A 144179-nucleotide genomic window follows, 5' to 3' on the forward strand; every position below is an offset into this window, starting at 1 on the left:
AGTCACACATACACATCACATAACGGAGGGAAAAAGGCTTTGATTTATCACTTCTGTGCTGGGTTTCTTCCTCTTTCATCCCCAGTCCAATGGAAGCTTTCAGACAGCACCTGCCACTGTATCTCTTTGCTTCTCCACCCCTTGACATGGATGAGGAATCAAGATGGCACTGTTTATAGAAATGTTTATATAAATATTTTATCTAAACTATGCTGGACGTAGCCTAGGAAATTTCTGTTTGATATCTCTCTGGAAGGGATCCATTTCTTATTTGAAGGCATGAAAAAATGATGAATTTACCAATTCTCTTGATAGTTTCCCACCAGTCTTTGCAAAATGTACTGTAACTCTCATTTTATTTTGGGGGACTTCCAACTTCCAGACGTTTCATCTTGTGTTGCCTTTTTCTGCTACATTAAAGAACTGTTTAGTGCCCAATGTTGTCCCTTAATGTAGCTAAGTAGGAAATCAATTGCCTTCCAACTTCTTTCGGATAATTTAAACATGCTGAGGTCTGTAGGTCCTTCATTGGCAAGACAATTTTCCTAACCTCCCATACTTTTGTATTTTTTTGCCTCTTCCATGCGTAGTCTTCATTATTTTAGTGTCACTATTCTAGTTTCCTTTTCCTCAGTGCCACTGACAGACATGAACATTCGCCACCTCTCTTCTTCATTATCTCTCACAAGGATCATCTCAAACTTTTTGACACCAGAACACCCATAGGAGTTACCTTTTGCAGTAAAATCTCAGTATACTGTTCCTAGTTCTGGGAACAGCAGGGCCTGTGCTTCCATTATACACATATATTTGGATAAATTAAAATGCACTTTCAGCCATTAAGCAATCCAGATCACTCTCCACAAGTGCCTTTACTCAGACCTATTTGCCAGTCCATCAATCTTTGCTTTATTTTAAAATGTTATTAGATTCGTTCTATTTACTTCCATATCATGGATAAAGAGAGTGATTAGTGTCAAACTTAGTACTAGTCCCTAGAGAACAACTCTAAAAAGTCTCCCAGTTGATGATGATTCCCTAGGGACTACTTTCCGAAATGTGTAAATTAATCAGTTCTTAATCCATTTAACGTGTGCTTAGCTGATACAGCACATAGCTAATATTTAATCAGAATGTCATGTACTATTAAGTCAAATGACTTACAAACTTTCACTACACTTCACATATATGGATGCCTTTGTCAATGAGACTTGCATCAAAAACTAATACCATTTTCTTGGGTTTTTTTAGATATGTTTTTTATTCAGTTGTGATGATTGACATTAATGACGCTTCTAACTTTTTTTGTTTTAATTAAACCCTACAACAATTTTTCTATTAGTTGACCCATTGGTCTGTTAGGTTAATCTGACTATAAAATTTTCCAAGTCATGCCATTTTCCCTTCTCGAATATTGGCATAATGATTGCCTTTTTCAAAACTTTTGTAATTTCCATGACAACCAAGTATTTATGATTGATATCAACAGGCATGGACCACCTCAGAAAACTCTTAAAGGCTTTAGCATGATATTAAGTTAACTTTCCTAAAATTTTGCTAAATATTGTTATTTCTTCTAAAATTAGCATCACAAGTAGATGCCATTCAACATGCTTTCAGTCATTAAGAACATGGAAAGTTCATCATCACTTTCTTGTAACCGAATCATGCCTGATTTAAACAAAAACCAAACAACAAAAAACTAAACCACAAACCCAAAACCTCACAAATATTTGATGACTGTTCCTGGTTTTCCTGCATCGGTATGAACAGCTGCATCATCTTAACAGTATGCCTATAACAGCAAATCAATGAGCTCTGAAAATTAGAGATCAAACAAAATTCATGAGGTTATTCACATGCACAGAGTTCAGAACTTAAAGAATTTTGAAAACTCCAAGACACAGTAAAAGCATTAGCTCGGTCCAGCATTTCAGTGCTTTCAGGATTCCCCATCAGTGATGCAGTATCTGGGATGAAGTTTATTCCAGGGAAGATTTTAGATGCTGTTTAGCATTTGTCTGCTTTTCACTGCATAAAGGGCCTGTCTGTCTCCGTAACGGGTGCCATTACGAAAACTGATCAATTAGTCAATACGTCTCAGCTTGTGACTTCCTATCTTCCTTGACTATAGATTTATAAAACAGTGAATGCACAACACATTGTCTTACAGAAAGAACAAAACCATCTGAAATCTACAATTTCCACATGCTAAAATAATGAGGTTCATTTTGCAGAGAGCTGCATTTTATACAATCGTCTCTATCTGTAAGGAAAGTTGCCAAATCAAAAATGGGATAGTTTGTCTCTTTTATACAGGTGCACATACAATCAGAAAGGCAGAGGAAAGCTGGCATACTGCTCCATGATGCTTTTTAAAATATATGCTTATATCTTCTTGCAGGTTTAAGCATGTGTGTGTGTTATAGTGGAACACAATGGAAGATAAATCCACCTAAATAATTCCTTCAGTAATTTATTGCACATTGCCATAGAAACTAATTTGCAAACTATTTTCTATGTAGCTCTAGAAGTACCGAAATTTAAACAATGCTCTGAATAAACATCTTAAAATATTCTAATGTTAGTGTACAAAGGGCCATTCTATTCCCAGCTCAAATATCCAAAATGCTGTTAATGCCGACTGACCTAAAAAAAATCCTACTCCAGTTCTGAAGATCATCAGATCTATTACACAAACTCATTCAGGCACAGATACAGGGGTGGTTGTAAATGTTAAGAAAACTTAGCATAAAGGCACGTGTAACTCTAATAGATACGTAAGTATAACCAGTGGGAAGTGGAAATGGTTGTCTGTGTATACACTACTGTGAGAACTCACCTATTTAAGGTGCAAATGCACACAGAAGGGTGTGATGTTGAATTTTTCCCTAAACTTTCTTCTTTTAATAATTACTGAAAGATTAAGAGGCAGTCAAATTGTATAGATGGACTTTTCTTTCGTTAAAATTGCTTGCATATACTTTGTAAATGATATTTTTCTGAGCCTTACACCCTCTGTTTTGTAGGTCATACGGATATCTACAGACTGCATGGATACTGAAGGCGCTTGTCCTTTAGCCTTCTGCCTCACCACATGATTGAGCATCCATATACCTTACAACCATACACCCTGTCGAGTGTTATTCTCTTACATATCACAATTTACCTCACTTTCTCCACTCAAACAAGCAACCAAGCTGAGCAACAAGCTGCTTCAGCTGCCATGTCGTTTCAGTTTTTACACATCTTCTCTTTTTATGTGTGCTCTACATCTCCGTGATGTCTCATCTCCCCGTTCCACTGCCATAGGCTACAAGTCAGGAACAAAGCTCAGGCTCAATGTCAAACAGAGTGAAAATAGGAAACTATCATAGAAGAGAAAATTAATGGGCACAAACACAGCTCTAAAACTTCCATCGTTGTGGGCTTTGCAACTTTCTCTCATTTCTTGGCAAAATATGAAGTAGAAGAGAGTAATAGTATTTCTGTAGAAAATGCCTTAAAAAGGAATTTAGCCAAGGGAAATACAAGTCCAAAAATTCAAGGTGGAAAAGTTATGCTTGGATTTCAAGAAATAAATAATCCTGTCAGGTGTGCCATCAGACCCTTTTATCTGAAGAATTATTTTTTTTCCACTCTCCACCATTTTCCTGCTCTCTCCCTTTCCTAGCCTGACCACCATGGCTTGTGGATGTTTGCATTTCCAAAAGTGCCTCAGCGATTGATGGCCCCAAGTTTAAGACAAAGAAATGGTCTCGGAGGCTGAAATCACCATTTCCATGCCTGAACAGAGGTCTTTCTCTCACTTCAAACCGGGAAATTTCAAGGTGAAATGCACATGAAATTTCTCTCGTTAAAACTTTCGCTAGTTATGTCTTTAGAAAGAAAATGTTACCTTTCATCTTTTCTGTAAGATTTTTTTCTGTAAGAAATATTTTTTTCCTAAGGAAATTATGATATTTGCGACATACATTTAAAAAAAAATTTAAAACCCAAAATCTAATTCTTTAAAAATGGGTGATCCTGCCTACACAGACATGGCTGGCAAACACAGAGATTTCCATCACATGGAATCAAGGTCTTAGATGTCATTAGCCATTTGGCTACTACAAAATCTAATTTATGGCCTAAAAGTTTTTTAAAAATAAGGTTTCGATATTTCTATTAAAAAATAGAGGTCCCACAGCAGATTAATGTATAAAAAAAATAGGATACTTAGAGTTCTGAACAGGATCATATTTTCTAGAACAAAATAATTCCAGAATGTGAGAACAAAAAATTTCTCATCCCCAAATGAGTTTATTTTTCAAAAAAATAACACTCCTCTTTTTGTAGATCTCCAATATCAAACACAAAAGTAAATACTAAGAACAATAATTAATATTGGTATTTTATTTGTCTCCAGATACTTGATTTATCAGAGAAATTGTTTGTTCAGGAGGCAACACCATACTTTATGCAACTCTGTGTGTAAATCTTACCTGAACCTTACACGTAAGCTTAATAAACCCTTTCACTTCTAAATTTCAGTGCTTTATCTTTTCACTATTTGAAGCTTATAATTTATCTTTTTGAACTAGCGTGCTATAACTGAGCTTAATGCAAATGACATATATTCTTTTAACGTGATTCAGATGAGAAAACCAGACCTGAAAAATAAAATGTCTCTTTTTTAGGGACACGTGCATTCATGATGCATTTTCAGTCTGTTTATTAAGTAATCATATCTGGGTACAAGTGTCAACACAATTTACGTTTTGAATAATGTGAAGCAGATAACCTCAATTAACAAGTAATTAGAGTCATTTTCCTATTAAGCAGTTTCCCTAATTGTTTTTGAAACCTGGAACTAAAATTGTAATAAATAATAAGCGGCCAAAACATGTCTCTGCATTAGCTTAATCCAGGCTCTTCCACTGGAGCCTGGGAAAAACGCAGCAGAACCAAGGGCTGAATACCCATGTGATAACGAGAGCAGAGGGAAATGTTTTTTTGTAGCCATGGACCTCTGCTTAGTCTACTCTTTTCTGTTGTTTGGTGTGTGTGTGGATTCCCTCTACATGATTCCCTTTTCTTTCCCTTTCCTCTTTCTTTTAATCCCCATGAATTCTTCTATGAACCTTTAATGTATGAAATATTTGACTTAATCATTACTGTGGCTTCACTAGAGTTTATCAGGGAAAAACCATCCCACAGTGAACACTGGATAGGGTATTGGCTCTGTTGAAATACAGTGCAAATTAATTTGGTACCTTCTGTTCTACATTGCCAGCACAGTATACCTCTGTTTATGTAAAATGATAAATATGACTTAGTTTTCCCAAACAGAGCAGTTCGGGTTTCCTGCTGGTCATCAACAAAAAACGCCTTCCATTTGATATCAGTCTTGAAATAAATATATGTCACATATCACGTACAGTAAATGAGCTTAGAGAACATAAAAATTTCGTGTGTATTTCTCTGCTTACTCTACAAGATCTCACAGAAAACACCTATGTTGCGCTCTGCCTACCATAGCCAAAAATGGTGTGTGTGTGTGGGAGAAATCTAGTTAAACACAAAAAAGAAATCCAGCAGCTGCTCCTCACCCTAAGCCAAAATAAGCAAGCAAACAAAAAGCTAACAGAAAACCTACCCAAAAGTGCTAGGAAAAAAAAACAAGTGCAATAATATTCTCTTCACCCACAAACTCCTGCCTAAGTCGAAGCCTCAGGCCCTGCCGATACCTTTCTCACAAGTGTAGCTGGAGAGCTGTACTGGTGGAATGTATCCTTTTCCCCTGAAGGTAAGGAAAGGGATTTTGTATAGTCCATGAAGGAACCAAAGTACCTGTGACTGCTCAGAAAGTCTTCTAGTTAGTAGATATCTGACTAAACTGTCCCCCTGCCTCACAAAAGGCACTTTACTGGTGTCTCTATGTCAACAGGAAATTTTGTCAGCCTTGGAAGTGTACAGGACTTATGCATTCTCCATTTATTGAAATCTTCAATAAGGTAATAAATCAAACCCAGACCCCGGAAAATAAAGATGTGAAAACCCTAGGAAGACACCCTGAGAAATTCCAGGAAAGGTTCTGGCAGCTATGGGAGAAGATGAGCTGTTCAGAAGGAATACAAACTTTTAAATAATATGTCTTTCTGGAAATTAGGCTTTGTGAGAAATCCCATTGATTTCTTTTAAATCATTTTATTAAAAGTTCTATTAATGCTTGGCTTGCACTTTGTGGCTATGAGAGATGTTGGAATGAAGAACTATCAAAGGTGGCTATCAAAGTTTTTTTCTTTTCTCCATTTAACTTTTTCTAAGTATTCAGTTGCTCATTTTGTGGAGACAATCATTAGTGTCTTTAATGTGAAACAAAGCTTCTGGATAAGAGCTGCTAGCTGAAGATCAATATGAAAGATATCATTTCAGTTACAGCTTTAATAACTGTAACAATAGGGAGCCTGGCAGAGTCGGCTTTATGCATTAATGTAATTTAGAATCTACCAGGTACAAATCTTATCAAACATTAGCAATGGCTGCGTTAGGATTTTCTAGGTAAGGAATCTGCATGATAAATGGGAAGTATTTTAAAGGTAAACTTTCATGTAATCAAGCTCATCTACCATAAAACCATGAAAGAATTTACAACAAGGAAAAAAAAAGCAACAAAAAGAGATTCTTGGAAAACGATGGCAGTTTTTAAGGAACTGGTGCTGCTTGGGCACTTCATGTGCTCAGAGTGCACTAGGTCTTTTGTTTAGACCATAAAAATCATACAACCCCCAAGACCGGAGGATTAGGAACTTCAGCCAAATTCAGTGCAATTAAAGATTTTCTACAAACCACCATATGTAGAAGTCCACACTTACCTGGACGTGCATTGCCGAGCTTTCAGCTAAACCACAGAAAATATGAGGAGCTTTTGCCTAGGTAGCCAGCAAAGCACCAGCTCTGTAGAGCAGGAGCACGACCCTTCCTCCAGCCAGGACCCACAGCTCCACACAGCTGCAGCAAATTCACCTTTCCCACCCCGTTTCTTCCAGCCCAACTGCCTCCAAATCCCTCGGCTCCCTACTTGTTCTGTGCTTCTCACAATCACCAGCCCATTGCCCCAGCCTTATCCAAGCTTTGAGATTTGCTTGGTGGTGTCATTCTTCTGCAACAGTTTGTCTACAGTTGTGTTATTTCTTTCCCCAGATCTTCAATTTCTTGATTTAAAAAAAAAAATCACCCACAAGAAGAGAAAACCAGGCCTGAAAATGTTAAAACACAAATTTTGGATCTTCCCTGCAAAGTTGTTCTTAAAACCTGATGCAACCAATTGGCAGTTTTTTAAACAATTTATTTAGCTTATGTCCAAATGTCTTCAGGTTTTAGTGCTTACAGGTGGCCACTTTAGATTTACACTTTAATTATGAGAAAGATCTAAACTGGGAACACTGAATTTTCAGTTTTTCATTTGCTGATAAAAAATGGAAAGCTCAAAGTTGAAGTAGCCAACTACAGAAAAGAGTTGGCACCTGGCACTTAAATTTTTAAACATTGTTTTTTTTGTGTAATGAGGTTATAAAGTAAGAGTCTGACTTCAGGATCACAATCAGGAAGAATTAGCTCTTAAGGATGACAGAACTGCTGATGCGAAGCTCAGTTGGTCCAAAACCCAGGTTTGGTTCAAATAAACACACAAAAGTTTGGATGCTCATCTGGGTTTTCTACCTGCCTTGGGGCTAGAAATGTCATGAGAACAGATTCGCTCATCACAGCTGCAGTACTTCCAGTTCTGGCCACGGATGAAATATCCAGGAAAATAATATTTCTTGCAGAACTCTGGGGAGTGTGTGGGGGGGAAGTAAGGGAAAATGGGATAGAGTATTTCACAATCTTTCAAATTTGATTCCAAATCTGGGGGAAGATTCAGAGGCTAGAAAGGGTAAAACATTTCTTGCATTATTTGGGTTTTGGCTGTACTCTTAAAAGTAACTTTTTATGGTAACTGTCAGAATATGTGGCAGCCCAGATAGTCAGTAATCGTTAAAAGAAAGGCATAACTGTTTCTCAAGTTTATTTATATTCAGTACTGTCCTAAAGTAACAAAAACATAAATTAATAGTATCAGTCTCTCAAATACAAAGATTTTTATTTTGTCCCCCCACAGGCTGTGTACTGAAAAAGAAAGCTCTTTCTTTCTCTCAAGGGGTAGGGTCTTGGGCCCTTTGAAGACGAAGGTTTCAGTTCCGGCCTTGCCATGGCTGTGTGTGTGTGCATGCGCACCCAGAAACACAAAATCACCGATGATCAAGACCTATTTCCGTTTTGGCTATGAACCTCACCAAAGAAGAAATCAAACAGAAAAAATATTACCGTATTAACATGACTGGATCAGATCCCGCACTTATTGCTCCTGCAAAAACAAAAAGCTGGCTTCAAAGGGAATTTGATCTGATTTAGGGCAGGAGAATGACGCCGTCAACTATGTGTCTAAGAATAGGCATGTTGCCTAACAAGGGCACGCTACTGTCTGTTTTAAAACCTCAGTGCATTAAACAACGTTTAATAAGCATGTTCATATACTGTGCAACAGCACATGTATTTAGGGCATGCACAAAATAATTTGATCTCAATTTCATCGCATTGGTAGTGCAATTCCTTCACTGTAGCAATAAAACAAACAAAAAAACCCTGGTTCTTTACCTCTCCTGTCACGTTGCATTGGGTCACTTTGTGTCACATGACGTGATATAATGTAACTCAATGCAAGGAGACACGTGTCCCTTCTCATTGGAAATTTAAAGAAATGGAGCTTACTTTTCCCCTGTGGGAAACTATGCAGGTCAGGTGCCCAAGACTAGCTATGGGAAGTTTGATATCATCTCAGTTTCAGTACCTACATCCTTCAAATCTTACGGCATTTTGAAAGGAAATGTGTTAGATGCCACAATTTAGCCGTAATACAGTACTTAATAAAGATAGCGTAAGAGGAATATAATTCCACAGCTTATGTTCCTTGTCACAGTGTGCACTGACACATATTGCCAAAGAGACTCTTTTAAGCAATACTTTTAAGCGTGCTTTTTGAAATATACACTATAAAACATGAAAGCCCCCAAAGAAACCTAATGCCGTTAAAAAGCACATGGGTGTAGAATCAAGGGAACAGAAGTGATTAATGACGAAGCCAAAACAAGACTTTTTTGATGAAAAAGAGTGAAAGAGTTAAGCACAGAGAATATAGATAAGGAAAATGTACAGGACCTGGGGCCAAGTTCCCCTCTTGGTTACACTAGCACAGTTGTGGAATAATTCTGTTTCAATTAATAGAGTTAATATGATGAGAATAGAATTATCTACGTAATGAGCATGATTGAAACATAACAGTCAACCCAGCTCCGAGGCAGACTCTGTAACGTGTGCAAAGGAGACGTGAATCATCCGCAGTCCCTTTTTAGAGGTAGAGAAACAGAAGAAAGGACTCAAAATCTCTTGGCAGGCCAAAGTCCAAGCTGGGACCAAGTGAAACACGGCGAATTCCGGTCCGGCTGCCTCTCCACTTCTTTGCAATAAATAAATACAACACAAGGCTATCATGGAAGCCAGCTGAATTATTACATATGTAAAATATTACCTCTCTAACATCGTGGCATGTTGCTGTCTCACTCCTGAGGCAAAGAGGTGTAGCTTTGTAGCGCGTTAGGACATTTAGCATCAGGGTAGTAACTTCAATGTCTTTAACATCTCTATATATTTGAGAGATACTGTTTACAGGATAAAATAGCAGAAAAAGTAGCAGCTTGACAAGCATATTCAGAACAGATGCAGGAAATAAATTTTTCCTACTATCAAAAAACCCAAGGAAGTGTGGAATGGACTACGAAATAAAGAAAATGGTGCAAAAGGACTGGGATCTTTTCAATTTGAATTAGATATTAAGTTACAGAAAATAATACTATTCCATGGGTTCTGTTTAGTTAAAACCTCATGTCTAAATTTTCTTAGTCTGCTTAGTTTCCTTACCAGGACGGTTCAAAGACCTCATTTTGTAGAGTTTTGGAACAATCAAGCTTTGAGCTATAAGTACTTGATTCAACCTCATGATTGTCCTTTGGATTTGAACAAGAGAAGAAAAAGGAGAGAAACATTTGGAGTTGTTACAATTCATCTCAAATTAACATCGCCTCAAATTAACATCAAATTCACCACTTTTGCATATTTTTGCTAGAAAGAATGAAAGTAAGAGGTTTTATTTTTGCTTTTTGCTTCTAAATACGTGTCGGTTACACAGCCCTAGTCATCACTGACCACTAAGAAATGGTAACCTCAGTCTGCGCTTGTACCCTGCTCTTAAACAAGACATCACATCGTGTGTGATGTGGCCAAAAATTACCTTATGTTTCCACTGCTGTTTTACAGACTACAGTAAAATCAATAATTTCAAAAGAGGAAACGCGTGTTTACCCCTTGCATTTCCCTGTGTTTACCGAAGAGCTGCTAACGCTACCCTAGAAGATAGTTCCCGAGTGTTTCCTCATCTGTTTTTCTATCAGTTTGTGAAGCCATGGCTTACTTCCCTAAGTGACTTGAAGAAAAAAAGGGATTCATTGGTGGAAAAAAATGCAATAATATTTTCCTTTTCCGAAGATACCTAACAATGCAAGTGAACAGTAGGTAGCATTAGATTGAAGGGAAGAGCAGTCACACCACCCTGCGCTGCAGGAACAGTGTCTGATATTCCCCTGAGGGAAAAGATCATGTTTTAGGGGAACAGCCAACTGGTTGGGCAGAGGAGGAAGGTCTGGGCTGGACTGCCAGTCATCGCCTTTCCAGCAGGCACACATGCCTTGGTGTCACCAAATGAAGGTGAGAACTGTGGCCAGACATCTTACAGGGTGAGTACAGGCTTCCTGGTCCGCAGCTACTGCCAGTATCAGAGACAGAAAGGACTGTTAAGAGGCAAGCACAGATGAAAAGAAAGTACGAAATAAAAGAAGCAGAGAGTGGGTTTTAGATGGTAAATTAAATAATGTTTTCACAACCAAGTTCTCTTTTTGTTCCCCTCAAGATATGCATTGCAACAGAGAGAAATGCCACATTTGAAGAAAAAAAAATCTTTAATTGTTTTACCCTTTTTCAGTTTGTCCTGTCCATTTAAAAATATTTTTCACATGTTTACACCATACTTTCTATGAAGCTCAAAGGGACTTGCAGGCTTTTAGGAACGCATTGATCTTGTCAAAAAAACCCCAAATTGTAGATAACTATTAACGATAATACAAATGGTTCATTTTTTTACTAGATGCTAGGAGAACAACGGTGATATATGCACAGAAAGGATGCAAAACTTCTAGCAATGCATTCAGTTAGGAAGGTATTTCAATATTAAACATTGCTTCAAATAATCGTGTTTTCAAGCGACGGATGATGGGAACGTCAAGGTTTCGAAGTCAGGGGCTGTTCTAGCTAGCATCTCCCCAGTTTTTAAAGGGGGGCGGGGGGGAAAGGAAGAAGGGAAAAAAGAATAAAAGCCCAGCCCTTTGGCACAGGGTTGTGGTCCTGCAGCATCAGTGGCTTCTCCCGCCATCTCCAGTGCTGCTCTGCCCTCTTGTGCTGCCGCAACCGCAGAGCAGCCGCCCGCGCCCGGTGCGGGACCGCGCCTCGAAACCCCCCGCTGCCGCTTCCCCGCTTCTCCGGCAAGTTCAAGGTCAGTGCCTAGCTATTTTCAGCTCGTCTCCTCTTGATCCGTGCAGAGAAATGACAAGGTAACGTGATTTGGGGTCAGCTGTATTACAGGAACCGTTACATAAACGGAGAAAGTGGAAATCAATCCTAGCTGACAGTGTCTTCAGGATAATCGGCGCTCACTCCATGCCGCTGTCAGCTCTCCTGCGTCAAACACCATGTTACTTCTGTCAGCTCTCCTTAACAAAACCGTATTCTCACTTTTGGCAAAGTAAATAAATATTTCACCCGGGCTTGCATTTAATTCATTGTTTAGAGAACTTTAGCACTTTGGACTTGCAAAGAGTCCCTCTTTGTACAAGAAAAGACATCTTATCCTGTCATGTCCACGACTGCCTGCAAAGGGCTTTGGCAAAGACACAGCAGAGTCTTATGAAATACTCCATTCTTCATATCTTGTGCTTGATTTCTTCATGCAGACGATTGTCCTCCAATTTTCCCTCACCGAGCAGACCTCAGCTTCCCAAAGCGCTTACCTAACCCACAGTCATCCTCACCCCAACCACATCAGGGCTTGTCTGCTAACGTTCTAGGACACCTTCCTCAATTTGTTTGATTATTATGACTTTATCTGAGCCATTTCCTCCCCTAACTAGACATCTTCCCTAACGCAGAATTATGAACATATCATTTCACAAGATGTGCCGCGTTAGCTGTGTCTTGATGACAGCACACGGTATGTCAGTTTAGGGAAAGAACAGCGATTCTATCCCACCCACCTTGTGCTCCCATGGAACTGCCAAGCCCGCGGTACTCCACCGAAGAACAATTTACCATAATATTAGTTGTCAGTAAATTCAAAGACGGAACTCCTAAAGCTATAAAATGGATTAGAAGCAATTTAAAAAAGAATTAACAAACTAGAGTAAGAGTATACTGTCAACAAACAAATGCTTCATCATAGCACTGTAATTTGGAATTTTAATTACCCCTCTGCTTCTGTAACAAAACAATGTCTGAACTGGCAGCCATTTGAATCTCTCACAGGTCATTGAGCATTCTAGTTAATTACTCTATGAATAGCCTGTTTTTCTCCCCTCTGGAAACACGTTTCTAATGGCAGTCAAGGTCTGACAAATGTGTCATCTACATAATTAGCTAGGAAGCAACACAAAACATTAAACATGCTTTGTGCCGACAACTATCAAAACATTTCATTTGTTGTCAATTATTCATTACTTTGTAGGTTCTGAAGGGGTTGTTATTATGGAAATAAGTCCAGATGCTAACAAGGTTAGAGTTTTTTATTCAAATTAGTAATCAGAGGACTAACTTTAAAAAATGTATCCCATGTACGTTTATGGCAGCGTTCAATCAGTACTAAATTATAAACGAATTTAGTTAAGTTCAAGTTAAAATAGCCATGGCAGAGCACATACACTAATTTGTGGAGTTGCATCTGTCTTTGAAGTTTTAGGATCTAAGCTGAAATAGCAAACTTTCAGAACCTTTGGCAAGACTAATTTGTGCTTGGTAAATAGAGTAAAGATTTTCACAGCATGAGATAATGTAAGATCGCAAAAAAAAAAAAAAAAAACTGGAGGTTTTTGAACCTTTTTTTCTACCCTTCTGTCGCACTGAGTAAAAGTCAAAATCAGCAATTCCGACTCATATAATATCTTGTCTGAACTTCAGTTTGGTTTAACAAGGAAGCCAAACCAGTTACATTCACCACTCCCTTAATAGAGTTGAAATGAATTTATCCTCGCTTTTAAGAAGAAATAGGTGCTGGTTATTTCTTTTTTCTATGATCTCATTATGATGCTGCCTATCAAGCTGCACAGCTGAAACGGTACAGTGAAAATGTTTGGAGGAGAAATAAATGGGGAGTTTAACAATAAAATTAACTTCTCTTTCTACCCAAGATTATTTCAGTTGAAGTGCTGTAATACAAATACACAATAAAGAACACCTTCTCACAGGGTAAATATAAGACAAAAAAGGGGAAAAAAAAGCAGCAGAAAAACAAAAGGCTCATTCTGAACTTGAAAAAATGCCTGCACACTAAATGCTGATCCTGAAAAAGGGTTGTGACGCAACTTGCATTGCTCCATTGAGAAAAATTGCTTGTGGAAGGTAAAGAGAACCCTACTAATGCATTAGTGTTCTACTTTCAGTCTCTAAAGTAAAAGGGTTTATGGTACGTAGGACATGCATGAGCGTGCAGGGGCATGTGTAGCAGCGGTGCCCAGCGCAGGCTGAGGGCCTCTGCCCCGGAGCCGGAGCAGCTCCTCAGGTGGGGAGCGAGGCACATGCTTGTGAAATGGTCGAAAAACTGGAGGGAAGGGCTGAACGAGCCCATCTGCAAGCACAACACACACCAGAGAGCAGATCTAGGTTCTGAAAGCACAAAACCAGTTTGAAGACAGTAAGGAGACACATGACACACTTCATTTTTCATTTTCCTGCACTAGAAAGGAGAACAGCTAATGTTACTCAACAGATCTACTTTTTTTTTCAGACGGTATTCATGTTCAAGAAGTAAAAGTGGACCGTGTTTATGGACTCACTACTTCCACACCTACCCTGAAATACTGGAGCGAACAAGGAGTAAGCGTGCATATATTAACAATTACCGCACTTATCACGGGAAGCTCATAGGTTTTTCTACGTCTGTCCCAGTACTATTACATGATGTGCTTAACACCTTGAAGGGAACACAGCTATTTCCTTACAGTGATAAAAGCAGATGCGTCTATAATGGACTAGTATATGATAAAAGTTGCAGTGAATAAAGCCTGGGTGGTCACTATTAGAACACAATAAAGAGAATATTTTTCCACTTCTACCTCAAATGTACACAACTAAGGTAGCAGAAGGTTTTCTGCTTTTGGAAATATTTTGTCAAGATTTCTTTTTCCTCCAGGAAAAAAAAGTAAATTGAGAAAAAAAAAAAGGAATCCTCGAAAATTTTCCTAAATAAACTGTACTATAAAAGAAGGTCTGATGATCTCTCAGAGACTGAAATAATCCATTTTCAGCTAAAACTACCCGTAGCAAGGAAACTGAAAATACTCTAAAATCGGGCTGGAGACTGTCTTCTAATTAACATTAAACAGATAACATATTTATGAGGAAGTCAAAATATTTTGGAAGCCGATAATCCTGTAAGCCTTAACATGGTATAAAAACAACAAATAAATGCAAAGTGTTACTGTTACACATGCCTGCCTGATCAATGGTTTTCACATATTGATCTATAAATGGAGTTGACAGTCTGTGTTGGCTGCACATTTTCCAAGCAGCTCTATTTTTGTACAAAACCAATACGGGCAATTACCTTTGTTTGAGATGCCAAGTCTTATCAATTCAATGTGATTTAGTGTCATTTTAATTAAATATCAGGATCTACTTCAGGACAATCTATACAAACAAAGCCTCAAACTTGACTATAAGCTTGATTTGAAGTAAACATGTACAAGCCCTGCAATTTCAAAATATGGCTTGAAAACTCTGCTAAACAGAAGGCTTATATTTTTAGAAATTTTATTTCTGTGGTTTTGGCTAGCCGTAACTTTGGCAAGTGTTCTATGATCGCAGGAGTAAGAAACAAAAGAATATTGCTTCCCATTTCCCTGATAATGTATTACAAAGATAAATAAACCTACCAGTTTGTTTAACCTAATCAGAAAAAGCTCTAATACATTAACATTTTGGAATGTCTAAATAGGTTCTAATTCTTAATATAGACACCAATAAAAAAAGACATTTCATTGTTTGAAGTTGTTCTGAATGAAGTGAAATGCACTTCCCTGGGGTTTAACAGATGAAAATAGCAAATATTCATTTACATTGATAGTTCAGACACTAACATTAAGCTCAGAAAGAGCCTTTGCTTACCACAGTCTGTGTCCAGCTTCATGATTTGTGCTCTTTAAACTCTACATTAATACCAATTTCAACCTTTGCACAAAGCTCAAGCATTTCCATCATAAATAAATAAGCCCCCAAGAATCTACATTTAGCTTTAGCATCAGTTAGCTTATGCATTCCACATTTGCATCTTTACTACTATAAAATGCACAAGTGCATATGGCCCTACTGATGTATGATGCATATCCTTCTTTGTCACACTATAGAAAATAATCTGTCCACCTTCAAAAGTATAGCCCCAGGTGTGCTTACAAACATCGCAGCAAATGCTTGAGAACACAACAAATCCCTTAGAGAAAATTATGTATTTTCTTCTCTATAAATCACCAGTGATCCTTCTAGTTTTGCGCCTGCTTTTTGCCCTTTGTTGTCTGGAATACCCTTTTTTTTTTTTCCAAATATATTTTAGCAGTATGTATTTCTATTGATTGTTCAAAATGTGCCAAATGCTGATTGCCTTAATCCGCTGAAGTCAGTAGGTTTTGCATAAGTTGGGTAAAGAGGATTTGATCCATTTATTAACAGAACATGAGGTGTAATGCACATTCCAAATGTGGGCGGTGGGAGAGTAATATGGAGTCCCTTATTCAGCCATTTCTAGTTTTTAAAAAGAAAAATCTCTCCCATGATAGGACAAGGATATTCCGTCAATGTAAAATAGAAAGTAAGCATGACCTGTGGATACCATATAGATTATATCCATCATCTAAAGAGTGGCAAACTGTTGAAAACAGAAAATTTCCGAGTAGAAAGATCAGAATAAATCCCTTTCATCTTCTAGCACAAAATAATTAACTTTGCTTAACATATTGGTAATACGTGTCTTTTAGCAGGGATCTGTGTGCCTTTAAATGCAAAACTGCAGACTGTGTATACCAGTGCGCTGGAAAAGAGCATAACAAATTTTAAAACAAGATTATGAAACGTATACATATATAGGTACACCTGGGTGTGTCTGTCAGTTGGACCCTGCTTTTTCAAGGCGCTTGGGCAGACAGAGCCTATCCTCCTCCATCACCTCCGCCGAAATCCTTCACAAGTCACATGCGCAGATTCAGATATGTCAGCATGCAGTTGATACACACAATTGAAATTTCACTGCTCTTTTAACTTGAGTCTCACTGCGTTTCAAGCACGTATTGGAAAACGTTTGGATCCTTAGGGATTCTACTTTTAGTTTGGGCATTAGAAAACCACTTTAAGAGGCTTATTTAAGTAAATAAGCCAAAACACTTTCAGTCTATCAATATCTAGTCAGAAAATTCTGCATGGCAAAAAGAGATGAAAAGAATTGAAATAGAAAGGAAATTAGTAGCATGGCAAGCTTTCAATCTATTATGTCGGAGCCAAGTTTGCTTGGTAAAATGACATTACTCAGTAAAATTCCGTTTTATATAATTAGCAACTAAACAAATGTAACACAAAGCAACTTTTCAGCTCTCAGTCAATGAACATATATTGTACCTGCTATGGTTTTTGGAATGTGGCAGTGAATATCTACGTCTAATTTAACTTTTTAGAGCCCTTGCTCTGTAGCAGTCCAGCATACTATCCCCAAAACTAAAGTTATGTAACAAGGTAATATCAACAATGAGAAACTGCATGATAAAATCCTGCCCAAAAGTGAAAAATGCTAATTTTGTCTCATTTAGCAGCTGGATACAGAAATGCTCATTAGTTTTAAGAGGGTTAATCCTTTTAACTTTTGCATATTGATATGCCAATTATGCCTAATTGTACAAGAGGCATCAGTCAAGGTAATAGTGCATAAACACATGAAAGTTATTAAGTACATCCCAACATGTAATAAAGTAGGTGTTAATTGGTAGCTGAGTTCTGCAGGCTATTGAGGTGGATAATTCATTGAGAGATGGATCACTTGTAATTTCTCTACATAATTCCTTTTGCAGTCTCACGCTGTGATGTTTTCATGCTTGTCAAAAACAACTGCAGCCTAGTGCCTTTTGTTAAACACAGCCAATAAAATATGTTAGGCATCATTAAATATACTTAACTTTTAAACTTTTTCAGAGGTACAGTTCTTCCTGATAATACATTATAGCATTCCCAGTAAATTACTATAAGCATTGTTTCAGGTTTGTAACGAAGGAACATTTCACATCAGATAAAAAGGCAGAAACACGTAAAGTGTGTCTGAAGCAAACAATATGGTTTAAATGGAAGGTAAAGGAGTATCTTATCAGTTGCTAAAATCTAAACAGATTTTTCTAGAGAAATTAATCATTAAAATAATGTATTTCTAGGTAAGTCTGAATTTTGAGTTTGAACTTCTAGTAAAAAGGGAACAAAATGCAGATGTTATTGTAGGCTTCCTCCATTTAATAACTTTGTTGGAAAGCTGAATATTTCATAGGAATCCATTACATCAACAAAACAAAAAATTAGTGGTTGGCATGGTTGTGAGAAGTGACTGAGACCTGGGACTCTGTCCCCAGCTAACACAGTTTTTCCCCTCATTTACATTCTCTGAGAACAAAATGGATCTGGAGTCCAAAAAGTGGCTAACATTGCATAAATAATTTTGTAACATCATATGGCCTCAGCTGCAAGTTGCCACCATTATAGAAGAAAATTAACCAGGGGAGACTCATACCAATCAGTTTGTTTAGCAGCTCAGAAGGAGTACAGGGGCAGGGAAGAAACTGGCAATAAAGTTCACCACTAACTATTTAATTTCTGAAAAAAATGGTAATGGGTAAAAAATTACTCAACTTTTTCACTCTGTCAGCTATTAAAATAATAAGACAACTTCAGTGTCTGATTTTTACAATTCATTCATTCTTACAGTAAGACTTGCTTCTGTTATTAACAAAGTTGCCCTTTATTTACAGAGTGGCAATTTCTTTTTCTTTTGTCTACTTTTAGCACTTGCCTTTGGAGAAATTGTGGCACATATCTGACACTGTAAGTACTATTCTCTACAGCAGCTGTACATAAGTACTGTAACACTTGATAGTTGAAATGCTGAGTAGATTATATGATCCCGCCACCAAAGCCAAATTCTGTCTTTCATTGCAGGAAAATTGTTATTCCAATGCCTAGGCATACTCCTAAAAAATTATTAATACCATTAAATCTCTCCTTGCAAGGGATGATCATGAAAACAGTATCTTTACCACATTGGAGATAATTCTGTAGTTTTTAAAAAACTGGAAGACTCAGAAAATGTTAGTAGTATTTTACTTACAGGCTCAGTGACTTTCACATTCTCGGACAGAATCATAGATTTGCTTTGGCTCAGTCTATCGTGGTGACTGCTGGCATTTTTGATCCTCATTTGAACAGCTCCCGTACTGTGGTGGGAAGGATTAGGCTTTTCGGAGGCTGTCTCAGAAGTTGTAGACCTTTCCATGGTTACTAGGTTGACCTGAAGAATGTAAAACAAGAGCATTATTCTAGGGAAGCTTCATAGAAAAGTGTATCAGTGCCAGTTATATGTCACTGTAGTCAGGAGAAGAAGCTGAGTTATGTTGCTGGCAAGATCTTGATCATCTTTGAACACCAGGATAACTATCAGCTGTGTCAGCCTGTAGTTTTATTGTTGTCCTTATCACTCACCCATCCAAACTGCCTTGGAAGAGTTAGTTTGTGTAAAAGATTATCCTTATCTCAAAAGCCATTCTCCTCTATGGTGTAATCTCCCTGCAAGCCTCTGTCACGTCCAGCTGGCAACCACTACACTTTGTCTTTGGCCCTGCTCACACTACACATTTTAAATCTTGCAAAAGAAAACAACATGCTGTGAAACCAATTAACATATCTTACCTCCACAGTTTGATACAGGCACGTTACAAGTGCTTCACAGGACCACTCTTCAACCCTCCTAATGTCCTAGATTTAAGCCCAGATCTAATAAAATTTCCTTTAATTTTTACAATTCTATCAACAGCACTGATGAGTGTTTTGTTTGTTCATTTTCTAAATTTTGAAACGAAGGAATGGCTGACCTCATAAGATCTCAAGCCCTTGGAGGGGCTGGGGTGAGCTTGTACAGAACGATCACCTTCTCTAGCAGTGCTGCTGTCCAACTTCCCGTCTCCGCGTTGGTGCAACTCAACAAACCCCATTCTAGCTATTCAAATTCCCCAAATGCTTTTCACCAGCAAGAGTTGCTTTACATTTCTTGTACAAAACATGAGGACAGTGATGTATAACACTTCCTCTGTTTTCCTCCCTTCTAGTCTACCCTGGCACTACCATAGGTAAATTGTGGGTGAAGTAATATGGTAAGAGTCACAAGAAAACTTGCTATTTATATTGCTATGCAACTGTATGAGAAAGCATGTAAGGAAGAGATACTACATAAGCTGGAATTGCTGATTTCTGAACTATAGAGCCAGGACAACGGCAATCCATCTAAGCGCGGTTATAAAATAAACTGTTGAAAACCAGCATTCTTCATACGGGTTTGAACTGCACAGCTTTTTCTAGCAACATCTCCCCAACATCTGAAAACTCTCAAAGATGAAAATCCTTGATTTCAAGAAAGTCCATTTCTATGAAGGCATCAGAGCAGAGGAAGATACGGTACCAGTGTGAAGGTGGGAGAGGGATTTGAGGAACACTACTGCATGTCTCTGGGCAGGACCACAGCCATTGTGCGAGTAGAAGGACACAACTCTCATAGCTTCACCCTCTCCTGGCCTTGATAAATCAGTTCGTTATAGGAAACTGCCTTAGAAGTAGAGGACAATAATGAGAGGTTGTGCAGTCATGGAATAGTTGAGGTTGGAAGACACTTCTGGAGGTCATCTGGTCCAACCCCCATGCTCAAGCTAGAGGTCGTTGCCCATAACCATGTCCAGAAGGCTTCTGAACATCTTCAGGGGCATTTCAACTCACACAGTCAGACATATGTAAACAAGGAAACATAGCACTCTTCAAGAGAGAAAAGAGACAAAGAAAGTGCTTCAGTATTAGCCATTACTCACTCAACATTGTGCCACAATTAACACACTAACTTTAATACAAGCAGCAGTAAAGCTTATGCTCTTTGACTGTTTGATCCATTGAATTAGTTACTCAAGGATCCCTACAGAAGTTGAACCACAGAAAGAGAGGAGAAAAAAATGGCTGAAGCTGCTGCCTGCTACTCAGGAGTATGCACGCCTACCTCTGCTGCAGATCTGGTATTTGACACCAGGGAAAACTCTTTACGTGGACCTTTGGTAGACAGCACTGTGTGTTCTCCCGCCATGAGACACTTCTCACCACACTTCAGAGCAGTCACCACTTAAACCCATGTCACAGGGACACTTTGCCATTTTGGCAGTAAAGTCTGCAACAGCTAAGTAGGAAATGATTTTTTTCTCCTTCTAAACTTGGAGAGTCAAACCATTTTGTATTTCATGTTGGTATCAAACCAAAATCGCTTCTCAACAGATTTTCAGTAGGCTCCAGGCTGGAGAGCTGATCACACTCGAGAGACGAGAGCAACACTGGCTCTGTCACCAATCCAATGTTTGACTGGAGCACATCTCTCAGATTTTCTTCTGAAATCTCCCACCTATAAAACTCTGACATAACTCTTCTTGGGACCATTATGAGTTTTAATTAGGTAGTCTCTGTCTGGTGTTGTCAGTACATGATGTGCTGTAAAAAAATTTAATAGTATGACAAAGTCATGCCCCGGATCTCAAGTAGGAGCACAGTCGCTAAATGACATGTCTGCAAAGACTTATGAAATTTTTTATTCTAATCTCTTTGAACCTTAACTAATTTCTCCTAAGACTGGAACTAATTCATACACATCAGAGTATTACAAGGAGACCTTCGCAGGCACTAAAATTACAGGAACTACCATAAAAGAAAAGAAAAAACCCAAATCGTAACATTTCTTCCACCAGATTTTATTTGTCTTAGTATAGCGCGTGCTGAAATCCTGCAGAATACGAGAGAAACGTACAAGTTACAAAAGTTGCTGTCTTAGGATTTGCAGGTAGAAATCCTTTGCTGCCCACACTCCAAGAAGACTCCTGCCAGTGTTACCGGCCCTGCATGCCAGTAGATGGCACCCTGAATATGAGCTGTAGAAACACAATGGTGTTGCATTTGCATTTGCGAGAAGAATTTGGCAGCGCTTACATTCTGCCCTCTATTTTTTTTGTTATTTTTTTTAAATTTTGAAAAATAACAGAAAGGAAGACGGTCAGGAAACAGATAAAACACGAACAGAAAACAGAAAAAGACTCGTATCGGATGCTTTTACAATTTGTTGTTTGCAGTTATTAGAAGCATCAGGGCCAAGTTTGGGCCAGTTTTGAAGGGGCATTCGTTTCACTTACTTTGGAAAGCAGAGCTGCCAAGCCCTGTGAAACTGCTTGTGAGGCACTCCATGTTCATTATATAATTAGCTAATTTGCCTTTTGGCAAATAGTTAGCATCTGGATATAAATTTTACTTTTGAAACCTCTTACGGTTGATTTGCTGGAGAAAGGCATTAAATGAAGACAGACTTTCCCCCCTCCTCTCCCTGTTTTTTATAGGGTTTCTGGATAAAAGGAGCAGTATGACTTTAAGATTTTCACCCTGAAAAACATCTTGGAAGTGGCTATTTTTGGGCACGGTGAAACAGAAGAGACAGGTTGGATAAGAGTGGAGAAAAATCAAGAAACAGTACGTGTACAAGAAAAATTCTTGACACGAGGTTTGATGGCTGATACAGGAAGGGATAATCGATTCATAGGGTGGAGGAAAAAGATTACATTGAATATGAGAAAGGAGAACTTTACTTTCTGAAAAGTGGGTAAGTCAGCTCACTTATGCAGCAAGAAACACCACTGAGCTGAAGGGACAAAATCATCTTCCTGGCTGGGACAGAAAAAGCAATTCAGTTTTACGCAGACAGCCACTTTAGGAGGTACTCTCAGGAGTTCAAAAGCCCTCGCTGCAGGAAGAAGCGGTTCATACTTTGAATGAAATTTGCAACTTCTGTGAGTCAACACTTGGAGTCGTTTTTCCCACAGATTGGTCCATGCATTTGGGATGCTTAGAGAGGAGACAAGCCTGCTCCAGCAAGTACCACAGCATCTTCAGAGTGAATTGGGTTGAACTGAAGCTGGAGCCGCAGACACCAACTACAGGTGTGAGGTGGCTGCTAAACAGCCAAGTGATATTTACGTATCTGGCAGAACTATGGCAAAGATCCTAAACCCTCTATTTCTAAATGTACAGTCGACTTTGAAACATGAGATGTGGAAGTAATGAGTGTATTACAGACGTGACAAATGAAAAGGTTATTTGGGATGCAAATCAGTACATACAGCAAAGCCAGCTCATTTCTGAGAATCAGGCCCAGGTTCAGAGAGTAACACAGCAAAAGGCAGAGATCAGATCTTGAACTTCCTCACAAACTGCTGGGTCTTGGCAAAACTGTTTTCAAGAAAATTTTTTATAACATTACTTTTAAAAAGAGTGTTTTCACAAAATCTTGATGTTTGATAACAGTGAAATATTTAAATTAGTTCTAATTTTCCCTTGATGGGAAAAAGTTCTTTTCTACACTGTCTCTTATGAAAGAGACAGGAAATGCTAAAGAAAACAAAGTAACATAGTCAAATTTCCAATGGAAAACAGCAAAGAAAATCCCTTTCCTTTTGCTATTTATAATTTCCATGAAAAAAAGAAAAATTTACTGTTTATTTTTTTGCAAAGAATAAGAAAGTGAATTGTTCATCTCACTGCCATTCTTATGTCTTTGATAGCTTAATTGTAGTTTCTATGTCACAATGAGAGCAGATAAATATTCCCCTTCTACAGCAGCCCATGGAGCTAAAGGAAATTTCATATTTATCAGGTTTTTAACCCATTCTGGCATGTTGCTTTGTCCAGAAATTTATCATATAAAGAGTGGACTGACTGATATTACCCGAGAACTCTATTTCTTGAGTTTTGGTACAGTATCAGTAAAGTTAGCACATAGGTTTTCTGAAAAGCAAAGCAAAGAATTAGGTCTTCAAAAGACAAGAGGATAACAGTATTTCTGAATTTTGGCTTGAGCTATGAGTGTGTTTCCTACGGCTACATACAATGAAAGACAGAATGCAAATGTTAATTCATTAGCAACTTGTACCAAGAAGTAGTTGTAACAAGTACTTTTATCCAAGAAAGGAAAAAATCTATCTCTGATTAATAGAATTTGTTGCATTTGTTATTCAAGAGAATGAGATTATGCATATACTTTTCAGTATTTTTCCAAATAAGCTTTTATTTTTTAACTTCACTATGACACATCTACCATTATTAAGCCACAAGTATAATGAACATGAAAGGGAAAGGGGAAACATAACCCCCATTTTTAAAAAGAGTAAAAAGGAAGACCCGGGCAGCTATGGCTTAGTCAGTCTCACCTCTGTGTCTGGCAAGATCATGGAGCAGATCCTCCTGGAAACTGTGCTAAGGCACATGGACAATAAGGAGGTGATTAGTGACAGCCAACATGGCTTCACTAAGGGCAAAACATCACTGACAAATATGGCTGCCTTCTACAAAGGGATTACAGATTTGGTGGATAAGGGAAGAGCAACAGACATCATCTACCTGGTCTTGTGCAAAGCATTTGACACTGTCCTGCATGGCATCCTTGTCTCAGAGTTGAAGAGACATGGATTTGATGAACGGACCACTCAGTGGATCAGGAATAGGCTGGACGGTCACAATCAAAGAGTTGCGGTCAACGGCTCGATGTCAAAGTGGAGACCAGTGATGAGAGGTGTTCTTCAGGGGCTGGTATTTGGACAGATGCTGTTTAACATCTTTGTCAGCAACATGGACAGTGGGATTGAGTGCACCCTCAGAGAGTTTACCGATGACACCAAGCAGTGTGGTGCGGTCGGCATGCTGCAGGGAAAGGATGCCATCCAGAGGGGCCTTGACAGGCTTGAGAGGTGAGCCTATGCAAAACTTGTGAAGTTCAACAAGGCCAAGCGCAAGGTCCTGCACGTGGTTTGGGCAATCCCAAGCACGAATACAAGCTGGGGGAAGAATGGACTGAGAACAGCCCTGAAAAGTACTTGGGGGTGCTGATAGATGAGAAGTTCAACACGACCTGGCAATGTGCGCTGGCAGCCCAGAAGGCCAGCCGTCCCCTGGGCTGCATTAAATGAAGTGTGGCCAGCAGGGTGAGGGAGGGTATTCTGCCCCTCTGTTCCATTCTGGCGACATCCCACCTGGAGTCCTGTGTCTAGCTCTGGAGCCTTCAGCACAGGAAAGACATTGACCTGTTGGAGCAGGGCCAAAGGAGGCCACAGCAACGATCCAAGGGCTGGAACACCTTTCCTTGAGGAAAGGCTGAGAGAGTTGGGACTGTTCAGCCTGGAGAAGAGAAGGCTCTGGGTAGACCTTAGAGCAGCCTGTCAGTACTTAAAGGGGCCTACAAGAAAGCTGGAGAGGGACTTTTTACAAGGGCATGTAGGGACAGGACAAGGAGTAACGGCTTTAAAATGAAAGTGGGTAGATTTATTTTAGACACAAGAAAGAAATTCTTTACTATGAGTATGGTGAGGCACTGGCACAGGTTGCCCAGAGAAGCTATGTCTACCCCCTCCCTGTATGTGTTTAAAGCCAGGTTGGATAGGGCTTTGAGTAACCTAGTGTAGTGGAAGGTGTCCCTGACTGTGGCAGGGGGTTGGAACTACATCATCTTTAAGGTCTCTTCCAATCCAAAGCATTCTATGATTCTATAAAAGTGCCCAGCATAGTAACATGAGTATACTGCACAGTTAAAGTGCATCTTGTTACAATCACTAACTCCACTCTTCTGCTGAAGAGCATGCTGTACATGAAGAGCATGCATTGAAACCTAAAGGAACAATATTACAGAAGAATAAAAATCAGCGCTAGATTCACCATTACACTAGACCTGTGAGCCTGAAAAACCATAAAAATGGAAGAGGAAGTAAGAGTTAACAAATGAAAAAACAAGCTAATGCCACACACACTGTAACTCAGAGCATTCTTGTAAAGGAAAAAACATATTTCTGTGAAAAAAGTGTTTAAAATCAACAAGTCTACATAAATAATTCTGTTGTTGAGTTTTGCTTTTAGACTTTGCTATACTGTTTGTTATCTCTGCTGAAGTACAGCTCGGGGTAGTAAGTGCTTAAACACACAACTGATGGAAATAAAGGGGGACAGATGAAAAAACTACAGGTAAAAAGAGGGAATAACAAGTAAACTTCCACATAGCATTTTTTAATTATTCTTATCTGCGCTTCACTCTGGCTTTTTTTTTTTTTTTCAACCTTTCCCACCATGCTGCTCTCCCAGCTAACATGTCACACATCTGTGCCAGGGCATGGGCACAAACAGCAAAGGCTGCTGAGGGATGCAGTGTCCTGGGCTGATGCCCAGAAGAGTCCTGAAGCCAGTTGATCTGAGTGCTAGAAAAATACAAAAATCTATTGTAATAAGAATACAAAGGAGATGTAACATTCCTATGTCTATTCCTTTTCGGAAAGATGTCATCCAGCCTGGAATAATTTGTACGTAGGAAACAGCATTAATTTCAACCACCACTCACATCTCTAGTCAGAGTAGGAGATCAGAAATGACACTAAGTCACCATTGCCTGGGTCTTTACTCCAGTTTTATCCATTTATATCAGACAGATAGACAATAAAACAGAATTTTGTGCCAAGTTCAGTCTGCTGTAAAATGTTAAATGTCCTAAACTCAACAGCACAGTTTTCCTTATCAGCTAAACTCACAATCTCATCAGCAAACATCACTGAGCTGGTTGATATGTCCTAAGTCCTACAAAAGCCATGCTCACCAGCATTAATTATCACACACACTTTCAATTTACCTGTTGCAGCCATGTCAGACTTTTGGTGGTGTCTAAGAACAGACAACACGCTGAGCAAGGATCATGGAGGTCATCTTACCTCATGTCTCTAAAGGATGCCTTTGTAATCACTCATTGCTAGTCCAGATTTGAGAACTTTCTGCAAATAAAAGAGACATGGCCCACAGATTTCTTTGGGCAACTCTAATTTACATGTACAGTTACCCATGCTTCTTCTGTGGTCAAAGAGAAGAGTAATACTTCTTTCATTTTGTTTTGTTTTTTGGGGTTTTTTTTGTAGCAATATCTCACTGCCAAGCATTTCTCGGTTATCATGTGTAGAATACACTTCTCAGCACGTTATTCATAATTTTCTTTATAGTCTGAGGTATATAATCCAGTCTCTATGAAAGATGCACATAAAGGCAAATTCCTTGGCACAGCTTGTCCCAAATAATAGTAGAGTTCCTGGGCAGTAGTGCAATACAAGCAAAGCACTTTCAAACATCATTGTTAAACAGCATTTAAGCTGCAGAATCTTTTCTTCTTGAGATTTTGATTTGATCCTTGATATGATGACCATTTCAACCTTTTTGGTTTATTCTCTTGTATCCAGACAGAGTTATATTTTGCAACAACCCTTGGTTAACAACTGCGTAATTCTCATGATTGAAATCCCACAGCTTAATATCCAGTGGGAACAAAGTTTGTTATCGTGTAAAATAATTTGTTCCTAGTTTGTGTAACACAGGACATGCAGTTCCACACAGGTCTTGTAGGCTTGTTCCTAATCTCAGCTTCACAATGAACCCACTGAAGTAAAAGGACTTACAAGAATGCAAAAGTAACATTAAGAATGCCCGTGGAGGGAAGCCAAAGCATTTATAGCATTACAAAGCCAGGTATAGAAACATATTTTATAATGGGCTGCAAGAGGGAAGTACACATGGACTTGCACCATGGTACAGCAGTAACTATGTAGTCGAATTTTGGGTCTAAGAATATACTCTAAGATTGTTTTGATGACTAAGTTACTAAGAACTTAAGAGTTCAAATGCAGTACTTCACTTCTCATTCCCAATAGCAACTACACACGTTAGGATGATGTGGTTCTCCACTTACAGTATATCACAAACTGGCATGGGTGCAGAGTGTACACCACACAATACCTTGCAGACTGTTACAGTTAGAGGCTTCAGTGATTTCCTGACCATTGACCACAGTGCTAAAAGTATGAAGAGCGAGTTACTGCTATGAAGATTGAAAGTGGGGTTTTTTTTCTGTTTTTGACTAACTGCACTTTACAGGATAAAAAATTAAAAGGACAAGATAAAATAATAGAAGGCTGATACTGAGTCCCAATTTCTAGCAGATAGCAGCAAAATATCTTAGGCAAATATAGAGTTTCTGTGGAAACATTATTAATCTTCATAAAATGTTGTTCAATTTATCTCAAGGATTGGATGAAGAGAGAAATGACAGAAAATTTGAACAGCTGTGCAATGGCTATCAATGAGGATTTAAGCAGGGAGGTAAGGTCCACCTTTCTGTCACTCTGAAATTTTGTAGAGGATGATAGCTGATAGCCCCGGGTCTGTTCGCTGCTATACGTAGACCTTCAAAAATAGCAGGATCAGACAAAGAAAAACAGGGATCTGGAAAAGCTGCTTGCACCTTGTAGGGCAGAGACATGCTATCTCCGGAAATGCTTTCCTGCCTGGATAGAAATGGCCTGAGAATCAGAAAGATAAGAGAATGGGAGACAGTTGCTATTCCAAAGTTGTCCAGACACAATGGCACACTCTTCACATCCACTTTTAATGACTACAGATCCAGCTCTACAGATCCAGCTCTAATCCTGCAATCCTCCATGATCTGCTACCTGCAGGACTTTGCCCCACAAATAAAATCTTGCTAGGAAGTATCACTAGGGTATTATTGAAAACACCACATGCAATAGGGTAAAAAAGCTTCTTCGATTCAGCAAGTGACGGCATACGGTCATGTCTCTTCTTGCATCATTTCGTTTCTTAATTATATTGCATGTGAAGGTCTCAGGAAAGGTAACAGTTGTTTCAAAAGTTCGTCTGTCCCAATATATCATATGGGATAGCATAATGGAGTCTATTTTCACCACTCCTATGTCAATTTAATATCTCAGCTTCAAGTAGAACTTGAAGCTAAAAGTATCCTTTGTGTACAGTTTGGCCTGCATATGTTCTGGGAACAGTCGTCCATAGTAGAAATTCAGTTGAATATGTAAAAGAACATGCCTGGGAAAAAAATTGCTACTTCTAGGTCTTCCTGCTGGCAGCGCGTTTCATTTCTTTCTGGAGTGCATCTGATCCGCGACACCTGCCTCCATTTTCCATGCTGTGCAAGCTAGACTACAATCCTTCAAATGATGAATATTGGTCATACATACAGAGTATTAAAAAAATCAAACTATGAATATCATTCCATATGTAACGCATCCTACAACACTGAATAGCAGAATGAGTACGGTTTAGTCATTAGACCAATGACAGCAAGTAGTTCCCAGCTTCAGAAATGTTTGTAACAATTTAATCGATTTAACACCAAATAAGACCTGGAAGTGCTAGAGGGGTCCAGAGGAGTACTGCCCAGTCACTCCTGAACTGTTCTTACCTGTCAGGTGAGGAAAAGGCAGTTTCCTTCCACCTCCTTTCTTTCTGCTGTACATTTACATGCTGCAGATTAGATTCATGTCTTTCCAACCACCATGAGTAACACTGACCATCTCTACACTTGTTTTACACCTGCCTATGACGTTTGTCGCACAGTAACTTTTTAGTTTAAAGCTGTCTAATTCTGAACAAAAAAACTCAGTGTTTTCTCTAGGAAGATCACATAAGAATCACAAATTTTCTCCGGTGCTTGAAAGAAATCTGTTCCTATAGCCTAAATGTTCAGAAAAGTGTTGTTACTTTTAATGTTGCCAGATCTGAAGTGATGAGATACTATGGGAAAGGTTATTCTTGCAGTATTTACAGATACAAGCAGAAGCAGAAGTGACAGAAATTTCAAAGTAAGACTGCTTGAAATACTTCCAGCTCAATTTTGCAGAACTTCTCCTCACAGAGATTCAGATATTCATCCAAACTTTCCATGCTTACCTGAACTAGACATGTGGTGATGGTAATTTTGAAACAGTCCAAACTCTCTGGAGAAGTGGAAGAGTTGGTACCATGAGACAAACTGATGTATTAGAAAAATATTTTTTAAATGCCTGGAAAGGAATACTTGCTGCAAATAGCCAAAGAAACAAACTCCCTATAAGTTCTAAATTTCACAGCTTTGCCAACAGAAGTTTCAGTTTCAATCTGACAGCAGCTATATAAACAAGTTATCACAAGGCCAGCTCGGGTAGGACATTACAGCACTTTTGTGACTTGCCCCATGTTCATGTACATGCACATGCTCCACTGGCTGATCCACAGCAGAGGAAGCACCTCATATTCGTCACTGAGTAAGACTACACACAAGTTTTATCCCACTTTATCTCTAAATCAGTTACGCACTACTGAACACTTGGAACAGTTGCAAGTTATGCCTCAGTTTGCCTCCTGGTCCCCAGTTAACGAGGCAGCAGCACCCTCTTCACTAGGAAAAAAGCTTTCTTGAGCTCTGTTAAGTCTTTGGTGAAGCAGTCGCAGTTGTTGTAACCTCTTAGAGTACCTTAGAGTCCCTCAGCTTAGTAGTTTAAATGCACATTTGCCATGTCTTAATCCATTTTGCAGTTCCGTATACCCATCATCCTACAGAAGACATGTCTGTCAAGCTGAGATAATGAAATTATTGACTAGGAAAGTCTTTAAAGCTTCTCAGACTTTAAAAACAAAATAAAGAAATAAACTTACAAAAAACTATTTCTTTCTTTTTTTATTTAAAACATAATAAAACTATTTCTTTCTGACACTGCCTGCCTCAATGGTGTCTATGAGAGGCTTGTCACTATTCGGACAGGAAGACCCCCTCGCTCCCAGCTCCCCAGGATAATGTTCTATTCCTCGTGCTGCGCACATGAAACAGTCCCTCCTACCCTCTCTCAATCTTCCTCCATATGTATCTGCAGAAGTTTTTGTGCTGTGATCCTGCAGCTGCTCCCTTACTTCTTCTCACTGCTCCCACTTCCCATCTGAAGGGGGAAAAAAAGCTCCAGACGCTTTTAATCTGTTCCCACACTCCATCTCCACTTTCCTTTGCAGAGCTCCCGGTGATGCTTTGGTAAGCGGCGCTGCTGTGAAAAGCAGCAGAGCCGGCACCTACAGTTTCAGGAGAAAACTTTCAAGATACAGCAGGAACTAGAAGGGGAAATTCTTTGCGGCTTGCATCAAGCAAACCCCTCTTCTGCATTTCGTGGGGCCCCCAGTTTGCTTTCTTCACCAGCCGCCTCTGACACAGCCCGGAGCAGAGCAGAGGGCGGTAGGAGTGCCTGCCCCACCGAGCTGCTCCTCAGCACCACCTGGCAAAGCGTGGAGAAGAAAAAGGCATTTGTTCTGTGGGATAGTATCTGATATCACACTGTGCAGCTAAGATGTCTGCTGTCAGCAAAGGGGAAATACCAAGGGTATTGTGGTGTCAAAAATATGATTCATTTTTTTCTGCAAGAAGTTTGAGCATAGACTCTGTTAAATATATCTAGAATTTTTTCTGTAAATGTACATAATTTACTTCACTAAGGTAGTTCAAGATGACTGCAGAAATCTTGTATACATGCTTGCTGTAGTCCAGGGGACCAGAGCCCACCTGCACCTCCAGTCCCACCACAGATGTGCTGCACTTGGTAGGAGCAGTCAGAGTCAGCAGCAACGACAGCAGGAGTGCGATGGTGCCAGATCCACATGTGAACACCAACAGTCATAGTGAGAAGAGCGGCAGCCATTCATCTGCCCCCAACATTGTTAACACCAAAAATACTTAACATGTATTACATCTGCTGTCAGCTGTGGTCTTATTAGGTACCATGGCAACATGCGGAGCTGATGGACTCGCCAAATCCCTTGTTGGCTGAAATTCCCGCATTCATATCAACTGAGCCCTTACAGTCTTATGTACCTGGGTTAAAATGTCCTGACAGTGCATCAGCATTACACTCTAACATCTGTATCTTGGTGCATGATACAAGTCTGATACTTTTTTTCATTCTTTTATTTTATACAATTTTTGTTCCACTTCTTAATAGATTTCCTTTCCTCACTTACTCGCACTCCAGGAAAGATTTTATAAAAAGACCCAAACTTTCGATGAAAATTTAACCTAGATAAGAAATTTCCCAAATAATATCTCTGTGTAGCAATTTTGAACATCTCAGGTCTATACAACTATATACTACTCGATCCAGAGCCAGTGCTAGATTGTCCAAAGGAAATTCATTAATGGTTTGAAGAGACCGGTTTCTCTAAGCTACTGCTAAGACTAGGGGTACTCCTTGCCTTCACCAGTACCTAGGGATTAATCATAGAATGGTTTGGGTTGGAAGGGACCTTTAAAGGTCATCTAGTCCTCGCCGCCTGCAATGAGCAGAGACATATACCACTAGATAAGGTTGCTCAGAGCCCCATCCGACTTAACCTTGAATAGTCCAGGGATGGAGCATCTGTCTTGTCTCTGGGCAACCTGTTCCCGTGTTTCACCACCCTCATTGTAAAGAATTTCATCCATATATCTGGTCTAACTCTAACAGGTCCTGCTTAAAAGTTTGTCCCCATATTTCTGATAAGCTCCTTTCAAGTACTGGCAGGCTGCTATAAGGTCTCCCTGCAGCCTTCTTTTCACCAGGCTGAACAGCCCCAACTCTCTCAGCCTTACCTCTTAGGAGAGCAGTTCCAGCCCTCTGATCATTGCTGTGGCCTCCTCTGGCCCCTCTCCAACAGGTCCACATCTTTCCTGCACTGAGGGCTCCAGAGCTGGACACAGCACTCCCGGGAGGGGTCTCACCAGAGCAGAGCAGAGGGGCAGAATCCTCTCCCTCGCCCTGCTGGCCATCATTCTCTTGATGCAGCCCATTTTTATGTAACCCTTAAAGAATGAGGAGGAACTGAGATGCTTTTACTTGGGCTGTTTCTGCTTCCTTTGCCACTCGAACAAGAGTGGATGGATTAGTGTGACTTCCTAGTCCAAAAATCATCACAAGAATTTGGTTACTCACTACTACTGGTTACTATGCTTTGCTTTTTTTTGCTAATAATCAAGCATGCAATGTACTGCTGATAATAGAAACATTAAACTTTCTATACCAAGCCTCAGCACTATTCAGCCAAAGCACGAAAGGCAGCACATGTCAGTAGCTTGGCCAGCTGGAAAGTCTGATGTAGCACCTTCCTAGTGGAAAATGATGATTCATTTGTGGCAAAGCCGTTTACTAGAAATGCATTTTGTTTGAGAGAACCCAGGGAGGTTTCTGTTGGTGTTTGCTGTGGATACCCATGGAATTACCGTCAGGCTCTCCTGCAATGTGTGTAGGGCTTCACCCATCACCATGTGGGCTGAGGATCCCCCAACTAGTGGGTCATGTTGCCAGCATTGGGTCCACTCACCCACCATGGACTCTCAGTTCCTCCAACTCCACTGTCCCAAGCAGACATCTGCCTGGCCCAGCAGCAAGTGTTTCCTGAACCACAGCTACAGCAGAAACACTAGAAATGCTGAAATCACCGTGACACCCAGAAGGCTGGTCATGAATCTGCCAGCCATGGAGGTGACTCCCTTGGAGACAGCACTCCAGAGCTTCAACTGTCTTCACAAAATCTCTGTGTCACTTCCCTCCTCACCCACAAAGGAAGACAGTTTAGTAACATCCTGCAGAGCAGACAAACAAGTACAGGTGTTAAGCACTATGCCTTGCCTAGAGGAGCTTTTGTATCTGGTTCAGATAGGCACTTTGGTATCTGATTAAGCAGCAAATAGAGTGGTGGCTTTACTCAGGGTGTGGCAGGAAAAGAAATAAGAAACAAAGAGCAAATACATACTCAAAGCACATCTCTTTGGCTCTAAGCTACGTTAACTTCTGTCTTTTCTTCCTCTTTTTCTCCCTTTCCCCTCTTAGTATGTTGCTGTTGTGCAGAAAACTGATAGATGTTTTGAAGAAGGAATCAGAAGTCAATTGAAATTCATTTGTTCGAGTACTGTGCCTGTTTAGTGTATCAGGCACAGGCTTTGGAAGAAATATTCATGAAAAACCACAGTACAAACCCACAATACCCAGCTGAACTACAAGTGAATGATTTAATACCTGTCAATCTCAAATAGCAGGAAGTGTTATCTTGTCTCTTAAGCAATCTTAGACAACTAACCATGACAATACTAAACTTGCTTAATTAATTTATTGAAGAAATGCATAGATAGTAGATATCGGTGTACTGTCTTAGTACTTCACTATGTAACTTACACATCCTAGCAGAAGTTTAGAACCTAATTTGGAGAACACAAATATCTGTTAAATAACCCTCTGATATCTTTCCTACTTAATTCCCAAAACAGTTCCTTCTCATGTTAAGTAAGGTGAATAAAAATACAGAGAAATAAAGAGAAAATGGCCAAAATTTTCAAGAATGTGTGAATTTTGGGTTCATAGTTTCTGGCAAACAGGACTCACTTTTACACATGCCAGACCTCAACACTTCCAGGTGACTTCAGTATAAACCAATAATGCACTGAAAATCTGCTTCAGCATCAAATCAGCTGCATCCATAGGCTGAGATCTAGCATCATGAATGGCAGAGGCTGAATGGCAGAGAAGACTAGCAGGCTGAACGGCAGAGCTCAGAGGGTTATCATCAGTGGCGCTGAGTCTAGTTGGAGACCTGTAACTAGTGGTGTCCCCCAGGGGTCAGTACTTGGACCAGTCTTTTTAACTGCTTCATCAACGACCTAGATGAAGAGTTAGAGTGCACCCTCAGCAAGTTTGCTGATGACACCAAACTGGGAGGAGTGGTGGGTACACCGGAAGGCTGTGCTGCCATCCAGCAAGACCTGGACAGGCTGGAGAGTTGGCAGAGAGGAACCTGATGAGGTTCAACAAGGGCAAGTGCAGGGTCCTGCACCTGGGGAGGAACAACACCATGCACCAGTACAGGCTGGGGCTGACCTGCTGGAGAGCAGCTCTGTGGAGAGGGACCTGGGTGTCCTGGTGGATGACAGGTTCACCGTGAGCCAGCAGTGTGCCTTTGTTGCCAAGAAGGCCAATGGCATCCTGGAGTGCATTAAGAAGAGTGTGGCCAGCAGGTCAAAGGAAGTTCTCCTCCCCCTCTGCTCTGCCCTGGTGAGGCCCCATCTGCAGTACTGTGTCCAGTTCTGGGCTCCCCACTTCAAGAAACATGATGAGCTACTGGAGAGAGTCCAGCAGAGAGCTACGAGGATGATGAGGGGACTGGAGCATCGCTCCTACAAGGAAAGGCTGAGGGAGCTGGGCTTGTTCAGCCTGAAGAAGAGAAGGCTGAGAGGGGACCTAATAAATGCTTACAAATACCTGAAGGGTGGGTGTCAGGTGGACGGGGCCAGACTCTTTCCAGTGGTGCCCAGCGACAGGACAAGGGGCAATGGACACAAACTGAAGCACAGGAAGTTCCGTCTGAACATGAGGAAGAACTTCTTTATTCTGAGGGTCTCAGAGCACTACAACAGGTTGCCCAGGGAGATTGTGGATTCTCCTCCTCTGAAGATATTCAAAACCCACCTGGAAGCGGTCCTGTGCAGCCTGCTCTAGGTGGCCCTGCTTCAGCAGGGGAACTTGGACCTGATGATGCATAGAGGCGCCTTCCAACCCCTAATATTCTGTGATTCTGTGACCAATTAGATTTGCCCCATGGTCAATTTGCAACATCTAAATATCTGTGCCCAGAAAATTGGTGCCTGCTTTTCTTGTTAAGACAAGCCTTTTTAAAAAAATCCAATAGCATTTCTTCTGCTCCTGTTTCAGCCAGCCTGGAAGTTTGCATTCCATGGTGCTTCAGGTTGTAATAAAAACGATGGGAGTCCACAGACCCTGTGATAAGAGGTCTCACTCTTAAAACAAAAATAGATCTGCATTGAGGAAGTCCCTGTGCAAATGAGGAGCTAGTAGTGTTTGTTCTGTAGTAAGTCTCCAAAACAACCTTTCTTTAGTATTTCTCGAGGCAGGGAAGACTGGCAGAGGCATGTCAAGTGTACGAAGACACAGTCTTAAAATCCAGCACAACAAAAGAACCACCACCTCTGTCCTTCAGCAGTCAACAAGAGAGTTGTTAGTGCAATTAAGATTCTTTGAGATTGCTGGCTGAAGCAGACCAATCTTATGCAAAGGTTTCAGAAGCAAGTAACATCAGTGCCTCCTGACCCAGACGCTCACAGGTTCCCAAGTACACACCCACCAGGGAAGCATGCCGTTGTGGGGAAGCAGAAGGCAACAGGATCTCCAGCCTATTCTGAGACTAAGAGGACATCACAATAATTAGTTTTATGGTGACAAAAGTTGTTGGAAACCACCACAGGATGGAAAAAAGGACAGTTTGGTGAAGGTTATGTAACCAAGTAAAGTTCTTTGTTTGCTGTCATTCTCTGAATGTCACTTGAATTATCATGGAACACACACAGTCAAAAGCTGGGCCAAAATTTTATCCCATCTGTTTTCTTCAGGACTAATTCTAACAAATGATACCAGGAAAACAATCAAAGCATCTTCATATGGATGGTATCCACCAGTACCAGCTTCTGTCTTTGTAGCACTTAGAAATAGGTTTGATGCATCCATGTGGAAGTCATGCTTAGGAGAAAAGTCAAATGTAGAGACTTTAATTAGAGCTCAGGTGATGCTTTGTTTTGTCTTTAAAAGAGATCTGCCCTAAAAGCACCTATGTATACAGGTTTAGGATACATTCTGAACAACCACCACGTTTCAGGTTTCTAGTTAAGAGCGCACCTAACCCCTAACAGACTTCAACATCAAAAGACAGTTTTTAGCAGCATGCAGGCTTTCACAACTCGTTAAATGGTTAGCAGCTCACATTGATTGAACTGACACAGCACAGAGGCATCAAACAAACACCAGTTAAGAAAAATAGGTAAGTACCAGAATTACACATTGTGATCCTCAGAAAATTCAGAAGACATTGCCTACAACCCACTAAGCCCCTTGTGACTCAGTAGGAACAGGCCATAATACAGGAGTTCTCACTGCTAGGAGTCTGTGGGACTGCTTAACAGAGAACCAAGCTGAAGTCTCTGAGCAGCACAGCAAAAGCCATCCTCACTACAGCACTAGAGATCACGACGGGCACTTCATCCCACTTGCGTGGGATACTACTTTTTAGAGCCTGGCCTGAAGCTCTGCTCTGCCAAGGCAGAATAACTTCTGGGACCAGAAATGGATAGAGAAATCCAAACCAGAGCTGTGTACAGCTGTTTCAATTAAGCTAGCACCACGTCAGAGGTTGGTGCATTTTCTACACCCAAATATCAGTAGAAGAGTAGAAATGTGTCTCTGTCACCATTTTAGTTTCTAGTTCCTGCCTCACTCCAGGTAGGGATGAACATAGCCAAGACCGTGGTCTGATGCAGACCTCTCCTTTGCTGCCTTAGCAATACCAGCCCTGGTGAGATGGGCTACAAAGTGGACCACGTACCCATGCTTGATCAGAAAAAGATGGAGTGTCGCTTCCAAGCTAGGGTATCTCTTCTATCAAAGCAAAAGGAAGATTCTACAACAAATCTTCATCAACGACCTGGATGAAGAGTTAGAATGTACCCTCAGCAAGTTTGCTGACGACACCAAACTGGGAGGTGTGGTAGATACACCAGAAGGCTGTGCTGCCATTCAGCGTGACCTGGATAGGCTGGAAAGCTGGGCTGAGAGGAACCTGATGAGGTTCAACAAGGGCAAGTGCAGGGTCCTGCACCTGGGGAGGAACAACCTCATGCACCAGTACAGGTTGGGGTGGACCTGCTGGAGAGCAGCTCTGCGGAGAGGGACCTGGGTGTCCTGGTGGACGACAGGTTAACCATGAGCCAGCAGTGTGCCCTGGCTGCCAAGAAAGCCAATGGGATCCTGGGGTGCATCAAGAAGAGTGTGGCCAGCAGGACAAGGGAGGTTCTCCTTCCCCTCTACACTGCCCTGGTGAGGCCTCATCTGGAATACTGTGTCCAGTTCTGGGGTCCCCAGTTCAAGAAAGATGAAGAGCTACTGGAGAGAGTCCAGCGGAGGGCTACGAGGATGGTGAGGGGACTGGAGCATCTCCCCTATGAGGAGAGGTTGAGGGAACTGGGCTTGTTCAGCCTGAAGAAGAGAAGGCTGCGAGGGGACCTTATAAATGCCTACAAATATCTGAAGGGTGGGTGTCAGGAGGATGGGGCCAAGCTCTTTTCAGTGGTGCCCAGTGACAGGACAAGGGGCAATGGGCACAAACGGAAGCAGAGGAAGTTCCATCTGAACATGAGGAAGAACTTCTTCCCTCTGAGGGTGACGGAGCACTGGAACAGGCTGCCCAGGGAGGTTGTGGAGTCTCCTTCTCTGGAGATATTCAAGACCCGCCTGGACAAGATCCTGTGCAGCCTACTGTAGGTGACCCTGCTTCGGCAGGGGGGTTGGACTAGATGACCCACAGAGGTCCCTTCCAACCCCTACTATTCTGTGATTCTGTGATTCTGTGAAATGCTCCCAAAAAGGCAAAGATTCTTTGTAATCCAGTAATAGTGTACAGCAGGATCTTTAAAGTACAGAGAGTGCTACAGCTGTTCGCTCTATTTGGAAAAGAAAATGAAAATATGTGTGTTACAGATGTAATTGGATTGAGAGGTAAAGTGAACAAGAGATGCTGCTTTTAAATGAATTTCTTTTGGACACAAAGAGGTAAGTTGCAGGGAAAGGAGAAAATAAAGAAAAATCACTCTGAGAATTCGAACTACTTTACCAAATCTCACAGCTCTGTGGAAAATGCATTTCAAATGACTCCCAGACATTGCAGCAGTAACATAAAAACCACTACAAACACAGCCCAGGAAGACAGAGTGATCTTTTTATACAATTTCTCTGTCTGTGCTGATTTGTATATGCAGGCGGGACAGCTTTTTTTCTCCAAAAAGTACAGAAAATTTGAAATGTAATCTTACAACACTATGGTAAAAATCTGTCTCCAATTAGTATGCACAATTTCAAAACGAGCTTCAACCCACGTGTGATATCTTTCAACTCTGACCCATATTTCCAAAAGAAAACAAGTTGCTTTTTACGATAAGGCTATCAGTTACAAACATGAGTTCATGTCACAAAGTTTGCAGCAAACTACACATTTACCAGCAAAAACAAATCTGCACTGTAGAACAAATCTTGCTAATTCTGGCTTTCCTTTATGTGACCCATATTCAAAGCATTATATTGCTTTATTTGAACATCTTCCTAAATTACTATTACCCTGTAAGGCTCTGAAGGCCAGAAAGCAGTGGTTGGCCACTGATGGCCCTGCAAAGTTATTTTTCCTGACAGAAAGCTTTGAGTGAGGAGAGGACTCAGGACACACAACCTTTCCTAGCCAGCTCTGAAGCAGAGGAGGAATTAATCTGGATCTAAACAGCCTCATGCCGGAAACATGTTGCCATGACACCTCCATCAAACAGCTCCATGAGGAACAGCACTGAGAGTGCCCATAGACAAACGAAGAACAGTTTTTGTACTATGTCCTTTATGCCACCCCATGTCCTATTTCTACTGGAACCATGAATAACAACGTGGTACCAAACTTCTTGATACCGATCAGATCCCTCTACCAATCTCTTCAGTCTCTAGGGCTACCGAGTATCAACTAGATATCTCCCCTGATCACTCACCAGCTCTTACAGTAGCCACTGCTACTCATCACCTCCCTCGTGGTGACCAGAAGGGAAGCCAATTAATCAAACAGGGCTAAACTGCACCCGGCAAAGGCAAACGCTGGGAAACCTGATCTAATCTCATTTCCCAGCCAGTGCCACCAGCCTTTTCTGCCTTTGGGGGACAAGTAGTTAGTCCCAGAAGTGATAGGAGAGGTAATTAGTGGTTTGGGATACTAAAGAGGATAGGATGCAACAGATTTGCTAAATTCTGGATACTAATTTTGCCTTTAAAACACCATATTACATCTGTACCCTCTACATTGATTCTCATTGCTTTCAAATTCACAAACACCAACAGAAAAAAAGTAATTGTGTAATAGACATAGTCCGTATCAAACGCATAAAAAATAAACACAGTTACGATAATTAAAAAATCTTTAGCAGCAGGTTTCCTAAACTGCATTAAGATGAAATTAAGAGTCCTTACCTACAGCTTCACAGACGTCGCCGTCTCATCTCAAACTGCCATAACCAGCAACAGTTTTAACTATTTCAAAAAACGGAAAACATCTAGGTCACATGTCTATAGACAGCATTTGGGTTAATCTCCCACAGCTCATAAAGACAGAAAGAAAGCAGGAAAAAAAAGTAAAATAAAACCACTTCCTGCAACAGTAGAAACTAACCATCTCACCAGTGAGTAACTTACACCCAGGTTTAGTGCAAAACTCTTCTGTATCAGATAAAGAACAAAATTTTAAAGTACAAAAGCAGCTCCTCTGTTAAAATTGCAACAAACAGGGAGGGTTAGATTTTGCAGAAGGTAAACATGAGGTTTAAAAGGAAACGCTGAAAGAAATTAAGCTTCTAAGCCTCAAGACAACTTCCCTTTTCTTACCTTCAATGAAACCCTTTGAGCACTGAAATAAATAGCTTGCAACAAATCTGCTTTGCTATTTCGAAATCTAGCTTTAGTAAACACGACACTTACCGTACTGTTACTTTAGATTTATAAAATAGCCAATCAGAGAGTTTGCTCCTAAAAAAAAAATGACTGGTTCTATTGCCTGGTGAAGGTCGCCCAGACAGACACTTCTGTTTCTTTGATTTTCTGTTTTAACACTTCTCCACGTAGCAGCCCTTGGAGAAGCACAGGCACACGCAGCTGCTGCCCCACTTCCCTTCCCGCAGTGCCTCGCACCGTAACAGTCCCTGTCAGACGGGCAACCCAGAGAACCAGAAGATTCAGATGCAGCTCTGTGTCTTCTTGGCTCTAGAAAAGTTCCTTGCACATGTCTTCACCAACGTCTTCCCCTGTGGCCTTCTTTAGCAAGAAATTATATTCTTTCTGTTATCTCTAGCTTGACCTACACAACAAGGGCTCGTCTCCCTGATGCAGTGGGGGTTCCCTTGCAGGGCAGGATGGTTGTGCTGTGTGTGCAAGGACCACCACAGTGCTGGTCAGGCTGCAGAGCCCTCTGTTGATGCTTTGGCAGAATAGGGGGATTCTTTTTGTTGGTTCTCTCCCTCAATAAAACAAACAGCTGCCATATGACCTGAGAAAATCAAGGCCATCCTGAAGTGTAAGGATTTGTCCTGACAGTGCAATAAAATGAAGCCAGTTGACTGTGGTTGCCAGTGGAACTCCTCAAGAAGAGGAATGCCATCTGTACAGGCGTCCAGAAAGCAATTCATTGGGTGCCCTAAAGGAGGATCTTGCAGAACATCCCATGGAGCAAGGGCAGAGATAGTTAGGAAACAAGGACTGAGGCTGGAGTGGGACTTAGGAAGCTCTAGAAAGGGATAGCAACAAATTTTGCTAAGCTTCAAAGGAAAGACTACTTTGCAGGCAGATCATTTCCTATTGCAGCAATAAAATATGCAAGAAAGTTCCTGTGGAGAACAGCTTTAGTACATCATGCACTTACTGCAGCACACAGGAAGCAAGATCTTCAGGGACTCAAGCAGAATATCAGAAAGAAAAAGGGGGAACGTAGTGCTGCTGAAGGAGTGACAAAGTCAGTCGGCTACAGAGAGACCCTTACATTATTGATTTGGTACTAACTTCTGCTAGCTGCATTTCATGGCCAAAGATCCAGCTATGCTAAAGGCCGCACAAAGCCAGAACCAAGACGGTCCTTGTTTCCCGGTGCTTACTGGGTATGCCAAGAGGTAGCACACTTGTACAGAGAGGAGAGAGGGTTGAACAGCACAATAGCTGGTCTTCACCATTCTAAACTAAAATATCATTTCTTTGTAGGCACTGCATTTTAGGGATGCTTTTTAAGGATGGACTTTTGAAAAAAAAAAAAAGTGTTGATATGAATGGTAATAAGTTGTTTGTCTCAGGTGTGAAGAGATTAGAAAGCCATACCATGCTTTTCTGTAAACTAACAGCTGCTAGTGCTTGAAGAACCTGCAGCTGCACTAACTAATTGGTAGCTCTTTTCAAAACAGTATATGTTTCAATTAATTTTGTCAGAAGGAATAAATTTTAGAGAACCACTACTTGAAAAATCTATTGTAGCTGTGTAGATCTGAAGATTTTCCTCAAATAAAACCTTCAAAAGCATTTTTACAATTAGAAAATATTTGTGAACTGCGTGGACAGCAGGCCTTCATCGCTAGAATGTCAAGGAAACCACCAGCAAATCTGTAAAATGTTGGAGCAGAACTTGTCTGTGTTACCTTGTCCAAAACCTAGATTACCAGGGACATGACATTTTTCATGAAAATGTCTTTCACTGTACACCTAACATTTCAAGTCAAGTAGCGTACTCCGTCTGATTTCCTTTGCATCCATTTGACAGTATGTCAGTAGTGACAACATTCTATAAAAGGATGGCAGCTTTGCATACTGCTTAAACTTATGCAGCACAGGCTTCCTGTGTGATCTCTGGAAGGCTGAAAATACTTTAGATGTGCAAAAAAACACGGTTTAGCAAAATCTAAGAGCTCGTTTAATCTAAGTAAAACTAAGAAAAACAACAGGAAATAGAAACTGCATAGATATTACCTGGAGCTGATTGCTGCTCAACAGATGTCTCTGCATGTTTGCTGTGCAAGTGTAAGATGGAGCATTGTTTCTGAACTCAGATTTCTTGTCCCTGTTTCAGTGATTCATGGTATCATTGCTTACGAGACATGTCATCAAGCCGGTGAACATCCGGGTTTCCACATCTTATAACTGAGAGCACAGAGCATGAAGGCTAAAACAGCAGTTTTAAAAATCGCTGTTGACTGAAGATGCTGAATGCCTAGCAGCTGCTACCAACTCAGTTCTAATAAACTTGAGAAGTATCATAAGTTTCCTCAGGTGCTTGAACAGTGATCCCAAGATTGTTCTGGACCAGCAGTCTCCTGAGGGGGAAAGAAAGCTTGACTTTTCTTCTTTTTGCCTAATTCAGCCTGTACTCTCTGTTGGCATGACGGACAGGCAGCCCATAGTCCGGCTTGTGTAGCAGGCACCCAGTGGCCGATCTAATTCGGTGGGCAAATGAAGCCATAAAAGACAATACAAACCTGGACAGCAGGCAGGCATGAACCCTGAAGAACAACTGTGCATGCAGTGGCTGGTGTCAGAAGAAAATAATTGGTTATTAATGAAAATGGATAAAGTTCCAAAACTTTACAATTCACTTTGAAAAACTCTAGAAAACTGGTAAACTATGAGATAATGAAGAAATAATGTATTATTTCCCACTTTCTTCACCAGAAAATTTCCATTTTTCATATTAGTAGTAGTTTTTAAAATATTTAAATTAGAAAGGAGAACCAAGAATAATGTCTATCTGGACAGTAATTTAGATTCTTGCTCACAGCAATTGTTTGCTCAGAGAGATGATGTCCATTCAGTAGCCATTAGTTTTTTTGCTATAAAGTCTTTGAATATTTAATCCAAGCAAAAACATTTCTAGGAGCACATTCTTACGTATTGAGAAGGCCATGCACACGGCAAAGCAACAGCTCCAATAGTTTATAGTTCAAGTTAACAGCAGTCTCCAATATTACCTGCTTGGCCAATAACTGCTTATTATATAGGAGCTTGTATGTAAATGTCAATGTAAATCTACAGTAATGGTTAAATTCACACAACCCTCTCAACCGTAGCATGTATTACAAACATTCTGGTATCATCTTCCCATACCTTTTATTCTGACCTTATTTTTCTCCTAAACAGTCCATTTTATTTGTCGCATTCTTAAAAGTGCAAAAGATTTTTTAAAAAAAATTGTCACAGATGGTGGAAAATAGATCTTTAGAGATTCTCCAGCAGTTTAATGTTGGCTATATGGAAGGAATATATGCTCTGTGACTTGAGGTCTAAAGCCACAACATTTAAATTTTAGGAGACAAATGATCTTGCATTAAAACCTCTCTTATTAGCTGAGCTGCTGAAGTTTTGAGAACAGATATACTTTGCACAGCAACAGAGAAGTTTAGGATAGAATTTTCTGGAAATTTACTTCCTAATAAAGATCTTTTTGCCTTACAATAATATTTGGATTTAGAAATATTCATAACTAAGAAAATAACATATTTCTTTATTTTTACACTCATGATTTTTGAAGTCTACCTAATGTAATTTTTCACTGTTAAAATAAATTAGAACTCTGAAGTTAATGAAAACTCCTAGGTAAGAAAGTTCTGTGTAAGGCCAGGCTGGTTCTTTTCTTTCTTTCCCAGGTGTTTTAGGGATCTTGGCACTTATTTTACAGGCCAGCCTTGCTTAGGATTATTTTTAATAACTTAGAAAAGCCACTCCAACTCATTGTATAGCTATACTGTACTAAAAAAGAAACAAAAACCCAGCATATGTTGATGCATTATGTAAAGACTTTCCTTGACAGGATTTCGTTACAGGCAAGCTTTAAATGCAGTGTAAATGCATTTTCTGGAGTGTTAGGCCTCCGAGTGGTAAAAGTGCTACAATACCAAACTGCCAAAAAGGTGGTTTTACATCACAAAACAATGGACCATAAAAAGACAAATGAGTCATGCATTTCATTGACAATATCTTAATCTAAGCACCCATGATCAAGTCAGAGTTGCAAAGTGGTGCTAGGAAAGTCCTTTTTAAAGCCCTTCTCTTCTCCCTGGTGTTCGCCACTGGCTTCAAGTGTGACCCAAACTCTCCACACCAATGGCTTGTTGACTGGAGGTGTTCCAAAAACTGTCAATGTTTGCACAGTAAAGGAAGTATGAAGAGGCCGTCCTTGATGTAAAACCGATCCTCCAGACAGTGTTGTTTCTACCTCTATTGAAAAAGCTTCAGCTACATGGTGAATAACAGCAGGGAAAGTATCAAGCCCTGTAAAATCCCTCTCTGACGATGAATGCATAAGAAAGCTGAGATGTTCTGGGATATTCACTTCTTTTGCTTCTGCCTTTGAGGAAGCAGAGGCTCGTTTCTACTGTATCAAATTCCACATTCACAGAAAGATAAACCTAAGTATACAACAGCACAAAGCATTCACAGAAACAATGTGGTGCCCATAAATCCAGTGGAAATACGAGTTGCTGAAGTCATCACTTGTGTCTTCCTAACATAGCTTTTACCCGTGTGGTAGGTTCTGCTCTCGCTCTGCTCCCTCCCATGCTGCATTCGCAGAGTGAGTCAGAAATGCCCGGGCAGTTGTGCGAGAAAAAAAAAGTCAATAAAAATACGAGAAAGTCAGATGCAGAAAGTAAAACTCCTCTGCAGACAGATGATTGTCCTCTCTCATGTCCATAAGCTTTCAGGGGAGACCATGCTGCCTGGAATGGACTGGGAAACAAAAAAAATGAATCAGCTTATCAAAGACTTGACACAGTTAGTTGGATTAAAAAATTCAGTACGTTGGTTCCTGTCACTTTCTATGATTTTATTTGCCCATGTAATACAAGAATACTTCTAGTTTTTGTACATGTCTGTACTCCGTTCCCCTTTTCCCCAGCTCCCTTCTTCTGACAAGAAATCACTGTTGTACTTTCTCATGCGATCTGGGAGATGTCAGGAAATTTTGCTGATTATTGGCAAATGGAAGTATCCAGATATGAGGGAGGAAAAAAAAAAAAAAAAACAGAAAAAATGAAATGCACCCCCAGTGCAACTAATAGCCACTGCATTAAGTATCAGATATGTTGGCTGTTTGCACTTCTTGGGACACTTCTTCACAGCAGCCACCTACAGAAACTAAGAAGGTCTTTATTCAGACCACTCCAACACATCTGCACAAATACATTTAATTTCATCTTGCTTCAGAGGTGAAAGTAGAAAACTGATAGCCTTCACTTTATAGCTTTTGAGTTCATGCTTGTAATCTTGCTTTTATGCGCCCCTGTTTATTCTACTTCTGCCAAACATAGCAGGGACTCAAAGAGGGCACTGTCATATTCTGCTGTAGTTACCTTTGTAGGGTATCATAGAAGAATCACATTTACTCTATGCTAGCAGATGCTTAGTGACATGTTTTACATCATCTCCACTCTCACCTGATGTGGGGGTGTGTTTAGCAAAAATATTACAACGCTAATTTCTTATTGGCCAGAATGATACCTTCCGAGCTGTGAAAAGCATTCATTCATATCTATTATTTCTATTAGTCCAGGCAAGCTCTACAATAGGAAAAAGTGCATCACTGGCAGCTCAAAAGGCAAGTGGCATTGAGGACTAGCGAATATTTTTAGGTTTTTAGTATTTGTGTTTTGGATTTAGGAAAGAGGGAGAGAGGGAGTATAAGAAGTTAGATGTGGCACTGCAGGTAGCAGCCTCCACTCCTCGGCCATGCACATGTAGAGGAGTGCCAGCAGAACCACATCTCTGCTGCAGCCTCTGCATGTTTATAAAGACCCAATTAATTATAGTGCCTTTAATTCACCTCCCCATCTGTGTTATCAGTTCACCTTTCTTTCAAACTTCTGTTTTCATTACCCTTCTAGTTGTTCTGAACATAAAGCATTGAACATTAGGCTTGTTGGGAAAACTCTTCTCCACCAGACTTTTTAATCCTGGTTTATTCTTCTCTTGGAACAGGGTCTGCAAAGCCCATTACTCATTTCTTCACAGAGCCAAGAGTTCTTTTTGATAGCCTTTAACAGCAACAGAGAGATGGAGGCACCAACCCTCCTCCCCTCGTACACAAGCCTGCAAATCTAAAATAGAACCTTAATGAAAAAAATTTAAACATTATAACTCCACAGTGTATGTCATTATGATATACTGAATCCAAAGCAGCTGTTCCTAACAGATTTGGCATATAAGAGGGGTAACGTAATTTTACGCAAATCATTATGATCATTGTATTAAATTAATAGATTAAAATTGTTCAGTGATATTTTTTAAGACCATCTTACCCACAGATCCCTGTATCCCTATATTCTAAGGAGGTGGGTTTTTTCTCCTCAATATTTTGTGCAGAGACGACATAAATGCCCAGATCACTAGGACTATAAGCCCCTAAATTTGTGGCTGTTGAGCTTCTTCCAACATAAGCATCTGAAGGAAAGGTACTTAAGGGAAATAGAAAATGACATCATTTTTTTTCCTGATCTTTTGAAGAGTGAATTATTTTTTTCCCATCCTACAGAAACATATTCTGGACTAATTTTTCCTACTAAAGGCTTTAAAGTCTAAAATTCATTAAACATCTTGTCCTCAGAGACAATGTCAACCAAGTTCAAAGGATCTATATCCCTGAAAAACTGATGTCTTATTTCAGAGCTAATGCCTTTGTTTTCACTGAATGTTTGATTTCATCAAATTAAACCACTTCTTACACTTTCTATAAAAGTGAAAAAATATAGAAGACAGAACCAAATCTCCTGATTTTCTGAGAAAGAGCACACCTTTATACACATATAGATGTACATATATATCTTATACATTCAATTGATATGTTTTTCTAAGATTTTTCCAGGAGAGATTTATTGTAGATTTTTTTTTTTCCAAGATGTTTTTTGAAGAGTCTTTGAATTGAAAATACTAGTCTTTCAAGGCATTTGTTTTAATGAACATCTTTATAATTAAGAGCATGCTTTTCACTACGAAACATAAAAAAGATTTTTTTTTCAAGTGAAGTCTGGGTCTGATTACTGATGGAGGAACATCAAGATATTTTTTTGCTAAGCATTTCAATATTCATTCAGAAAAATGTCAAGATAACAGACTTTAGCATGTAATTTTGGTGATTCATACTTTTTCTGGTATTTTATCACTTCAATTTCAATATCCAGTTAAAGCAAGAAAGTCTGAATAAAATAAGAATACTAATGAAAATGAAGCAGTCGTATGCTACGTCCTTACTTCCACTGAATTTAGGATCTTCCAAAAATTGACCCATAGCGTTATCCTTCATACACATCTGATACAGAGCAATGGTCTTTGATTTATTAGTTAAATCTGAGACGTCGAGAATAATTTCTTTCCAAAATTCAGTGTACTTGTCACTCCTGCTTTGGTCCAGAACAGGTTTACCATATCTAACTTCAATAACAGGTGAAACCTAGATGCTATGAAAAGTTTTATAAATTCATTAAATTAATCTCGTATTAAACTATGTTTAAACAAACAATGACAACGAATGGAATTTTCACATCAATTTAAGAGTCAAGCTCCACTATTTTTTAGTATGGCACTATATATGACGTATGCAACTATCCTAATAAGCCATTTTGCAAAACTTTGAGCAGGACATGATCTAAGAAAGCAGGAAGCATAATCAACCATTGGATTCTAGAAACCAAGTGTGAGGTCTTGAAATGCACTTTAGCACGACTTCATAATCAGTAAAACTGAAATACCTGACACTGGAATGGTGAACCACAGAAATCAAGTTGTGTCCTGAGGTTGCCTGCTGGGTGGAGAGAAGGTCGGGGACCCAAAGGCAGGCTGCATCTCTAACAAACGGAACTCAGCTTCAGCAGGTCTTTCCACAACCACTGCACTAAGCAGAGTTACCCTAAATTTAGCAGTGAAAAGGGTCTCTAAACTGTTTGCCAGTTCCTGCTGGGCTCAACGGCTCTGCTACGCTTGGCAGCGTGCGTCTCCAGGATGAACCTCACATTACCTGCCCATCCTCCCTCACCACAGCTCTATACAACTTCAGCTGTCAGTTAGCATCTATTTATAGAAATGGAAAAAACATGGACTTACCTTAGGCTGACAAAGGTGTAATAATGGAGGGGCACAGAATATGCAGAACCTCCTCCCAGAATCATGCTCCCACCAGTGAGCTCTTCTCAGTAAGGCTGATGGCTCCACCACGTACTTTTCCACTAGTATAATTGTCATTACTTTACTTACTGATGGGTTTTATCCAGTCAGGGTGTGCCAGGGATGGTTTCTCAATACTTGCTTTGACTTGGCCGCTGAGGAGACCAAAATACATCTTTGGTCCTGGATCATGAAGCGTCAGCCCTTCTATCCCCCATTCTAGTGGGTGAAACCTTTTCCAATTTGATCTGCTGAAGAATTTTTAAGCTAGAGTATTGTAAAGAAGTGTATGCTCTTTACGATTGTATTTTCCCTTCACTCGTAGATTCTACATTTTATAGCTGTCACACCATTTTTACAGTCTCAGTGATACAGAAACTCAGCTGTGGAATCAGGAAAAATAACCCTTTCAGAGGCCATTAGAACAACTCAGAAGCAGGTGAATCTGGACTTTCACTCACAGACAATTTCTCTAAAGAGACTTTCACCATACTTTGCTCTGCAGTAAGCAGCAGTACAGGAAAGTCTAGGAGCATTCCTAAAAAAAAAAAACATCCAGACAATCTAGTTACCCAGCTGCAAAGTGTTGTTCTTTCTAAGAAGGTAAGAAATGGCAGACCTGTTGCCTCTCTTGACCGCAGTGGTTTAAATTCTATATCGCACATAAGATCATCTAGGCGCTTTGCATAGAGTTCCATCTAAGACATTACAACAGCTTCTATGACCTACCTGAAGGATGACTATTTCTGAAAATTTCCTTTCACCTCTTAGGTGGAAATTCAAATAAAACACTCATGAAAAAGGAACACAGTGTCCATATGCATGACGTATATCAGATATACCACACTGCTAAAATAGAAGGTACATCACAGGCCTGTTTCTGTTGAGATTCATCAACGACATTTTAATAGCTCTCAGTTTTTAATATCTTGTGCTCAAGAATCAGTGTGAACTTTGCAGGCTTCCTGCAGACAACCTTGCAAGAGCAACCTCACATTATGCTCTCTCCCACACAGCAAAACAAGGCACCAGGAAAATTTGCAAAGTAGCAAAGTTGCGAGTTGGACCCTTGAGGCTCGCTTCATACTCTGTTACCACAAACATGTGGTAACACCCGTCCCACTACAGACAGTCTCTCCAGTAGCAGGTAACTTGCTCTGTGTTGCAATAGGTGAGACCATGAGCTACGCTGCAATCTGTATGGGTATCTACACAATCTATACTGCACCGGGCAGGTGACATCCCAGAAGGCAGAAATCCTTTCAAGTTGCAGTGGTATCTCTAGTGCTCAGATGCTTTCTTTCATTCAGAATGTGCTTTGTTATAAGGAAAGAGTTGGAAGAGTTTTCATATATATTTTGATATTTATACCTGTCACTGTGACGATTAGACTGCCATTTTCTTTTATTTCAGATGAAGATCTTTCAGTGCTGCTAGCCCCCATGCTTATTTCAGAAGCCTGCATAAATCTTGCCCCATACGGGAGTCATTTTGAACTTATTAAATAATGATTTTTCTATGTCTCTCCCGCTTTGATGTAGCCTCCTAGGAGAGAGAACTATCCTGGATATGCGACTTGGTCACATTTTAGCAATTTTAATATCTCTTCAAAATCCTACAACAAAATGCAACTAAAAAAAAAAGAACTTCTGCACTTAGCTGAGTTGATAAGAGGCCCTGTCCCCCACAAATTATAACATAGCAATTTTTTGAACGTATACTTTAAATTCTCAATGCGTTTCTTATTTTTAAAGCTATTTTTTATCATTTGATTAATTGCTTAAAACTGTACACAAAGATAAAGGGAACTTTGAAATTCATACCTTTGAGTATTAACATCTACTCAGGACTAGATGTAAATGTCAGAGAGAAAAAAGATCTAATGGACTCTTTATTGGTGAAATACAGTATTGCAGCTGTCTAGAATTTTAAAAGGTTTGTAGCTAGCTCCAAAGTAAAATCACTACAGAAGTTTACTTGTAGCATGGACTCTCATTCAGCATTTATAATATATTCTCAGGGTGGACGGAAGCCACTTGTTTTGCTAGAAGTTGCAGCTACTTCATTTCATTTCAGTTTAGTGGATCCTCTTAACGTTAGCAAAATGTCCAGGAAAAAAAAAAAAAAAGAAAAAATGTGCAACTGCAGAAATATTTTTCTGTCTAGAAAATTACGCCACCATAAGTTTTCCTTTTCCCTGATGTCTTCTCTGCCATAATAATGGCTTCAGGATTTAAATCCTTTGCTGCTATTGTGACTTCAAAGCCTTAAAACTGCGATTGAATGAAGTAGTTCATCTGTCATTATTCAAATATGAAGCAATTATGATGAAATAAAGATAGAATTCCATTGAGAAATACCCCAATCAATTCTCACTTATATTTAACTAGAAACATAAAATGATGCCTAGAAGAGTAAGTTTAGGTAATAAAAACTTGGAATATAAAAAGTATGAATTACTGATCTATAACTTATTCATTTCTGAATAAGCTTTCTAAATATATTTCACAAATATTGACAAAAGTTTAAGCTTACAATGCAAAACTGTCTCTCAGCTGGTCGTAGAGAATGACTAGCTTTTCAGAAATAAATTTTCACCAGTTTGAGTACTCAGAGGGTCAGCTGGGAACCTGCTGAGATTTTTAAGTGTCTCTGAGCAGGTCAGCTCCCTCTGAAGTATCTTAGATCTTGATATGTTAATTGCATCCGGAAGGAGTGGGTTTTATAAGTGAGTATGTGAAAGAACACACCTGCCTCAGCCGTGTCTGCATTACACTGCTGCTGCTGCTTTGATGTCTACACATTCTGTAAGGGCCCTCTGCACATTTACATCGAGATGCTTATTTTCACCTTTCTAAACACAACCAAGGCCCATCCCTACCCCTGGGGCTAGAATTTCACCAGCAATTCCCACATATACCCAGCTGTATTCAGGATCCTGACCATAACATAAAGTAACATAGCTTAAAAAGTTAATTATTTTGTTTCAGTATCTTCCATCCTTCCTTTTTCTGCAACTTAACATATTACAGGGCCATATTAGGTTGAGTTTTTTTCTCCCTTTCTTTCCATTTTTGCTTTTCTTTCTTGATCTACCCGTGTATAATAGTCTACTGATAAAACAAAAGCAAGGTGGATTCTGCAGCAGTCAGACCAAGGGCCCCCAATGTTTTGCATCTTAAGCTCTTCAACTGGGTCATGTCCTTCCTACTCTCAATCATGCAACAAGCTCACGTGAGAAAAAAACTAGATGTCATACCTTTTTCTTCATTCATAGTGTACTATTCTTTTGGAAAACAAAACCGTCCTTTTGTGTTTGTGGAAGAAGACTTTGCCTTCTCTTCTCTCCCATGGAAAAACAGGGCAAATCAGGCCGAAATGGATCCTATAGTATTTTTCCCTCGTGTTTTCAACAGTTACCGTGAGTTTCAGAGATCTGTACAGTATTAAATTCTGTTGTGCTGAGAAAGATCACATGCAACCAGGGATCTACATATTCATGTTTGTTCTCGTTCATTTTGTAGCCATTTTATCAATCTACCTCGGTATAAATTTTGTCACCTACAGACACTCATGTCTTGCTGTTTAGTTTGAAAAATATAATTTTTTCAGACAATTCAAGAACTAAATGTTAGCACAATTAGAGAGCAGTACTACTTAATACTGGATTTTAAATCAGAGATGTATCTAGCAAGAAGCATTTGGGGTGTATACAATTAATTATTTCACACATAATTATTCCTGATATTACTCTAAGTCTGCTAACTTAGAGCATTTGAAAAAGCAGACTGTAATATTCTTTTTTTTTTTTTTAACAGAAGCTCTGTCGCTTGATATTCTCTCGGTAAATAATATGTAAAATACTGACACCTAATGTTAACTTTCAGTATTTTTCATTTTGCAAAACTTTTACTACAAGTAGGGAAAGACCATATGAAACGGGTGCTTATGCTACAATTTTGTTTCAGTAAAACACAATATAGCCTTCCCTCTCTTTTCGTAAATTATTCTCTGAATTTATATATATGCCTATAAAAGCAAGAAATTTTTATATTTGTCTTCACATCTTATAGGTGAAAGAGAATAATTCAGAAAAGTTGAGATAAGTGAGTTTTGACTCATTGAATTTAATCAAATCCATCAAACGGAACACAAACACTTATTTAGAAAGTCAGTATTTGTATCTGTAGCCTGAAATATTACTAAAAGACAAAATAGTAGTAAACATTTAGTAATAATCTGTTATTTTTCACAACCTAGACTGAATAGATTGAGTCAGTACTTTACCTACCTTGCGTGGTTCACTTTCCTCAGTCAAAGGCACAATGAATTGCTTTCACAGTTCATGAATTTAATGGAGAAGTCAAACTGCGACCTTAAAATTCACCACTGATGTCCCTGTAACTTACAAGAAAGACTGGTCCAAACCTGATGTCTAGGTGTTATTTGGAAAGAGATTTTGAGACTCTTACTCTTCGTGGGTCTGTTGCACAACCAAGGTTCAGCTGATGTCAAAATAAGGTATATTATACCATGACCAAGTGTCATACCTGGATTTATATTGTTTCCCCAACTTTATAGGGAAGACTTAAGTGACTGTTAGCCAGAGCTGTACAGCAGCACAAGTGCTTCAAAGCCACTGGCAGTGAAATAAAACCCTTGTCAACACTATGGACCATCACAGTTTTATATTCATTGCTTTTTTCATCAATAGTCACTTTGTGGAAAATGGTCCTTTTCTAAGATCATGTCACTTGACATATGAAAGTAGCTGTGCTGCAGATGCAAATATAAAACGAAAACCACAGCCACTGAAATACCGATACCTGGTCTGCAATACAATGACACTGTCTCAGCTGAATTAACAAGCAATGACATCAACGTAACCAAAACCTCTTGAGTGAGCCAGAGCTTTCCAACTGATGACAATTGGTTGTAACAATATTCCAGTTTAAGCAGTTGTTCTTACTCTTCACACAGGTGCTAAAAGTACCAACAAATGCTTTATTTGCAGTTCTTTTAGCTTTCCCCTACACATCACAACCAATGAAATAGGTATTACTGGAACAAGAGTTTTAAAACCACCCGTTTTGGGGGAAATTTAGAGCACAGGTATGCACTCTGAAGGCCCTTGGGTTTCCCTGTGCAGCAGGAGATGCTTAAAGAGTGTGGAAATTTGAACCAGCAAAAATGGCCTTGAGACAAAATCGAGTAGTCCTCACTTCTCTCCCCAAATACTTTCTCACCCTTGAAGTAGAATAAAAACAAGTACTATCAGAAGTAATTTTCTAAGTGTCTCACACCAACAATCAGACACATTGAGTATCATCAGAAAGAAAGTTTTAGCTGATTTTTGAAAAAGTGTGTGCGCTGAATAACTACAGACTTAGGATCTTAGTTGCCGTTTATGCCAAGGTGCAATTGATGTCTTCAAACAACTCTGGGTGAAGTGTTGGTTAAATGTAAGCAGTTTTTCTTCATTGCTTTTAGCCGTCTAGTACAAATCTCTGTAAATATTGAGCCACCCTAAGTTAAAAATGAGGTATTTTGCTGCTGCTTAAACAGGACAGAGTTAATTTTGTCTAATCTAAAATAAGCATTGTTAAAATTGCAAAAAGTGCTCATACAGCCCTGACTTACATGAACTTAAAATTGTTCTCAGCTTTCTTAAGCCTATCATCTTCAAGATGACTACCTAGAAATATGAAGAGTATACTTTTTGGTTTAGCCAACTCTATCACACCAAAGAAGGTATCTGCAATGTAAATTCTTGCTTCAGTTAAATCATTAATTAAACTAGAATTTCAAAATGTCGGGCCTTTTGAAAAACCCAGTATGCAGCAGTTAACAGTTTTTAAACAACTGATTGTTCAACTTCTACTTTTCAACTGTACCATGTAGTTCAAATAGAATTGATAAATTAAAAATGTAAATTGGACAGTATCTTTTAACTGTTGGTGATTTGTCTGTTTTCCACTTTTTATTATGCATCATTTTTATAATAAAGAAGGTTTTTTTTTTCATTCCTGTTCTAGTTGATAGCAATTTTTCCATGTTTCTCAAAGCTAATGTAATCAAACTACATAAAATGTTTAAGAAAAGCCCCATTAAAATACACAAAGCAAACTAATTCATGAAGTCAAAGTCAAAGCAGAGTGGAAATATAAGCTTTAATAAAACTATGTCTGTTGTAAATAACTATTCAAGCACAGTCATTTTTTTGCAAATTGCATAGGATATAGCTCAGTCTACTCGAAGCAAAGAATCGCTCAGCGGGATAAATGCATCTTAGTCAGAAATAGATTAAAAGATACAGCTGAACCATCAATAAGAACCAGATAGCGCAATACTGTTTGCTGTTTGTTTTGAAGATGTAATTGCAGATCCGAGGATTTCAATAAATCTGTGCACATCATGGAAAGAATTGTAGAGAGGAACTGGGGCAATGCGAAGAGCGTTTGGTTCTCGCATGTCACACTGTAAAACAGAAAAGGAACACTTAGTAAATTCAGGTCACTTCATATTTATCTGTCAGACTAAATTTTTAAATGTCACCCTTGTCTTCGAGAAAGAATTACTAGACCAACAAGAAAACACATATAAAAACTTTGGGACCCCTAGAAAACTACTGTGTGTAGGGTTATTATGAAGACCATAGCAAGAAGAGTAGTGTGCTGCCTAAAAAGATGCAAGGCTCAGAATGGGCAGGAGTCTAGCTGTGTCATTGAGGGGCTCCAAACCAGCTATGTATCCCTATGATTTATCTTCATGCCTATAGCAACCCATAGTTGAAGTGGCACATAGGTGACAAAAAAAGCCACTACAAAACAGGAACATGCCGGTATGATAGTGTCTTGTACTACAGGTACAAGTAATGTCACAGGGCTTGCAGTATTTTTCTTCTCCCCTTCCCTGAATTTAAACATTTTGCTGAATAGAATAATCTCTCATATTTGAAGCATATTACTGCATCACGAAGACAAGCCAACAGCATAAGGCTCAGTGCCCTCTTAAAAGCAGGAGTTCCTGGAATTCCCTGGCAGCTCCAAAACAGCGGCTTATTTAGCCTAGAAGAGTTGCCCCCTGGGGACACAAGTCCCCAGCAGAAATAAAACTTGTATATCGTTTATTCAGCATTACACTATCCGCCTCACCTCCCAGCACTTCTAAATCACCAGATATAGAGTCTTAAATCCAGCTTTTATCCTTTATGAGCAGTTCTTACCAGTAACAGTGCCATTACGTGGCACTGCTGTTCAGCGGCCTCTTCTTCTGAGTGCTAAAACACTTCTCTAAGGGAATGACAGCTTTTTAATTTCTCCACCTCAATGTCTCGCAAAGAGCAAGGGTTTGGCCATTTGCAGGTCAGAAAAGAGACCGGTGGAGGCTCAGAGCTCCTTCTCATCACCAGGCTGTAGGTGTATGAGTTGTGACATTGAGGATGGTGAGCATCCCTTGAGCAGTGCTGACTGCCAGCAGCCCATGGTGGCTCAGATCTCCTCTTTGTGGTCTCTGGCCTCGGGCCTGGACCCACCACAGGGCACCTGGACAAGCACACTGAACGGGAGAGGCCTGTGTAGGCAGTACACTGCGTTGGACAGCTCTGACATACTTATATTTCTGGTTTTCCAGTGATTTGGTATTTATCCTTTTTTCTCTCCTCCTATCTTTCCTGTTCAGACCATCAGCTTCAGATCCGTAATGTCTCCCCCATCATAATGCATCCATAAAGCAGCTCTAACCTCAGTAGTGACTCCTGGGTGCTACTCACAGAACTACTGGAAACAAATCAGTAGAGAAAGGACAATATACAGACTAACAGATATTTTATAAAATAACTCTACTTATTTGATTATTTGCACAACTAAAAATTGAACTTGTTATGTAAGCAATTTTCCTCATTCCCAAATTTTTTTGGCCTTATACAAGACTATATTTGAACAAAATCAAAATTATTACTTTGGTGTGGTATAAGTTCACAAAACAGTGCATAAGGTGAGTTTTGTTTTACTTACAGCTACTCCTCTCTTCTCCAGCTCTTTAAACACAGATTTGATTGGAAGGGAAAAAAATAGCGTGAGTTGGCATCCTCTTTCCTCAGTCAGAGACGGTGTGATTATCTTTACAAAGGGCTTCTCTGGATTTGTTTTATCCTCACTGTAGTAATGCTTTATCAGGTATTCCAAGTAACCAGTGAGTAAAACAGATTTCCTTCGCAATGTTTTCATTGTAGTTTGACCAAAAACCTGTAATGATTTTGAATCAATAGAATGATAATGCACGGCTATAGAAAATACAAAGGAAGTAAAGAAGACTAAGGTTATTTCTGAGCTTTTTAATAGCTGAAATTATTTTGGTAATACAGGGATCAAACTTTGCCTTTCTTACTTTACTAGGTCGCAGATTTCTCTATACATATTATCATTGGAATCAAGTGTTAATGTCAGACAGACATTATAGATAATGTCTTTATATAATGAAAGACATTTCTGTCTACTGTTAAAGTTTTACACATATCCATATCTGCATAAACGAATTTGCACACAAAACCAGCCTGTTAAGAGATTGCATATCTGGTGAGGATCCATAAATTCTCTATACATTCAACAGGGCTGCAAGAAACTCAAAATCACATGCAAGTTTTCCCTTGCATTTACGTCAGGTAACAAAAGCCAAGGGGCAAGACTCAAATATCATGACTGCGCTACAAACTCTTGTCTTTGGAAATACTAAATTTGCACTATCATATTGACTTTAACCTTTTAAGTCTGATATAGTCAGGGTCGCAGGTTCTGTCTCTGCTAGTCTACAAGAAGAAAACTGTCTCTGCTAGTCTACAAGAAGAAAAAGTATTTTACTTGATTCTGGTTAAATAGCTCTGTTCTCTTACAGAGCAACAAGGACAGGGGAGCTGCAGAAACTCAAAATGACATTAAACTTGCAAAAGTGATTGCTTAAAAATGACTGTACAACTTTGCCACACAAACAACAACAAAAAAATTTGGCAGAAGAGTTTGGGAGTAGAAGGTGTGACAGTAGGTGCGACGGCTTCTGCTTGTGCTCTGGAAAAGCTCAGTTACAGGGAAAAACAGAAAATGTGACCTCGGAAGCAATTCACGCCTGCCTTTCCCAAAAACCCCCTCTTCTTCTTCCCATGCAAGTAGCTTCAGGAAAAGATGACAAGATATAGATCTACTGGTACCCCATAGTCACTTCAAATCAGATTCTAGCACATAAATGCCATATCGCTGCTCATGGACAATTGTGCCTCCACTGCCTGCAGCTGCAAAATAGGAGGCAAGGCAGAGGTCCTGTGTGAAAATCCATGATCTTCACTCCCAAGATCACTGCTGCATACTGAAGGAGTAACACTTTTAAGATTACTTCTACCATAACCTGAAGAGTGTATAAAGATGTAACTGAGAAATCCTGCTCAAAATATAACAAAGTCTGGTTTCCAGCAGCAACTGGAAAGCACTCTTTTGTAGAATACCTCAAGTATTACTCCATGATTCTATCGCAGTCATTAGACTCTGCACAACACAAAAGACCCTACATGTTTTTTTTCTGTCACACAAAATATGGCTGCTGTAAGACAGACTGTGCATGGAGACTGTGCAGTCATGGGAATGAATGCGACGAGGACCAGAGGGTCTCGTACTTGTACAAAAATCTAGAGGTGCTTCCTTCCCCAGACAGGCAGGCAGAGCACACACACGACTATTCAGCACTTTACTGGAGGCAAAATGGAGAACGGTCTCCTATTCCTCTGGGCTTTGCAGCAGTATGAAGGACGGATCTCCTCAGGCTGCACGCGAAAATCTGTTTGCTCAGGCTTTGTGCAAGGAATATTTGGCCTCCTGGGTGAAATTTTTGAAAGAGATCTTTTAAATGCAGCTGTAGAGAGTTCCCCTTTTTTCCATAAAAGGGAGCTGCTACAGCCATAACAGTCACTTTAAGCATTATTGAGGAATAACGTGCATTAACACTTGCAGATTTCATTGTTTCCATTGGAAACACTGCCTTCTGCTTAATGTGTCCCAGTGAAGGTGGCATGCAATTTCACTAGCCATCTCTTGCCAGACACGAAAACTATTCTCTTTCCCACTGTATTAGAGCAATTAGCACTGGGAAATCCTGGCTGTGCCAAAAGGTAATGCAGGCACAGAAAGGGGAGGCGATGGAAACTGCTCAGCCCTCATTGTCTGAGGCTCCCTGCAGTGGGCTAAATGACATCAGCCCACACAAACTGGAGCACTGACAATCTGGGTCATAGCAGAATAGCTTTCAGCTTTTCTCAAAGGTCACATAAAGTTTTAAAAAAATATATTGGATGTTTAAGGGCTAACAAAATAAATTGTCAGGCAGAACAAGAAGCATTGCTGTGCCCTTTGCAGTCCTTCAGCATCACATGTAAGCTGGAGAAAGCACAACTGGCAATTTTCTGACTTTGTTTGCTTAAGATACTGTTTTTTCAGTAAATAAAGAGGACGGACATAAAGTATATGGACATTGCTCTTTGTTCCAGCACCAGCTTTGCTGTGACACAAGCTTTAGCGGAACTCTAGCAGAAATAAAAATCTCCCATTTATGCTGATGGCAAAACCTTGCTAACCAAGGCTGGCTTGAAAAGCAGCTTAGGAAAAATTTTAATACAGTAGCATTTGTAACATATAGTAGGTAAATCTATGTAAAAGCATCCTTTTCAGCCACAAAGACCTAGAGTCCTGCAATTCAGGGGTGAACCGTCCATAAGAGAAACGCTGCTACGTCTAGGTACGAAACGCAGCGTGATACGAGGTGTTTGGAGGACAGCCGCATGCCTACAGACAGGGCTGAATTGTGCTCTCCGAGGTGGATCAGAGGGCTTTCAGCACATGAGTCACCCCTTCCTAGCCAGGAAAGGATTAGCTCTGTGTGGCAGGAACTGCCCTCTCCACAGCCGTGATCTCAGCGATTCGTATAGAGGTGGGGCAGAGACTGGGCTCTGCAGCTTTGGCTGCCAAAAAAACGATGACAAGGTGAAATAAAGCCCAGTCGGGAGCTATACCACACTCGTGAATTCCCCTTCTAGGAAGCATTCACAGACAGCTTCTGCCTTTTCAGTTTGTAGTAAAAGGGACTACAGCGGAGGAAAGGTTCCTTGAGCCACTGTTTAGATTCCAGGACACCAAGAGGCCGCATTCATTTTCTTTCGTAAAGGAGCTATGTCTGTTTTGCCCAGGGAAATCTATGTGGAAGCAACTCTGGATGCAGCTTTTCAGAGTTCTGTGATTCCTTCGTGGGAGGATCAGGAACAGCGTCCTTCGCATGAGCTGCACTGAGGCAAGCCCTGAAAATCTCTACTGGAAAAGCTGCTGTTTGTAACCAGCCTCTAAAAACTGGGACAAACACAGTGCTAGAGGTCAGGTTTGGAGGTTTGAACCTCAGGTATACTGAGTCCAACAGCAAAGTTTGTGACAACAGTGAAGGGATGAGCACATTTATTAAAAGCGTTGGTCTCCTAGGGTTGTGGGGTCATTTTGTTTGTTTTTCATTCCCCCCTCCCCCCCTTCACTTTTTTGGTTCTTTTGCAAATTTTTTTAAGGGAGACAGCAACAATACATGTAATGTTAATTTAACATTTTTATACTCTTAAATTTAGGCTCAAAGTAAAGCAATTTCTTACCTCTAAACTGGCTTGCAGAGCACAGACCAGTAAAATTGGAGGATTTGATAACCGAAATCCATTAATTCCTTCACTTAGTTGCAATTCTGGAAAATGAATAACTTATATTAGTGTTTTTGATTTCTTCCTTTTAATTATTTGGACCTTATCTTGAAGTCCGTCCTCACGCAATAAAATATTTCACTGATGTGGCCTGTAGGAATCAGTCATTAAAAGGAAATAGTAATCTATTCACAGCTAATACTTCTAGCTTCGAGACAAGTCCAATTTTATCCTGTGGAAGACTTCATTAGCAGCTTCCTGGGAACTAGAGAACTGCAATTAATTTGTTTAAATGGTGTGTGTTAAAACCACCTTCGCACTTGAAGCTCTTTTAACACTGGCACAAACCAGAGAAATTCCAAGTCAGCAGCTGCACGCTCACGCGGAGCCGCAGTGCTGCCACGAGCAGGGAATCGGGTTCCTCAGCTTTATTAAGCTGACGAGGCACGTAGGCGACTGCACGTGCAGTTAAGTGTCGCTTCAGGCCACGTAGAGAAGTTGCATTGACTTTAGGCTGTGAAATTTCACAAAATCTACTTAATAAATCTATAAAGCCTCACTGTAAGTTCTGTGTCACTATTTATATTTCATGCTACAGCACTGGAGCAAGAGGATGCTGCAGAGGAGATGCTCTTCATGCACTGCAGACTGGATAATTTCAGAATGATCATGGCCCAACTTCTCCCCTATAAATTGCCCATGGAAATGAATAAACAATATTTTTCTTCCTCTAACAGTATTTCCAGGCAATTCGTGTCTCCTGCTGGCTTTGCATAGTGCCACTCTCTTACATTTGGTCAGAAAACAAAGAGCAGACTGAGGCTATTAGTTACATCAATAGGGGTTGCCACAGAAAATTAAAAATATATTAAAAACAAAACAACCAATCAAATAAAAATGGTCCTTTCTCCTCCTGCTGCCTCAGGATATTCTCTCTGCCATACTTTAAAATGGAGATGAGCATTCTAGCTGTCAGATTTGGAAATGGAGGCCTCATTTCATATTGGGACAAGAAATATTTAGCTATTTCGGAGCAGGTTTGGTTTTATCTTATAACTCTTCGTTTGCTAGTGCAAGGGGTTTGGAGATGCTGAAACATTAGTGGTATTTCACGGCTTACTTCAGGTTTCCTTACTTTTGTTTCTCATTAATTCCAGTGGAACTAGTCCTAAAGTAAGATATTACCCAAGTGAATGATAGCAGATCCTCGCTCCTCAGAGATTTATGTGTTTGATTCACTGAGATATTTTGAAACTTTCACCCATATTTGACATCTGCACTTTGAAGGTGTTTCAGCATAATATCTAGAAGCAGACAGTCAGACCCATATGCCCAGAGAGCAAATTTTTTTCCACACTTGTTTTGTTAACTCCATTGTATTACGCATTTGGGATGAGTTTAACTTAATACCTTGAACATTAGTGAGGAAATGCAAAATTCTATTCTTTCTACTCAAACTACTATGAAAGTGAAGCTGATTATACATAAATACATCAAATAAGGTAAAACTGAAAGTGTTAAAGTACATACTGTTTTCCATGAGGAATCGTGTTTTGAAGTCATGACCCCACCAGCCAATTAGCCTAAAATTGTGTAAAGAAAGTAAATTAATAGCAATCTTGATATAATATCTTTAGATTTGAGAGTTATGAAATATATAAGTGCGATTAAGAAGTATATCCATGTCTAATAATACATAGTTTTTCTAACAATGACATAAAAAAGCAATAAGTTATTTAAATACCTGGCACTAAAAATTTAATATTACTGTTTGGGAATTTGTCTTAAATTATTGCTGATAAAATCTGCCACATCTTTCAATTAACTACTGGCTTCTAACGATATCCGTTTTGTCTGAATTCATTTCACTAAATGAAAAATAGAGCAGAAATACTTCTGAGGAGTTGTTCCAAAGAATTAAATTCAACCCCATCCCCTAAACTTAGTATAATGAATATTGAAAGCTAAAAGGTGTTATAAAATCTGACTTTGTTTCACCAAGAAAAGGAGTTGGTGGTGGACAGCAGACAGAGAACAGAGCCTCAGAAGGACTGTGCGGCCATTGCCTTTTCCTGACGGTGAGACCACAATGTGAGTTCTGAGTAAACTTTAATTCTCCTAAACTGAGCTTATTATTAAAAAAATCTTTCTTAAAAATAAAAAACTGAACCAGCTCAACCCAAAAAGCAGATTTTTTAGATCATTTCCAGAAAAAAAAAACCAAAGAAAATAAAATCAATTACTTTTTGAAAATCATTATCCAAGCTTTTAAATTAGGATGATATTACAGTATGAACATTATCATATCTGCTGAAAAATACGTTCAAGGACATAGCTATAACCAGTTTTCCAAAGCAGCTCAATGTACTGGATCACCTGGTGCCCAAGGTACTGCAGATAAAGTCAGCATTAGAAAATCAAGGAGTATCTCCCCACCTCCCTTGGGTTCTGTACTTCTTAACTCAGTATATGGTAATATCTTTGACTAATAACGTTGATACTACTTGAAATTTCGCAATGCTATTACAGTATTATAAAGTTGCCGCCTTAGAAGGTCAGGAAGGAGTCTGTGGTCTCCAGGAAGCTACTTACTGGACACCATTTCTTCCGAGACTTTGCTTAGTTTTCTCTATGCCAGGGAGCAGAGCTTGGAGTGAAGCCTGGCAAGTATTCAAAATTTGTAATAGTAAAAAAAAAAAAATATCTAAAAGTAAACCTCGTGGTAGATCAGCCTTCCTGGAAGTAAACATAGAAAAAGAATGGCATTGCACCTTTCTAAAGTAGGAGGACTTCTTTGCAGTATGCTTAAAAGAGTTTAGCTCTGCAGAATTAAGACCACATTTGAGTTAAAGACCAGTTATGCGAATACCATTACACCGTGGTGTAAAATAAAGTACTTCGTATTTTTATATAACAGCATAGGTTTTATGTTTACTTCTGTGAAAGGCTCTGAACTGCATGCAAACACAGTGTACACAGAAAAAGTATGCTTTTTTCTTTATTGCTGTGTGATGTTTTTATTATTCTAAGACCCATGAAAATCAATAGTGCAATATACATTCATTTCAAATGAGATATTACATTGCCAAAATGAATATACCCCAAATAAACCATAATGCATCTTCTGCCCAAGTGACTCAGTTACTGATGCTTTGAATCATAAAAGATATTCTGGCTATTTAATATGAACTATATAATATATAGAACATTATAGAACATTATACTATAAAGCCTGAATAGTATATGTTACTACAACCTACTACTAATATCAATGACACACACATTCCATGAATTCCAAAAGTTTTAAACAGAAAAGAATCCATCGGAAATATCACATTTGGAGTTTTCCTCTGTAGCAAAGAGAAAACAATGCTGTGTTCAATTTGACCGCATCTTGGTGAAAGACAAAATAAACATCAGCCAGAATGTTATCCAGACAGAGCCTGATGAAAAGCATTCTGGTTGCATCGTGAATGCTCAAAATTTGATAACTCTAAAGCTGGCTTAAAACCAGACCTCTGCTGCAGTGCCACATTTGCGACTTGGAAACCTAAACTTCAGAACTTCTCCAAAATGACAGAATGAAGGATTTTTTTGAAGACAGTTTTAGCTGTCTTGCCCTTTCCTACCACAACTTTGACAATTTGCTGCTTCTTTTTTTTTCTTTCCTTTTGGCTGTTCTAGAACTTCAGAGGTGTCACTCCAGGATGTGCACTTTGAGGCAGCTCTGGTCCTACACTCTCATTGATCTAATGGTCCATATGGATGTCACATTATTTGACATTTAAGTTGACAGGCTTCAAAGTGTTGAAATTAACAAAATCTTTACAAATTAGCAATTTGCTGTTTACAATTTTCTGTGAAAATTTTGAAATGAAGGTTGCCACTGCTATGCCAAATTTCAACCTGTTACGGTGGGAAATAGCTAAGGTGTTAAAACCCAAACATAAGGCTTTATAAATGCTCGCTGAAAATAATAGGCAATAAAACTGCACATTAAGATACTGCAGTAAAATTTCTTATTAAAGAGTTGTTACTCTGCATGCAAAATGAGTATTTTGAAATGCAGTCACCATTTTGATTACTCCTGCTTCAAAAACAAAGGCACCAAGATCTAAATTGATTTTGAATTCCATATCATAATCTTTGCAAAACGCTTAATGTGGAAGGCTCTGAAAAGCCTTATATGAAGTGCTTGTGTTTAAAAACACCTTAAACTTGTTAGTAACTGGACTGTAGAGTTACACCCTTTTCAGTGCAGATAAAATCCATTTTGCAAAGTGTGTGTCTGGGGAGAAAAGGGTCTAATTTTGCAAAAGTTCCACTATAAACCTTTGAGAATAGTGTTTTACTCCTCACTGCCCTTTATGTGTAGATGCATCCAAACTGGGCGCTTGTCCTGTTTTAACACAGCACTACTCAAAATGGTTATCCCAGCGATGGCCAGATTGCAGTGTGTGCCCAGGCAGCATCCTGCCACCAGTCCCAGATACCCATGGCCTCCAAGGCTGCCCAGCAGTGTTGCTCCTGGACCACCCCTACAGATAACATCACTCCATCCAGCAGCAAAAGCAAACATCAAATCCATTGCAAGCACCCCAAAGAGAAGAGTAAATCAGTACAGGATCAGCTGTGGCTTTTTCTGAGATGTGGATGTTCTTACAAGCTCACATCTAAAATAAATTTTAAAATAGATAACGTATTATTCTCTTTTATCCCTCAAATAAAACCCACGTCCTCATGGTTTGACAGCACTGAGACTTTCCTAGGGAATTCCACAGCTTTCCAGTCTATGCAGAGAAGTAGTTTTTAAATATGACACATAAAATTTAAAGCAAATTGTTACTTGCTCAACTTCATGAAACAAGTAGGCATATAATGAAATATTGCTGAAAGGTATTCAAATGCCCTATTTTCCTCCAAAAATGTTCTCTTATTTTACAAACTAATGAACAAAGATTTGCTGGGTTGGAAAAATGACTCCGGAAAGGAACAGTATCCTCTTATTCAGTCATACGCTCCATAAGCGCATTTACACCAGGGAACAATCCCTTCAATAAGTATTTTTATTTAGCTGATTTTCCTCCTTCATCTCTGCCTGCGTTAGACTGAAGCGCTGGTTGTTCATATCTTGAGCCTTATCGTTTGTAGTTGCATTAATGATGCAAGAGCACAGGATATAATGATCATGATGTATGTGCAGTGTAAACATCAAAGAAGATCCAGTTAAAGAACACAGGAAAAATACAAAAAAATTCCTTTGACCTTTGCTTCGAAGTTACAGATGATCATGCTCCTCATTTATAATTTACAGCCTGAAGCAACACGGGTCTCATTTCCCTTCTCGGCAAGAAAAATGTAAAAAAGAAACTCTTGAGTACTGATAGAGAAAGCAGGGAAATACGATTAATGTGGCCCAACTTTTACAATCCAGGGCAATGTACTGAAAGTATCCTGTCATTCTATTGCGTGAGAAATCATTTTATGTCTGTGAGAAAGCGTGTTGAAAAGCCACAACAGGATTGCATTGTGAAATTAGTAACACTATATATTACATTTGCCCATTTCACTGGGCATGGAACCTTTTGTCTTCCCTCCGTCATCGGGTCACAATGCTATCTAGAAATTTTGTATTTATTACTTAGATTATATCTATATTAGAAACATATACCAGCAAAGCATGCTATGTTTATGAAACTGTGAATGAAGCTAAATCTTAAACAGGCAGTTCTGGGGCGGACTCTGTCCACAAAGCAGCCGATGTAACTAAACTCTTCATTTATATATTGCTTTATTTTGCAGAAACTTCCAGGTGTTGGCAAATATTTGAGTGTTTGTACTACTGTTCTAGCTGCAAATAAGCATCAGATTTCAGGAGTTAATGAGACATCTCCCTGCGCTCTAAAGTTTATTACAGAGAACTGAGAAAGATATTATGCTGTGTCTGCAGAGGCAATCTCCTGTGGGGAATGGAATGCAAGGGTCAACAACAGTAAGTCCAGTTTCTTGCAGCCCTATACATCCGTGGCACAACTGGTTGAAATGCACATCCCTAGCACATCCATTTCCTGTGCTTATTTCTCATGACACCCTGAAGGCCTCGAACAGAGAGCCAAGAGGCACACTACACTGTGATGCAGCCTTAGCGAACAGAGGTTAGCTGTGTCTCCAGTATCACTCCATCAGTAGGAAATGTGTCAGATAAACAACCCACAAGGTCCTAGGAATTAGGCTACAAAAGAATACAGAAAGTCTGGAGGGTGGAGCCAGAGTGAATCTAGGAACAAGCTACATCTGACCTCAGCCACAGATATTTGATCATGTTTGACCAGCATCGTGCTGCCTAGGAGAGTGTGGTGGTGCCATGCCACTGGTGCCACATCCCGAGTCCAGTTTTGCCCAGCTTTCATGTTTCAAAAGGCAGGTTAAAAAAATAGCAGTGCAGCCGTCTCCTAAAGATCAAAAAAATTCCTTAACATACCTTACATCCAGCTATGAATCTCCAGCTCAAATGACAGTTACGTTCCAGACCTTGAAGTACATTCCCCCAGTGTCCTGTGCTCCACGTAGCATGATACACATAGAAAAATTAGCCAGGACTCAAGTCCTGAGCAGGAGCATCTCCCAGTGCTGCTGCATTCAGACAAAAGCCAATCCCAGAAGGCAAACTCACAGAAACAGTTGTACCACCCCTGTTAAGCTCATTTACTCATATCTGGGTTTGCAAACAGCTCTCTACAAACTCTGAGCACAGACCTGATCCCCAGGCTCAACAGCTGGGGCACAGTCTTTGCATTCTACTCTGCATTAATTTTATTGCAGTTTTCTAATTGCAATTTTTTTATATGTTTTAATTTAATTTTTATTGCATTAATTTTATTGCAAGCACATGAGCATGGCTGTTCTTCTTTGGATTCAAAGCCAAAAATCAGAATAAACAGCAAGAATGACCCCCTCCTCCAAGAAAGCAGAAAAAAACCTTTTCATTGCTTTACATAGCAAATTTTTGACTCACTGGCTAGAGTTTTAGCAGGAGTTTCAATATTTTCTTTGCTACCAGACACTTGTCTCATCACAGATGAGCTATTTAGTCTTTCCACGCCTCAAGCCCTCATCCTTAGAAATGCTGCTCAGTACTGCCCTGCCTTTCTGGTGAGTGGTGAGAATGTATTCGTTATAATGTATTCGTTATAATGTTTTCACATACTTAGTAATGAGGACCATGCAAGAATGGTGAAACAAGATTTCCTTGGAGTGTATTATACTGCACTTTTTGAAACGTAGCTAGGGAAAGGTGATTTGAAGGTAATGGCTGATGCCACTGGGTTTTTATCCCCCTCTTCTCAGCCTTTCCCCAAATTATACTCTCAGGCTCAAAAGTTGTTTCCAGAGTCAGGTTTTTGCTGAGTTCAGAATTTCATACTTGTTTTGATCCATGTCACCTAACTGGCACTTATGTCAAGGAAAAAAAAAAAGAAAAAAATCAATATTCCTACAGCTTAATTCTGCATAGTGTTTTACAGCTGTGCTGAAACAAAACTGAAGCCCAAGTGGATGGACAATATTTTCCACTGCAACTCCATCCTCTCCATACTGGGCACCACAGCAAGGTCCTGCTCTGACAGCTTGCTGGAAGGGAGAAAAATATTTCAGATAATGTTTGGTGTGGTGCAGAGGGGTCTGTGTAATCAAAACAAAGAATAATTGAGAAGTGACTCCCAGTTTCACCACTGAAATAGAGAATTCAAAGATGTTAACCGTCCTGTGTAGGTGAAATTCTTCATATACTATGAAGCTGCCAGTTATTGAGTGTACTTCATAGTGTATATATATGGGCTAGGATTTGCATGGGGGGGAGGTGTGTGTTAAGGGAGCTAGCAGCCAACCTAACTCTCACTGGCCTTCAGAAAAGACAAGACAGCCAGAAGCTATATTTAAAACCTCTTTTTTTTCCTCTTCTTCCCTTGTATCTATTTAGATAGATTTTATTCCAAATGGTAAGATTGGACTTCTTTCATTATTCTCTTCGGTGCAACGTCTGCTGTTAATTTTAAGTAGGATCTGTGGTTAGAATTTGAAAAGCTTTTGAAGCCCAGGTAATTATTAGCCTCAGACTTCTGTAGTTTTGGGCTTGTATGTATTCTGATGCTTTCCTTACCCTTTTCAATTCATTACAAATGTTTCCTAATTATTAAGCATATGTGACTTTTGAGCAATGTCATACATTATTAATGGACCAGTCTCTTAGAACTCAGTGGAAAAAAATCAAAACTCCTTATGAAAAGTTGCTACTGTGAAAGTAGTAACTTTTCATATTTAATAACAATGAGGCTTTACTTTGTCAAAAGACCAAAGTAATATGATTGTATTAGGGGCTAATAGCATGACATTTTTCTCTTGTTAAGTAGCTTGCATTTTCAGTACCATCTAAAGGGAGACAATTTTTCTCCTCTATTTTGAGGCTTGTCTGGGTTGAAAAATAGCTAAATTCACTTTCTGCCTAGCAGCAAATTTGAACAGCCGAGACCAAAATCCTGAAAAACAGCATCATAATCTAAACAATGGCACTGACTTAACTATGCAGCTGTGATGGCTGGAATTAAGAAACTTTAAATTTGGGTAATCATCCTTTTTCTAAACGTAGCTGGGCAGCCCTCAGCTCCCCGAGCTTTGCTGTTCTCCGCGGTGGGGACTTCAGTGCAACTGTTCCCACAGGTAGTGAGTCTCCTGGGTGAAAAACCTAGGCTCTTTGGTCAATCAAGTGCAAGGTGATTTACAGCTGATAGGTGTTTGAAGACAGAGGGTACACACGCTCTTCTTGAATTGATTTTTTCCTTGTTAGTCTTTTAGACTCAACGCAAGTGGGAATACACCAATTTCAACATGTCCCTCCATATTACCCCTCCAGGTGAAAACAAAAGGAGATTGAGTTCACTTCAGTAACAGGAAACAAGTCACTGTGATCAGGGCACGAGAAAGAGAAATGGCTGCAATGCTGCGAATCCAATCAGGGCCCCTTGGAGTCGCACAGAGGTCTCCGCCAAACCTCCAAGGCGCTTGCAATGAGGGATGATAATTTCGTTCGCCATGATCAGGCAAAAGAAAGGTAAGATCAAGTGGCAGACAAAATTGGAGCCTAAATTAAATCTTGGGAAAAGATCTCACAGAAAACAACCCCTCTAAGGCTAATGAAGTTGAATTAAAAATTGTTAAATCAGCTTGCGAACAACTATTGCCACAAAGTGCTCATATATCACTTCTACTAGCCAAATACCAGATACATGAAAAGGGGGAATACAGCCAACAGTTTGTTAGCACATTTACTAAGAGGAAATCAAATATTCTGCCTAACACCAGAAATTAAAAATCAAGCAGGGATCCAATTTACTCATAGAGATATTAATAAAGCTCTCAGTGATTTTTATAAAGTATTGAGTAGTTCCCAATCATATTATGACGATAAAAACCAGCATATTACATTCTTTAAGAATTCAGGGGTTTTTTTCTAGGCTGTTTCAAAAAGAGAAAATTAAACAAGAAGCAAGAGCAACAATCCCTCCTAGAGGTACTTTTAAATGTGAATTCTGACTTAAAGGAGACTTGGATGGTTTTGATTACTGTGATGCATTTACTGAACCATACTGTCTCCTCAATCCCTTGAATGAATCTTTGAGGTGACAATATCTAAGATTTCTAAATAATACATGGATCTGACTGAACTGTAATATAAAAATTTTAAGGTCTGGGAAATTGCGCTTCCTCAGGTCTTTGTTGTTTTTGAATACAGTAATCACAACTTTAACGCAAGACCTTTATCATACTAGAATCCTTATTAGCTAAAATGTAAGAGTTATCACCTCTGCTCTTTGCCTGAAACAAGAAGCAATCCACATCAGATGAGATCTATTATTTTTTTTAATGTCAGTGGCTGGAATTATTTGAATTCAAGATTTTAAGTGTCAGCAGAGTTGCCACAGAATCCAGTAGTTGTGTTACAAAACATTTACTAACACAAAACAACACTCGGGGAGAAAAGAACTCACATGGAGTTTACTGAGCTGAAGTCTAAGACATGAAATCATTAAAGGAGAACAGAAATGGGTTTCTTTCAGAGTTATTTTTAAGAGTCCCTCCTCAAAAAGGCAAAATTTCATCCCACACTCGATAACATGAGAGAAATGTGACCTTTCTTTACAGGGCTGCAGTTGCCCTAATTTTCAGTAGCACATAAACTACCGGTATTTTGGGCCCTAAAATGTGTTTGACACCAGGTCAGACGCTTGGCACAAGGTCCAATGTATGTATGTCAAATGCTTGGCACAAGGTCCAACACTGGTTTCAGGAGCCCCTAAGCTCTCCTCACTGCAGAAGCAGGTGAGAAGCCATCAGATCAGGAAGCTTATATGGTCTTGTTCTCATGTCAAACTAACTACATCTGCAGCCCTGATCACCATCCCACAGTGATCAAACCTCTCTGCACTTGCTTACAATGGGTTGCTAGACAGTAAAGTCAGAAAATTGTCAATGAAAACAGAGGGATGCTGAAAAACTAGATTAGGTTAGGAAATTATTAGATTTTTGTTAAATAAACTGTACACAGCTAAATAAATTAATAATTCATCACTTTGAGGAATTGTTTTTCATGCCAAGGGACAGAAAGAACCTATAAGTTTCCCAAAACAGTTGCACTGATGTGATTAACTGCCTGATTTGATGCCACTCCAACTAAGAAACTGGAAGGAAGGGGGTAAGAGAGGGGATACATTTTCCTTCCCAGCAGCTCACTGGAAACTGCTTTTCAGACTCCTGAGTGAGCACTGAGTTCTGTGTCCTGTACTGAACCTGTTGCGGTAGCTGTCCTATAATTTCCACTCAGTAGGAGGCAGCAAGAGGCATCTGCCAGCAGTCGCTGCCAATGACTTCAATGGCAAATGAGGAGTAGTGACTGTGATAGCAAGAACTTACCATCAGCAACAGAAAGCTGTGAGAAGAAGTATTTCACAAGTGGAAAGTGAGAGGAAGGATGGCTTAAAGCAAGTGGGCAAGAAAAAACAGTATATGTCATGAAGATCTCTAAGGAGCTCCTGACTCAAAGCTGTGTGGAGATGGACAAGAAGTATAGGACAGCAGGCTGTGGACTTGCTTTGCTGGACTTAGCAAGAAAGGACCTGAGGTGGGGGCAAAAGAAATGATGTAGCTTGCTCACAGCAACAATGAAGATAAAATATTAAAATAAGATAGTAATCTGGGGTGACCTTATAGCAGCCTTCCACTACCTGAAGGGGCCTACCAGAAGGATGGAGAGGGACTTTTCGCAAGGGTGTGTAGTGACAGGACTAGGGGCAACGGCTGTAAACTAAAAGAGGGCAGATTTAGATTAGGTATTAGCAAGAAATTCTTCACCATGAGGGTGGTGAAACACCGGAACAGGTTGCCCAGAGAAGCTGTGGCTGTCCCCTCCCTGGCAGTGTTCAAGGCCAGCCTGGATGGAGCTCTGAGCACCCTGGTCTGGTGGAAGAGGTCCCTGCTCATGGCAGGGGGGTTGGAACCAGATGATCTTTAAGGTCCCTTCCAACCCTTACCATTCTATGATTCTATGAAATAGGTTAGAGTAAGCGAGCTCAAGGAAAAAGAAAACTTTGAAGTTGTGTGCCCTGGTGAGACCATGTTCTCCTGGCTGAGCACTGGAGAGGTGAAGGTTCAGGCAGGAAAAAGAGCGGATATGAGGACCAGAAACCCCATGAACAAGTGGCAACAAACAAACACAAGAGGTAAACCAAACAAAAAAAGAAAACCCGTACAAAATCCCCCCCAGTGCACACACACAGAAAACCAGCTTTGCAACTAATAAAGAGGCTGAATTATTTCCTTAACCTGGGCAACGACCTTCCAATTACCTTTAAGAATACTTATGGTTTGAATCAGGTGCTGGCTGTGATATGAATCACAATATGAGCTGTATGCGTGATCTCAGAGCTGCGGCTAGAGCCTGAGAAGTATTCAGCCAGGACAGGGACATGAATAGCTCTGGGAGACATGTGGTGCAGGAGACCCCATCTGAACTGGTAACTGGCAATTACAGGAATATAATCCAGGGGACACAAATGGGAAAAAAGGTAACTGTATTAATGGCACAAAAGCATAATTTCTATTGCTGGCACTTTCAGCTTAGAGAAATTTCAAGGCACAAAATGATCTTGAAGCACATTCAGTAAGGAAAAATGAGAAACATTTTCCCACCGTGGTCTAATGAACTAGTACAAAAACATGGGCAAATCTTATTTTTAAAGGACATGTGTAGACTACAGCTTTAATTGAGAATATTAGGAGGAAAGCTTCATAGAAAGTACCAAAAGGGGGAATCTAAAGTAGAAAAGTGAAAAATGATCAAATATTGAAAGTGAGTCAATGTCTAGTAGGAAATCCCAAATGCAAAATTGCATTAGTTCCCTCACATCCCTGCACAGAGGTAAACAACCTCTTAGTGTAAAAGGCAGAAGATTTACTTGATTTTTTTTGTTGAAAATAAATTTTTTCCTCCCTAAGGGTAAAAGGTTCTGTGAGGTGGATACAGTAACATACACATTTAGATAAGCATGAAAGGGGAAATAACATCTCTGTTTGTGACTAATTAAAAAGGCAGGCAAGCGTTTTCTTTCCATTTCTTTAAAGGTGTGTGACACCAGCTCAGGTGTTGCATCTGTGTAAGTTCATTCAGCCTTCTGTTACTGGGAAAAAATCGAAACACAGCAAAATGCTTTCAGAACTGCCTGTCTCAAAGTGGAGAACTGAGGCACAAAGAGAAGGCAGCTAACAACACACGTCTTTTGAAGTGGGGGAATAAAATCACAGCAACCATACAGACTCAGAGGAGAGGCCCGGGATCAATTCCTTGCTAGTTAACAGGGATGCAAGAGTTGCCCCCAGGCTACGTTCACCTTTCCATCAGGCTAAGCCTGTTGGGTACCTTTCATGAGTTGAAGCAGTTGTGTCTTACACCATCTGATGAGAAAAACTAGAGGTGGCAGACGGGAAGCCGCGTCCGCAAGGAATGCAGCCACATCCCTCTCGTTTCCAAGGCTGGGAGTGGGAAAGGGCCACGGCAGAGCAGGCTAAGTGGTGTATGTCCCATCAGAGCAGTCCAGAAGGAGAGATGCATGAGAAATTTGAATCTGCTCAGATCTAACATGTAAACTCACTATATTAACAAAAAAAGGCTATGACAAGCATCATGCTATAAATGACTTTTCTTCATATTGTTGGTGGGGTTTTTGTCAAAAGAGCAAGCTGTCGGGCAAAGATTTAAATATACATAAAATCTCCAAATCTGCACCTAAGATATCTGCAGATTTCTGCAGCCAAACACACCTATGCTATAAACAGTGTTTGGGATAAGATATGACTCATAGAAGCTATGTGTTTTGTTTACTTGTTTATTTCCATTTATCCTAGCATTTTGATGCCTTGATAACAGGCATGAAAAGCAGGAATCAGTCCAGCACCATGCTTTATAAAAACACTGCTCTGTATATTTACAAAATTTGACAGGAACTGTGCCTCTGATTTTCCATAGGCTGCATTTTGAGGTATGAGCATTCAAAACTGAGAGTTAATGTCTAAGTAACATGGGAGTACACACACAGAATGAAAAAGGCACATTACTTTCACATTCACTCCAGCTATCCTATAGGTGAGATAGACTTCATATACTGCACATTTACTCGTACTTAGTCCCATGAGTTTACAAGTAGATATACAGCTTCTTTCTCAAAGACCTTAAAGTCTAACAAGGGCAAAGATGACAAAACATAGGGGAAGACCTTCAGGGAGGAAAGAATGAGAAGTTTATTTATAATGAGAAAAGAAGCAAAATTGCTTGAAGATACAGCTTAATTACAAGGGAGGATTTGGAGGAAGATAGAAAATTCTTGACAGAGAACAAGGACACAATCATGGGAGCCACATAAAAGGATGTACAGAGCTGGAGAAATGAGAATGGGAATAGATGATGTGAATGCACATTAACCTCTCTCTTTTTTTCCCAGACAGTCACTCCAAAGTTAAAAAATGCTCTTGGATATTTGCCATTCAGTTGGTGAATCCGAGAACACACCCCTGCAGGCTCATCATGGATCTAGATTGGCCTAATAAATCACTTGTCCCAAGACAATGCAATTAAGCCTAATTAGCCAATGCCTTTATTCCTAAACAGTCTCTTCCCAAGGGAGGTTTTAACTTTTGGTTTCTAAATTAGCTCAAGGAGCTAAATTGTTCTCATCTCCTTGGCAAAGAAACAGTCATTTCTACCTAGCACAGGATACTTTATGCACTTGGGGGACATAAGTTGCGCTCTATGACTAGTTTATCCATACATTAGTCCTCATTTAGAGTCAGCTAGGACCCGTGACAAACCCTTCTGCAAACAGCAGCGTGTACACTTCCATCTGTGACCACTGTCTTTCCCCCTTGCTGCGTTCAGCGCAGCTCCCTGGAAGTCTCTGCATTGCTTCTCCAGGTCCTCTCCTTCTCTGGGCCAGGGTGCTCTGTTCCAATAAACTTTTGGTGGTGCTGAGATACTCAGAGCTGATAGACTCCAAGAGTCAGTGAGAGTTGGACCATCTTAGTCTATTATTCCTAGAAGCATTTTAAACTAGAGCAGCTTAAGTTCTTTCCAATACAGTAGATGTAAAACCATCTCCCCCATCTTTTTATGGCTCTCCTTGGCTCCCAACTCACATTGCTCCAAAGCTACACTATTTTCAACAGTTTCACAGAAGCTTCAGCTATTTAGTTTGGGGATTATGTTGCTCTAATTAAAAAAGGAATAATGTGGTATCTCCTCATAGATCAAGCAAATAACTAAAGAGAAACTCAGCTGGAACTACCAACTGTAGGAGGGGTTGAGCAACCTCTTGCAAAACGAAGTTACTGGGCAGAGAGAGTCTGCACTGGGGCGGGCTGGGGATACAGAGCACCTGGGAAAAACGGGAAGGGGGAGATGTATGGAGCTGGAATAGCATATTTTTTGTTTATCTCACTCCAGGGTAAAAGTTCATATACCAAGAAGTTGTCCAGGTGTCTATAATGAAGTAGCAAGAAACCATTTGTGTTCTGGCATTTTCACCAAAAGCAAAAGTGATCTAAGGGAAAGGCTTGATATCTCACCTCTGCCGATGAAGAAATTGTCAGAGGGTACCTTGTGTTTCTCAAAGCTAGTATGAAAGTTACCTTTTTGTTTCTTGTTCTTTGATACTTTTTTTTAATCCTACAGTAAAAGCCAACACACTCTTTGAACATCAGCTGCTTCCTGCATATACAGCATTTCTTCACGTCACATAAACTTTTTATTTTTAAACTCTACCTGATACTAGTCTGTGCTAAGCTAAGTCTTGACAAATCCTTTCATTTTAAACGCTAGACTGTGTAAAATTTTCATTTAATCCTCTGCTCAGGCTTATTATTATTCTCCTGTCTGCTTTGCATACATTTATTTCCCTTTCTTCTTTTTAAATTGTGCCTTACTTTTTCTTACAGGGATCCGACTAGGGCTTTATTTCCCTTCTCCTACCTCAGGACTCCACAAGTTTGTCCCCTCCTGTCCCTTACACCAGCCGACAGCAGAGCCGAATTGACTGCACATTGACAGCTGCAGAAACACGGTGTTCACACCTGACTCCTCCTATAACTTTGATCTTAGGTGCTCACAAACATTCATACTTCATAATAGCTAACTTACTTGGGAGATTTTAGTTGTCCTCCTTTTTATAAATGAACAAACTGAGAAACAAGGGAAGGAAAAAACCAAACAAACCCAAAATAAAACAAAAATGTAGAAAATTTTCTGGAGCGCAAAAAGATAGTCAAGCAAATTGTCAGCATTAGTAGGTCACCTTATTGCTCTCTGTGTCTTTGAAACCTCTCCTCCACAACATAACTGCATTTATGTGGAAACTTGGTGGCACGGGATCAATCTGCACTGACCGAAGAGTTTGAGTAGCGTTTCATAGCTCTGCTCTTTCCAGGTGTCTTATTTGAAGTCTTCCCATAGAGAATTCACTCTAGCACAATTAGCCAAGACTATATTGCATTGTGATATATAGAGCAGGTATTAAAAAAGCTATTTGAGTATTAAAAGAGACTTCAAAGGAGGTGAGATCATGGGAGAACAGGGATATATTGGACCCATATATGTCAGATTGATTCAGTTTTACTGCTCTAGGAAGAAAGATAGAGGACTAGCAAAGGACTACCCAGCATACATGGGTACAGACGTTAATTAAGGTGGTTACAGCATGTAACTTTCAGACCCATGGCCCTTGCAATGTACTAGATAGCTATCCCTAGATGAGCCAGAGAGTGCGGGACAGTATGCAGCGACACAAAACAAGGAGACATATGAGTCTGTATCATTTGTGTCCTCCATCTTCCAACTGTCAGACTTACAGATCAAACTTTGCTCTTGGGCATAAATCCTTTTCCAGGCTGGTGAATTACCAACTTTTTAAAACACCTGTGGGAAGCTTGTATATCCATAAAGAAGAGAAGTGGGATTGGCATTGTCTGCTGTCACGTGACAGGATATTATAAATGAGATGTCACAGAGGGGCTTTTCACAAGGGTGTGTAGTGATAGGACAAGGGGGAAAGGCTCTAAACTAAAAGAGGGCAGATTTAGATTAGGTATTAGGAAGAAATTCTTCACCATGAGGGTGGTGAAACACTGGAACAGGTTGCCCAGAGAAGCTGTGGCTGCCCCCTCCCTGGCAGTGTTCAAGGCCAGGTTGGATGGAGCTCTGAGCAACCTGGTCCAGTGGAAGATGTCCTTGCTCACGGCAGGGGGGTTGGAACCACATGATCTTTAAGGTCCCTTCCAACCCAAACCATTCTATGATTCTATGTTCTACGATTACTGAACAGCACTGGTTTTGGGCTGTGAAGGTTTGCAGTTAGCCTGACACTACCTCAGTCTGCAGTTGAAAAGCAGAAAGTAGTTTCAGCATGGCCTTAGTTGCTAATGGTAAGGCTATTAAATAAATTAATAACTCTTTCTCAAGTTGCATTTTAATAGAAATCAGCAACTAATAAATATTTTATTGTCCAGGGAGCAAGCTCTGGATGGAACAGCACCGATGGGGAGCAGCTGGAGGGGAAACCAAGTTTCTGAAACTGTGCACAGCTACAACGCAACTGCCTATTTGCTTCCACCCCTCTTATTAGGAAGAGTCTGGGCATAAACAAAGGCATACCAGTGGAATTAAAGGGAACTTAAAACAGAATAGCTACATGCCTTTGGTGACCGGCAGTAGCTGCGCATGGGGGTTTAAAACTAAAATTTTGGGTTGAGTTGTTTAATTTTAAATAAGTTCCAAAGTCCTTTTTGCCCCAGCCTCAGGCAGTAACAGGCAAAGGCACTTGGCAAACAGTCTGAGCCTGCCTCTCTGAATTATGGTAGGAACATACATTTTTATATTAAAATACAATACATTATTTCAATAGAAAAATAACTACCTAGTCAATAGCTTGCAGAAACTGTGACGGATGAGACAAATTAAAGAAATCTATATAGGTGGGTAAAGTGACTTGCATAATATTGGCCATGAGTTGAAACGAGTATTTCAGACAGTTTAAATGACAAAAGGATATCAGTTGGACTGGAATTTAATTACCTGCTTATGTGTGGGCTGAGATGCAAAGAAACAGTGTTTGGTGCTTCTGTTTTTGAATGAAGTTGTCTGGCCACTGGGTGTCATCCTTGATTCAGATGACAGCCAAAGACTTTTCAGCTACAATGTAAAACCTGCAACTTCCAGAGCAGTTAAATTCCACTCTATCTGATTGTACAACATACAGCAAATTGCTCTGCATTTAAATCAGCTATAAAATTGAATACTTTGACATAGACAAATTCTCCTTTGTCTCACCGCCTTATTTGGAGACCTGAAATGGCTGGTTGATGTGGAAAAGAAAGAAAAGCAATGCAACTGGGGCATATTAACAACAAACAATTTGATGAGTGATTATCAAATCTCAGGAAATATGAAATAACTGTGATTAAATAATGCAAAAGGTCTATGCAGGAAGTTTGGATATATATCCTTAATTGGGCCCCAGGCTGAAAAATCCTGTTTTGTAGAAGAAATTGTGTTTAGAATATACAGTATTCAGATTCAGTACACAAGTTAATGACTATGTATGAAGAAGCTGTTTCAGGAAAAACTAATTTCAGCTCTTACCTACAATGCCAAGCTAGTACCCCACAGAAGTTTCAAGATTTCATCAAGGAGAAAAAAAAATCAAAGCCCTTGAGAATCTATTCATTCCTTCTATTGCTATTCTGTGGTTTCTAGCTGGCCCACATTTTTTAACTGTTCAGCATGTTCCCAGCCCCCCACAACCAGGATCCAGAGGTTTGGCCATAAGAGCAATGGCTGCACTTGGCTAACAGGGAAGCTGAAAAAACTTTCAGAAGAAATATCCAGATATTTGGAATATTTTGCCAGTGTTCACATGTGAGGATCAAATCAGCTCACAACAGGTCATATGTCATCCTAATGAGTTTTCTGTTATGGGTGACTGAGAAGAACTTATCAGTGTTATTTTGTTATCTCCTGGGAGTCTAGACAGTCTGAAACCAGTACAGAGTACAGTGAAGCTGTTTATTATAATATTATTTCTCTCTGAAATCTGATTTAGTTTGGCTTCTTCAAGGTAAAATAAATTTGCCAGCAAATTTCTTCAAGCATTACAGCCAGAAAGAAATGTTTACATTTGTCAGTGCATTAAAAGTATTAATCATACTGTTCTTAATGTACGTAGAACGAGTACAGTCATATAACATTTCAGCTAACAGGTATGCTTTTTTTTTAATGCAGCTAACCTCAGTTAATAGCACAGCTTTTCATGGATTATGCAGTCTTTCAGAACATAGATCTCCATGTAATGCTTCCTAGCGCTACCACTGGATATAATTTTAATGAAAACATACCAGTACTGAAGAGCTATTAAACACAGAGGTGAAATTGTCTTTGATTTTGTTCACCAACCAAAGACTTAAATGATTTTAAAAAATCCATTTTCAAAGGAGGATGTTAAAAATTCTCTTTACGTTAAACAGTCTCACAGGCATGAATTCGGTTGCTTGTTTTTAATACTATAAACATTCTATTTTATGATTATATATTTTAGCTGAGAACTCACAGCAGACTTGAAGGAGGAAATGCATTTAAGATGTGATCATGTACATTAAGATTTTAAAAATTTACTAAAATTGTCTTAAAACCACCTACCTGAGGTAACAAAGTCAGATAACCAAGTTGTCTGAACTTCTAGTACCCTTTTCACAGATGCTAGAAGTCAGTAACAAATATTAGCCCAATGAGTTTTTCTGAAGCAGAGAACTTCTTCTGCGTCTATACATATATACTTGCATATATAAATAGATGCTCATGTCCATAGTCTATGACTAGGAATCTATACACTTTCTCACTTTCAGATCTCAACTCAAAGGGAAGATATTTTCCCCTTTAAACTTCTCAGCACTTTTTATGTGAGTATACAAATATACTTACGCTGGCTTAACACTCTGGGAATGCTTCTCGTGAATGTAGGCACCTGCGAGGCCTCCTGCTCCAGAATTTAAATACTGCAAAGAATAAACCAACACGTACACAACTTGGTCATTATCTGTAAAGTATAGCTTTCCTTCCCTCACCTTGCTCTATAAAACAGACTAATTTTAACATTTCTAGTCGTTTCTAACTGGAGATCTCAGCATTTGTCTCAAAGGGCTGAGGTAGGTAAAAACAGGTATATTTTTTCAGATTACTTCTAAAAATATATTCTTGGCTTACATGTGATATTTGAAGTCTAACAGACAAAAGGCTAGAAAATCACAGTACAGATGAAACAGTCCCATGTCACAGTACGTACAGCAAAGTCAGACAGGTCATCTGACATTATCTGTCAATTCTTAATGTCAGGAGAGGTCACAGGAACTAAAGATACCTTGTTCTATGATCTGAAATTATATAAGTTTAGTGAAGAATACTCTCTTATTTAAGGATCACTTGAGAAAATCCTATAGCTGCAGGACCTTCTTGGTGTGGGAAATAAGAGCCTCTGATACTGTGACCACAGAGAAGAGTGTGCTTCGGAGCAGATGTTTAACCACCAGTAGCATCCATCTCACATCCACGACACCTTGCGGGTCATTGCCACTATTATCTTTTGGAACCTCTTGTAACAAAGCCACCACTAAAGTCAGCGTCTATCTCCTTATTGCGGCTGGTTCAAAGACTCAGCCAAGTCTTGATCAACAGTTCAGGTTCAATTCTTACCCATCTGACCTGTTTGCTGACCCGTCATATAAGTGACATTATGGAAACTAGTCTCAAACAGTGAATCTATTTTACCTTGTAGGAGCACCAGCAGGCAAAATCTACTCCCCAGTCATGTAAATGAAGCTCTACATTTCCGACAGCATGAGCCAGGTCAAATCCAACAAAGCAACCCTGCAGGAAAGAGATAATTAATACAATACTTTATCTTGATAATCATTACTATAAAATTATTTTGAAAAAATATCTTCAGAGCTTTACTTGCTCTCTATACAGGCATGCTATCAAATCCCTTCTGTTTTGAGTTATTACTAGAAACAACTCTTCTATACCATATACACATGTAGAAATCATTAATTTTGTGGGCTTGTCTTCAAGGACACTTGAATACGGTTTAGATTCCTAAGTTTATTTCTCATGCAGTAAAGTGGAATCACTGGAAATAAGCATTCAGAAAGAATGCATAACGTCAGACTGTTGTATGGCATGACAAGCTCTAGGCAGAGGCAAAATAGCACTGTACCAATGATGCCAGTGACCCATGAACAATTACTTTCCACTACATACTTCAGGTCTCCCTTATACTTTAGTTATGAGGATCTTGCTCTTTGGGAACCCAAATGGGTGAGGCAGCAGCCCTTACATCACATTTCTCTTTAGGGACTTCTGTACTCGTCCCCAAGAAGTCACAAAAATGTTCTTTCATTTCTCTGCGAAAGTGTTGTAATTCTGATAACCACGATTTGCGTAGAGTACTATGGGGGAAGCGTATGCAGGCCACAGATGTATAGATGAAAAAGTAGCAGTTTTATACACAAAATAACCACTGGATGGCAGCATTTTTAAACTAAAAAGTTCTTCCAAGCTTTGCTATTTATCTAAGTGTGGAGAAATAAAACGGCCTTCTGTGCCTGGACTACAAATTAACTACTGTTTTGCATTTTGCTTTTAAAACAGAAGCATCCTGCTTGCAAGCAGCATGGTAGGAATAAGACTGAGAGCACAGGCTTCAGAAAAATCAACGTCCAATCATAAAACAAGGGATTTTTTTAAGAATCTCTTGCTGTTTCTTGTGTGAAGGGAGCCTTAGCTAAATTATTTAAATGGTGCTTTGGTATATTTAATCTTCTGTATAAACTAGATAACAATTTGAATGAAGCAGCATTTTAAGAAGATGTGACACATTAATTCTAATGGAGGCATTACTGAAGTTCTCAGCTTAAGAAGTTGCTCAAAAATGATGGGAAGAAAACTCACTGCTGTAGCATTTGCATGATCTGAGCGTTTGTCCTCAAACAGAGCCAAAGTTCCAATAAATAGTCTGGCCTTCACACCCTTGGTGGCTTGTCTTCACAGGGACACTCAGCAGTGAGTTGAGACAAATCAACTGAGATGGTGAAGCTAATGCAGAGAAGCTGAAGCACACTGAATGCCCGTGGGAATGCTCTCATTCAAAGACAAAATGGCTTTGGTTCAGAGAAATAAGCTACAGCAAACTAAAGCCAATCTGCTATTGAACGAGAAGGTTTTCACAGGGTTTTAAGGCATTAACTTCAAAACTTCAGTTGTCTGGGTGTAAACATTTACAGGTATCCCTTCCTACACAAGTCCCACACAAACTTTTTTGAAGAATTGCTACGAGAGATTCATTGGTTGCAGTGGAAGCCAGGAACAACACAATATGCTGGGAGTCTTGCAGAACGTATGTCTGGCAATACATTAACAAAATTAAAACAAACAAAAAAAGGTAGCTACTCAAAAAAAATAAAGCTGTAAAATTTATTTCTGTGGTAAGTCTTGTGTTAGAATCAGTTGTCCTTTCCCTGCTGGTGTTTAACGCTATTAAAAAAAATATGCTCAAGCACAAGATGACAGATTATGAGAAGACAGTAAATGGGAGGTAGGACAAGACGCTTTAGTGCCCCAGGAGGTTGGATGCCCTTGTTGTCACGATGGTATAACGAGGCTCCATAGCCGTATCGATACCTGTAACCTCAACGCGCACAAACTTCCTTGGGTACTGACACTGCCTGGAACAGCTCAGCTTGCAGCCACACTGTGGGCTTGTAGCCTGCAGACAGGACTGCCACCGACTAGCCACCCATGGGTCATCTTCCTGAAGGGCTCTAACTGGTCCCCAACACTTTGAAACTAGTTGGTGAATCCTGCTGGGCACTATTTAACCTACAAGTGAGGCACAGCCAGAAAATCTGGGTTCAGTGCTGGCAGGTTTCTCAGAAACACCCACTCATACCATTTTGTTCAAGTCATCATCCGCAAGATGGGTGGTGCTGGTTTGCTTTCCCAGGAGAGGCGTCTGGCACTCGAGTCTCACAAACAGCGAATGTTTAGCCACACAGATTGCATGGCAAAAAGTAAAACAAACTGAAACAGCTCTCCCTGCACAAGCCACGCAGAAAAGGACTGCGTGGGAATGCCGCTTCCCCAGACTTGGGGGAAAACAGAGCTCTCCATCTGCTCTGGGCAAAGAGGAGGACGTGTGCTCTCCTCTGCCTCTTCCGTTTTATTCTAACATCTAAAAGTCATTTCTGCAAAGTGTCTTGGTAGCTGCTGATAACCAGCAGGTAACAACTCAGCATGGACAATGACATTTGGAGAGAGGGAGAGAAATGACAGCCTCATGCCAGCAAAGCTGGGACATTTAGAAAGAGACAGGAAAAGAAATTAAGATGAAGGATCTTAAAGATCTTCCTACTGGGACTCAGGAGATTAAAATACTTTACATACAGTACAGAGTCAGTGGAAAGTACAATATAACTTGTGAAATGAAAATTGTATTTGAAAGCTGGGGTCTCCTAGAAGACAGTCATTTCTTTACTTGTAGAAGAATAACATAACTCAACCCCTCCATCCTCTAGAAGAAGCTCAAAAGTATGAAACAAGGAAAATTGTTACATCCTCTTCAGCCTGCTGATGAGTCTCTTGCACAATATGTAGTAATTTTGATTTATCTGAGAGACCTAAGATGGAAAAATAGCCTGAGGTAATTTTTCAAACTTAATTTAGTTCATTTAATATTTAATGACTTAATGAAGCTGTCTATGTGCAGAGCTTTCACTCTGGGAGGAATCTTAACATAGGCAGAGAACTTAGGAAATTGGCTTAAAAAATGTAAAAGGAAATCAGTAACTTAATTCATAAATGATTGACCTCAAGAATCGTAGGACATTGTCCAGACCTCCTGAGCTCACAGCTCAAATCTGTAGCCAAGACCTGATAGGGCACAACACTGCAGGATTGCATTTCAATTGTACAATAAAAGAATTATTAAAACCAGCTGCGTAGGACTTCTCTCTGCTATGCTAGCTGACAAGTGATTTTTTTTTCCTTCTCTTCTCAAATGGTGTTTCCACCTTCTATTTTCCCCTTCCTACTTTCTCGCTTGTCAGCTCTTCCCAACCTTTTTTCTCTTTAGGACCATGGGGTTCTTCACCACCCTTCATCACCAAGAAGGGGAGCCTGGCATTTTTGCCATGAACATGACTTCTCAGGCTTATCCTCTTTTAGCATACATTCTAAAGCACTTCCAGCCTTTCTATGATAATAATTTAAGACAATCCTGGCTTCATCAGGTCCAGAAGCTCTTGAAGGAGATATGGTGTTTAAGTCCACACACTTGCTGTCCTGAAAGCTGGGACAGGGCCTGGTTGGATGCCAAGCAGAAATTAAACCCATATCATTACATAGATGTTAAAGAATTTGGTTCAGCAGTTGTTATCTTGTTCTCATCTAAGCCAACGGCAGATCCTAGCATCAGCTCTGACCTGGGAACACAGGAGAGGAGCCAATTGCTTTTGAAGGTCCAACATTTCAGGGATTTTGGCACACAGCAGCCCTGAGACCAGGAGAAGCAGCAGGATATAGGACTACCTCTTACCAATATAAAGGCAGCAAACTCTTCATGAATTGCTGATTTCGTGGCTGTTTGAGTAAATATGTGCCATATGCAGATGTTTAAGTGTGGTGTAACAGTATGCTACATAGTGGTTTTGTATAAACATCACTTAACCCAGGGGGCAGAATCCATGAGGACATTGAGCTGAGTGTGTCTGACAGTAGCGAAATAAAAACAAGGCTGGCTCATGCTTTTCAAGCCTTATGGGTACTCAAGCAGTTCTTCAGGCTGAATTACTTTTTCTTTTTAAACACACTAATGACATCTGAGGTCATGAATCTATCTGCATCCCAGTCCTAAGTGCTCTAACCACAAACAGACTGGTAACAATTTTTTTTTTTTTTCCCCCTTTTGAAAAATCTCTGGAAGAAGAGATTCACTTCTACATTATGGCATTTCGAACAGACATGCAGGTGGAAATGGGCCTTTGACATCTACCTGTACCTGCTGGAGTACCAATCTGCTGTCAGAAATTGCTCTCCTCTTCAGTAACATGATACAGTCTCCGTAGAGGCATGCAGTGTTTTTGTGTATATCCACCATGTGCAAGCACATACACCTGAGTTTGTATTATTATTTGCACTGCCTTACAGAAATTTTAAGCTCTCTCCACCAAGTCCTGGTTATCTCCTCAGATAATACAAACATCAAAATGATTTTTGCTCCATATAATGAACTATCAGTGACTACTTCTCCCCAGAACACAGGTTCTCAGTCACTGTGGGGTAGTTTATAGCTTTCAGCAAAACTGTATCACTTCCACTCATCCAAGCGTGTGTCCCACAGTCCAGAGAGCACCTTTAGAGAGGCAGTAAAGTGAGAGGCTTTTCTCAGGTTGCTCATATTTACAGTAGAGAAGAAAGATTTCTCTCTCAGACACCTTTCAGACACATCAGAGAGCAGATTTTGGGGAAGAAGCACTGTAGGCACGTAGGCGTTGACGGCTGAATGAAAGCTTTGCTGCCACTGGGAGTAAGACCGAGCAGAGCAGTGGGTGGTATCGACCTATTAATAACCCATCTTCACTTTCAAACATTTCAGCATAGTCTTTTGATTATTTGTGGCGGGCAATGTACTGGAAGACCCTCAAGGAAGGCACTGTGAAGGTGTTGCTTTTAGAGCTACATGGAGCTAATACACAGACCCATTTCCCCCTGCAGCTGACTCCTCCTGTTTCCTTCTTCCTTGGATTTCTGCATCCATGTCAGAAGCCGGTCTTGTTTCGTACTGTGTTCAGGACCAATTTCTTTGCCAGGTGCTGCTCTGTGAGAACATTCCCTTTTTATATCCCATGGGCCCTGCACTAGCTCTCACACCTGCTGTGCTCTCCCAGAGGAGACTTTACCTTCACTTTCCAGCAGCATAACTTACTTCCTGACCTCCAGAGAAATTTCCACTGCCAAACCTACAGCAACAGAAGATGTATAGCCTGATGTGAGCCAGGAACCTCTCCAGAGAGCTGAAGCAACGAATATAAACAGTTAACTGTTTTCCCAAAATCCAGTGATACTAAGTAAGTTTACCCTTGAGTGGTTTAATCTTATATGAGATAAGGTACATCCAGTATAAGACTGCCCCTACAGAAAGCCTGGTGACCTCCTGTTGATAAGAAGACTTAATTAAAAACTGTTTTCTCCTGGATTCCTGAGGCAGTGGAGATGGTTAAAAAAATTTTACAGCTATGTCCAAAAATCATACTGCCTGTAAGCTCCTAAGGCTGATTCATCACTGAAATACAGTCCTCTTGTGACGTTGATGTACTCCATGTTGTGCCTGTCTCCAGAAAACAGATCAGCCAAGTCAGAACACTGAAGGCTCCATAGGGTGCTCACCTCCGTGCTCACTGGAGGCAAAAACTGCCACAGCGTGACTGGGGGGAGGGAGGAAAATTGTGAAAGCCTGTCAAAAAAGCAGAAATCTAATGCAAAGTAACTTTTAAAGAGAGATGAGAGCTGTGATTACCTCCTCCTCCTTCTCCACTGAACCTCTTGAAATACTGTCCTTCAGGAAAAGCCCTGTAGAAGTTAATAGTGATGAATTATCTCTCCATACACTTCAAGTCACACCTGCAAGATTGCTCTCATAGGGCTATTTCTTCATGTGGCGCAGAACCCCCAAAGGATCTGGGCACCGAGTGCTTTTACTTTTTATCAGAGCCCCACAGGTTTCCACATGTGCTCTATTTTGTTCCACAAAAAGTAGAGATTAAAAACATTTCGCAAGGAAAATTGATCTAAAAGTGGTGTTAAAATGACGGGTTTGGAGCATTCCCACCTTTCCTTGGCCAGCCTTTGTTATTCGAGGGATGTCAAACAGCTGTCCCGTGTAGTACTGCACCCCACTGAACAGAATGACAGCAATGGAGTCCCCTTCCTTCTCAATTACAGCAAGAATATCTTCAATTCTCAGTGTCTCCTCCCCCTAAAACAAAGTTAATGCACACATCTTACATCAACTCTGGCAGTAATGAAACTGTCATTTCTTATTTCATAATCTATATTTTACCATGAACTGTGCTGCTTGCATAAGGAGATCAAAAGCAAATCCTTAGTACGGTAATGATATACAAAGGTAGCGCTATGAAGTAGCCTATGAGTAAATTACCTCTATAAAAAAAAAATCATTAGCAAACTCATCTTGAAGGTGCCAGTTATAAAAAGCCAATTCACTTCATATTCTAACATCCTTCATACTCTTCAATATTTCAGAAAACTTTAATTTACAGTACAAAAAATCCTGGTGCAAACAGCATATATAATGATTTTTATGTGGCATCTGAAATTCGTGACACCCTCAAGACTTGAAAGTTTTCTATCACTTTTGCTCTGTACTTTTCTGATAAACTTCGTATCCCACAGGAAGCTATTATAAACCTGCTGCATTTATGTTTCAAAAACAGTAAGTCTCACATCATCAAATGTACAAAAATCCCCAAACCTGGGGTCATTAAATATAGAGGAATTTCAACCAAAAAAAAACCCCTCAATCTTGATTCTTTATAGGAAAAGCACTGCCCTATCCTCCTCCCATCTTCCAAACAAGGGCTCATGTAAAACATATCACCACCTAGGGATCAATTAGGCAGTGAAAACCTAGAATTAAATTAGCCTTGTTACTGAAAAGAGCTTGGGCAAGATTGCGGAATTGCGAGTAACTGTTGTTATCTCAACAATCTCTGCAAATCTATCAAGCATTCAGAAGTGGGTTCTTTACTCACAAGATGACTCAGATTTCAGAAGCAAAAGGTCACCGTCAGTTTATAGTTAGGTAGCAAAGTACTTAATACCGCAAAAGTGAAGCGAGACAGTCTTTCAGATGAATCTGAATTGCATATTACTCAAAGCAGACCTTTCCTTTAGTCTGTGCCGACACAGACACGGCGTTGTTTGTGTTTTGGCAATTCTTTACCTTAGGACATTAAAAGGACATTGGGGTTTCTCAACGAGCTACTGTATTTTGCAGTTCTCTCAGGATTCTGCCAGATTTTGCAAACAGGAAAAATGGGAAAACAACATTTTTTTTTTTTTTTTTTTATTATTCTTCAAGGAACATTAACTAGTTGAGTCAGACAATTATAAAATGGGCTCTAACACCAAAAAATATAGAGAAACAGAACACACAATTCATAAATTTTACCTAAAGGTATTGGTAGAAAAAGATTATAGCTTCTGCAGGCAGACACTAAAGTATTTGAGGACATATGACTACTCTTATGAAATATGTTTCCGTCCTTAGCGACAGCTAGCAGAACTGACGTATTTCTCACCAACCTCCCGTGGCTGCATCATGAGCATGCATTTCTCCACATCAAGTCCGTGAAGTCGAAGTTGGGACTCAACAGCGTACTGGAAGAGATTTCCATGCAGATTACATTAGCACAGTCACATATTAAAATAACTAAAAGAGAAACAGCCAAACACATCCGAACTTCAGAAAAGAGATTTAGATGCCTTGCCTTTCACTAAAATGAAAGCCTAATTCAACTCCACTGAAAACTTCATAGATTTATTCTGGTTTGAAAAAGATCAGAATTTAATTCACACCATCAGACTGCAAGGATAAAGTCAAAGCCTAAATCCTACAAGATAAGTTTACAGAGCAGAATGAGGTTGGAAATGTGGTGGAGAATGCGCTTTACCAGATGTCAGCAAGCAAAGCCTGCATCGATAGCAGCCAAAGAGAAGACTGAACATTGCCTCTCCAGGGGCCCTGGGTATCCAGTTTTCTAGGCAGCACATGCTAAATCTCAGGCTGTCACACATGCACTGCTGTCAAAGCAAATGAGGTTTGGCCAGCACAGATATGCTGTCCCACGTTATTCTCATGTCTTCAATTTTCTGCCCAACCGGGAGGAAATGAAAGCTCTAATCTCTCAGGCTATTTTGAAAATCCTATCTCCTGATTTTATCAATAAATAATGGTTCTGGAGATGGTGTAAAAATTAACAAATAAAAGTGTAAAATAGTTTGAAATTACACAACAGGAACTAAAGTGACGGCAGTTGCACAGGTTATTACTGAAGTGCCACAGAAATTTAAGAAGATGGAGTCTAAATGTACGACTGTGCCTGGAACAAATGTGGGATTAGTATAAACATTACTTAGAATAAAGTCAATTTGAGATTTATACATCTGTGCCGCTCTCTTCATTGCAAATAAACCTGTTAGTTGCTGCAGTCTTTTTTATCACACCTTAGAGATCAAATTTGTTATCAATTTTCACGAGTTTATGGAGTTGATGATAAAGCAGCAGTGGGCCACAAACCCAAAGATTAATTTGCTCTAAGCTGTGACGCACAGGCTATTGTCTCCTATTTTATAGGAGACAAATTATGTTTGAACTAACAATCTAAAGTGCTAAGAACAAATATTTCCATCTCTGTCTGGGGATATATAAGTGTTAATGTTGTGAGTTTGTATTGATTCAGCTTCATAAAGTAAAACAGCAACAAGAATTAATAAAACATTTACAACGACAGTTGATTTAGGCCAGTAGTTTGCTCAATGTCTTTAAAAAGACTAATAAATCAATGTACCCATTCAATCTTTTCCTCTTGTAACATTTTTTATTTGAACACAAGGAATAAAACTACGATCTGGAAAATACGCTGAGCTCAAAAGCTTCTGACAGTTTTTTTTTCATTGTAACGTTACTTGGAGAAGATGAGCTAATAAATATTCAAATTAGGCTACTGATATTCATTGGAAAATATGATTAATACAAATATAGTGAAATATTAATTTCTTACATGGTCAGAGGGAAAGGCTCTGGCTTCTAGAAGAATTTTATAGCGTCTTGGGGTAGGCTTAAAGAAAGATAGCTGTTAAGAACAACAAAAAATAATATATGTTGAAATGTATCTAAGCAGAGATGAGAGAGATGCTCCCAGCATATAACTTAGTAAAGACTGTTCTACTTTCATGCAGACTACAGAGAATCCCCTAGAAATTACAAATGTTTCTTTGTCCATATAACATTTATCAAAGTAGGAAAGCGTTACAATACCATCTTTCATATATCCATAACAAGGGCCACAAAAATCCAGCAGTGAAAACTTGCACTTACAGGAACTGATGGCAAAGCTTTGACTGCTGCCAGGGAGGGTGGGATCTCACCTGGCTCCATCCCACGAGCAAAAGCAGCAACTGAAGAGTAGCAAACAATGCAAAGGCATTGGATTTGCATTCCTGCCCTAAAACATTATTTATTAATTCATCCCTTCCTCTGAAGCAAGCCTAACCAAGGGACTAAGCCTTCTGCAAAGACCTCATCTCGGCACCTTTGGGTGAATGGCCTTTCCTTCTCAGCTCCTTGCATGGAGGCAAGTTGGGCTTGCCACCATGCTGAGAGGACTAGGAGGAGACTTATAAGCCCTCCTGTGCATACTAGCAGTGGTTACACAGAGCTCAGCATGGGCTGTGTCCCTGAGCAATTTGGCACAAGTGCAGCTGCATTGCACCTAATTGGCTTGTACCTAGCCCCATCCTTCCTTGCTTCAGGTTTCTTTATTTGACAAAGGTCAGAGACATGATACAGAGGAGTGAGTCAGAGTGATAAATCTTTCTTCGTGAACCACACAAAAATGAAGCTGCACATCCTTGTTCAGTCGAACTAAATCTTTGGAAATACCAGAGAACCAGGGACAAGCTGTATGTAACCACAGAGACATCTCCACATAAGAAAGCTACATTTATGGCCACTATGTCATAAAAATGAAAATCAAATGCTTTACCACATTTTAGGCACATGTAAAACAGCCTAACTCCAAATGCCATCTCTCGCATGACATTGCCTTTTAAGCTTGACTGAAATTACAGCTTTGTCTTGTTCACAGTTGAGCTCTTGTTTCTTAAACTTTGAAATTTAGTGTAAAATTCAAATTTGAGAAGCTATTTGTAAATGTTTCTTAAATAATAAGGTCTCCTCTCTGAGGACTGACATGCAGCACATGCAGAAACAGCTCAAACTTCCCCTATGTAGTCCTTGAAAATATTTCTGTCCAGCTTTTCTACTTAATATTAAGTGGAGCCAGGTTTTGCACAAGCCAAAGCATGGTTCAAGATACAGTTCCCAGAAGTTCGGCTATCATCCAGTGCTGTCTTCGCAAGGTCCTCAGAAAACAGTTTGCTTACATTCTCAAAGACAGGAAAAAACTATTTGTCAGCACTGCGTCAAATAAAGATTGTAAAGACATACCATCTGGAGATGCAAGTTAACAGTTAGCCCATTCATTAAGGCTACTTCTTGTCTTTGCGCCCCTGAAATAGTAATTAAAAAAAAAAAAAAAACACAAAAAAAATTGGTTAGGGGTTTTCTTTATAATTTCAGGGAAATCTAGTACAGTGTTGAGAAAGCACAAGTATGTTTTCAGTTAATGTCTCTAAAGTCTGGAAAGTAAACAGTAAACAAACATTTGAGATATCATCACAGTGAAGTAAAAAGATTTCTTGTCTGACTCACTACACCACACTGTCAGGAAAGTATTTATTTTTTTCAGGTCAGCCACAGAAAACAAAAAAGAATGGAGTATTTCCATTTCCCGGCAAACCACCATTGGATTTATTATCATTAATACCTCAGACAAAATTCAGGTCAGAACAGCATATGTAAAGCAAGACTTACAGGCTTATTTTTGTCATAAGTTTACACGTAAAGCAAATCAGAAAATATATTGAGACAATCATCTAATTTAGGTGGTTACTGTAATGTCAAGCTAAATATCATCCCTAACAAAAAAATCAGCAAAAATGGACTACTGAATATAACAGACCATTATTAATGTAGCAGCTTAGCATGACGAAGCCATACCCACATTGCTCCAAGGAGGCTAGTAAAGATGCCTTTTGGCTACAGCTAATCACAGGCAGAGCTAATGGAGTAACAACTAATTGTTATTACAAAGTATTCAGTAACAAATTCTTGAACACTTCTCAACCACTGGTGAAAGGTTTTAGACAGGACAAGTGACTACACATTGGGCAGGATGCCACTGAGATACGGAGAAAATCAATTCCTGTTTTTTTCCATTTTTCCTGATGCCAGTTGCTGAAAAGCAGTAATTCACCCTTGAAACAAATCAGTGCTTTCTTCATCTGGAAGATGGACTCACGCGCCTTGCCCTAGTCCTCAGACCAGAAGTGGAGTTGGCTGAAGGTGGAAAGAGGTTGCAGATAGGGAGTGACGAAGACAAGTGTAAGCAAGGCAGGGGGGGCAACAGCCACCCTTGAGATCAATAAAGAGAAAAGGAAAATGTGATGTTGGGGTAGATAAGGTAAGGTGACACACAAGATATGGTGAGGCAAACCCTGGCTTTCTCCTGTCCCTGCCTTAGTGGGCACACAAAGTCTCAACCAACACAGCGGGAAAGGCAGCAAGAGCACCGAGACACTCCCAGCATATCCCACAGATTGTGGGTTGGAGTCACTACTTTGCCAGCCTAGGAAAGAGATGTAACCGTGGGTTGAGCTCGATACAGGAAAATATAGCCTAAGAACATGGACATCTGTAATTAAGAAAGATTTATTCATAAATCCTTGCCAAGCAGGCCTCAGCTTCTGCCACCACAGGAAAAGCCAAGCTCTATTCTGACTGAGGTATTCAAGGGCCTTTCTTTGTGTTGTGGAAGTCTAAGTATTGGACAAAAAGAGCCATCAATAACTGTCAGTGAGTCTGGAGGACCTGTCCAGGGAACGAGCCAGGAGTAAAAAGAGATGTCTTGAATAAGTTTCCTCCTTCAGACACCAGGAACATCACCAAGTTTGTGGGAAGAAATGTAAGTAGACCTATTTTTTCATAAAGAAAAATAAACTCTTTTCCTCACATAAACGCCTCTGCTTTGCTTTCTTTTCTTCCCACTGATAGGATTGCATCTGCAGCTCTATGCTGCTGGAAGAGGTCACCTTGTGGCTGTTCTATTGCAGAGACAGAAGACAGCTAGAGAGAGTGATTGCAACTCAAAACAGCATTATTTGCAGTCATAATATTTCTATGGAACTCTTGAGGCTGAAAAAGTGATAGCATCAAGAAACAGTATTGTTCTTATTTCTCCCTCTGCTCCTTCCCTGAAATCTGTGGCTTTCATGGCAAATTCTGCATGAGCAATCCTCTGCCTGCTGTACCGTTTCCTTACAAAACAAATGGTTAATCTGTAGATCACTTTTAGCTGCGTGCTAGCATCCCAAATTAAATATGACACTACATTTGTCATGTAAGTCTTGGTCTTTGGTAAATTATATATTTATTAAAAGCTTTCCATTATCGAATTTCATGCCCACAAAACAAACCTCATCCGTGTCATTGGAAAACTGTTATCCTTTATAACCTGCCCTGCGTTTCAGAAAACAACCTTTCTATGATCCAATTAACCTATTACAATATTCAAAGACCCAGCACACAGGAGACAAAATTATGTTTGCTTTCTTTATTTCCTAACTTTATACCATATCTCCAAGACAGGCTAAAACCTGCATGTTCTGCTTGATAAATCTCCTCTTTAATAAAAGGAAGCAGCGCTTGCAAAGTACAACTTCAGAGACAATTATGATTGTGTTAGGCAGACACTGCCATCCTTCTCCTCTCTGACTGCAGTGGGAGCCTGATCCTCACCAGGGTAAGTAAAAAGCATTTTGTAAAATGATTGAAAAAAAGGGAAAGGGCCCCAGTTCTGAAAACAGTTTGGTTATTTCAAATAATCCTTATCACTCAAAGTCACTACAAATCTGCTAAGCATTCACTCTCCCCTCAACGGAGACCTGCCTGAGTGCATTGTACAGCAGCAGCCATATAGTTAATCTTGTTCCATCAGAAGGTGATCCTGCCAAGGCTGTAATGTTTTAATAAAGTCTGGTAGGAGAAGCTGAGATTACCGTCACCGCGTTATACCACTCGGCATGAGCATCGAAAAAATGCTTTGGCCTCCATTGACCTTGACTCTGCATCTCACAGTGTATTTACTGCTGTAACTTTCACTGAACAAGAAAATGTGACTGCATTTAATAAGCAAGGTGTTATAGCGCTATAAAACATTAAATGGACGAAGATAGTTTACCGTCTTTAGTCCATTCCTGAATAAATCTCACCAAATAATTTTTACTTACTACTACTACTTAGAGTGAGAAATGACAATTCCTCCTCCTCCATAAAATATTAAATATTGAATAAAAAACAGGGTAAAATTCTGTTTATGTTCTTACATTAAGTTCACTAAAAAAGGAAATTTAACATTCACTCAACTCAATACTTGGTATTACTCCTTGCTCGAAAGCAGTACATAATCATAAACACCACATTGGAAGAGAGTATTTTAACATAACATTTTTCCTACATTTATTGTCTTAGCTGTTTCAGTATTACCTACAATTTTAAAAATCAGAATTTCTTGTGTTGCAGCCTTTATTTGGGAAATATTAATTCATTTGCGTGCTAAGAATCTCTCACCTAGAACCTGAAAAAAGCTATGAGGATATTACATTAATAAAACCCTGCTGGCATGTGAATCTGAGGGCTAGATTTGAACCCAACCCACATTTTATAGTTCAATTAAACAAAGTCCAAAAATCCGGAGAACAAAATCCGAAGTGCTGATGTTGACATGCCTTTTACTGCTGAGGAGAACTACAGAACTACGAAACCCTTCCCAACACAGAATTTTAAAAACAAAAGCAAGTTAATGGTAGGGTGACCTCAGTCGTCATAACTTTTATAGAAAACTTTAAAACACATCTTTAAAATGAACAAAGTTGTAATAAGTTCAGTGTAGTCTGGCCATTGTGATAAAAAAAAATCACCAGTGTCATACAGTGTTTGGAAAAGAAAAGAAAAACAGAGGGAAGGAAAATAAATTACATGAAGTTTAAGCAAAGCTCTCATTTCCCTCTCCTTACATGCAGGACACTTTTAGTTAAACAAATATTTTAATACAGACTGAGCTGGCAGTCTCTACAAGACAGATGGTTAAGGGAGAAAAAAAAAAAAGTCCCGGCCTGACTCCCCGCTTTCTGCGATGACTCCTAACCCAAAGCTGGGACCAAACTGCTCCTGGCACCGGCGCTGGCAGGAGGTCAGTGCTCAGCCTGCCCCGACACCCCGCGGGGAGTTCACGGGGCCCCACGTTTTGCAAACAGAGCAGTGGCAAACATTCACTGAAGGTGAATGCAGAGAAGGATGAGAAGTCCGGTGCTTCAAGCTGCCCTTTGGGGGACCTTGGCTCTCTCCTGGTTACGTGAAGAGCACTGATGGTCTTACCTTGTTACTTTACTAATGTAGGTGACTGAAAGTATGTAGCGTGATTACTTTCCCATTATCATAAGATGTAAGAGAAATTCTCTGCCCTCTAGTTAATTAAATTCAAGGTTTCTAATTTAAAAGCCCTGACTATGCATAGGGCTAGTTGTGTGACAAGTCATATTTCCCTACCTGCCCGCAGCTTCCCTGTTTTACCCTGCTAGAATCAGAACATCCATTTGCCAGGAAAGCTCGGTCAAACTAGAGAAATCCCTAAATCAGCTGCGTTCAGCATCTCAACACCCTCCACCCCTTTATATTCTCACATTTTTATGTTCTATGGTAGTTAATGGATGAATGTACTGTGCCCTTGAATGTAATGAAAGCAAAAAAAGACATTTCTTAACCTCCTGAGCAATACTAGGTACTATGGTAGCAACTTCCAAAAATCAGAACAACCAATCTGCATTTTGGTTTTTATTTCGTTCTGCAGATGGGATCACTCCACATAACCCAGAGATGCCCAGTCTAGCCACACTCGTGTTATCTTGGTGCTTACATCATGGATAGACCAACTATAACAATACTTTCTTACATTTACTCTGCTCCAATAACAATGTCAGGTTTTTTAAACTATCTGGCAATTTTATGAAGTCAGGAAATGAATTTATTCATAAATATATAAACAAACCCTTCATGACACATTCCTTAATGTCTTTGTTTCCAGTTGTTTAGATCCCTTTTGCGTCTCTTGAAGGAGAAAAAACATAACTTCCTCATTGAACACTTGTCTATAATTGGAGGAGAAATTACAACACAATATCTAGCATACTGTAGGTCAACTTAACAGTAATATTTTTACTTAATGAAGGCACAAATGAACACATGATAATTTAGTTCAGACAGTCAGTATTGACAGTTGCCTTCAACAGCTAAGTTGAAATACTGTCCAATTATCACTAAAATCTACTAACCTAGCCTTGACAGCGGCTAGGGTAAGGGTTGGGGAGAAAAAGGGTCCAAGAGAAACCCTGCCAAGATCATCTCTCTTCCCCCTTCTAACAGCAGCAGCTCTGAAGGAAATCCCAGTGAAAAATTATTTCAGCAACTACATATAGGTTAGAGTAAGAGGCAATAGTCTGAATGTAAATTTTGTCCCTGATGACTGTTTTCATGGCTGGCAAACTCACCAGGAGCAGTCTCCAGGGCTCCTTCTCAATCTCTAGTCTAACCAGATGCCTTTACTGCCAAGGTCCTGCAGCACTGCAGACTCCTCAAGGGGCACAGCAAGGTAATGGGAACGTACAAATAGCAGGTCCTGCCCCAATTATCTGCTTCATTGACATAAGCAGTTCTCATATATGAGGCTGGATTTAGTGGCAGGGAAAGGAAAGAAAAGAAGAAAATGTCTAGATATAAATCATTTTTCAAAGGGGAAAGTTCACTGGTTCACTTCTAGGAGAGAGACGAAGAATCTGTAATGCCAAGTGCCCTTTAAAAGGGCTTCACGTGTTAGACCAAGTGGTTCATGGTGCTCCAAGAAACCCTTTGCTGCAATTAGTTTCATGACATGCATATGTCATATATTATCACATACATTCATCTCTTAAATCACTTGCAGCCTTAAACTAAAGTGTTAGTCCATGCACAAGGCAGTCAGAAAAATTAATTTAAAACATAAAAAAAAATGCAAGGAACTAAATCCTGGTTAGAGTTGCAGGATTTTCAATCTTAAAAGAAAAAAAAATTGTTTTCATTTCTAGAGAAAGATTTTTCACTGCAGTTCACACCTACCAACCAGCTCAGCCATCAGGTCCAGGATGCACTCATCTGCCAAAGCCCACGGACGCTGACCATTGAAATGGCCGTGAACACCTCTGAAAAGGAAGAGGCAAACGATGAAAACGGATGCTGTCCCCTTTGGATCAGTCCTCAGAAATGTGCCCGATTTGGAGATCCCCCATCTGGAGGAGGAAGGAGGAGACTCACCTAAGCTGAGCACGGCACTTTCATCCTACCATTAAAGCTTGCAGCAAATGTAATTTATTTGTTGATTTCTGACAGGTTTTCAATTTCTTGAAAACTATTTATTTTGTACCCCAAAATTCCTTTAAAAATATCTCAAAATTAGAGATGGTAGCTTTTTCACAAGCCCTCTGGAAGTGGCTGCTTGTGTATGGGAAGCCTCTGGAAGCAGGCATGTTGGCAAAGGGCACCATGGTGCCCAGTGCAGGATTGCACCCCACTAACCCCAGCCCATATAAACTACCCAGAGAGCAGAGACCACCCTGCAGAGATACTCCACCTGCATTTCTAGCTGCACGTTGTACGGTGTAGATGATAGGCTTGAATACTGCCTTGCTCCCAGCCAGATATATGTCTTGTCAGAAACAATTTCTGTCCTCCTGGATCTCCTGTCTGAACTCACCCTTCCACATAAACCAGCAGGTACTTAATGTATATGCAGGGAAGCACCTGCCCAAACAGAGCTACTTGCTAATTTTTATTGCTTCTCTTCTCCCTGCCAAATTGTTCTAGATCTAAGTGTGCATAAAGCTTTTTGGTTTGACAGAGGCTATATAAAAAAAACTTTATTTTGCAAATTGTTCCTGTCTACAGAGGATCATATGGGCACCTTAAACCTGAATGCGTCACTACTCTGAAGTCATAGATATCTACATTCAGCTCTAGATTAAGTGCTCTGAACTAATTTTTGTTTCAAACATGACAGAGAAGTAAACTTCTAAGGTAACCACCATGCATATAGAAATAAAAAGTTGTAAAGTTTCTTAAACATGCAGGATGTGGCATAGAGATTTAGATGCAAATGAAGGCAGATTGAGAAAAGTAACGATAGTGCTAATCCAGGGGAACATTGCTCTGGGCTTCCATCTCACACTGGATGATTTTCATATTTGCTGAGCACCACAGGGTACTTGTGGAGTTGGAAATGCCAGGCTGCATGTGGCTGAGGCAAACTGAGTATGATGCTGTTTCAATACAGCGACAAAGCCAGTAGGGAACTGAGTAGAGAGCAAAAAAGCCCTAAAAGTTATGATGAGAGAAAGAAAAAAAAATACAGAACCAGTAATAAACTTTTTAAAGAAGAACAGGCCCACAAAGTTCACTCAAAATCGTGAGAAGACATCTGACAGATTAAGATATGAGAGAGGAGGGTGTATGAGACACTATCATTTAGTCCCCCATGCTTCAGGCTATTTAAAAGATTGGTTTTCCCTATCCACCTCCAACTTTCCCTTCTCAGGTAGAATTTCGTTCTGTCTCCCACACAAATTATCTGGATGTTCTACAGTCAGACCCTTTCTGATTGACTTGGGTCTAATTCACGCCTCCTAGGTGTATTTTCAAAAGAACCACAGTCCTAAAGAACAGAACAGCTGCAAAAGGCACAATTTGTATTAACCACTTCATGCCTTTTACCCTTGCAAAACACCATTTGCTTTTGGACTAGTTTAGATCAACAGCTGAAGGAGGGCACAGGTACAGCTGAACACCTCTTAGAGATAAAATAACCTCCTGACGTTCAACAAGTCCAACTGCACACAGACAAGGGGGACCCCGATCCCTGATTCGGATAATGTCGTGGTAGACTGGCTGACTGCTTTTCTCCATTTTAGAATTGCTCTCTGATGAGACCTTGATAGCAGAAAGCGGGCAGTGTGAAATAGCACTCATTTACAAGAACATTTCATAGATGAGGAATAAAGGAAGTAGATGGGTAGGGGAGAAAACGCGGTGAGGGGCAGGATTAGTGCTGGAATTTCCTCCCTTCTGTCAGACCATAGTGCAGCTGTGTTCCCTGAAGACAAAGGTACGTGTTTCACAAACAGCAAGACATTTATTGCTAATTTCCCGTCTTATTCTTAACTATAATATAGTGATCAAAGGACTTTGGGACAATACAGATTGTTAAAATAAAAAAACCCAAAGATTTTCAGTGGCTTCCAGCCCGAGGGGATCTGTATTTCTGAAAGAGAATAGTGAACATAAGATGGAAAAAAGAAACCCTAACTACCTACGGGATTGTCTTTCATTAGCTTTCTCTGATTTTATAGCCATTAGTGTCCTTCTAATGGGAATTTACTGACGAAAGCTCTATCTTACCAGCACACAGGAAGAACAAAATTTCAGAACAAATTCCAAGTTATCATGAAAACAGATATGATATTTTTGGGCATAAGAATATTTTATTTTGAGAAGGAAATGTGGAAATTTAAGTATATTGAAAGAGGGGAGAGCCAGCATTAATTATTATTCATATTATGGTTATTATTATTATGGCACAGCTTACAGCTTGCCTTCCTCTTGATGGCCAATATAAATGCCAAGAGATAAAAATTATTGCAGCTAAAATGGTAGTTAAAGGCATATTCTTGGACCCTTTTTTTATTTTAATCACATGAAACTCTGTAGCCTTTGCTGATGGCACAATACATCCTATTACACTTAGGTTGTAAAATTCTATGATCTGCCTCCGAGAATTTATATCTCTGTATATTATGCCACTCCTCTCTCAGCTCTGGTAAGCACTGGGGGTAATAATCTTTAAGGACACAACTGCAGTGCTTCTGGCATTCCCCTCAGACATGGATAGCCTACGTCTCATTTTGTTTCCACTGCACCCTAGGTAGCAAGAGAGATTTAAATCGAGGTACCCGAATTAATGAATACAAAACGTGGCCCATCAAATCATAAAGCATCATACAAACAGAACAATTTCTTAAATTACTGTGAAAGTTTCTCATTGCGTAAATTAACTTTTAGTCAGTTACCATTTTATTTTCAATTTGGCAAGAAGTCACAATGCCACATTTTATTTGCTGAGGTCTGGTTGATTTAAAGCTCGCTAGGGGAGCTAGAAACACATTTTCTGATACGATCCCAGGGTTTCAAAGACAGTAACAAAGGGATTTAAATTAATTGCCAGCTTCAGGAATCTTCTGCACTCATCCAAATCTCGTTCAAGTGGAAATTTCCTTCTTGCTTCTTTGCCAAAAATGATGCAAGGTATTTAATGAGCCAATACAGACTCTTAAGCTTGACGATGGTTTCAAGCAAAGAAATAGCCAAAAGAAAGGAAGACATGTCCAAAGAAAAAGAATTGTGTGGAGCAGTAGATTGAAGGCTGAACTAAAAAACCCAGGGCATGAAACCAGGCATTTACAGCTCTAACATACAACCTGCTGAAAGGCACAAAGCGGAGATGACTCCTGCCGAATGGCAGGAGAAGTGGCTCTGTCAGATAGAATACGACCGAGCCCCATCAAGCTGCACTCCGGCTTGCAGGACCATTATATCTTGTGGGAGAAGTTCAGCAAGTAGAACCAAAGATACCTTTTGACTCGCTGAAAACAGTCTATTGTTACTGCAGATGCTATATCACAAAGCCTCCCACAGACCTGGGTATTTTGTCTACTGCCTTTATGTCAGAAGCTTGGTACCAGACTGTTTCAGTGCTTAGAAGTATATATACATACTTAGTTTGTAGCCTCAATAGATTATTAATTCCTAGTTTGTATTTACTGTGCCAGCATGTTATTTCACACAAGTGGCTCATTTTTTCCCCTTGATACATTCACAGAGAACAACTATTTTTCCTCTCAGTCTTCATTTTGCTCCACTAAACAACTCTAATCCTCAAGACTTCCATCCAGCAGGTTCTTCCCTCCCAAGCCAACCTACCAGCCCTTCGCAAGAGCATAACAACTGGCTACAACAAACTTCCTTCTGTTTTAATAGTTCTACTTTAATGAGTTACTCGGATGTGAGAGACATTGCCCGCTCCAGCAAGTATGTTCTCATGAAGCAATGATTCTATAAAATACATTAATTGCTTAAACACTTCTGGTGAGGGAAAGGGAAAACAAGACACTGCAAAGCACCTATTGGCCTTTATCCAAGCAAACAATTCCCTTGAACTTCAGTCTTTTAGATTCCAAAATACTGGATTCTTGGCTACTCTAAGTATAGAAGAGACAACTCTCTATCCCTTTTTGCCCCTCATTCAATAAATCTTGAGTTTAGCTGAAATCAAAAGAGAAAGAAAGATGAAGCCTCAGAGGCTCTTTTTAAATCCATACTAAGGAAGCCAGTGACTTGAATTTGTAGTCTTTACACATTAGCATAAAAAAGAGGACCGAGGAACGTGGAAAGAAACAGTAAACCAGAATAGGTGTGTGGGAGACAGATGTAAAAGCAGAAAGATATAAACCACCATTTAAAGGCGGGGGAGGGTGGGAGAAGAAAGGGACAGTGACATTGTAAGAGGGAACACAACAAGAAAGAAATGCATAAAAAGACTTTTTCTCTCCAGACCTTACTCTAATGAGTTGCCATCACCACATCACCACACAGAGCTAAAGCTGTGAGCTCCCTGCCCTTGACAACAGCTACCGGGTAATCTTCCTTTTCACTCTTGCCATTAGCTATAAGCAGTGAAAACCATTTAAACAGACAAGTATAGTAGATATTTGAGATGAGTCCCAAGACATAACAAACAGAAAATGTGATAAACCAATTTATAAGACAGTTAGAATCCATATCATTGATGACTTGAAGGACGTGTCTCATTTGCATGCCATTTCTTAGATTCTCATTACTTATTTCTCCAAGCCACGGCCAACAAATTCCACACTACCAACACACATGCCGTTGAACAGGCTTCGGCTGGTAACAGCTACTACCTTAGACTGGATTTTGCTAAGCTGTCCCTGGTGACTGGAATAAAAGCATCCTTTTGTGCATCTCCAACCATCTATTCCTTTGCAGCCCCCAGCACCCAATCCCACCCACCACCTTCTTTAATCATACACTGCTCTGTTCAAATTTAACTTGACCTCACCTATTCTCTGTCAGTTGCCTTAGGTACATACGCAGATAGCAGGATTTTGTTCTGGGGTTTTGTGGGGTTTAGTTTGGGTTTGGAGTTTTTTATTTGGGGTTTTTTTTTTTTTAACTTTCTGATTTATTCTGGGTAAGGTGTTTGGGGTCAAGCTGTATTTTTGGCAAACGGCCTTTGTGGATTAGCTGCCTCTGTCCCGATGGCTTAAAAATCGTGTTCAGCCATATTTTCCCCTTAGATACAGCTACTGAAGGTGTTTTCGATCTTCTGGAGAAACATGCTGCCTACCTACCCTTTCCTTTCGGGTTTTTATAATCATCAAGAAAAAAAAAAGTCTTCCCCTGTAGCAAAGACAAACGTAAGAATGGAAGTGAACCAATGAAAAGGTACAGTGAAGGAGCTGAAATATGTTTGTATTCCCAGTGCACCACTCTAACAGATAAGAGTGCTATCTGACTTTCACCTTTTGAAAGAGCTCAGCTGTTTCCCTGATAAAGCACGATAATCATACAGAAATGGACAGGGTTGCAATTTTTTCTAATGACTGGGGAAACTGCAGCGCTGTGCTGAATGAATAACCAGGAGGAACGAGTTCTTCCCAAAGTTCACGTTCATTCCCATTCATTCTCAGCCTTCTTCTCATTTATAAGAATACAAGTAATAAATAGAGAACAGTAAACCATTTTTATTAACCTAAAGCATTCATATATTAACAAATGAAACAGCTGCTGCAGAGTTCTCACATTTACATTGTGAAGTCTTAGTCTACAGTGTTTCTACAGAAATAGGGCTGCCCAGTTAGCAGAATTAGTGTTTCCTCTTCTGGCTGGCCCTACTTCCTCTGCTTTCTCACTAGGAAGTCATATTTGTTCCCCCCACATTCCACACCCCATAAAAGCGTTCATCTCTCTCGCAGCTCACTCTCTCATCTGGATGTTGTTTTCCTTTCCCACCTTCAGCTCCCTGGTTTTCACTTCTCTTTTTGCTTTTTCACCCCTGCTCCAGTTGTTCAGGCAAGTGCTGGACACGTCAAAGCACAGACTCTCCACGAAGACAAAGTATAGTATTTATAATAAAAAAAGCTTTTTTTCCCCCCTATATATTATAAAGTTTCCCATTTGCTATGATGACAATACCACTTTCCTGCAGTGCTGGAATGTGTCCCTCTTTTGTCGTCCTGTCATCAGCTCCATTCAGCAGAGCTCACTGCAATCCACCCTCAGCTCCTTGCTGAGATGCTCCTGAGAAGACAGGAATGCTTCTTTCTAAATAAAATGTACTTGTCAGGCACAGACCTGGTTTAGGAGAAGCCAAAAACCTGCCAGCGCTGACAGCAGCACCACCTGCACCCAATGCTATTTCAAGGGGAACTGCCCATTGAAAGACCTGCAGAGTGAATCACACACAGTTTAAAATACTAATTAGAAAATCACAGGGCCTGAAAATGAATCTTGTTCACCAGCAAGCAGCAGTAACTAAATAAGTTTGTGTGCCTTGTGTATGAACACACATAGCGATTGGATGGGGATGGTTAAACTGTGCAGGTCCTCCAGATGAGCCAAAGCAGAGCCACCACTTGCAGCACACATTATCACAGCTGGAAGTTTCTCTTTGCCTGTTTTACTGCTCAGACCTTTAAAGGAGATATAAATAGTACTAGGGAAACACCGAACATGTTTTACTCCTGGGCTGTAGTGATTTTAACACACTATTTTTCTATTCAAGCATTTTCAAGGCAGATCCCAAACTAAAACGAAGTGCTCATCTGAAGCAAAGGTTAGCATCTCACATACCCTGCTGTGTACTCACGTTCGAGCCCACTTGTCCAGTTCTTCATCCAAGTAAGTTTTAACCTTTCTCGGCTGGAGCCCGAGAGAATTCCCAGCAAAGTATATGCAGCTCTCCTCTCCATTCACCAGGCTCAGGTCAGCTGCGGAGGGAAACCACAGAAACGCCACTCGTGTGGGAGTGAGCACAGAAGGGACAGCACGCACCCACACACACGTCTGCCACCATCCAGAGCTCTGCCAGTTCTAGAGCTCTCTCGGACACTGTGGTCTACCCAAGCGAGTGGAGGTGCCACATTCTGATCTTCCTCCCAGGGCACCATGAAGGTAGGTAGCCCTGCAAAGGGGTCTAAGGAGGAGGACAGCCAGGCAATTTGCAAGCAGTTATCCCCCTCATCCTCCTGTAATATTTGGTGAAGTCCATCTATACCTGTTCTGGAGCTAACACGAGTTCAGGCAGTGTAAAATCCCCAGGCCTCTGGGGCTGTGTGGGAAGTAGTCACTGGCACTGATTTAGATAGATCTCCTGACCAGGCTATCCACTTTTCCTTCATCATCAATATATTCCCACTCCAAGTTGTGAAACTACTTGAATCGTGCGTTTAATAAAAGTTAAGACTAGGTAAATCTGTGTCTTTCATGTAAGTTCTCCCTGTACGATCAAATTGCTATTTAGAAAAATGTAGTCACTGCACAGAATATTTTAAGGCAGTCTCAAAAGTTCTTGTCTCGTCAGCATATGTTGTGGGCTGCACTTCATGTCATCATCATCTGAGGAGAAGGAAATCTACGTTGACAAATCCTTTCAATGATTAGGAGAAAAGCAAGGCGGTAGAAATTTATAAATAATAGCTCTAGTGAGGTTCTGAACAATCTAATTACCCTGTGTCATCATCTATCAATTCAAACATTGCCTTTTTCTATTATTTCTGATGTTAGAGATTCTTGGAGGGACAAAGGATGGTGACCTTCCAGAAGTAGTAATTTGCATTCATCTATACATATACTTACAATACCCCAACAGCTAACATCACATGTATTTTTGGTAATATAGTCGATATAACTCAGAAAAAAGATTAAATCAACAAATATGTTAAGACATGTGCTAGAAACAAATGATAAGATTGCATTTCTGACTGTGCAAATTTTATGTAGGGGCTCTAGAAAAATAGATTAGATGCCTGGGAAAGGTCTTTTACTATCTTTTGCACCAACAATTACCAACTGCATTGAACTTCACCAGAAACACATTTTTCAGAAGTATAGACAGCTTGGGTAATTTCTTAATTAAAGCTTTAGAAGCTTTTAAAAAGCATAAGTCAGAGAGCAATCTCAGCCTAATCTGTTTTACAGATACTATGTCTGTTTTTCATCTCTATTCTAATATGAATGAAAACAGAGAAGCATAAATATTATCCATCTTCCTAAACTGGTTCTATTATTCTTTTTCCTACCAAGAAACACAATACTACTATCTTGTTGGAAATAAACAGAAGACTCTGTCCTCAAGAATTCAAAGCTCTAAATATCACTAGTACTTATTATATTCCAATCAAGTATTAAAAGAAGTAGGAATTAGAAGCAAGTCAGTTTTTCTCACACCTCAATTCTTTCTAAATAAAGAAGCCTCTCTCTGTTGGAGAAAGATGGCATTACCACTTTGACAAAATGTATATTTATACTATTACACCCTTTATTTTGGAACCCCCTTTTTTTTTTTGGCACTTTATCAACTCTGATTGGGCTGTACTCTTTTCCTTTGCACAAAAAAGCATTTACTTCCTCTCTCTGACATCATTAAGAGACTCCTTTTGGACCCGTTTCCTCCCAAACTAGGCTTGCTTTCTGCAGCATCTTTGTCGTTTCACAACTTCTCCTGACCAGCACACCATTGTGCTCCAACATTTGCCCAGTCACTGTGATACTCTTTACAGTAACACGTTCATTTTATCAAGCCTAGCACTTGTCTTTCCCTTAATTACTTGTCTTTCCCTTAATTACTCTGCTCTCATTTCTGACAGTATTGGCCCTTTTTTATTTCTGGAGGAGCTGTGGCTGACATGCAACACATATTTCAATATTTAAATAGAAAATAAGTACAGTTGATGAAATAAAGGCTGGTGTAAAGCAAACAGGAGATAATTATTGAAATGTGTCCTTATAGTAGCCTGAATAAAAGCTCCAGGGTGACCTTATAGCAGCCTTCCAGTACCTGCAGGGGGCCTACAGACAGGGTGGAGAGGGACTTTTCACAAGGGTGTGTAGAGATAGGACAAAGGGCAAGGGCTGTAAACTGAAAGAGTGCAGATTTAGATTAGATATTAGGAAGAAATTCTTCACCATCAGAGTGGTGAAACACTGGGAAAGGTTGCCCAGAGAAGCTGTGGCTCCCCCCTCCCTGGCAGTGTTCAAGGCCAGGTTGGATGGAGCTCTGAGTAACCGGGTCTAATGGAAGATGTCCCTGTTCACGGCAGAGGGGTTGGAACCAGATGATCTTTAAGGTCCCTGCCAACCCAAACCATTCTATGATTCTATGATAATAATTTAGAATCATAGAAAGTTTTTGGTAGGAAGGGACCCCTAGAGGTCATCTAGTCCAACCCCCCCGCAGCGAGCAGGGACACCACTAACTAGATCAGGTTGCTTAGAGCCCTGTCCAACCTGGTCTGGAATGTTTCCAGGGATGGGGCCTCCACTATCTCTCTGGGCAACCCGTTCCAGTGTTTCACAGCCCTCATAGTAAAGAATTTCTTCCTTATATCCAGCCTAAACCTACCCTGTTTTAGTTTAAAACCATTACCCCTCGTCCTGTCACTGCTGTCTCTACTAAAAAAAATTAAGACTAATTAGATACATTATAAGTTGTTCTCACACCTACTCAGATTCATGCAAACTAGTCAGACCTAATAAAGCACATTATTTTGCATACTAAATATACCCATTCGTCTACCTTAAAGATGTATTTTAATATCTATTAAACATCAAAGAAAAAGCAAATTTATTTTCAAAAATATTCAGTCCAAACAAAAGGGAAAAAGACTATGTCTTTATTAACCAGAAAAGAAGGACTAAATCTGTTTATACATTATCCGAGTCCTGTCCCCTGTTGAAGGATAAAAGATCACCGCTTTCACATATTCCTATACCCCCTTTCACAAGCCCTCCAAACAAAGAGCCAGATTTATAAGATTAAGCATTACCTTTAACCATCTCTTCAGGGAAATATAGCTCAAGTCTTTCACTCTGGGACATCCTTTTATTCCCAAGAAACCCAAATGATGTTCTGTTCCTTTACAAGATGACAAAACACAAGCCATAGCCTTAATCAGATTGGTGATTTGGCACCTGACTGCCAGCTGCAATCCAGTCATTCCTACTTCCCCCCAGTACAAGAAAAAGTATTAAAGAGACTGTGTTGTCAGCTCAGAGAAGAGCTAGGAGATCCAAACATTTCTCTAAATCTTCTGCTGTCATCTTTTCCTATTTGCTCACCTGAGCCTCATCCCTTGTGCTTGCACATAAAAACTCGAAGGTTTGCCAGGGTGTAAGTCTGGTAGTCATTTCCAGTTGATCGATATAACAAATAAACAGCTGTGACAGGTTCTAAGTTGATAACTAAATTAAATTATTATAATGACTTTCTAAATATTTTTATGTACGCAATCTTACAATCATCTCCTATGGATGTTCTCATCCACTTCTTGTAAGGCTTCATTTTAAAACCTCATTGTACTGTTTTATGTAAATATATAAAGAATATTTGATAGCTAATATGTGTAATGACATTTATCTTCAGAAGCATGTTATCTAGGACCCTCTCCTGTGCTCAGATAAATGTCATGGGAGATCTGTCGTTATCATATAGGCACAAAATGTAAATATATATATATTTACACCCCTGCTGTTTTTTAGCAGGGAAGCTGTTCCTGATGACAGCCAAAGCATGGAAAAGAGACAGGGAAGAAAGAGGAGGAAAATCTCCTTAATATGGGAACAGAAGAATGATGGGTTCTCTGTGCTATTCAACTGGTACTAATATGTAGGTTGATTATCTTCACTAAAAATATATATATACACTTAGTCTCAGGACTAAATACTGTAGTAACTAGGGGGAAAAAAAAACATATCAGCAGTCTTTGGGGCTAATTATGGTAATTGATAAACAAACAGTTGGAGGGGAAGCAATGTTAACTGTCACAGGGGTATCAAAATCTCTACTTACTTCTCAGAAGATTCTTTCATTGGAAGCTGCTGAGACACTACCCTGAAAAGTGAGCTTTGCTGTTCTCGAGAGGCATTTCATGTGCTGCAGTGGAAGACGTGGCTGTGGTTCAGGTGCCCTAGCTGAGCTGGATTTCAATGGCACAGCCTGATTAATGGCACCAGCGCAATGGCTGTGTCAGCTGCCTTCCAGCATCTTTCCAGTATTGGAGGGACATTTTGCAGCAGCAAGGCAGCAGCTGAAGTGGTTTTAAGTACAGAATAGTCATACCCAAACAAACAGATGGGGTTTAGGAAACTCTCTTAAGCAACCGGGGCTGGGGGGGGAGGGGAATGACTCGTTGGCAGACAGGCTGAGAACACCTCCTCTGTGCAGAGGAAGCACCTAGTTTAAATATTTGTGAAGTGTCCATTTCTGCTCTGAATAATATAAACAGCAAAACTCAAGGATTTAAATGCAAGGAAAGATAAGCCAATACCACCCAGTACATAAAGAACTAGGATTTATCATCCTCGTGTCCTAAGGGCGGGAGCAGACTGCATTCCCAACATTCATCGTCTCTAGGCAGAAAGATATTGAAGACAAACATCGTTTCAAAAGATGTCCAGGAATTCAGACAGTTAATGCCATTTTCTGGACATAATTTGATGAATGTACCTGTAATTTCTCATGTACCACCAGTACTGTCCTCCTCAGAAAATCAAAAACCCTGGAGAAAATCATATCTGCATTTATTATAATATGAAAATGTTTTGCAAGATAATTCTATATCTTTTCCTATAATTTATAATCGGTGCTTTCTTCCAAGGTGGATAAGGAGTAGAATGACTAATCCTATAGATGTTCACCATCTAAAGGAAATAACATGCCATTTCTTCAGCTTCCAGTGTGCCATGAGCAGGGCCTGCAGAGCAGGCACAGCTTTGCTCCCCATATATGTGATACGTGAGCTGAAAACAGAAGCAGATAGGACTTGGGAAGCAGGAGAAGAGCCATGGACTGTGCTGACTGCATAGGTGGGTCCTCCCAAAAGGTTTCCCTGAATGATTATGGTCAGACACAGCAGCAGCAGGTACAAAAGCCATAGAAATATTTTGTACTATTTCTGAGCTAGGAGCCTTAACGCGAAGCAAAATCCTTCCCTCTCAGCTTGCCAGCCCTCCCATCCCCCTGCCTGCACACCAGGTCTTCTCTTAATAAATCAAAGGTACCCCTGCTCCCATACCCAGGCATGCCACAGGCTCCTCGAAACAACCTACAGACCAGGAATGAGTCAGAAAAATTTTGACAACCATTTTGCATGGTTACCTTGAAGCAGTTATCTATTTGTAGGCAATTCATGAGGAAAGTAGGAAAGATCCTCCAGTAAAAGGTTTTATTATGAATTATTTGCTCAGATGAATTATTTGTTCTAAGGCACAGTCTTCATTTGGCCTCAGGAAGAAAATTTTCTCTACTACTAGCAATAAGTCATAAATGGCAACATAATATGTGTACCATCTCTTTCATTAACTAAAACAATTGTAACTAGATGTAACCAAACCATATTATACCAAGGAAGCAACTACTCCGAACTATTGTAAGTGACATTGCCCTTTCAAACCATTAGATAGAAATGCTTCTGCCTATAATTTTCAATCAGTCACTGTATTGTTCAAAGCAGCTGACTGACAGCATAAGCACCATGTAAGTACTGTATCCTTGCATTTTATTCAGGATGGCAACGAGAGCATAAAGCTTTGGTGCTAGAATAAGTTGATGGATTGATTTAGCAACATCAGGGACATGCTGTGCTCAGATATCACTGCAATTGCTCAATTATCTCATAAGTGACAATGATTTCCAAAGATTTGTGATAAATACATGCAGATGATGTAAAGCCCCACCCTTGCTCCCCCACTGTAATTATAATTCTCACTTGGAGGTAGATCCTTGACTTTCGGGATCCAGAAACATTCACGAAGATGCTTTAGCTCATCTTCCTCGTCTAAGTGAAAAGCAAGTTTCTTGTCTGTGGGACTGCATCCTAGCTGCAAGGCAGTTTGTTCTAAAATGGTTGCTGGTAACACAGGAGATGGATCCATTTTCAGGTCATTCAGTTTCACCCTAAAATGAAAAATGCCACAGTTTAGCTTTTGCAGCATGCATATTCACAAGTGGCTGATAAGCAGCTACTAAAGCTGCATCACTCAAGCTCCAAACTTCATTGATGTAAAGCTTTTTAAAAGTGAAGTATTTGAATGGAAAGATAAAACTGATCAATTCAAGTATTTCCAAGGAAAACTACTGCTGTAACCCCCACAGGCTTTTTTTTTTTTTTCTTTTCTTCTCTGGAGATAAGGTGCCCGTTCCTGTTTTAAGCTCTATCAGCAGTTTGTAAGTTGTTCCACCAGACCGATAGCGGTTACAAACACTGAAATGTCATTCACAATTCTGAGATCTCAAAGCCAGAGGCAGCATTATTGTTTCTGCAGTCTGTGCTCCTGAACATAGAAGGTGTACACCTACACTGAAGTTGTTTTCAGGCTGTGCAACATTCAGCCTCTTTCAGCTTTTCTTTCTTAAAAATAGGAGGTGGTGTTTGTGTTCAGCCATGCTCATGCACAAGAGCAGAGCAGGCAGGATACAGACGGCAAAGGCCTCGTTAGAAATGTGGCTTTCAAGACCAGGACCTTGAATTAGTGTTTCTTTCTAGGTACAATGGATATCCTGGTGTTTTATCTCCATTTGTCCTGGGAAAGGAAAGCAGCCCAAATAAAGCTGCAAACACGACAGACCATAGTTTCTAACAGAATACCCAAAACTAACTGCAACAATACAAGCTCACTGATCTTTATTAAGAAGAATAGTTCTGTAACTGTAATGCTCAGAGACACTATTGTGTTGGAGATAGCATTTGTAAACTTGCCTTTACAGATCTATTGGCAAAGAAAATTTGTGACGTGTACTCTGTACTTCAGGGCAAAACTTCCACAGTGTTACCTGCTGCATTTTGTTGCAGAAGGCAGTCAAGAGGCTCACTGAGGTGCTTGGTGGGAACTATACAGTTAAGCCACACAATATCCTCTGCCTTTTTGACATCCCCAAGAGTTTTGGTGCAACAGCAGAACTCTAGGGCATAAGTAGAAATTTGACAGATTAGCACACAATACGCAGCATAGAGCCACCAGAGAATACAGCTTTTTTTCCTCTGTTTGAGAAAGAAAACTCTTTAAGTAGGTATCCTCTTTAAGTTCCAGCTCTCTTTTCTTAAAACCAATAGTGTATTATACATAGATATCCAGAAACAAGCTGTGGAGAGAACAGATGATTGCAGCCAGCTGAGCATTACTGTCATTGTCACTTAACCTAGCTTGGAGTTTTGTGGAAGGGGGGTTCTGAGAGTCAGTGAAGTATTTTCCAAGTTCCAGATATCTTTAAAAATTAAATCCCTTATGACATATTCTTCTTTATTCTTTTTTGGTACAAACATATAAACGCAGATTAGGCTTCTTATCAAATTTTTATGCCAGTCCTTGAAAACCATCCAGAAGAGCTTCATCAACACATGCGAAGGACAACAGTTGGTATTTAAATATAAAGCCCTAAATAGCACAACCTCGTTAGAGCCAATTAATCCAAACCTGCTTACACTCCAGCCAAATGGCCAGCATGATGTTAGTCACCTGCTTTAATTTGCTATCATTTAGTTTATGATGAGAACATTTTCTTTTGCCCCTCCAGACTTGGTATCTTACACAATAGCAATTTTTCCTCTCCCAGAGGTGTGTAGATCTAAAAAAAACATGCCAGTAGAGCTCTAAACCAGCAGGTTTTTAGCTAATGTTCACCCTCCCCTAGGAGGTATTTGAAATACCCCTTTCGTGCTGTCTCCACACAGGTTGTTCACACCTTGTCTTTGCCACCAAATTTCTCATTGCCACTTATTGATCCTAATCATCCCTCAGCTGATAAAAAGGAAAATAAAATGGAAAAAAATTGTAGAAAAAAATATATTTTAACATCTTGGTTCTCAGAGTGTTTTTCAAGGCCTCTAGGAGGCAGCGTGTTACACTTAACAAGAGGTTGGACGAGATGTTAATGTGGCCAAGCTGGCTGGAATCAATACATCCAACCAGCCACCTCCTGAAGAGCTGCCATTCCACTGAAAGCCCTGGAGAAGGTGTGATCAGGCTCCCTGTTCCCTAGGGAAGAGCTTCCCAGCTCCTCCACAGCAGAGTAGCAGATCCAAGACACTGACTCTGCCAGCTCTCCTGCTGGGGTGTTGGAAACAACATGTGCGGTCTTCTGCAGGTCAGAAGAGTATTGACTTTCTGGACCTCATTTGGCAGTCATCAGGGAAGATGGTTTAGAGATCTTTATTTCCTCCAGTAGATGCTATGAAACATCTAGAAAAGCAAGCTAGGTCCACGGACGCTATGGTCGTCATTAATACCTCGTTAGAATCTAAAGATTCTGGAAGGTAACTTAAGTTTCACTTCTCCAAATTACAAAACTGAAGAACCTGTCAGCTTAATCAGTAAATCAGAGTTTATTTTCAAGCAATATTGGGACCAGCACTTGGAAAGTAATACTACGTTTTGTTTCCAAAGGCCTATTTCTTTGATTTACAACACTAGCATGGGTGTCCTGATGCCACAGACATTATCAAAGACTGTCCAGTACATACTCACACTATCAAGTTATAGTCCTCTTGCTCTTAAGACTTATTTAATGCAAATAGTCACAGAATCACAGAATGGTCGGGGTTGGAAGGGACCTCTGTGGGTCACCCAGCCCAATCCCCTGCTGAAGCAGGGTCACCTACAGTAGGCTGCACAGGACCTTGTCCAGACAGATCTTGAGTATCTCCAGAGAAGGAGACTCCACAACCTCCCTGGGCAGCCTGTGCCAGGGCTCCATCACTCTCAGAGTGAAGAAGTTCTTCCTCATGTTCAGACGGAACTTCCTATGCTTCAGTTTGTGCCTGTTGCCCCTTGTCCTGTCGCTGGGCACCACTGAAAGAGTCTGGCCCCGTCCTCCTGACACCCACCCTTCAGATATTTATAAGCATTTATAAGATCCCCTCTCAGGCTTCTCTTCTTCAGGCTGAACAAGCCCAGCTCCCTCAGCCTCTCCTCGTAGGAGAGATGCTCCAGTCCCGTCCTCATCCTCGTAGCCCTCCGCTGGACTCTCTCCAGTAGCTCCTCATCTTTCTTGAGCTGGGGAGCCCAGAACTGGACGCAGTACTCCAGATGGGGCCTCACTAGGGCAAAGTAGAAGGGGAGAAGAACCTCCCTTGACCTGCTGGCCACACTCTTCTTAATGCACCCCAGGATATCAATGGCCTTCTTGGAAACAAGGGCACACTGCTGGCTCATGGTCAACTTGTCATTCACAAGTTGGAAATTATGGAAACAATCCTTTTAGAAGGGGCTGGAAATCTCGTCTCCCTGATTGTCTCTTGTTTCCTTCTGGAGAAAAGGACCACTCAGTAGTCTCTGTAGTCTTTTCTACACAATCAATCTCCTTCCCACTCAAGTTAATGTCTGGATCTTTTTTGCTCCCCAGTGACAAAGCTCCTGAAGTAAGGGAAGAAGCCTTTTAACCTCTCCAAACAAATGACTCAACTGAGATAGGGATATTTTCTCAGCAATGCTCAGCTCTCCCAGTCCTTAGGAGGGGGGCTGTTCAGCACAGGTATTGCCATCACTTATGTCCTCTCCTGGATACAGCCTATAAGAGCAGTTTGGGACCCTCCAACGTTCATCCTCTGGGGCCTGCACAGGCAGTGCCAGATAATTCCATTGCAATTTATGATCAGTAGATGGATGATAAGGATTCTTGAAGGACAGTTTTGTTTTATACACCAGATCCTTCTCATCTGCTCTGTAGATTCTCTGCTTACACCATGTGAATACAGCGCAGCATCCTCCCATTTGTCATACTAGTTACCATTTTTCAGTAAGGACATACAGTTACTACAGTGGATTAATGGCTATCATATTCCAGGTCATCCGCTGACCTGTCTGGCAAGAATAGATGGGTTTTGTTTCCATTTGAGGCCTGACACAAAACCCACCGAAGTCAATAGGTGTCTCTATTAGAGACAAAGATTTCTGGATCAGGCTTTTTGTTCCCTGTCATTGCTGTAGTTTGCTGCATCTGATCAATGACTTACATTTATTGTGATTCTTATTTATATTAAATTTTGACAGCAAATATAATATTAAATACAAAGATCTAGAAGCTAAAAATGATTAAGTGCTCAGAGGTATCTGATTTAATACAAACCTTATGAAATAAGATAAAACTACTAAAATAAAATCAATCAAAATCCTATTGAGGAATGAAATACCAGAGATCCAATTCTGAGGCCAGAATAAGAAAGTACTTCTGTCCTTTGAATGGGAATTAGGTTTCATAGGGAGGGAATCCCAGAATTTCTGTGGGTTTTTCTTTTTTATTTTTTTACTTTGACTGGCAATGTTACATTTTCTAATTATTGCAGAATAAAGTCCCATGCAATTATTTTACAATAATTCAAGAGTCATTTGTTGTTTTATACATGAAGAGTAAATACATTTGTATAAGAACAGCACATCTTTATTCCATCCAATTATATTCATTTAACTGAAAACTATATTCTGTATCTTCTTCAAGTTAGAATTCAGACCCATCAGGTCTGATAAGAAACATGGTTCGTTATCAGGATTCTTTTTCTTACAACTTAGAAAGAAAATAATCGACATTAAGAAAAATAACTTGCCTCCACTACCTACTCTGAAGAAAGCATTCAGGTGTTTTCTTCTTCATTTCCTTGAAACTTTATTACGCTTTTTGTCTTCTAGATATAGATGAAATGAAGTCAGCATTTTTTTGACTCCTTTGCTCTTTTGACTCTTCCACAGAATTTGCCTGTATTGCATACTGAGTCAATGTAAAGAAGTCACCAGTGACTATTTCAAAGAGAGCATATGCAACTTATTGTAAGAAAATAGTCATTATTGTGTATTTTATCACCACAGATATCATCCCCGCTACTTCATCTCCCAATTTAAAACATGTAAAAGACAATGGATGAGAATTAGTCAGACAGAAGTGATGCAAACGTCTGGGAGATAACTGTTTTGTCCTTTATGCATAATTTACTGACTAAATAGAAAAAAATGTGAATATTAGTAAGCCTTCTTATCAAACTTATACATCAAGGTCCATTAGGCTTAACTATAAGAATGATAATTTATCCTATTTTTAGATCCACTTCTGATATATTTAAAGATCTACCCCGTCTATAATGGTATCTCCATGTCTTTATTAAAAAAACTGTGAAGTCCCCTCACCCCCCTTAACCATTTACTTTAAATATCCCAAGATGTTACTCACAGTCTTTCTACTCAGCACAGTGCTAACAGGCATACAATGAATCCCTACTTTAAAAGCTCTATCAATATCCTCAGAGAAAGAGAGTTTATCATGGAAATAACATGTCCTTCACTTTCTGCCTTCCAATAGCTGTTTACCAGGTTGCTACACGCAACTCAGCCCACAGACCTTTGACATTTTCCAGTCAGCACCCAAATGAACCCTTTGGAAGGAAAACTGGGGGTGTGCACACGTGTAAGTGCGCATGTTTGCAGTATAGGTCCACGTTGTCAAAATACACCAACTGAAAGCAAGAACAACACTGTGAATTGAAGTTGCTTTAAAAACAACTGAGAAAAACTACAGAAACGCACAGTGCACAAGAGCTGATGCTCCTCCCCACCTTTACACACATAAATTATTTTTGTGATTACAATTTTGAGGAAGGAAGATCCTAAAAAAGCACAGCCTAAAGCAACACACATTCTAGATTGCTTCAGGTTAAATACACTTCAGTGAATTTTTTTAAAGTACAGAACTGCAGAGAATGAAAGATCTAAATATTCATACCATACCCAAAAACAGACACACAGCAGCAAACACAACTGTATAATTAAACAAGTTACACAGCACAGTCTCACGGCTACAGCAAGGGAATGTGACAGAGAAGAATTATAATAAACTCAGTTACTTAGAGTAATTTAGGCACATATTGACCTTCATGTCAAGAAGTGCTTCAGTGTTAAAAGTAATCTTACATATAAAACTCAGCTTTTCCACTCCACAGCAAAACCACATTACCCTGCGGTTGGCAGCCGTTCCTGAGAGAGGATGGTGAAATTCTTGTGCAAATACTCGATGTTGCATAAGCAGCCGCCACAGTCATGTGCCTCCTTCTTCAGACTCTGACCCGCACAGCAACCAAACACATGACCTCCAAGAGTTAACCAAAAACCAGGTGTGTATATATAGATACAAATGTAAATATACTCTCTCCCCTCCCCATCACCATGGCAAAATTTAAAGCTCTGATTTAATTAAGAAAGCACCTTTCTCCCATACGGGCACAGGAATACACACACAATTACAGCAAAAATGATTTTAAACAAAACTCTTTCACTTTAGTGAAAGAGCAGATCGATAGTATAATAGCACAGATTTGCCAGGGTGGAAAACAGAAGGAGAATTAAAAGTGAAAATAGAGAATAGCAGAGTTAATATCTCTCTTTACTCTCTATAAAAATCGTCTCAAACCAGCCACATGTTTGTCCAGTCGCCTCCATTCAAGCCTGAACACCACCCATCCCTACACATAGCTAGAACATAGTCATCTGGAAGCAACACAAATAGCTTCTCTCTATCCAGCCTCTGAAGTTACAAGGCAAAAAAAAAAAAAAAAAAAAAGAAAAACCACACAACACAAAACCCCCAAACAGTAAAGAGAGGTAGAGGGGCAAAGGGGTCAGTGGTGGACTAACGATATAATTTAGAGGTGCAACTGCATCCTGGTGTTATGCATGTACAGACACCTGCGGTAATGCTGCTTTATTATCTGGATTTCCATTTTCAGTAGGCACCAACACATTTAACACTTCTGAACTGTAACATTCGTCTTCTTTGCTAGATAAAACAACAACAGAACAACCACACAAATCAATTAATATTGACCCAAAAATAAAGCTAACCTCTGTCCATCAGTTCTTACAGTATCCTTACCCTGTTTTGCACTGTCAAATGAATTTTTGGACCTCCCACTAACCTGTCTTGTTTACTCCACCAACAAGACAACTGGACTGCTGCTCAAGAAACCTTGTACCACCAGGAATTTGGTCCAAGAAAGAGAAGCAGGAGGTTGAGGCACTTCAGCTACTGAGGCAAGAGGGATCCGATGTCAAACTGACCCCCAAAAGGTGTCCGTTTCTTTTTTCGTTGGCCATTTAGGTCAAACCAAGCTGAAATACACTGTAACTTCTCATTTTGCCCTTGGAAATATAACTACATTAACAGTAGAGTGAAAATTTCCCCACTGCATTTTCCTTTGAAGAAGCGTCTCAAGTTTTACCCTAGATTGTCAATAGTAGCAGGAAAGCAGCTGTGCTGGCAAAGGCCATACGTTTGTATGCTTCTGTGAGAGTAGGAGCATTGACCTCTTCTTCCCAGCTATTCTTCTCAACTCTTCAGACGGAGGGAAAGAAAAGCAAAGACAAAAACCTTTGCCCTTAAATTCAAAGTTCAAAAATCAGCAAACATGTCTCCTTGGCAATTTCTTTAGCTGCAGAACTAATCTAATGGTCAGTATTTTTTTTTTCCTGTGATGCTGTGAAGTAACCACAGGGCAGGAAGAGAAGCAGGAACCACTGCAAGCACTAGGGAGACCAACGTGCAAGGGAACAAGGCCACACGAGAAGGGTGAAGTCCCAGCAGGCACTGGCTGATGTGACAGAGAGACGGCAGAAAATGCAACAGATGGCAGCCCTGCCATCACGGTCTTAAAGGAGCTGTTCAGAGAGCGATGAGAAGACAGTGACATTTGACAGGCAGTTTAGAGATGGGAAAAAAACAAAGAAAAAAAAGGAGAAAAAAAAAAGAATAAAGGATTTACAGCTTTGTGAGAAGACGAGCTTTGCATGCCTATAACTGAGGGTTGTGTGGGGTACACAGGGTGGAGAAGGAATTAAGGGGTGGACAGGCAAACACATTTTTCATACCAACAGCTTCCCTGGCTCATTCAGAGCTGCTTAACCACCTTAAGCCACATGGTGCCAAACACATCCACGAGCATGCCGATACCATATAATCTCATTCATCACCCTAACCATTTGCCGTACCCATCTGCATCCATCACTGCCAGCCTCAGGCTCACCAGAGCACGTTCGACCCCGTGTCATGGGAGCCTTCTCCCTTGACTGAAAGAAAATGTGTGAGCTTTTCGACAGGAACACCAATAAAATTTGTAATAAATTCATTTGACAAAATATATGACATCTTCTCAAGGTATGTGACAACAATAAATAACCAAAGGTGCCCTGAAGCACACCCATCCCATGCCAGATGGCATACCAGGATGTTTTGTCCATCAGGTCATGAAGGCTTGCCTTGGAACTACTAGTCCAGAGCACTCTTGCTGTCATGAGGGTAAAAAGATCCAGTAAACAAAGAAGGATTTTCTTAAACAGAAAAAGGCAGATCTTACCCAGGATGAGATGGCCTGGTAGACCTTCAGGCAGGAAAACACTGTGGTTTCTGCAGTCTGAAAAGGAACAGCAAGGCAATGATTTGTCTAAGCAGCACACACTGCACTTGCAGCACAGAGCTCTGCTCAGCACACAGATGCTTAGAAAAACTGAGGTTGTCTGCATTTATAAGGAAAGCCCCACAGCTATTTTTTTTTAAAAGCATACCATCTGCACCTTATAATGGCATGATGCACTTCACTTCAGGCTTAACAGCAATGACTTGGTAAACAACTGCATAAAACTTTCAGTCTTCTTTCTGCTGAGCTTGCTACACCAACTTTCTTAACACTGATGTTTTCTCTACACCCTATCAACACTTCTGCTAGGTCTGAAAAGCTCAGCTTTTACCTTGGGCCACATTTAAATCCAGCTTGATCAGGATGCCCTACACCTGCGCTCACTTACCTTGTTCTCCTCCCTCCTAGACCATGGAGAGCTATATTTTGCTTCTGAAATGATTTGAAGGGAACATGCATATTTTGCTTATTTGCAGCAGTGGATGACTCTAGTTGTATGATTCTGCCTTTCATTCTTCTGGTTAAAACTGAAAAACATTTATTTAGTCCACTTAGATTTTCCTTATAGAGAGTTAACTCTCTATAACTATGATACAGCTTTTTTTTTTTTTATGGAGCAGCTGTTAGCAGCTTCTGCCAAATTATTGGCTGCCTTTTGGGTGGCCAAAGTGAGCTCCTGAAATCTTCTTGCTTGTCTGAAGCACTTTTCACTATTTTCTTTTCAGTTGGATTGTTAGGCACACCTCCTTAAATACATATGGATTTTTCCCTGTTATGTGACCTGCTCCTAATGCTGCTTTTCTTCAGTCTCTGTGTCTTTTCGTTTCTTTCTGAATCTTTATACATAGTATTCATCCTTTAAAAATCTGTTCTTAGAGTCTCTATGAAAATAAAAAAGAAAGAATAGAAATAAGAAATTATTTACACTTCTGAAGTAACACTTAGGGAGAAACATTCCACCACTGCGCTAATAATAGTAATACCCAGAGAGGGACAATAAGGGAATTGGGATCAAGCGATTTCCACGTAAAGAAAAACAAGAACAGTAACCGCCCCCGGCTTTGATAACTCTGGTAGCTACAACAGCGAGAGAACATATTTTGAATAGATGAAAATTCCTTGTATCTCTCCAAGTTAGCCACTACTAATAAAAGATGACTGTACTTCTGATGCCCTCACCCACATTTCCAGGTGGAACCTGCATACACAAGTGTTTTAAAAGCTTCTTGCTATAAATAATGGTTTATCACTGTTGTGTGTCTTAATCTTTTGCAAAGGGTAAGAGATTTTTCTTTCCCCTCTGGTCAAAGATTTGGTGCTAATATTTGCTTTGGACAGCAAGGACTTTTCCAGATGTTTTTACCATACACAGGTACTAGAGGGTGGATGTGTCTGTCCCTTCTCGAGGGAGCAGTAGTACGACAGCAAAGTGAAAAATTGAGAGAATGAGAGCAAAATGGGGGACCTGGCACCCCCTTTTTTCTCGTGGCGGCTACTTCCTATGTTTTGCAGAACCTACTTAAAAATAAATGTGAGCTCTTTTGGGATGGATTTACAGCATTTCTCCCAGCTCCTCTTTCTCCAGGGTCCTCTGAAAGACAGGTAAAGGTGTCTGTGTATCAGATATAGCCTGGCTCTATATGGCCACTGTTTCATCTGCAGATACTCACCTGCCAAATGACCAGCTGTGTGTCCAGACTCTCACAGTACAGGACAATTGCCTACTTCTCCATCTACTTGTAGCACATTTCCTGCCTGTGGTCAAAGAGCTGCTGAGAAAGAGGAAATCCGAAATCAGCTGCAGGCCAGTTGCAATGGGGTAATAGCAACCAGAACTTATCAAGAAGCTCCCTGTACCACCAGAGCTTTCTTATTTTCTGCAATATTTGTCTACCATGTCTTTTATGATGCACCTCATACCATTGCAGGTTGACTAATGGCTGAGGACATTAATTGAACCAAGGTACATAAAGAATCCCAGCACATTTTTCCTCCTTTCCCTGTCCCCTGTTTGCAGCTCCATAAAAGTGAATACGCTTCACACTTTCATTTTTATTTTTAACCTCTTGCAGCAGTTACCATCTGGAGCAAGACTCAGGGAAGGAAGCAGGAAAAAAAAGACAGGTCAGAAAATAACAAGCTGAGCTTGTACTACATGTGTGTTGTACCAAAAAAAAAAAAAAAAAGAAAAATGAAAGAGTGCCACATACAGTGTACTACTGAATAATAATAAGCACCACGCAGATCCAGGCCCTCCAAAAGCTGAAATTGCAAAGACAGGCTATGCCTGATTTAAATAGCATGCTACTGTTCTGGATGGCCTGGAAGCAGCAGAGGAAGCAATAGCACATAAAGGATAGTGTCAGGCAGCAAAATGGTGTTGACAGCCGGGGCAGGCCACCATAAAGAGCCAGCGGTGGCTTAGGAAGGGGATATATTCATACACATTCTGTGATAATAAACTCATTCTGCAGCTTCCTATCAGAGGGGGTTTAACAGCACACATTCAGACAGTGGTAGATCATTTTGGCAAAGCTGAAATTCCTGAAAAATACTTTAATACCAAATAACACAAGAGAACAAACAAGCTCCCACATTACGGCCACCGGGGCATGACATTGCTCTTGAAAGGACACAGAAGTGAGGAGAAAACCTTGCCCTTTATTTATAAACCCAGCAGGTTCAGTGGAAACGATGGATAAGTACCAAACTCTTTCTAGAAGAACAAACATAGGTTTTCTCACCGCTCAGAACAGCCTTTTGATATCCATACACTCACTCCTTCCCTCCCCATCCCCAGATTTGAACCTCCCAGCCTTCCTTAACCCAAGATTTTATCTTTGTTTGATTCACTAATAAACAGATTATGCAGCAAATCAGACCACAAACCAGCCAAGGTCTAAAAGAAGCTTTGCCAATACCCGACTTCCTACCGATATCTATAATCCTCAAATAACCCTTTGCTTAAACCCCCCAGTTGCCAGCAGTGACTCAGCAGTCACAAGGCTCCTATTAGTATTCTCGGAGCATTTCCAGAGCATTTTAAACTGACTGTCTCACTTACGGTGTGATCAGACCTATCAGTTTGCGGTGAATTGCTCTCAGGAAGGTTACAGGTCTCCATAGGGACTGCACATGATCTTTGAAAAGTGCATTTCCCTCTAGCAAGTCACAAAATGCTCAGGAGACTTGCTAAAGATCACTCAAAATATATTATTGAATACTTTGATGCCTTAGTCTCATTCTGTGTTATCATATACTTAAAGTATATTAAAAGGTTCCCTAAATACCAAGTGCATTTGCATGGAATAGATTTGTGTTTTCCAAAGCCAGAAGAAAATAGCTTTGTATTGTTACTGGATATGTAACACTTTCTCTGCAATTCTGCAAAACAGATTATAAGCACTTGACAGTTTTGGGTTTTTTTCTCCCCCGGCTCCAATGACTGTTGTGATAAACTTTAGTTAACTACTTTGGATTGTTCTTTTCCTTGCTAACAGTCCGCAGTCAAAATGAAAAATAAGAACCTTCTGGATTCTGTCTTGATAAGGTCAGATTGCAGAATTTTTCTTTCCAGTAATTTAGCCAGGCTCTCTCCTTCCAGAATGCATTTACTCATTAATAAACATCTCCAGACAGCCGGGCTGTACAGGCTGGAAACAATTAAGCCAAAATGGTGGAAAGCAGCACATGAATAAGTTTTCCACTTTAATGAAATTAGACTGAAAAATTCAGGAGCAGAGAAAGTAAAAGCATTTTCTAATTGTATTAATTAGACGTATTTGTAAAAATCTGTACTCTTGCAAGTACCTTATGCATTTTTTAATATCAAACTACACAGAAATATTGCTGGGTAATTACAAGCCTTCGGTGCTGTAATGCTGTGGTCAAGCACCAGGCATACACCAACACTTGGGGTACAGAATTTAATATCTAGTAGGAAAAACAAAGAAGTTTAGCCAATTATCTTCAAGCTATATAAAAGGAAGCCTGCCAAGCAACAGGTTAAAAGGGTTTGTCTTACTAAAGTAGAATAAGGTTAAAATCCAACTTATTCCAGAAATGAGTTAACATCTTCTGCTATAAGAAGACTCATCTCTCAATTAGGTAAGCAATTATGTAAATACATTTAGCTGTCCTAGCTCACTAGAAATCCAAGTAAAATTATTCTGAAACAACCCAGAGTTTTTCTATCATCACAAATATTTCACCAGATCCTAAATTCTGTAGTTTTCCAATTTTTGCATAAGTGCTTTTACCGCTTAGACATCACATACTTAATTGCAAATCTATCACCTGTTTACTTGCAGTGGGAGAATAAAAAGCACCTGTGCCATTATTTTAAACCAAGTTATCCTCCTACACCTCCTCTGTCCAACATCCTCAAATAGTTTATAAATTCTAAAAAAAATCAGAATTGAATAATTGCACTTTACGTTTGTGACAGCTCTTGCTATGGTTTTCTCAAGAGACTCAAAACTAGTACAAACCTAAATTTAGCTTTGTAAAGCACTATTTCAATTTGGAAAGTTCACAGCATTTTCAAGAGAAATTAATGAACATTGCTAATAGCTAGATCCGAGTTACAAGGCATTAGGAGGACACAATCATGAGGAAAGGCGATATATAACCTTTAGGTGGGACAATTAGAGATCAATTACTAGAGCTGGAGAAGAGCATTTGAAAACAGCTTCTTCATTAATCAAAGATTATCTCAAATTAGAATGTTTAATTATTTGCCAAGGTTCTTTGTATATTTTTCAGCAAAAAAAAAGCCAAGGCCTTTTGGAAAACTGTTAGCTTTTTAAATATTTCATTTTAACATTGTTTTAAAGCTAAAAGACCAAATATTTTAAAAAGCATGTAACACAGTGAAAGTAACATAACTCAGAAAATTAGATACCACAGCTGTTGGGATTTAATATGCTAAGTCTGGTGGGTATTGTTAACTATTTTGATGTCTGGCTACACGGAAAAAATGTTTTAATAGAAATGGTAAGAAAGGAAAAGGTGTGAATATCCTATGTGCTGTAATGAGTTGGGGCAGGGTCCTAGTATAGAATGTTGGGTTTAGATCAAACTTGTAGGCATCAGAGTTTTAGGTTCTCAAACCACTGGGCATATCCAAAATCTAGAGCGGGAGGCAGTATCACAAACAGGCACGGAAAGGGTGATTAGAGCAGCTGGTGGGTAGAAAATGCTGGGCACTGGTGTCTGCTCCCCTGCCACCACATGGAGAGCACCATGTCTTGTGACTGAAGCAGTTCTCCAAATGCAAGCTGCAAAACATCCTGGAGGTTTGTTCAGAATTACCTTTCCTGGGCTAGTAGCCATCAGTGACCTAATCACCATGTATATTTGCACATTCTGACAGTTTAGATGATAGCTGGGAGGAGATACACCTGGATTACAGGAAAGGCCTTCTGCAAACAGCAATTTTTGCATAACACAAGGGGAGGAGATATTTGCTGAGATGACTTTGCAGTTTAGGCAGGTGCAAAGTGTGTGGCTCAGGAGGAATGATAACTCCTACTCATCCTTATAAGAGATGAAGCGTTTAGGCAAGTCTCCTCTAAAACGGCACTAAAAGCTACTTGCTTTAAGGACCACATCTTCAGCTGTGACAGCATGGACAAGGAGAAGGAGTGGCCGAGCTGTCCTGTGAAGGCATCATGGCCATCCCAGAGTTGCACAGTTCTCAAGCTCTTAGGGAAATGCCATCTGCCGATAGCCTGTGGTGTAAAGACTGTTCAACCTGTGCTTGGCACGCTTGCCATTTATCTCCTACGAGGGATATAAATGCTTGGCAGGCACAACACGAGATGTCCACAGGGCTGTGGGCACCTGAATACCTGCTCATGGATCTTCTTGCGAAGTGTGTCCCAGTGCAGCGCCCGGGCAGTTCTTCTTCAGTGACAGCCAGACACAGATATAGATGTAGTTTGGGGAACAAATCTGTTCCCTTTATGAGATATCTCTCTTACACAATTATATTTTTTCTTACAACCAACCTTATATTCAAGCCACAGTGAAACTCTTTTATGTCTTTATTCCTTGGTAAGGTGCATCCTGAAAGTGGATACAGATTTTCTGCTTATAGATGACCTTCTTTCCTTGCAAGGTGCTGTCCTCTGTGGGCAAAGTCAGGATGACCGCAGGCATGTTGAGAGTCATTTGAACTAGACTTTTGCACATATTGCAACCACAGATGTTTCTGGTATAACACTGCTTTTAACAGAAATGCCTCCTGAGTAATAACTACCCTGAGATATTCTGATTAAAACCTGTCACTGCTTGTGAGAAAGTATTCTAGCAACCTGAGACAAACAAATGGCTCTCAGTCTCTGTCTACCACCAAGTCTCTCCTTTACTTTTCCTTATTTTAACTGCTGTTATAAAGAAGATTTGTCAAACATGCACGCTTTGATGTTAGTCACCAGTAAAGAACATGGCAGTGATACCTGTGGCACTTGACAACTCCTGCTGCTGTAGTATATCTTGCGTGGAATACACATGGTGAGGTGTGAACTTAGGCAATGCAGAAGGGCTTCCTCCCACAACGTGCTTAGCATGAGATCAGAGAGGAGTTCCTCCCCAGAAGGCAGTAAGAGAAGGCAGTATAGGGGACACCAGGGTGATCCTCACTGATAAAAGGAGGAGGTAAATGCAAAGGAATGTGGAGTCAAAGGCACAGGAAAATCTACCTGACCATTGTTGATGGTCTAGAACTTGTCTTTACAGTGACCAGACTTTAAGGTCCTGTGACATATGTTGGCAGTGTCACCAGAAGAAAGCAAAATCTTTGACTCTTTCCATACCAAATTGTGAAGGGGAAGAGGCACCATGCATGCCATCATCCTTATATATAGTCATGTTACCTTTTTTCCCACTTTGAATTTTTGAGGTTCTGCTAAATATAAGGCAAAATGATGGATAGCTACTTATGCTGTGTGCTGTTTGCTGCAAATAAAGTAAATTCTTTAAACTACTTGGTCTGTTTTTTATTCGACTCCAGGGAAAAAGTTATTTTCACACTTCACATAGTTTTCTTAAATGCTTTGATTCTTACTGGTGTAAGAACTTAACAAAATTCAGTGCCGCTTAGAATTACTCAAATATTTGCCTAATAATAGTACATGGCATAATTATCAGAGACGAGTAGCCAAAATAGCTGTCTATGGGAGTATCATGCAAACATATGTGAACATTCAATATAATAAGTAGAACATAAAAAAGTTGTTGCCACATGGTTTCTATTTTCTGCAACAGGAAAAGCATCCAGGTCTGAGGAAACAGGACCGTGGCCATGGCGTGTCTTACACCTTATCGATTCCTGGCTGATTTCTCTGCCCTTTGAATCAGCCACTAATTGCCTTGATGAGAACAGATTTCAGAATGCTTAAGGTCAGTGCCGCTCAACCCAACTATGCCAGACTCTACTCCATTTGTTAATTATTTATGCCTCCTTGCAGCACAAGTCGCTCCTGCCATGGTGCCCTGCACTTCACTCGCCGCTTCCATAAAGCTTTACAGGTAAGATGCATCTCTCAGGTTGAAGAAAGGAGCTAAAAGGTTGCAGTTCCACAATCACTTTAAGTTGGTGCAAGGCTTGGCTGCCACTGACAGGTTTGATCTCTCTCTGTCTAAACTGTGTGTTAATGTTCACCCCCTTTTTTGCTAGCACTAGCACTTCTATAACCAAATAGTGAGCTGCAGCTATATAAATTGAATTACTGGATTAATTTTCAGCCATATATCTGCAGGGGTGCTTGAACTCACGTGGGGAAAATAGCAAGAATAAATAGCTGCTCCAAAGTAGAGTCGTCCAGGCTTCCGTCGCCTGTAGCATTGCAGCCTAAATCAAACACTACATCGCCTACAGGGGTGGCTACTGCATTATTCATCTCCATTTCTTGAAGTCACAGAGTTTAACAATGCGACACTAACGCATATGTAAGTATCTGGCCCAATAAAGAGCAAGTAAACCACAGTAGGATGTCCACATATTTGAAAACTGTTAAAAAACAACTGCTTTTTTTTTCAGGTAGTAAATTCATGTGGTTTTAGACTAAAGATGCAGAAGCCTACGCTTCTTCATGGGTCTGTTCAGGGCTGTGGCAACTCAATGGAAGCAGTCCCAAGTGATGGGCCATATTGAAAGTATATCCTGTCCTTAGTGTTTGCTACAGGCAAACCCTACGTAGTTTCTTTCTCAGCATGCTGGATATTACTTCAAAAAAATTAACTCTCATATGTAACATAGGAAGAATTTTAAATTATTCTATGGACTGAATACTTACGGATGAAACACTTGGTGGCTTAAATACACCCTCAATGGGAAAATATTGGTATAAACCGAATTATGCAGCAATCTCTCTGAAACCTGAGTTTCTGATAGTAGATATCACTCAGTTGCCTGATACAGACCTAACTTGTGGCAGAAGAGTCACCTCTTAGAGCTGCCCATCGACTTCAGCCAGAATATGAGCCAAAATAGTGAGATCCAGTCGCAAGATTTTTGTTATTATATCTATGTGGGAAAAATGACTTGTCCCATATTTTAAGAAAGCACACAATTTACTTGTAAATTACGAAAAAGTACACCAATTCTACTGTCTATTGGCATGAAAATTGCTTGTTGATTCAAAGAAAATGCTAGAAATATTTTACATTAAATTACTGTTCTAAAACTAGAGTTTATAGCACTGAGAACTTTTGTGAAGTGTCATTAAAGGGAGGAAATTAGTTTTATGATACAAAAGGATAAAATAGTTTTTAAAAATGTTTTGCAAAAAAAAAATGCAAAAGTTTTGTGTTTTTTTTAAATAAAATTATTTCTATTTAAGATCTACAATCAGAATTGAATTACAATTAGAATTATAATAAAAATAAATATATTGTTTCTTCTAGCTCATTTTAATCCATACCAAACCAATGTTATCCACATAGAAATTCAGGGGTTTTTTTCTTCAGAAAGCAGAATCATTTATAGCAAAGTAATATATAGAATAAAGTTATTATAACAAACAATTTTGAGTGAAGCATAAACGCAAGCATTGTGGCTATGCTGCTGTACCACAAAGGTAGCTCTCAACCTGTTGAATCATTTCCATTCTCCGCACCAGAGAAACGTGTGAGAGGGGGCAAGAGAGCCAGGAGAGAGCTGATACTCATGCACCAGCACCAGCTTTCCCCTATCAGTACTGAATGGAAGTGAGTGCCCTGCCTTGACTTCAAAGAGTTATTCTTTAGGATTATTCACCCACTTAAAATGAAAAACCTGCATAAGTGTGGCTAGATCAAAGCCAGAGGTCCCCCCAGTAACAACCCATCCCTTTTCTACTTGTGGAAAATATGTATTTCCGATGCAGTAAAGCACTTAAGCATGCAGGTTGATTCATCTAAGTCCCCATAAATCAACATAAATATACACATGCTTACAGTCAAGTAGAAATTGCTTCGTGGAACTAGGCCTATATCAACAAGGGAGTTTCTTGCTGCTATGTTAATCCTGGTTTATTGTACGTGAGTCTTGCAGTGCCAAAAGTGTGTCCAAGGCAGAGAGCAGGAAGGGGATTTGGAGACATTTGGGCTTCTAAGGACAACCCGTGTCCCCACACCAGCTCAGGTCCTTGTGTCTCCTCTCACTGTAGATCTAAAGGTGCTGGATTACCAGGGATTGCCTTTGCCTTTAAAAAGGAATCCAAGGAATAAACACTTCTGGAAGGAATCATTGTCTCAAGTACCACGTTTCCACCCATTCTAGCTGAGACAAAGACACTGCTCGCCATGCAGTTAAATCCTATTTTGCACAAGAGGTGGTGAACCCTGTTGGAGGGTCCTCTTTGCAAAAATACGAGCGTATACAAACCCCCTTTACTGCCTCCCTAGTTTTTGCCTCAGAAAGGATGTTCTATAATCTTATTTTATTGAAGTAAAGGTATAAAGTCATTGCTACAGGCGTAGGCTGAAGAAGTTTACAGTAGCCAGAGATTTTGAGAGACAGAGCCCACTAAAATTATGACACCTGACAGTGGCACAGACTGCACATTTCTGGCAGAAAGCGAGTTTCACTTGACCTTGGAGGAAAAAGTTCCCAACAATTTAGAACCAAATGCTCATTCATTTATGTGTTTCCATCAGCTTTATCTGTGAGCTCTCCACCATCCTTCTCCCGTATAGTGTTGAAGAAATGAGGCCATGACTTCACAGTCAGTAAGAAAACTAAGTTTAAGATAAACTTTTTGCAGCAGGGTGCATCTTTTCTTTATGGATGTTCAGAGCGTGATATAAAAGGATCCCAATACCTCACCACGACCACCATGAGCTTTTGCCAAAGAAAAAAAAAGAAAAAAAGATAATGATTGCATTAATACAGGTGCTGGAGCTCTGGTCAGCGTTTCAAATTTCCCCAGTCTGTTAAACATGTTAACCTACCTCTGAAAATAAAATACTTGCCTGGAGCAATTCTCAATATATTTCCCATTAAAAAAAAAAATCCCAGTTCAGCTACTTGAAAATTGGTTGCATACGTGATGAGATATTTCTACGCTATGCCAGGCTTAACCCCAAAATGTCCCCAGTTATTCCCCTACACTCTATTACAAATGCCTGAAAATGGGATTTGTTACAGAAGTGCTTGACCACAGCTTTACAAGAGACAATACCATGATTTTGATGTTTCAGGAGCTGATTAGAAAAGCACCTCACTGCAGGTTATCACTAATTTTTATTAGTCAATATCTAATTTTGTTCTGTATCACGCATAACATATTACTATTTTCAAACCTCTCAGAGCAGTGCTAAGATACAGTATCCTCCAGGTAAGGGCCAGTCCTCCCAGCCAAGCTCTCATCTTCACTGCAGGCGTTATCTGTAAGTTCCTGTAGTGCAAAAGGTCTATAAATATCACCAGTAAAAACTCTTACATGACTTCCCAGTACAAATCCAAGGAATTTCACTGCAGGAGTAGTACTCTTCCTCCCCCAGAAAGTTATCTTTATGGAAAGAAAAAAAAATGTGTGTATAGCTAATAAACCTCAGTGCCACAGCAAGCTCTACTCGTGAAACGAGTCAGGAACTACTGAAAGATACAGCCATATCGTTCATGATGGTGCTGGGCATGAAGTGACTGCTCAGCACGCAGCATAGCAGAGGTACAAAGCCAGGTTTCCTCCTCCTGCAGAAGATATTGCTCTGCAGAGGGGGTGATTCCCAGCAGGAATCAGCGGTGACCCCAAGCACAAAGCAATTGCATCACAGGGTCTGTAGGAAAATGAGTCCTGAATAAAAATGCTAGTAATAATTAAGGAAATAGAAGAATTCTGGGATATTATTCACGGTGGCAACAGCCACATATGTGTGCAGAAAAATGGAATTTTTTATTGCAAAAATCGGTGTTTTAATACCAACTCTCAGTTTTAAAATTCTGATATATTTGACTAATTAACAATGTGTGGTGAAAAATCACATTCTCTACTCCATTTTTTCCTCTGACTTTACAAGGACAAATTTGACTAGCAGACAACACATCCACCTGCATAAGAACATTTTCTAATTATTCAAGTGGCTATAAATGACCTCTGGCAGCTCATAACATGATGAAAACTGAAGATGAACAGTACATGCCATTGGGAAAATAGTGCAAATCTTTCCCCATTTTCCTTGAAATGAAATTTTTTGCTATGGTAAAAAGATAAAATTGAACATACAGTTTTATAACTGGTTTAAGATCCTCTCTTGTCTTCACTGTATATTTCCAGAACTTCCCGTGTGCCCATAATCATGTGGTTGAGAAAACTTTTTTTCTTCTCTTTCCTTTTGTTTTTTTTTAAAAGCTATGTTAATTTTCAACCATGTCAGCTCCTGATCCAGCTCACTATGAGGTCACACAAAAGTTTTTTGTGGGCAATGCCTAGATGTTTTGCACAGAGAGCAGAGGGGTTGAAGGGATAATATGTTCAATGCTAACACATACCTGGACCTATTCAAACTAGTTGCAAAGTTTCATCCTGATTCATCCGCATTAGAGGTAGCATAGATGTCCATATTGCATGCAGACCTGTGCTATATTTCATGCTGTGTTTGTAACTATTAATTGCAGTGCAAACACCACACAATATAATAAAACAGATTGGTTCTGTCTGAAAATGGGAAAGGCAAACTTGTCAGATAAAATTAAAGTCTCAGCATTTCACTCAGAAACAAGCTTTACAGCTTAGTCATAAATACCTAAAAAACATGTTTTCTAATAGAAATGTGACACAATTTAATATATTTCATTTCTGGGTAGCACACAGAACACTGGAAAATCCAGTGTGTCTCCATGGCAAACCTATAGCTGGAAGATGCAATGTTAGTTTTTCAATACAGCTTACCTAGAGGAACTAACTTCAATTTAGCCCCAGTTGAGTGTTAACTCAGTCGTAGTGTTTATTACAGCAGCCCACAAGATAAATTATATCATACGAGTACTGCCATTACATTGTGGTATATAGTTTTGAGGTAGCAATGCTAAATATTTTTTAATTTCTTAGTGTACTGGTCTTGAATAGGGGTTATTCCACAATTTGCTTTGTCCAATAAGCAGATTAATTTACAGATGGAAATATTAAACTTTGTTCCTATTTTTTCTGTTTCCATAGAAGAATTTCCTTATTGTCCTATTCTATTTCATAATAATAATGGTATATTGAGATAGCTTTAACAATTCAGTAGCCATTTAGGAAAAAAGTGCCAAAAATATATGCAGTCATTAAAGTAACATTAAGTGCTCTAATAATAATTTTTGGTCGGGGCAGACACATTATAAATAAATTCAAATGCCATATTAACCTTAAATTAAAAAACAGAAAAAAAAATTGCAGTCAGCAAGAAAATTTGATGTCTACCAAACTTTGTATTGCAACTTTTAAATTCCCTAAGAAGATTTTACTGGAAGTGATACTTAACCTTTACATGTCATGATCTTGGAATGGCAAGGTCTACATTTCTATGGCCAGGCCAATTATCTTCAATTAAGCAATAAACGTTCAAGGTTTGTTCAGTGCCAGTATAAATTCCCTAGCTTTATACTGTAACTTCAGAAAGACACTAAGAGTTAAAAAACAGAATCACCTTGCAGTAACACTTTAATGAAACACACCTTTATGTAACTTCTCCATTTAATACCTTTCATTTACATAAGGCTTTCCGGCAACCTTAAAGCATAAAACCACTTGGCTACCCTAATTTCAGATAGAAAGCATATTGCCTTAGTGCCTTACAGGGTTGTCTTAACTATCCGACATATATATTTCTTTTGGACAATGACCATATAAAAGATTAACATGTTGAGTGTGTTCATTGTAAAACATGAAATTTATTGGAGCAGTTCATTTTTTTTAAATTTACTATAAAAGATTACAATCACCTACCCTGCAGGAATAATAGCAATATATCTACAACATAGCTTACTCACACAGTTCTTTTGGTTTTGTTGTTGAAGAGGTGTATGAAATAGATCTAACTAAGACACATGCTGAGGGTTTTTTTCAAGATACATCAAAAATGTTATTTAATTTTTCTCAGAAGTAACATATTCTACTGAAGCGGTTTTATTAGACAAAAGACATTAATTACAAACATATAAAATAGGGACTATACATGCTATTCTGGCATTCCCAAGGCATACTAGAAAAGATCCAAGGGGTAGGAGAAAAGTGAGATAGTATTCTCCCTGGTTTTCACCGAGCGTCTATGAGCCACAGCGACTTTCATCACATCTTATTTTACAACACAAGCCCAACATGCACAGAAGTTTTCTGGTTCACAGAAAGGCTGTTACGCTTTCCCTGACCCCGAAAAATATCAGAGAATTTTTAGTGTGTAGTGAGAGAAAGCAATATAGGAAAAATAGACAAATTATTTTACGAAATGCAGCATGGCATTTACTACCACCTGATGTGCCTTTTAAGCACACTTATCCACTTATTCCTGCAATACGTGTTTACCAAAGTGACTTTTACAAATAACAGTGAAAAAAACAACAACACAGTAGCCATGTCGCTTCCCTGGTCACTGGTGATGTCAATCACTTTATATCATTTTTGATGCACAGCCACTTTTTTACCAATGCATCTCTTTACAAAATGGCAGCACCAGGTCAGCCTTGCTGTATTAATATCACGCTCACTGGGCCTCACCTGGGTGATGCTTTCCAGCCCAAAGACACCAATCTAAATTACCAAGAGGTCTGAGAGGAGAAAGCTCTGAGGCAGGATGGGGCACCACAGCACAGAGAAGGACACCAAGGACCCAAAGAAGCTATTTGCTAGCAAATGGCAAATGTCTCCAACAATGAGCCTGAGAACATCCTTCTTGATACAAAGAGAGGAAAAAGGAGGAGCAAAGCCCTGGGGCATGTCCAGCCTCCAGGAAATATCACCAGCTGTTGTCAGGAGGCAGAGAAGCGATGCAAAACCATGATGCAGAGGACAACTCATGGCTGCAGCTCACCACTGGGATTCACTTGGTCGCGTTCAGACTCCTCAGCTTTCTAAATGCACATTTCCAATGCAACGGGTAAGTCTCACCAGAAGCGTTGCTGAGAACTCTGACCTGCCAAACTAACCGAAGCCAAAGTTAAAATATCCAAAATATTTAATGCTACTTCTGCATAAAAGTCCTCTGCTGTTTCATGCATTGTTTTTTGTGTTTTGCATTGCTATCTGCATGTAAAATAAGTCAATGTTGACTGGCACCACGAAATATGGGTTTAATCACTCAAAACAGGCAGAAAGAACTCCAAAGAACCAGACAGCTGGGCAAGGGATAACAGATTGCTGGAGCCGCTAGCCATGTTTCCCTTTCCCCCAACTTACTGGCACAAGGCAACTCACTGGGCTTAACATTAACCAAAAAAAAGAAAACAGTAGTACCAGCTGCCAGGGAGCCTCAAAGAAAGAATCTCATTACTTACTGCTTCGAAAAAAGTATTCAGTTTGTTCTTCAATATTTTCAAAAGTTTTAGGATTCACCTTTTAAAATTTGTTAAATATAGCTGCTAGGTGGTAAATCTTTGCTGGTTTGCATTAAAGACCTTTGCTGATATTACTTGTGTTTTGCTGCAAGGTTCCAAAGCATATATGCAAATTTTACTTCTAGTATATTCATATAGATATATTATGATCCTCCCACAGAATCAGGTTTTAACATGGCCTTAAAAAAGCCTGTTTGCTAACTGGATTTTCCAGAGCTCAGAATCTTGTTTCTGCTCTCAGTCAGAATCTCATCGGCAAAACAACATTCAGAAGATGCTGTTGTCAGGTCCCTCTCTTCCAGTTGTCTCTTTGGTTTCTACAGGGAGGAGTCCTGTAATTCATACTCAAAGACGTGCAGGTCGTTCATAACCTGAGAGATGCCCATATTATAGTGCAGCCTTCCCAGCAGACATTTTTTAGTGGCAGATAATTGAAAAAGGAAGGGCTAACATTTATGCAACGGCTTTAGTACATGTACTATAACTCTCCTCCCACCTCCGCTTCTCGCTGGTTCAGATGGTGAACCTGCAAGACTGTTCTCCTTCGTGGAAAATTTTCGTAGAGTTTCAAAAGCATCTATTGAACATGTCTAATAACGATACTCCTCTCAGTGTCTTTGAATCCTTCCAACAAATTGCTTTGTCTGGCTCTGACTAGAGATAAAAAGGATTCAACTAAAAATCCGCGATGTCTCATTCCTCCTCTTGCCTGTTACCCTCTCTGTGGACTGAAAAAATGAAGTCAATGCTGTAGCACAGGGGTGATTCTGTGATGGAAACGTGGTCCTTCACTTGTAAAAGAAGGAAACAGAGGTGCTTCCTTTAGCATAGTCTAGGATCAACCACAATAGCTAAAAAAGGAATCTGTTTCTCAGGTTTGCCCTTGTTGGGCTCGAGACAAATGAATTGGACAGTAATTTTTCTTTAACTTTATAATGAGACTAAAGAAACAAAAACATAATATCCCTACATTTAATCAGACCCTTAAATATACTCTAACTGATACATCAGTTGGACACAGGGGAGTAGCTATACTATTAATGCAGCCTTTATTTTGTGGATGGTATTTGCTAATGGTGAGTTATTTTAGTATGCAGTTCTTTTATTGCTGTGGCACTGGTAATTGTGATAACAGTTTTTATTAACTATATAAACTACCAGAAATACTATTTTTTTTTTATGTCTTGTTGAAAGTTCAATCATAATGTCAACAAGTCCATCAGGAATTGGTTGGAAGCTTCCATACCACCTCTTTCTCTGAAAAATTATCATCAGCAGTGCAAGCATTTCTATATGGTATGTGTTATACAGAGCAGGTTTTCCTTGTAGCTGGCCACCACATATAACAAAACCTGCAGCTGATTCACATCTGCAAGTCACAGCGGCAGCACTGCTCCATCAGCGTGTCATGATGAATTAAAGCATTGTGAGCTGATGTCTTACACACTTCTCCTCCCTTTCTTAAACCAGCATTAACGCTCATCTGTTTCCAAGATGAGCTGATGTGAGGAATTATAAGACAACTAACCAAGCGAGAAGAGTGGCTACCTGAGCTCGCAGCAGTGCGGCAGCCGCAGGCCTGCAGCAAACAAAATGCCCTGAGCCTGCACCCTCCTATGTACCCCTCGCATAGACGGTAGCTTTGCTAGGTACACAACTCTTCAAGAAAACAATGGTAAAAAACATTAAAAACCCCTTATAGTTTTGTCTAACTTCACTTTCTTCCCAGAGCTGAACCTGAGTATCTGCAGAAGAGCTAGAGATCTCAGCATCACTGCGGGCCAAAAACACATCGCTGCTTCCATCCCTAGACTGAGCGTATCCTGAACTACAAAAGCAGAAAGCTGAAAAATCAAACACAAGTGTACTTCCAAGGAAATATTATCGTCACCACTAGAGACGCCATCATTAAGTAAAATTCTGAGATTTGCATTTTATATGTATGCCTTTCTGTCTTAATCTGAATAAGCTCTGAAAGATTAATAATTTTTCTAATGGAGATTGCATTTCAAATCAGAAAATAAACTTGTGGCTGTGGTTAGAAGAGTCTTCATAGGAGTGTAAAACTCATTTCTGTGAAGGGCAATAAACAGATCTGTTGAGCGGTTGAGCAGAACCAGCACCAGATTTCACTGTGCACACAACCAGGAGAAGACTGTCACAACCCATGCAAGGACTCCAGCCACTGCCACTACACACGTATCATCACCTAGGTGAGATTCATCCCTCGGATAGGACATATATGCAGAAGAATAAAGACAAAATTCCACAGACAACTATGCACTTGGAATTTCTTAAGTCTGAAGTGTTTAACTTCACATTTAAAATACTGTGCAACCAGCAGAGCTATTTTGCATGTAATATCTGCTTTATGAACACACATGGAGCTGCTGTACTAAAATCAATGCAAACATCTCAAAAATCCTTTAGAATTGTTTGGATGAAATTAAGCCAGTGAATCTGCTAATCTTTGTGTGTAAATCTGTTCGTTTTGACTTCATGCCCCCCCTTGGTTATGTTTTATTTCTTTGTCCTGCTTTGATCAGGCTTGTGACAGGTGAGGTTTAGATTGGGTATTAGGAAAAATTTCTTTACTGAAAGAGTGGTCAGGCATTGGAACAGGCTGCCCAGGGCAGTGGTGGAGTCCCCATCCCTGGAGGTGTTCAAAAAACGTGTAGATGTGGCACTTCAGGATATGGTTTAGCAGGCATGGTGGTGTTGACGGTTGGACTTGATGATCTTAGAGATCTTTTCCAACCTTAATGATTCTGTGATTCCAGATTGTGAAGTCACTCCTTGCAAAGTGCCCATTATGTGATGTACCGACTCTATGTGTTTAAGAACATTAGCATTAATAACGATTTGAAGTTTTTCACATATATACAAAGCAATCAAATTAGGTTTATTTTCAGCAACTTGAGAACTATTTTTTGTTTGTGTGATCAGTACCTGTTTCTCTTTCAAGATAGGATTTCCTATAGAATGCCTCCAAGTGTAACAGTTTTTATAGGAATTTGCCATTGATAATATTTATAAATTTCAACAACATTTTAGAATTGTCAGCACGAGGCTGCCAGGATTACGTCACTCAAACTGAAATCCTCTTTGATAACACTGCATTTTCCCCCAATATCACTGACAGATGTCTCAAGAGCAAGTACCTGTTACATTCAGTAGTCTGTAGATGGCACTTCTCTTATTTTATATGATAGAACATTACCCTACAATAATTTTAAATTATTTTTCTCTTCAATGGCTTTGAAACAGATAAAGCCATTTGTAACACAAGCCAGACAATTTTTATATTGTGGCAGCACATGACACATCCCACATTTTTCTATTCTGCAAGAATTTCATTCACAGCAGGACCAAGGCACCTATTTAATGTCATCCAGGGTAAAACTCCCAAATTTTTGTGTTCAGTTTACCAAGAAATTCAGTAAGATTCTAAACATTTAAATAAAGGCACCCCACGTGGTTCTGTATCTTGCTGAACAGTTTACAAATTCAAAGCGATGTCAGGAAGAAGCAACATTTAACTAGCTGCAATATGCATTAATTTTATGAAATCTTTTTTTGCCAAATCGCAAGAAGAAAAATTCAGGCTTCAGAAATTTTCTTGATATAACGGAATGAATGGTGCAGGTTTATTAATCAAAGTCTAAAAGGACTTTATTAATAACCTTACCTGTTAGTTATGAAGGAAAACAATGATATTATACCACGTTTAGAACATTTAGTGTACCTGCAGGAATTGCCTTTGTTTCAAACTGTGTTCATACTTCTATTCCACTAATAAGATCAAAATTGCTGATATCAGTTTAAGGAAAATACGAAGACTAATTTGGGCAAAGATGAGCTTGCCAGAACGCATAGTTAATGAAAGCATCTGAGAGTAGTTATTTCAGCTTTCCCTGGGCTATCTCTGTGGACACAACAGCATCTCAACATATGAGACCACGTTAAAAAGCTGCTAAAGTAAAAAAAGGAAAAGAGCTGATGTTCATCTTGTTTGCTGTCTTCAATGACTTGACATAGATGACAGTTTGGGTTTCACTACATGTGACATAAATAATTTCTTTAGATTTTGCATAGTAATCCTATTAATTTTCGTAATTAGTTAATGAAATGCATGCAGTTAAGCCTATCTATCTCATCTGAACTAATCTTGACAGTGAACCCAATATTTTTGGGAGAGTGTCAGGCTTTGTGGTTAAAGATGAATCACAGAATCACAGAATCACAGAATAGTAGGGGTTGGAAGGGACCTCTGTGGGTCATCTAGTCCAGCCCCCCTGTCGAAGCAGGGTCACCTACAGTAGGCTGCACAGGACCTTGTCCAGACAGGTCTTGAATATCTCCAGAGAAGGAGAATCCACATCCTCCCTGGGCAGCCTGTTCCAGTGCTCCGTCACCCTCAAAGGGAAGAAGTTCTTCCTCATGTTCAGACGGAACTTCCTGTGCCTCAGTTTGTGCCCATTGCCCCTTGTCCTGTCAGTGGGCACCACTGAAAAGAGCTTGGCCCCATCCTCCTGACACCCACCCTTCAGATATTTGTAGGCATTTATAAGGTCCCCTCGCAGCCTTCTCTTCTTCAGGACAAACAAGCCCAGTTCCCTCAACCTCTCCTCATAGTGGAGATGTTCCAGTCCCCTCACCATCCTTGTAGCCCTCCGCTGGACTCTCTCCAGTAGCTCTTCATCTTTCTTGAACTGGGGAGCCCAGAACTGGACGCAGTACTCCAGAAGGGGCCTCACCAGGGCAGTGTAGAGGGGAAGGAGAACCTCCCTTGTCCTGCTGGCCACACTCTTCTTGATGCACCCCAGGATCCCATTGACCCTCTTGGCAACCAGGGCACACTGCTGGCTCATGGTTAACCTGTCGTCCACCAGGACACCCAGGTCCCTCTCCGCAGAGCTGCTCTCCAGCAGGTCCACCCCAACCTGTACTGGTGCATGAGGTTGTTCCTCCCCAGGTGCAGGACCCTGCACTTGCCCTTGTTGAACCTCATCAGGTTCCTCTCAGCCCAGCTTTCCAGCCTATCCAGGTCACGCTGAATGGCAGCACAGCCTTCTGGTGTATCTACCACACCTCACAGTTTGGTGTCGTCAGCAGACTTGCTGAGGGTACATTCTAACTCTTCATCCAGGTCGTTGATGAAGAAGTTAAACAAGACTGGGCCCAGTACTGACCCCTGAGGGACACCACTTGTCACCAGCCTCCAACTAGACTCAGCGCCGCTGATGACAACCCTCTGAGTTCTGCCTTTCAGCCAGTTCTCTATCCACTTCACCGACCACTCATCCAGCCCACACTTCCTCAGCTTCCTTAGGAGGATATCATGGGAGACTGTGTCGAAAGCCTTGCTGAAGTCAAGGTAGATAACATCCATGTCTCTCCCTTCGTCTACCCAGCCAGTCATGTCATCGTAGAAAGCTATCAGATTGGTCAGGCATGATTTCCCCTTGGTGAATCCATGCTGACTACTCCTGATAACCTTCTTTTCTTCCACTTGCTTCATGATGGCCTCCAGGATAAGCTGCTCCATCACCTTACCTGGGATGGAGGTGAGGCTGACCGGCCTGTAGTTCCCTGGGTCCTCCTTCTTGCCCTTTTTGAAGATTGGAGTGACATTGGCCTTTCTCCAGTCCTCGGGCACCTCTCCTGTCCTCCAGGACCTCTCAAAGATGATGGAGAGTGGCTCAGCAATGACATCCGCCAGTAATTCTTCATGTACCAACACATTACTTAAAAAGCATTGCAAAAAGGTCATTTCCAGCTAGAAAAGGATTCAGGGACAAAAAAAATACCAGAAGCAAATATACAACACAGATATATATGTTGTTGGAGAACTGAATTGACCAAATTTTCAGTAATAGAAGCCTCATCCTGAACTTTTATGCATCCAATCAAAAATAATTTTTACATTAAATAAATAAATATATAAATGAACATAGACTTTTTATGAATGTTCAACAGAATAGAAAATACATGATTTTTCCGGTTTACATAATCCTTATTTTTCAGCTGCACAGTCCTAATCTTTTTTAATTTTGCTTTAAATCTTCCTCTTTTTCTGCAGGATTATTCTGCACTGCATTTGGTGAGGACCTCCAAAAAGTATATTATTTAAAAATAAATAATATACTTTATTTCAGTGCTTTTGTTCTGGTGAATTTGTATAGGTACCGTTAAACAAAATATGACTTTTTTTTTTAAGAACTTGATGTTGAACCACGAAATTATCTTTACCATACTGCAACACACCTCTACAACAGTTTTCAATACAAGCAATCAGGCCATATTTTCCACTCATGCTGACGTAAATCAGAAATGAATCGTTTGAAGCCAGCAGGCATGACCCAGCGAGAACAGGTGCCCAGCTGTTAAGTATGGGCTTAGTCAGGAAAGATTTGTTGGTTTCTGTGGTTTACCCTAAAAGCAAGTAAAAAGAAGATTTATCTTTGCTCCCGGTTTGTAAAACATGCCTGGAATTTGGGCTTTTGAAACACGCATGATCACTTTGTTCTCGCCTGAATGCCAGCAGTGTGTTAATTACCATAAGTAGAGGGAGCTGCGATCCCATTCAAACTCTGATTCAGACCCAGATACTCACTGACATCCTACTGTCACCTGAACATCCTCTTCTTTACACTTCTCATGCACAACAGAGGCAGTTTACTGACAAACTGCAGAGCCAGGGAGGGAAATACTGTATCCCCCATCTTCTCTTTGTTTTGGATTCATTTACTCAGGGTTTAAGCTAAAATTCCTAACTCCGAGCAACTTTAAATACCTGATCCTTTTTTCCACTGCATTTACCCTACCGTCTGTCCCAGAGCCGCCCTTTGCAGGCTGTCCCGTGAATCGGCAGGGCTCAGAGAAAAGCCACAAGACACCATGCCACAGGGTTGAAGGGCAGCATCAAAAACTAGTTTACATTTCTTGATGTCTTATTTATCTATTTGTAAAATATGCTAATCACCTTCTATCTGATACAACCTGGCTCGCCTTGTGGATATTCCAAACATAACGTTTTGTATGTCTGAGATGAGAAAAATAAGACTGTCTGGGCTGGATAAGGGTAGAGTTTATAGAGTCTTCCCAGATGGTGACAGATGAACACATACTCATCCTCATACAGACTGAGTGCATGCAAACATCAACATCAAATTGAATTTCTTCTCTATCAAATAAGACAGAGCATACTGTATTCTTAAAGCAATCAGCATTACCTACTCAGGCACTGATAATTCTGATCTCCTAAACTCTTTTAGCTTGGCCTTCGGAAGATCTTCCTCTGTGATTAGGTAGTGGATATAATGTGGTCAAATGAACGGCCGTATGAGTTCACATACACAACTGCCAATGTCTAGGCATTGATACTAGGAAAACCAGATCCCTTCTGCTCTTCATCCCAAAAGCTGGGGAGAAGGTAGTGGTCTGTTAAACAAAGTAACATCAAATTAGAGGGAACAGGCTCTGCTTTCCCAGCTCTAAGCTTACTAAATCCAAAATTGCTCAGTGCAAAGAGACATATAATACTGAATCCCACATGGAAAAAAAAAGATTCTCCCCAGAACCTGCTGAATCACTGGTTAATAGAATTATAGATCGAATTAAATTAAGGCATGATTTTTTCCTTAGTAAGGAACTTTCTAGGGAATAAAACACAACAGTTGTTTCAAAAACACATCTTCCAAAACTAATATTTCCTTTTAATAAAGCATATGCATTAAGGGACTAAAGGCTTATTCAATCTAAGCTTTTAAATTACTTAATGGAATGTAAAACAGAAGCAAAAAGTTAAACTGATGGCTCTCAGCAGTCCTGCGCTACCCATGGGTTTAATCAGGTACTTTCTGAACAATATTCATCAGTCAAACCCAGCTTCCAGGGTCCCCACACCTGAACAGCTGACGGTAAAGTCAATGGCAGGTGCAGTGCTGAGGTTCAGATCAGGTCCCATCCAGGCTTCAGAGCTCAGTCCTTCAATGTTTAAGGGATTTCCTAATCGGCCCAGTGTGATTACAACCAATAAAACCCAGTTTGTGCTCGCTGTGCTGGATTCTGAGCTCCACAGATCAACCTTAAGCATAGGGGACCTATTCACCAGGCCACGTGCAGAGCTGGAGCTTGACTCTAGCTTCCACCTCCATCAGTTTTTTGCTCTTACAAATCTGGCTTAGTTTAAAAGCCACTTAATTAGGGTCTAGTGTCTGCCTTTATGAACAGGTATTAGTATATGTTTAGGTTTTATTATTAAAATGCTATATATTTTCCAGTAAAAAATAATTACTTCTATAGGTTTCTTTATACAATTCACTTTTTAAACAGACATAGCAGCAGCAAGCAATAGCGAGAATTCAGATCTTCTTGAGTCCTGAAATCAGGATTCATTCAAGCAAGTAAACTCCAAACAGCTGCAGTAATTGGCTGAAATTGCCACTTTTAATGACACAAATTATACCAGAGTGATGTTTAATGAAAGCTACAATTCCCAGCTACTATGTGCAAAATTTAAAACATTCTCCTAAATTGTGTTGACCTCTCTTGTTTAATACCCTGCTAATCTTTGAAAATTGGAAACAAATGCTTCAATTAAGAGACAATTAATTGACAATTAATTCAACAATAAGCAGATGGGCAGAAAGAGCATCCTGCTATTAAATGAATCAAATGTGAGAGGGAGCATTTGACCTTTCTTATGTAAAACCCCCACCCCCGTGAAAAAAACACTTTTCTTAAAAAAAAAGAAAGCGTGTGGATTATTTTGTGTCATGCTGTGCAGAGCTATAACTTTGAAAAATGAAAATAAAGAGCTTATTTACATCAGTATTTCAGTCTAGGGGATAGGAAATGTGAATTAGGATAGGAATAAAGAGAAATCGCATGCACAAGTGCAAGAGGATTTACAATAGCTTGTGCACCCCAAGGCCCAATAGAAGAGAATAAAGCCACCATTATCATCAAAACTGCAGATGATCTCATAAAGGGCTTGTCTACACAGGGAGGTCAGTGCAGAACAAGCTCTGTTATGAATTTAAAGTGTGTTTGCAACTTTGCCTAACTCCCCGCGCAGGAATGACGGCTGCTTTTCCATGGTTACGAAGGGTGAGGAGCGTTAAGAGGCTCTGGGTAGAAGTGCCCGCTCTGATCCCTGTGCATTAGCCAAAACTGGAGCTAGGCACAGAAAGCACAACGCAAAGGTCAAGCACGTACCTTCCGCAGGGTCTAGCCAGGGAGATTACCAGTTTGCATCGTGTCACCCTCTGCTGAGCTGGTCTGCAGGTGGGAAAGGGGCAGCTCGGCACCCCGGGAGGGAATGAGCAGCAAAGGTTCTTTACATTCATCTTTCCACTCCTTCCCCAATCACATCCCCATGCAGAATAGCCTAAGCGTTTATTATTCTTCCTATACCTTACTATGTGTCTAATCATTCTGCAGTGCAGGTGAAGAGAATGACTAAAGCCTGGAATTCCTGAAGTCCATGGCAGAACTCCCTCAGCTCGGCCAGGACTTTGCTCCAAGTATGTCACAAGACCAAAGCCAGATTCTCAGCAACATTGGGGATATTTTCAGGTAACTTCAGAAAATGGTCCTTCTTCAGCACTTTCTTCATTGAGAAGAGAGCTAAAATTCTAGTTTTTCCTCAGAGAACTGTCATATGTGTAAATATAAATTTATGCTGAATTTTTAATGCAGTGCATAGAACAGAGAAGACACTCATCCCATGCAAAAAGTTATGTTTATGGGACATTAAGAAATAGATTTTATCAGAAAAAAAATATTTTGTCTGAAATAAGTTACAAAAGATAAATAGATGAAAAAGCTTGACCAAAGTGAGAGTTTCTGGCAAAGAACAGGAACATTTTCCTACAGATATGTTCCTACAGGAGCATGTTCCTACAGATAAACCAAAGCTGCTATTCTCCAAACTTTTGTTTAACCCATGTGAAAAAATTAACCTGATTAATGACTGAGACATATAAATAAAATATTTCAAACATCCTACACATGGCACTGCAGGAGCTCTTACCATAGTAAGAGTTTTAGTGTGTTTTCTGCAGTGTGGTATGACTTCATTGGTAACTCATACTGCATAAGCTTGACATCTTGTGTGGCAGAAGCAGCAATTCTGGCTTTTTAGGGCTTTGGCATAGGCAAGCAAGCAGGGTAATCATTGCTTGTACCTGGAGCTGTCTGAGTTTTGTTAACATTCACCAGATACTCCTGTTCTTTATTTCAGTGTATGTCTCTTAATCCCACCACGAGAACAACCTAATCCGAAAGATGGAGCAGCAAGACCATTAAGTAAATTCATGAATACTTGCCTCATAGTACTCATCTTTCCTATGTCAACATAATAGTGATGTTTTTTTCCTTTAATATTAATATTACATTTGTACTCGAAAAAGCTTTTCTTAAGTATTCCAGAAGTCAAACAACCAAATAAAAGTTGCTGCATAAAATCAGATATATTCTGTGACTTGTGCTTGGACACAGTGGCATCTCCTGGAAAGTACCTCCTGAAACTTTTCCAAGGTCATGTAGGGAAAGGACAAGGGGTAATGGCTTTGAACTGAAAGAGGGTAGATTTAGGTTAGATACAAG

At 39.9% G+C, this 144179-nt stretch overlaps 2 protein-coding genes across 10 annotated transcripts in view; both read right to left on the minus strand.

Moving 5' to 3' along the window:
* Positions 1–40163, minus strand: part of ARHGAP15 (Rho GTPase activating protein 15) — a 338370-nt gene extending 298207 nt beyond the window's left edge. For both annotated transcript variants that reach the window (XM_009935173.2, XM_075430956.1), the window contains exons 1-3: positions 40101–40163; positions 39690–39749; positions 18803–18982 (exon numbers count right to left, since the gene is read on the minus strand). In XM_009935173.2, the coding sequence (XP_009933475.1) occupies positions 18803–18967 (165 nt within the window). In that variant the 5' untranslated portion in view covers positions 18968–18982; positions 39690–39749; positions 40101–40163. The remainder of the gene's footprint in view (positions 1–18802; positions 18983–39689; positions 39750–40100) is intronic.
* A 14377-nt stretch (positions 40164–54540) lies between these two features.
* KYNU (kynureninase) lies at positions 54541–116163 on the minus strand. Of its 8 annotated transcripts, none has more exons than XM_075429637.1 (15): positions 115315–115432; positions 114698–114775; positions 109868–110055; positions 103750–103870; positions 96873–96955; positions 91053–91114; positions 89605–89676; positions 88127–88201; positions 86631–86777; positions 80516–80614; positions 79673–79746; positions 61636–61688; positions 60064–60149; positions 56411–56641; positions 54541–54872 (listed from the first exon to the last, which is right to left on the minus strand). In XM_075429637.1, exons 3-15 carry the CDS (start codon positions 110031–110033, stop codon positions 54720–54722), a joined length of 1422 nt encoding a protein of 473 aa, XP_075285752.1. In that variant the 5' UTR covers positions 110034–110055; positions 114698–114775; positions 115315–115432; the 3' UTR covers positions 54541–54719. The 8 variants fall into 8 exon arrangements, with proteins under 8 accessions (XP_075285752.1, XP_075285751.1, XP_075285753.1 ...); XM_075429636.1 differs by having other exon boundaries at positions 114698–114858; XM_075429638.1 differs by lacking the exons at positions 114698–114775; positions 115315–115432 and adding an exon at positions 116095–116163.
* Positions 116164–144179: the final 28016 nt, after the last annotated feature.

The sequence above is a fragment of the Opisthocomus hoazin genome, chromosome 9 (assembly GCF_030867145.1).
Source record: "Opisthocomus hoazin isolate bOpiHoa1 chromosome 9, bOpiHoa1.hap1, whole genome shotgun sequence".
In the NCBI taxonomy this organism is placed as follows: Eukaryota; Metazoa; Chordata; class Aves; order Opisthocomiformes; family Opisthocomidae; genus Opisthocomus; species Opisthocomus hoazin.

Excerpts from the sequence above, each read along its gene's own strand:
- KYNU (XM_075429638.1), bottom strand. The coding sequence starts at position 110,033 with ATGGATCCATCTCCTGTGTTACCAGCAACCATTTTAGAACAAACTGCC. Across the intron at positions 103,871-109,867 it reads AGTCAAGGATCTACCTCCAA|CTGACCTGAGCCTGGTGAAT; the intron begins GTGAGAATTATA and ends TTCCCTCCGCAG. Across the intron at positions 60,150-61,635 it reads ACGATTCCTCATGGAAAACA|AATTGCAACTAAGTGAAGGA; the intron begins GTATGTACTTTA and ends TTCATTTTCCAG.